We start from the raw sequence: 144,179 nt of genomic DNA on the forward strand, positions 1-144,179 counted from the left end.
ATCGTCTGTGGGAACGTCCATCGGTTAAAAATCCACGCATGCTAAGAATCAAGTCGACGCATATTCGGAAGCATTGAACTTCATTTTTCTCAGCACATCGTTGTTTTTTTTACGTCACCGCATTCTGACACGATCGGTTTTATAACTGATGGTGTGTAGGCAAGACTGATGAAAGTCAGCTTCATCGGATATCTGATGAAAAAATCCATCAGACCGTTTTCATCGGATGAACCAATCGTGTGTACAGGGCATAACAGAAACTGAATATCAGTCTGTTGTACTTTCTCATGAACTTTGGATCATGTATATTTTGGAAGAGTTTTGAAAATTAGTATTATTTAAATCAGTTAATTAAAGTATACCCAAAGCAATAACTTCTCATTTTAGATAAAGTAGGAAATAGTAGTACTCATTTTTTTTTTTAACTTGGGGGGGGGGGGGGGGGTTGTGTTATTTGTTCCATTGGAGAGATTTCTATCTTTTCCAAATGTGTAGACACAACAGGAATTAAGAGGAAACCTCCCCAAAGTGATTTCCCCTAATTTCCTGTATATTCATATTAGGGACACAGACCGCAATAGACACATGACAAAGGTTCTAACCCACCACTCTATCCAAAACGGAAAAAAAAAAATGTTGGCTTTAGATACACTTGATATTATGCACACATATGGTATGTTATTATGGGTTTGTAGTGCACCATGACCTTCCAAGATAATATATTGCATGTATTGTTTTACCAGCAACATGTCCCATGTATTGGAATCATAGGACTATTGAAAGTAGTCTAACACCTCATCAGCAGTCTGCTATAAGAAGACTGGCTAGCAAGATATTATTTTTAGTGGCTGCACAGTGATGCTCTTTGGGCCGGGCTGACCTACAGCCTTCAGCGAGTTCCTGGACATTAGCAAAGGGAGGAGCCTCAGATGTGTATTTTTATTTTGCATGGAACTGTTAGCTTATGCAGTTAAGAGAACTCGATACCTTGAGCTCAGCGTGTGTGTTTACAGCACAGAGTGAAGTGCTGCTATTGGTATGAAGGTCTGGAAAGAAGTATACAGACAGAGAGAGAGAACGAGAGAGAATGTGACATAACGTTAATCCCTAGAGCAGGGCAGCCACAATCACAAAACAGAGAGAAAAGGCTTGAGAGAGAAGGCTGGTACGTAAGCTCAGTGCCTGAAAGAAATCTCCTCTGAAACTTTATAAGAGAAGTTTGAAAAGTTGGAAAGAAACTTTTACGGCAAAGTCAATCAAACAGGATCTGTAAACCCATCCCTCCTTACTGAGGAGAAAGAACATTTTGACAGACACTGCCATCTGAAGATAGGAAAGTAAAGCATTTGAAAAAAGAGAATGTGAAAACTTTGAAACAAGAAAACTATAGAAAACCAGGACTTGGGGGACTATGGAGAAATCGTTGGGGTTGAGACTACCCTGAGGATCGTAGTTTGCTCTCAGTCATGGAGAACGGGGAGGAAGTGATTGGGGGTTCCAATCTCATGATAGTCTCCCATGAGAAGATTTATGAGATCTGTTGCCAGAAAGACTGCTGTGAGCGGGTTGTGATCAATGTCTCGGGGTTGAGGTTTGAGACCCAGATAAGGACACTAAGCCGGTTTCCCAATACCTTGTTGGGAGACCCAAGGCAAAGAATGCGTTTTTTTGATCCCTTGAGGAACGAGTACTTCTTTGATCGAAATCGCCCATGTTTTGATTCAATACTTTATTTTTACCAATCAGGAGGTCGAATACGTCGGCCTGCCAATGTACCCCTAGATGTCTTTATGGAGGAGCTGATGTTTTACCAGCTTGGAGATGATGTGATCAGTAAATTCAGGGAAGATGAAGGCTTTCCAAAAGAAGAAGAGAGACTTCTTCCGGAATGTGAGTTCATGAAGCAAGTGTGGCTCCTGTTTGAACACCCAGACAGTTCATCTGCAGCCCGAATCATTGCCATTATTTCTGTTATGGTCATCCTTATCTCCATAGTCATCTTCTGCTTAGAAACACTACCTGAATTCCGGGATGAAAGGGATCTGTCTTTACCGGTCAGTGTTTTCATTTTATTCTCTACCACTAAATTAAGTTTTATTTATAATTCATTTCTAATTCATATTTACTGTATATCATAGCTCCCACCAAAAAGTGGCAAACAGTGGAATACTAGTTGGATTAATAATACTGTACATATTAGGACAAACCTGCTCTATTAACCAGCGATTCTTAATGTGCAACTGACCTTTAGGTTATGAAACTATGATTTACATGTCTCCATTACAAATCTTTAACAGAACAAACCACCAAAAATGTTTGTAGAAAGGAAAGTGGTTATATGCAGATACATTTAGTTTTAACAAGGCAATGTTGTCTTATAACGTAACGATTTTTTGGTTACACCAATTCTGCTTTCACAGTTGACTACTGAGACATGGAAGTATGAGTTACATGTCTCCACCCACAACACCTTAACACAAATGTATGAAGGGAAAAAGGTAGGAGCTGTCATTGTAAACTTCACTTATAAAGATTTAGGCTTTGGGGCTGTCACCTGGAACAAGCATGTAACTAGTGAAGTCACTCACTAGTTGATAAAGCAAGGACAGTCTATTTAAAATCAAGTCAGGAATGGCAGCCCCTGTACTTCTATCCTTACAGGTTTCCTTTAAAGTAATAAACAACTTACTTTTAGGATATGTAGGATAATGTGATATGTACTGTATATCATATACATTCAGTATTAAGAATGCAATGTTATAATTTAAAAAAAAAAACTGTGAAAAAGAAGTCAAATTTACTCACATTACACTTAGTAGGTATTTTTTTTTTTCTCGCAATATTTTTTACTTTGTGGTATTTATTGGCAGATGGAGGGAAATATTAAATAAGTCATCCTTACATTTCCATAATAGATCCGCTTTAATTTTTATTATTTCATCTTCAAATTCTGAAGTAGCTGCCCATATGAATTTAATAAGTAGGTTCATTTTTTTACTATTTTTGGTTTCTTAACAGAAGCAGGTTATACATTCACAGGATTTATCAAGCACACTCGAATGGTAGTCTGCAAACACTGGCATTTGACTGGTGGAATTGTGAACTCTAAAATCTCTTATTGGCTGCACAGCACCAATTAGGATCATTAAATTAATTGAAAATGTATTCAACGTGATTGGTTGTTAGCCCCAAATACTACATTAAGTGGAATAGTACACAAATATTTTAGTTCCATTGTCTTGTCATAGTTTGGCCATGAGCAGAACTTTGGGCTAGCATTCTTTGATTGCTGGAGCTTAGCAACATGCTATAGGACTCCAGGTTCCTTGGTACTAACAAAATGTTGTGATACATTATCAGATACATGTTTATAATGCTGAGGCCTGGTTTATGGCAAGAGACTGCAGAGGCCTTTCTAAAGTATGCTAACAAGCCATTTTTGCAATACAGTAAAACCTTGGTCTGCGAGCATAATTTCTTCCAGAAACATGCTTATAATCCAAAGCACTTGTATATCAAAGCATTTTTTTACAGGGTATAAAAGAGAAGAGAGGCACCTCTAAGTGTAGCAATAAGTTGCTAAATGTTGTACCTTCATTAAATGTAACCATATTGCTAAACTAAAGCCTCGTACACACGACCGAGGAACTCGACGGGCGAAACACATCGTTTTCCTCGTCGAGTTCTTTGTTAGGCTGTTGAGGAACTCAGCAAGTTTCTCCATTCCCCATCGAGGAAATAGAGAAATTGCTCTCTTTTTGGCTCGTCGAGTTTCTCGACAGTTTCCTCGACGAAAATGTACACACGACCGGTTTCCTTGGCAAAAAAATATCTCCCAGCAAGTTTCTTGCTGTTTTTTTCCGAGAAACTCGGTCGTGTGTACGAGGCCTTAGAGGTTCCTCTCTTCTTTTTTATACTCAGTTGTGACATGACGCTACTCTTATATCAAGACATTGCTTGTATATCAAGTTAAAATGTATTAAAACATTTTGCTTGTCTTGCAAAACGCTCTCAAACCAAGTTACTCTCAAACCAAGGTTTTACTGTATAGAGTTGAAAACAAAATGGGTTCTAACTGGTTGTTGGGGGGCAACAGGGATTTTTATTGTTGTCACATGCTCATTCATAAGCAATTTAGTTTATAAACCATGTTCACATATAACTAGTAGCAGACTGACAGTTAGCTATATTAACTACAGTCTGTCATCAAGACACAGAAAAACCATAGCAGTGAACTTAGCAGAACTTAGCAGTGAACTTATTAGATAAAGTAACATGTTTTCCTTAAATCTGTCAGTAACTGGATACATATTACTATGTAAAAATCTATTGCTCTTCTTGGCACAACCACGTTGAACTATTATTTGCTGGATCCAGAGATCCCAACTTTATACAGCTTTTAGGCTTGGTTCACACCTCTGATGGATACGGCTCGCAGCAGGGGTCCGATGCGTCCCTGTTCTCCATTTCAGGGACGAATCAGGGCTGAATTTCTGCCTGAATTAGGCACTGAAACTGAGCCACTCCTGTGCAAGCCACTCTGCAGCCGCAATGGAGGCATGTGAGAGGCGGTCACAATCTCCTGTCATGCAAATTGGATGCAGAGGAACCCAGCCTTAGTGTTAGCCTTAGGCCCCGTACTCACGACCAAACATGTCTGCTGAAACTGGTCCGCAGACCAGTTTCAGCAGACATGTTTGGCCGTGTGTTGGCCCGAGCGGACCATTTTGGGACGGATCGGACAGGTTTCCAGCGGACAACTGTTTCCCGGACTTGTTTTAAAACAGTCCGCTGGAAACCTGTCCGCCCGGACATGTACGGTCGTCTGTACAGACCTACCGTACATGTCCTGCCGCCCGCATCCCTCGCATGCGTCGAATGACTTCGACGCATGCGTGGAAGCATATTTAAGGCGGCCCGCCCACGTCGCCGCGTCATTGTCGCGGCGACACCGCGTCATCGACGCGGCGACACCGCGGACACGCCCCGCGTAATGTTTACGCGCGGGCTTCTGTTCGATGGTGTGTATAGCCATCGAACAGAAGTCCCCGGGCAGTCCCCGGCCAGACATGTCCGATGGAAACGGTCTGCAGACCGTTTTCATCGGACATGTCCTGCCGTGAGTACAAGGCCTTAGTGTTAGAATGAATATTTAAAGTGAATTAAAAAGCAAATCTTTTTTGCTTGATCAGAATCTTATTACTATTTTACCCTTGCTGAGACAACTTACCCTCGCTATACCTTCTGGTGAAAAAAGTGATTTGAAATCCAAATTTTTACAGTTTTCACCAGAACAATTGCCTGAGAGTAGATTTCCTCCCACTTTGGGGAGATTTCCTCTCATCTTCTAATGAATCGCTTAGAAAATAAAGGAAAATCTTCACAATGGGACACATACAGATGTAACCTGACAAATGTCTAAGGGCCCATTTACAATTCTCAGTTTATGCACGTTAATCCATGTTGTGTCGCATGTTAACCTGCATTGTGTTAAGGCAGTCTATTCATATTTATGGATGGCAATGCATAGGAATATAACAAACAAAGGCATCTTTTTTTTCTGACACAGCACTCCACAATGCACAGTAGTGAATTGTTCTGTGTTGCAGTGTGGTGCAATGCATATGTGTTGAAGTTCCATTGCCTTTATGACACTGGAGTGCCATTAAAATTAATGTCATCGCAATGTGCCAACACATGCACGCTACCACAACACACCCCATTGCAAAAGCTTGTTTTGGCCCTTAAACATCCCCTACTTTATTTGAAACACAAACAAATATATAAATTTGAACATTCTTTAGGGATAACTGTACTTATGGGGCAAATTGATTCACATGGCCTTGTTACTGTAGCCTGAAGAAAAAGCAAATTTCTTGACTTTTTTTAGTTGTCCAGATTAGTGTGGTTAACAAAGCATGGTCTGCAGCCATGTGGTTTGATTTCACCCTCTCAACTGGGGATACTATTGAGAGATGGAAGATTGCATTTTGTGGTATTCAACAGTGGTGATTAAGAACACTGTGGAAGAGTTCTACTTTGGTAGATTTTGATCAAGACATATTGGAGAGATAGGTGTTCGATGCACTTTTGATTTGGTTAAATTTAAAAGTGAACATGTGAATTCTTAAATGATATCCATGGTCAAAATGTAAAATCATATATCAATTTTCACATTGTATTTCAATTTCTGGCCTACCCCTAATACTTTGAATGATATTGAAGTTTGAAAATGGTACTCTGGGTGAAGTTCCCTACACATTTACTTACTCAAATTCTGTGACATACCAGTATGTTGTATTCACTATGCCTTGTTGATAGGCACTGTTGTGTCACATATTTTACAGGCCTTGCCTTCTCATATCACATATTAATGAAAAAGGGAAATGGGGTGGACTTATTAACTATAGCAATGCCTGGAGGACAAACTGAAGGACTGGGCATGCAGATTCTGACATGTATTAGCTCAAAGCCTAAAGCCCAACTCTAATCAACATATTCCATAAGAGTAGAGTCAGGAAGGGTATAACCTGTGTGAGAATTGTTTTCACTTTCTGTCTGTTTGCCACTATTTCCCCTCACTTCTTGGTGGACACAGACATCAAAAAACCTGAAAGAGGTTATAAATTCCCCCTCAAACAAATATGATTTAATTGTTGTGTGAAGCCTGACATACAGAAATAATATGCACATCACCAGAAATACTAAATACTAGTTTGGAACCAGTCCAGAGCCTTAGCAATCAGACAGCTTCACCCCAAACTGCCAGTACATCACAAACCCTATCTTCCTACTGTATATACAAAATCGACGATAGTGGTAGGTGGGCTGAATGAAGCTGCTACCTGTTTGCTAAGACTCAGGAAGCAGCACACTGGCCAATCCTGAACTGCAATTTAAGCTCTGTAAGGTATTTGAACAACTCTCTACATCAGTCATTCTCAACCAGGGTTCTATGAAATCCTAAGATTCCTTCAGGGGTTTCTAGGAGTTTCTTGAGCGCTGCCTGAATAACCCCTTATTTGATTTGTGTCCAATGCCACCAATCTAAGAGTAATAGTCTTCTCACTGAGCACCATTGTAATGGGCATACTTCCCACTGACCCCTGATGAATTAATTTTAGAAGAGCTTGTCTGAGACCTGAAAATTGATTTTGAAATTTTCTTCAGTGTGAAAGAGTAGAGAACGGCTGCTCTACATACTTAGCATGTTAAATGGGTAAAATAAACATTGTTTTAACTTACAATTAGCTTTTAGAGCATATGTTTTTTTTTTTCAAATGTTTTTCATTTTGAATGTAGCTGTAGTCAATCATCTGGTAGATTGTTACAACTCTCAGTGATAGTAGGGGGGATTTCCAGCATATATTATGGTTCCTTCCATTTCTCTGCAGTTATAACTTAGCTCTCTTGATTTCATGCCAATTTCTGTGATTTCACCCTAACCTTAAGACTAACTCCACTTTCAGCTATGTTAACTGTGTGGAATCAAGTCCTGATACATCATTAGCTGCTGCTAACTTCCTACTTAAAGGACACCCAGCTTTGTCAAACCCCTTCCTTTTAGCCCAGGAAGTCATGGACACACCTCAGATCTTTAGAACTAGATCATCGTCATGCTGTCTGTGTTGACAGTGCACATGTAAGAGCAAGAATACTGTAACATGTACATACGAAATTGAAACCCAGCTGAAGCTGGAAACTAAGGGAGAGCGGTAGTCATGTGACTCAGATATAATCAACTGTTGTAGGTATTACAACTAAAATTATTATGCATTGAATGCAGAGATCCTCATGCTGGGCTATTGCTATGAGGACACCAGGAACAGATTGTGAGATGGAGCAAAGTTTTGATCTCCAAGGGGAACTAACCATTATCAAAAAGCAAGGGGTGAGTGTTGTGGGGTTGATTTACTAAACCCGGAGAGTGCGAAATCTGGTGCAGCTCTGCATATAAAGCAATCAGCTTCAGGTTTTATTGTCAAAGCTTAACTGAACAAGCTGACGTTAGAAACTGATTGGCTACCATGCACAGCTGCACCAGATTTTGCACTTTCCAATTTTAATAAATCAACCCCACATTTCATTCACCCAAAACTGAGAAACAAGGAATCTTGTGTGTATTTTTATATATATATATATATATATATATCTTCTATAAATTGCAATGCTGATTTATAGAAGCACATTTGCCATTGACAAGACCAATGGTGTAATTTTAACATAAAATAAAGTAAGTTTAAAATGCGCTTAACACCTTATTCATTAGCATTGGCTTACCAGAATGTGAAGGGTTTCAGATTCATGGATTATCTCTTCAACTTCAGTGTCAAAAAAAGAAATGCTTGCTAAGATAAATGTGTGACAAGTGTGGAGTAACTGGAGCTGGGACAGAGTATCTGACATAGCTTTCACCTAGCATAATAAAAAGACCACATTAAAAAAGGTGACAATTCAAGTAATAGTTCTTTTAAAAAAAGAAGTGGAATGCAGAGGTGTAGTTAAGCTGTTCTGTGCCCTGTGCAAAATAGAAGGCAGAGCCCCATACTACCTTATCAATCATATATGATATAACAAACTTGTGAGCATAAAAGTCTCCTCTAGCTATGGGTAATGCCCCATACACACGTGCAGGATTTCCGACGGGAAAAGTTCCCGTCGGAAATCCAGAGGGGAAAGCCAAGAACCTGATCGGTCAGTCTTTTCCCCTACACAAGGCCGGTTTTCCCGACAGGAAAACTGCGATGGAGCTTTGGTCTGGATTCCCAGCCGTGTGTATGCCGTAGTCTTTCCCATTGGAAAACTGCCAAATACCTCCGGGGCAAAAGTCTGCCATTTTTCCCGGCGGTAAAAAAGAGAGCTGGTTCTCTTTTTTTGTCCAGCGGTTTTTGGGCAGCTTTCCGTTTGGAAAAACTGCGCGGAGCATACACACGGCCGGGCTTACCGTCCAAAAGCTCTCCTCGTAGTTTTTCCTCCGGGAAAACCAGCCGTGTGTACGAGGCTTAAGATGTGGACAGGACATCCTGGGGCCTGTCACTGTTTTTCCCACCCTTTATTATCTGTGAGCTCATATTTCACTCTGTACAGAATAAAATTCTATCAATTCTACCTTCTCATGCCTTTTCCCTTTTATCTCTTCTGCTGGTATTCTATTAAAACAGATTCAATTAACTGTACACTCTTCCATTGCTTATTCTCACGTTCGCCTTTGCTATTCTGTTACTCTGGTCACCTGCTGGAGCAAGTGAAGCAAGTGAAGTACTCTGTTCTATCTAGTTTTAGGGGCTTTGCTCTTCCTTCTACTATACTGACTAGGAATTTACACAAGGTCCTTTTTTCTCTGGTAGGGGAACAGGGTTGTAAGGGAATAGAAGATAAGTACAGTATAAGCAATGGAGAGAGAAAGGGTCATTTACAAACAACTGAACTGCTGCTAAAAAAACAGGCAAATAGAGGGCAAAGTGCTGTAGGTGGTGCAAGGCAACATTCCTTAGAAGATGCAGCACAATGCAAACAAAGGTAGTCACCATTTTTCAGGCAACCCACAGTACAAGTTTATTTATCTATAGCAAATACAGGCCAAAAACTGTATTGCTGTCAACATGGTTTTATCAAACCTGGACAGAAACTGGTCATACAGCATGAATTTTTTTTTCATATTAAAGTTTATTAAAGGACATGGGGTAAGAGGGTACCAACAGGGTCACCCATGGCTTGAATTTTGTCTGGTACATCTGAAACTGAAAACATTCAAGCTGTAGTTGACCCTATCAGCACCCTTCTGTCCAACACCCTTCAATGGGAAAATTATCGGAGATGGGAGGAAAATTGTTGAACCACCAGTATCTGCATCCGATTAGATGCAGCCACTGTTAGTCTGACAGCCGCGGGTGCCAGTTGTCATATACAATAATTGTCACTGCAGATTCTTCCATACATGCCGTTAGCTTAGATTGGGAAATCGGTAGCTTTCTCTCATTCGGGCTTGCAGAGATGAATAAGAGGAATCTTACATTGTATGGCCATCTATAGTTGTAGCTTACCAGTAATGCCCATGGTCACCTCACAGCTCACCTTTCTTCCATTATTGACTTACCATGCCTTATTCTGCATTGTGTGTGTTTGGATATGAAGCATTAAACTGTTATGTTAAAACCCATATTCAAATGTAATCCATTGTAAAAACTGAAGGAAGAATGTATGCAACCGACAGCATTTCAGGGGCTAAACCCACACCCATTCATCGGGCTTGACATATATGAAACAATGTATGTGAATTTTATGATATTAAAAGGATAATTTAATAAAGTGGACTTTAGTCTAGTAAGTCATTCATCAGCAGCTGGTTGGAGTGGCGCTATAGGGAGGTGGTCATCTTTTTTTTTTTTCTTTTCAAATTTTTTATTGAGTATTCACACACAGAGTACAAAACAGGTATTTTCAGATTGTCATATCAAGAAGAATATCATGGTGCAGACTTAGTGAGGCAAGTAAAACCATATTAACAAGAGTGTAGTATACAAGCCATGAACAGCAAACAGTCAGAACATGGAACGTTAGATACATCGAAGCAAAATAGGTAGACCATAGGTCCAACCCCAGAAAACGTATAAAGAGAACATTGGAAAGGGTAAGAGTGTCAATCTGTTATCAATCATACATGTAGGAAGAGTACTCAGTAGTCAAACCAGGGAAAGGCCGTAAAATAAATCCAGGCACTAGTCTGTTGGTGTGCCAGAACGGATTTACTCAGGGCATTTCAGACAAAACAAAATGTAAAAAGAGAAGGGGAAAGAAGAGAGAGAAAAGAAACAGATGGGAAAAGGAGGAGAAAAGGGAGAATAAGTAAAGATAGAAAAGGATAAAGGAAAGGAGTCGGCCGGGCCGCACGGGCCCCGGAAGGATGTCGTGTAATAGGTCATGGTTCCTGGATATGTTTTAGTTTTACTGTTACAACTCCTCTCGTTTCCCGGGTGACTACGTCACCAGCAAAGCAGTGTCAAAGTCTGGAGGAAGAAAGTGTTCCACCCAGGGGGTCCAGGTTTTGTCGTGTTGGGCCATTCGATCTAAAATTGTAGCCTCTATTTTACTATGTATCATAGCTTGGGTCACCCTGTTTTTAACTTCCGCCATGTGTATATTTGGGGTCTTCCAGGCCCTGGCAATAGATTGTTTAGCAGCAGTGGTCAATTGTAATAAAAGCCTAATTTGGGCTCTGGTGTAGTCCTGTTGCACATGATTTAAGAGAGCTAGGGATGGATCAGGATGGAGTTCGTCATTTAAGAGGGTGGAGGCCATACGGAATATTAATACCCAAAACCGTTGCACTACCGGGCATGACCACCAAATATGTTCATGTGTTCCCCTCCCTCCGCATCCCCGGAAGCAAATGGGCGGGTAATTTGGCAAAAATTTAGAGATCCTTGCGGGGACCAAGTACCACCGCATGAGGACCTTGTAGTTGGCCTCAAGGGCCACAATATTCTGGGAAGAGGATTTTGTGCGGGTCCAAATTTCGGTCCAGTCCTCCCTTTCCAGTGTAATCTGAAGGTCCTTAGACCACTGTGCAGCATACAGGGGGAGATCATTCGAAGAAGTGGTAAGGTGACTGTAAATTCGAGAAATAACACCAGGGGCATGGGGGTCTGACTTACAAATATTTTCATAAAAGGACATGCTGTCCAATCTTTTTTTTTTTTAAACAAGGTTGGTCTTTATTAAGGCTTAAATGGTACAAGGCATAGTTAAAAAAAAAAAAAAAAAAAAAACAGCAGCAATAGGAACAGTCAAGAAACAGAGGAAATAATACACATAATATAACGTTAGGCAGGTCAATCACGTGTCAAAATACAGCTAGTTATAGTAAACGTGACCAGGAAGAAGGAGAATGGGTTGGAAAGGGGGGGAGGGAGGGAGGAAGGAGGGGGGGAGGGAGGTGGTCATCTTGGTCATCTTGGTAGAGTCACAGTTTTGCTTCCTCACGTGAGAGCCTCCAGCAAGGAGAACAGTGAGCAGTATAGTAGTAAAAACACTAAATCTATCTCACTCCATAGCTCCTGAGAATAGCAGTCAAAAGCAGCAGTGTCAGCAGATATACAGATACAAGGCTCACATACCAGGAAGGGAACTGGTATTTTTCAGTGGAAATTCTAGACAAAAGGTACATTTTTAGTCCGTCTGACTTTTTCCATCGGAAATTCCGATCGTGTGTACGGGGCATAAGGATAATAAATAAATAAATAAAAGCAAACCAATAATAAATTCCTCTCTTATTACAATGTGCTTACATACTTCATAGTGTGTGTGTTGCATGTTGGGCTGTCTAATAAAAAAGTCCATCGCTAAGATTTCTCTTGTCAATTGATACAATGGTAAAACAAATAAGTATTTATTTGCAACATTTAACCCCTTCACATCGACAGTGCGCATATATACGGTCCCACTGGGCTTTTTTCCGGGGGGCCGCATATATGCGTATCTGTCTTTGTGCTGGGTGCTGGGAATTCATCACACAGCGTGCTCCCAGCATAGAGACTGGGATCTCACTGGGAGCCCTGGGTCTCATCCTAACGATTGGTACCCGGTTCCGGGTCACCTGATCAATGTGATAGCCTCTGTTTGGCTATCACAGTGGTCAGTCACTGAGCTTCTGGGTCCTTTGGCTAAGATCAAGTGTAGTATCTGTTCTTATCAATGTTCTAGTGGGGGGCGCTGTTTTATCATTCTGACCCATACTGGGTTGGGTTGTAGTGGTGATTTTGCAACCCTGCTAGATTGCTGGGGGCCTGCAGGTTAGTACAGGCAGGAATTGATACCGGAACACCCAAACGTAATTGGGGGCCTGGAGTAAATTCTTCCCGGGAAAGCTGGAAGGGTCCAGTACCTCCTGGTTCGAGCAGCCTACCTTGTCTGGCCACGGGCTGGGAAGGGCTGGGAAGGCAGAGCATCTGCAATGTTTGTGCCCTCTGGGAGAGGTCACCCCAGAGGTGCCCTTAGTAACACTATGAGTGTGGGAACGCACTGTGTGAAAAGAACACATGGTCGCAATACCAAAAACTTTTTATGCACTGCACCTTCAGGGCTGGGCCTTCTCATTTAAGTCTCGGCCAGTGCACAATTTGGCACGGCCACTTTATTATTTTTATTTATTTTTCTCCTATGTTTGTCACTTTTTCACTTTTGTATGTGTTTTCTTCACTGGATGAAGGGTGTGAGTCCTCGGGCTTACATTGACGTCTAGGGGGAGGATGTGTGGCCCTCAGGTTCTTTCCTCCTCTGCCTTTGGGGGGGTCGCTCTTCGGTAGAGTGCCCCTGACCTAGTATTTGAGGATGGCTGCAGCTGTCCACGGAGAACGGGGTCTGCCAGGCCTTCTGGCATGTAAACCTATGTCTCCATCAGGAGCCTTGCGCCCCGGGAGTCAGGGTAGAAGTCCTACTTCTTCAGGGGGTGGGCTAAAGCACACCGTTAAAGCGGAGTTCTATCCAAAAATGGAACATCCAGTTATCCGGTTCCTCCCCCCTCCAGTGTCACATTTGGCACCTTTCAGGGGGTGGGGGGGAGAGCAGATACCTGTCTAATACAGGTATTTGCTCCCACTTTCATGAAAGATTGCCGCAGAATCCGCTGCAATCTAAGCCATGTCCAGCCCATCCTCCTCCCCCCGCTGTCTTTTGGGAGATGCACAGGTCCCAGAAGACAGTAGGAGCCAGTCAGAATGCGCAGGGCAACTCGCATATGCGTAGTAGGAAACTTCACTTCCTGATTCCCTTACTAAAGATGCTGGTGCCTGCACCTGAAGCTGAGGGATGGGTCGGCTTCAGGTGAGGACATTGTGGGCGCACTGGACAGGTAAGTGTCCTTATTTTAAAAGTCAGCAGCTGCAGTATTTGTAGCTGTTGAGTTTACTTTTTTCAGCGGAACTCCGCTTTAAGTTAACTTTTTTGTGTGTTCACATGCACATTTTTTGTACACTTTTTTCGTTGTAGGTTTTAGCACCACCGCTCGGCCTATAGCAGATTGACAGCCGGGAAGTGGTTCAGTTATCCTAACTGGGCATCCAGCAGGATAACATGCCAGTCTGACACACTGCATCTCTGATCGTGGTATGAAGCCTCTGATGGATCCGCTGTGACCAATCACAGCTGATCATCGCGGGAACCAGGAAGTGCCAGTAAACAGCATTTCTCAGTTCACTCTGACAGGGAGAGCCAATCGGCGTCTCTCCCTATAAGAGGGGGGGTCTGTGCTGATAATTGGCACATTGATTATCAGCACAGCCCCATCAGATGTGCCACCACAGCTGCCAAAAAGTGCCCATAAGCTGCCAAATTGCCCCCTCAGTATTGCCTGTCGGCACCCAATAAAGTGACAATCAGTGCCCATATCAGTGCCAATTAGTATCCACCACAGTGCCAGTCAGTGCCCATCACAGTCCCCAGCAATGAAACCTGTCAGTACCTCATCATCAGTGCTACCCATGCCTGCCAGTGCCCCTCACAGCCGCCAGTCAGTGCCCATCAGTGCCGCCCGTCAGTGCCCATCAGTGCCACCTATCAGTGCCCATCAGTGCCGCCTATCAGTACCCATCAGTGGTGCATATTACTGCTGCCTATTGGTGCTCATCAGTGCTGCCTATTGGTGCTCATCAGTGCTGCCTATCAGTGCCCATGAATTCTACATATGAGTGCCGCCTCATCAGTGCCCATCAGTGAAGGAGAAAACAAAATTCCCGAAACAAAGAAAAACTTTTTGTAGTTTGTTTAGCAAAAAATAAAAACCCCAGAAGTGATCAAATACCAACAAAAGAAAGCTCTATTTGTGGGAACAAAATGATAAAAATATTGTTTGCGTACAGTGTAGCATGACCGCGCAATTGTCATTCAAAGTGCAACAGCGCTGAAAGCTGAAAATGTTCCTGGGCAGGTAGGGGTGAAAGTGCCCAGTATTGAAGTGGTTATATAAAAAAGAAAAAGTGGTCAGTCACTGTGAAGTCTGCCCCTGTGTTTCTCTATCTGTGAATGGAGAGGAAAGATACATTGTATCTCCCTCTCTCCTTTCAGAGAAAAAAATAAACAGTGTGTAAAACAAAAATAATAATAATAATAACAATTATAATCATAATAAAAAATAAATATTAGCTAGGTCAAGGTTTGATCTAGGTCAGTGCCAGGGTTAGCTTTTGGGTCAAGTAAGGGTCAAAAGTCATGGTCAGTATAGTTTGGGTAGGATTTAAAAAAAAAATGTAAATTTTTGTTAGTATCAATGTCAGTTACGGCACTTTCACACAGAGTCGCGGCGAGCGTCGGCAGTAAAGCACCGTGATTTTTAGCAGCGCTTTTCGGACACTTTTAACCCCCGCTAGTGGCCAAAAAAGGGTAAAAAGCGCCCCAAAGTGCTGCTGCAGCGGGGCTTTGCGGGTGCTTTGGCTGGGCTGCCCATTGATTTCAATGGGCAGGGGCACTTCAGGAGTAGTATATAGAAGAAGAAGCTGCTTGTAGGACTTTTTTGACATCCTGCCAGTGCACTGCTCGAGTGTGAAAGCCCTCGGGCTTTCACATTGGAGTGACAGAAGAGGCGCTTTACAGGAGCTATTTTTAGCGCTATAGCACATGTAAAGCGCCTCAGTGGGAAAGGGGTCTACGTGTGAGTGTGAGTGTGTTTTTGGTAGGATTAAAAGAAAAGAAAAATGTGCACTATTGTTTCTGGGCTGTACAACAGGTATTTACAACAACTAACATACACATATGTGGTACCTCTAAAATTGTCTAGAGCAGGAGAATTTATTATGGGTTGTTCATTAGTGATAGCCCAAAACAAGGTATAATCCACCTGGATGCATAAAGTAGTTGTGATGTTATGTATGGTTTTACTAACACAAGTCAAAGTTGCAAAATTGTGCATAGGCAGCATTTATCATTTGTTTTACCCTTAGGCACGAAGGGGTTCATATATACCTGACTATATGAGGAAGAAGAAAAAAAAAATCCTGAACATAATAAAACATGTTTTTTTTTTTTTTTCCTGAGCATAGACCCTGGTTCATCAATTGACATTACCTAAAAAAAAAAAGAATAATAGTGCCTAAAGCATGCTTAAATGACATAAAACAACAATATTTAGGCCTGATTCACACCTATGCATTTTTAGTGCTTTTTGCATTGTGCAGATTTGCACTACAGTCCATTTAACATGGTTTCCTATGGAACATGTTCTGTAGAGCAAATCTGCAAAATGCAAAAAGCACTAAAAATGCATAGGTGTGAATCAGACCTTAGAGGAAATTTTATCATGTGTCACACTTAGCAGCTTTATGAATCAGGGCCAAAATGAGGGAACATTGTGGTAAAACACTATACATTCCATTGAACAATACTTGATAACAATGAGAATATTTTTCACTGAAAATAATACACTGTAAACATTCAGGACAGGCGCAAAATAAGGCTGCATTTACAGATCAAATGAATATATTTTAAAGCCCTTTCACACCTATGCATGTGCAACGATGTACAGAAAAAAAATAATAATATTATATTAATTGTAATAATAATAATGCACACATATTCTACATGACCATGTGCACTGAGCTGCAACACATACAGAAGACATAAATTAGAAACATTGTAAATTGATGGGACTTTTGCCTACAAATCTTTATCACGCATTAATTAAAACAAAGCTGAATGGGCCTTCATTATACAGGTATTAATCCTTGACTGTAATACTAATTGGAGTACGAGCCCTGTACTCTTTTCAGGCATTCCTATAGAAAGTAATCAGTGTGAAAAAATAATACAGCCATTACTCTGCTTCACATTCCTACACGTGGAAACAGTATAAGCGTAGCCACTGGGAATATAGAATATTTATTAAGAGAAGCATCCTTGTGCGCCAGAACAGAGTTTCTATTCATTTCAACTGCTAAACTATAGCAAGGACGTGGGTAAATGAGCAGTTTGTTTATTTTTATGGTAAATTCTTGGCATAATTTTGCATGGTATACTGAATTATCCATTTTATAAAATGAAGGGTTTGACCCTATAAAGGGTTTATTGGTTGAGTATTTGCTATGTCATGTTAGCAGGCTGGATTACTTATTTTAAGATGCAGTCCATCTTGTTTTGGCAGTTGCTGGTTTCCTACATATCCTGTGAACCCCAATGTTGCCACCTCTGTGCTCCCAGGTTTGTACCTTTGTCAGGAGGACCTCTTCTACATGTATAAGCATAAAGCATAAGACCAGTCCATAGTGGGCAACTACAGTGCCTGGGATTATTGCAGAAAAATCTTCCCGCTAGATTCCCTTATAGTAGGGTGACCAGACATCCCCGGTTTCCGGGGACAGTCTTCGGATTGAGGACACTGTTTCCGGACCAGGTTTGTCCCTGGTTTTATCCCCAGATTGCATTTGAACTGGGGCTGGGGCAATTTCAAAGACAGTCAGTGCAGAATGAAAAAATCTGAATTACACCCCCCCCCCCCCCCCCGCCGCTCCTACTAGATTAGGAGGGTAGAATTTTCCATTATCTGTGCCCATTTTTGATGATCATGTGCTGGTCAGAGCGGAGGGAATATTTCTTCATTTTCGGGTGCATGGCCATTCAGCTCCGCTAGCATTTTTTTCTGCTTTGGCTCAAGTCCAGGCCAGCCGCCTGCCTGGCCTTCCATGGCAGAGTGATCTTCCTCCACTCCCCACCCAGTAGTAGCCGGGGCCCGGAGAGTAACACTTGACAGGCTGTGAGGCGGGCGGAGAGTTACTGATTGCCGCCATTTCTAGTAAGAAAAAAATATGTCCCCAGATTTCATTTTAAAAATCTTACCTGTTAGACATTAAAAAAAAAACAGCTTGTAAGTCAGCCTGCCACACATTACCTATAGCTGAAATATCACATTTGGGGTAGAAAGATCTTTAAAAAATAAATAAAATTCAATTTAAAAAACATTATTTCTTTAACCCCTTCGTACCTAAGGGTAATTTTGCAACTTTGACATGTGTTAGTAAACCTGTACATATCATCACAAATATACTTACCGGTATATTTCTTGCTACTACCATAACCTACCACCAAAGAGCAACCCATAATAAATTCTCCTGCTCCTGATGATCGCAGCGATACCACATATGTGTATGTTAGTTGATGTTTGTACCCGTAGTACAGCCCAGAAACAATAGTGCCCATTTGTTTTTTGTTATCCTGCATAAAACACACTGACACTAATACTAATAAAAAAAAAATACTGAACCTGACCGTTGACCCTGACATTGACCTTGACCTTGATATTTGACACCGACCTTGACCCAAACACTAACCCTGGGGCTGACCTAGATCAAACCTTCATGTGTATTTTTTTATTTTATTTTTAAATATATTTTTTAAATTATTATTTTTTTCTATCTACTCACACTTTCTTTTCTATCTCTGCAAGGACAGAGAAAGATACAATGTATATGTCTCATCCATTCACAGAGGCAAAAACACACGGGCGAGCTTCATAGTGACTGATAACTGTGTTAGCCAATCAGAGGCTATCACAGCGATCAGGTGACCTGGAATCGAACATTCCAGGTTCCGATCAATAGAACGGGACATGGGGCTCTTGGTGAGACCCCGGTCTCTGTGTTGGGAGCACGCCGTGCAGGGCACTCCCAGCACAAAGGGAGATATGCAAATATGTGTCCCTATAGAAAAAAGCCTAGTCCAGTGGGGATGCATGGAAGGGTTAATTTACAGTACCTAATGTATCGCCAAAAATAACCCTTTACCTTTTTAGTTCTATTTCTTGATAAGGACACATGGCTCTCAGCCCCTATAATTAAATAGTTATTGGCATCCTTTTAGATGTTTGTTTACCTTGTACTTGCTCACAATTGGTTGGCAGAGAAGAGCATGGAGCACACCAATGTACAGTGGTGTTGGGCAGGGGTCAAGTCCTGGGGGGAAAAGTGTGGGAACTCCCCCCCAAGATCCACTCCCCCACCAAAAAAAATAAAAAATGATACGCTCATATGCATAATTACTAAACCGCATGTTTTTTTTTTCTTTTCGATCTACTGTACCTTAGTAATCCTTTATGTTACTGGTCGCTTTGGAAAGAAGTTCAGATCTCCGCAATGTCTCCTGGGAACAATGACAAAAGCTCCCAGGAGACATTGTGGCATTGAGGAAGTGACGGAATACCCGCACAGTACCCGATGAATCCATATACAGGAAGCAGCCAGTAACATAAAGGATTACTAAGGTTCGCCTGCCCCTGACAGTGACTCCAGCTGGGAATCGCCGCTTAGTGAAGGATTGGCTCGGGCGGCTCGGCTGCTCTCGGCTGCTCTAGTCCTGCAAAGGGAACTAAGGGCCAGATTCAGGTAGAATCGCGGCGGGGTAACGTATCGTAGATACGTTACACCGCCGCAATTTTTCATCGCAAGTGCCTGATTCACCAAGCACTTGCGTGAAAAATTACGCCGGCGGGCTCCGGCGTAAGCCCGCGTAATTTAAATGGGCGTGTGAAATTCCCGCCGTGCTTTGCGCTCAGTGACGTAATTTTTTCGAACGGCGACGCGCGTAGCGTAATTCCATATTCCCGGACGGAATTTGACGTGAATTTTTAACTTTCGACGCGGGAACGACGGCCATACTTTATACAGCAATACGTTTGCTGTGTAAAGTTAAGGCACCCAAAACGACGACTAACTTTGCGACGGGAAACTAGACTAGCGGCGAAGTAGCGAACGCGAAAAACCGTCGTGGATCGCCGTAACTCCTAATTTGCATACCCGACGCTGGTTTACGACGCGAACTCCCCCCAGCGGCAGCCGCGGTACTGCATCCTAAGATCCGACAGTGTAAAACAATTACACCGGTCGGATCTTAGGGCTATCTATGCGTAAGTCGCATAGATACTCTGAGAGATACGACGGAGTATCTGAGATACTCCGTCGTATCTCCGCTGTGAATCTGGCCCTAAGTTCCTGCTGTGAAAAAAGTGCAGGAACTCCGTTCCCACGCGTTCCCGCAGGACTTGAGCCCTGGTGTTGGGGATCTTATAAGATTTTATGCCAGGTATTTTTTTTTTGAGAATGGTATTTGTGACTATAAATTTATACATTCACCTTTTACTGTAGAATTTTTGGTGAATTCTTCAAAACGCAATTATAGATCTGCTTTAGTTAAGTCTCCATTTTTTGAAATCTATCATCATTCACCCTTTCAATTAAACTGATAGGCAAAAATCGAATTGTTAAAACAGCGGCAATGAAAGAACACCTCAAGGCATTCGATAAACTGATAATGCCATCAAGGAATCGCTGGAGCAATGCCAATGCAAGAATTCTATCATTTATCTTTGCATCCCTCTACAGACCATATTGGATCATTGGGGGTAATCCACAAAGATGCGGCGTAACATAAATTTTCCCATTTAAGTTACACTGCCTTAAAATTTCTACCTAAGTGCCCGATCCACAAAGCACTTACCTAGAAATTTTTGGCTGTGTAACTTAAATTCCGCCGGCGCAAGGCGTTCCTCTTTTCATGGGGGCGATTCCCATTTAAATTAGCCGCGCTCCCGCGCCGGCCGTACTGCGCATGCTCGTGACGTCATTTTCCTGACGTGCATAGCGCGAAATTACGTTACGCCGAGCTTTGTGGATCGCGACGGGGAAAAAAAAAGATACGGCGAAAAAAAAAAAATTCAAAACAAAAAAAAAAACGCGTCGCTGGACAGAAGGGTCTGCTTTTACATGGTGTAAACAGTTTACACTTTGTAAAAGCAGCCCTAATTTTGCGTTTGCAAACTAAAACTTACGGAGAAAAAACGAAGCTGAAAAGCTTTGTGGATCTCCGTAAGTGCTAATTTGCATACCCGAGGCGGCATTTCGACACGAAATGCCCCCAGCGGCGGATGCGGTACTGCATCCCAAGATCCGGCAGTGTAAGTCCCTTACACATGCCGGATCTTCTGCCTAACTATGGAAAACTGATTCTGTGGATCAGTTCCATAGTTAGAAACAGGGATACGACAGCGTAACAGCAGTTACGCCGGCGTATCCCTTTTGAGGATCTGGCCCATTGTTTCTGAATACAAATTCTAATGGGCAGAGTTGAGAGCCATTGACTTGTCCAGTAGCAGATGCTCTGAGAACACAAGGTTTCCTAGACCCAGAGTGTTTTACACATCTAATATTGGATTCAAAATGTGTGCATAATTCACCTAGGTTGTGGGCATAGGTACAAATTGTAAACTATCTCCAATCTTTTTATAGAAGACTACTCACTAGCGTTGTTAGCCAAGAAGGCTAAGGACATAACTGAGGTCTTTTTGGTAATCAATGAAGCCAAGGTCTTATTACTAAAATTGCCAAGAACTGTTTCCAGTGGCTATTTCTGGGCCATTGTAGTCCAAGGCAAATTACGATTCAAATAGCACCATGTGATTGGTTTATGTTGCTTGCTCACCTTTTGTGTGCGTGTATGTGATGACCTTCCATTGATCCAGCAGAACTGTGGTGGCTAGATAGGGCTACACTGGTGCAGAGTTACAAGGTTCTGTGTTTACACTTGAGGCCTAGTGCAACACAAAATCTAAATTCAGCACTGATCAAATTTCACATGGCTTTCAGGCTGGCTCTGAAGGCAAAATGAGATACCTCATAGCACACACAGGATCTGGAATAAGGCTATAGAAGAGACGAGGCTTGTTCCAGCCATAAAAAAAAGAATCCAGTAGTAATGACTTCAAAAGAACCCTGGTTGACCATAACCATTTGTAGGAAAACAGTTTCATCATTGAAAGATTTATACTGAGGTAAAGCTTGCAGCTCTTCCTCTCATGGCATTGTTTTCAGCTCCTGATTATTGGGATAGCAGCTCTTGGGATTGGATTATTAATGCAATGATATTTTGTAACATTTTATAGGATAACATGCATTTTCAGCATCATAAACCTGCATTTGACTGGGTTATTATCATGCTGATTTGGTGCTATTGCTTATACTGCAAGTGATAATTTGTTATACTTTAACCACCCTGATACTGTGCTATTGGAAAAAAAAACTAAATAACAGGCATACTAAATTTTCTGGAACACAGTCTACAAATGGTGTAGCAAAAAACATACATGGCCTGTCAGTGCACCCTTTAACCTCCCTGGCGGTATGATTCTGTCTGGAATTACGTACCAAAAGCGGTACAATTATTTTGCAAGGAAATTTGGAGTTTTATACTGTAGGCCTGTAATTTTTACAAATAACTCACTTAAATCTGACCAAGCAAGAGTCTTGTAGGCATCCCGGGTATGATTTTTTTTTTAAAACAAAATTATAAATTATAATATAATAAATAATTCTAAATAATTATAACAAATAATAATATAATTATAATAAAAATTATTCAATAATGTAATCAACTCAAAATCACTGAAATTTGCTCAGTTGCAGAATTGTCGCTGTCATTATTTATTTATTTTTATGACGAATTTCCCCACAAATCGCTATCGCACAATTCTGCAAGTGATTATAATTTATTATCGCTGTTTTCTAGCTGATCTAAAACCATTTTTGACATAAAGGGACACTTTTGGACAATCTACAGTTTTTAGGCAGAAAGAACATTTTTTATTATATAAAAGTACATGTAGGACACTGGGCAGACCACTAGGGACAAGGGGGGTGTGTATTTTTTACATACAGTACTGTAATCTATAAGATTACAGTATACTGTATGTAAAGTGTTTGTTTACTTTTTTGAATTTGGCGCCGTTCTCTGCTCCCGTGCGTCGTAACGTCGCAGGGAACGGAGATCGGCGGCACACGGGGACACTGTGAATCGAGCGAGGAGGTCCCGCTCGCTCACACAGCGCGGTGGCATCGCTGGATCCAGGGACAAGGTAAGTAACTTGCCTGTGGATCCAGCGAGAAGGTAAGCCGCGCCGCTGCATACTCTGCACGTCCACCCCGAGCGTGACTCGGGGATACCGATCTTAACATGAAAAACCAACCCCGAGTCACGCTCGGGTTTACCGCCAAGGGGGTTAACCACTTGACAACCGGGCCTATTTTGGCACTTCTCTCCTTCATGTAAAAATCACATTTTTTTGCTAGAAAATTTATCAGAACCCCCAAACATTATATATTTTTTTTAGCAGACACCCTAGGGAATAAAATGGCGGTCATTGTAACTTTTTTTCTCGCATGGTATTTGCGCAATCATTTTTCAAACACCTTTTTGGGGGAAAAAAACGGTTTCATGAATTAAAAAATAACAAAACAGTAAAGTTAGTCCAATCTTTTTATATAATGTGAAAGATGATGTTACGCCGAGTACATAGATACCTAACATGTCACGCTTTAAAATTGTGCACACGGAATGGAATGCGCCAAACTTCGGTACTTAAAAATCTCCATAGGCGACGCTTTACATTTTTTTTACAGGTTACTACTTTCGAGTTACAGAGGAGGTCTAGTGCTATAATTGTTGCACACGCTCTAACCCACACGACGATACCTTACATGTGGGGTTTGAATGCCGTTTACATATGTGGGCGGGACTTGCATGCGTGTTCGCTTCTGCTTGCCCTATATTTTTTTTTTCATATTTTTTTTTTTTACTTAATTTTTTTATTTTTACACTTTTTTTTATCACTTTTATTCCTATTACAAGGAATGTAAACATCCCTTGTAATCGGAATCACTGTGACAGGTCCTCTTTATAAATAAGACCCCACATCTCTCCTCCAGGCTTACAAGCATAAAATCGGTGAAAAAACATTCACTGATCTCACACCGACAGCTGCGATTGCGGCTTTGTTTACTTCCGGGTAGCTCCGACGGTCATAGAGATGACTGGTGACCATCTGGTCACCAGTCATCTCTTTGCTTCCCCAGCCAGTGCCGGCCGATTCGCTCTCTGGGCCCCCGATGGCACAGGAGAGCCCGGAGAAGCACCGGATGGCGGCAGGAGGGGGAGGGACATCCCCTCCCACTGCCTATAAGAACGATCAAGCAGTGGAATTGCCACTTTGATCGTTCTTATTGTGCACAGAATCGCTGGCTGAAGACGGTAAGATCTGAATGATGCCTGTAGCTGCAGGCATCATTCAGATATCACCGCACAAAGTCAAGGACGTAATTTGACGTTCAGCGGTTGTAAAGTGGTTAAATGTCTGTAAACGAGCACACATCACAGGCAAAATGCACAGAGCCAATCAAAGTGGGTCTATACCTTGTGATGAAACTCTCCCCTTTCTCCCGAAAAAAAAAGGAAAGATGATTGCAGGTAGGAAAGTATCGTAGGAGGATGCTAAAAGAGCTACTGACCACCAATGATTGAGGGTTTAACATGTCACAGACTAATAATGATTGGGGGAGGGGGAAATGTATTGTTACCTTGTTACTAATACCTTGTAGAAGGCATTTTGAGTTTTTTTTTAAAAGTGAAGTTTTGCAAACGGAAATACACCATACGCACATGTGCGGGTATACGCTGATTTAAAGAAGCATTAGCGTTTACACAAGTATAGGCAAGTACATCCATTCACTTACAGTGTCTTGAAAAAGTATTCATACCCCTTTAAATTTTTCAACCAAAAATTTTAATGTATTTTATTGGAATATTATGTGACAGACCAACACAAAATGGCACATAATAGTGAAGTAGAAGGAAAATGATAAATGGTTTTGATTTTTTTTTACAAATAAATATCTGAAAAGTGTGGCGTGCATTTGTATTCAACTCCCCTCTGATACCTCAAACTAAAATCTAGTGGAACCAATTGACTTCAGAAGTCACCTATATAGTAAATAGAGTTTGTAATTCAAAATCTGTGTCAAATTTATCCTCAGTATAAATACAGCTGTTCTGTGAAACCCTCAGAGGTTTGTTAGAGAACCTAAGTGAACAAACAGCATTATGAAGGCCAAGGAACACACCAGACAGGTCAGGGATAAAGTTGTGGAGATGTTAAAAAGCAGGGTTAGGTTACAAAAAAACATCCCAAGCTTTGAACATCTCATGGAGAACTGTTTAATCCATCATTCGAAAATGGAAAGAATATGGCACAACTGCAAACCTACCAAGACATAGCCATCCACCTAAACTGACAAGCCGGGCAAGAAGTGCACTAATGAGAGAAGCAGCCAAGAGGCCCATGTCGTGCACTACCCAAATCTGGCCTTTATGAAAGAGTGGCAAGAAAGCCATTGTTGAAAGAATTCCATAAGAAGTCCTGTTTGCAGTTTGCAAGAAGCCAAATGGAGGACACAGCAAACATGTGGAAGAAGGTACTCTGAACCGATGAGACCAAAATGGAACTTTTTAGCCTAAAAGCAAAATGCTATGTGTGGCAGAAAACTAACACTATACATCACCCTGAACACACCATCCCCACCGTGAAACACGGTGGTGGCAGCATCATGTGGTGGGGATGCTTTTCTTCAGCAGGGACAGGTAAGCTGGTCAGAGTAGATGGGAAGATGGATGGAGCCAAATACAAGGCAGTCTTAGAAGAAAACCTGTTAATGTCTGCAAAAGACTTGAGACTGGGACGGAGGTTCACCTTCCAGGAGGACAACAACCCCAAACATACAGCTAGAGCTACAATGGAATGTTTTATATCAAAGCATATTCATGTATAAGAATGGCCCAATCACTTTACCTACATTTTGTATTGAAACCCCCCCCCCCCCCTTTTTTTTTCTTTTTAGACTGTATTTTATTTATTTTCTTTGTAAAAACTTCAATAAAAAACATTGAAACACAAGAATGGCCCAATCAAAGTCCAGACCCAAATCCAATCGAGAATCTGTGGCAAGACTTGGAAATTGCTGTTCAGACACTCAATCCAATCTGACAGAGCTTGAGCTATTTTGCAAAGAAGAATGGGCAAAAACTTCACTCTCTATACTGGTAGAGACATACCCAAAAAGACTTGCAGCTGTAATTGCATTGAAAGGTGGTTCTACAAAGTATTGACTCAGGGGGGTGAATACAAATGCACACCACACTTTTCACATATTTATTTGTAAAAACATTTGAAAACCATTTATAATTTTCCTTTCCACTTCACAATTATGTGCCACTTTGTGTTGATCTATCATATAAAATCCCAATAAAATACGTTTTTGGTTGTAACATGACAAAATGTGGAAAATTTCTTGGGAATGAATACTTTTTCAAGGCACTGTACATGACCAACTGGGCCAGAAAAATGCAGTGAATTTTATGCTAGTGCATTTTTCAACATTTTACCATTTGTGTTCAGGAAACCTACCGTATTTGCCGGCGTATAAGGCCGCGTACACACGGTCGGTCCAAACCGATGAAAACGGCCTGAAGTCCAGTTTCATCGGTCCAAACCGACCGTGTGTACGGCCCATCGGTCTGTTGTCCTTCGGACAAAAATTATAGAACTTGCTTTAAAATCGAACCGATGGACGGCTGACCATCAGTCAAAACCGATGGTTAGTACACAAAAGCATCGGTTCAAAACCCGCACATGCTCAGAATCAAGTCGACGTATGCTTGGAAGCATTGAACTTCATTTTTTTCAGCACGTCGTGTGTTTTACGTCACTACATTCTGACCCGATCGGGTTTTGAACTGATGGTGTGTACGCACATCAGACCATCGGTCTGCTTCAGCGGTAAACAGATGAAAACGGTCCGTCGGACCATTCTCATCAGATGGATCGACTGGGTGTACACGGACTAAGACGACTCGACATATAAGACGACCCCCTAATAGTCTGCTGAAAACGGTGGTTTTGTGGTCTACTCACCGTATTAGACAACCCCCTTGTGCGATAGTAATGCCTTTTAAATTAAACGAAGAGACCGCCACCGCGTGCTTTGTAAGGCTGTATGTAGTCTGTATATGCGTCGCTCAGCCAATCCCGATGCACTGTGTTGATGACAGAGCATGCTAAGCCTGCTCGGATTGGCAGAGGTTATTACTCCAATCTAAGCAGGCTTAGCATGCTCTGTAATCAACAGAATGCATCGGGATTGGCTGAGCGGCGCAGAATACAGAATACATACAGCCTCACAGAGCACCCGGCAGGCTGATATCAATAGAGCAGCGGGTTCACCCGGCGTATAAGACGACCCCTGGTTTTTGGCTGTGTAATTCCGGTGTAAAAGGTTGTCTTATGTGCCGGAAAATACAGTAAATGTCTGGTACACTGCCATGATAATCCCATAGTAAAAATGTAAGAATTGAATGCATGTTTTGTGCACTTTGAAAAAAAAATTCTCCATACTACTTATGGATGCAGAGATAAATGAAAGCTTGTTTTAATGTGCTTTTACTGTTTGTTAAGAATATGTAAATAGTTTATTGTGCATAGTCTGGGCATAGATTTACTTTAACAAATCTGAACTTCTCATATTTTTATCAATTAGTGCAATCAGAAAACTAGAAATTAAACATTTAGATATGAAGGCATATGATTTTATTGGTATAGTAATAGCACTGGATGTGATGTCCATGGTGTACTTTGGGATCCTTTTACTATGTGAATTGATACATCTATACTCTACACATATTATATTTGTGTTCCCAAAACATGTTTGTGCTGACATTTACTGAATGACATGTGATAGAATGCATTACATCTCAGAAATGCTGTTCTCGTTTAACAGCATCTCATGACAACATGTAAAATCAGTGACCTCCCAAAGCTATCCGAGGAACTTTGCAACTCTGCTTAAAATAACGTTAAAGCCATTTTTTTGAATGAGATGCTTATAGCAAGACTTACATTCTCTTGTTTTTTTTTTCTCAATTTCAAACGCACTGGCCAAGTCTCACTGGAGTATCCAACTTTGTTTGTGCTCCTGTTTAGAACTACAAGTTTACTACCAGCCACTCCCAGTTTTGCACACACAGGCAGAGTGAGAGACACAAAATTGCTGACTCGGCAGTCACTGGTAATGACCGCTGTGGAGGAGACTCTCTTGCTCTGCTTGTTTCTGCGACGCAGGGAGCAGCTGCACATAAGCTTTTAGTCCTAAATGGAAACATGCATGAAGTGGAAACTCCAATTAGACTCTATAGGCTCCAGCAGGCACAGGGGGCACCCACAGACCTGGGAAACTCCAATGAGACTCTATAGGTCCCGGAAGGCACAGGGGGCACCCACATACTTGGGTATCTCCAAAAAGACTCTATTTGTCCCGGTAGGCACAGGGGGCATCCACATACCTGGGAACCTCCGATGAGACTCTTTAGGTCCCGGCAGGCACAGGGGGGCACCCACATGCTTTTGGGAAACTCCAATAAGACTCTATAAGTCCCAGGTGGGGCACAGTTGGTAGCGCAAGAACACAGATGAAAATTGAAAAAGAATAACAGGAGCATGTAAGTCCAGCTATTAACATCTCACAAAAATTGCTTTAAAGGTAATTGATGGTCAAAGTATACACTTTCATTTTATAACAACAGCATTGTAATAACAATACAAACAACAAGAAATAATTAAAATACAACGTGAAGCGAACATATAATTTTACACTTTGCCATAGAAACGATTTCATAACTCTTTAACTACATGCCGACCAGCTGCCGCAGTTCTACGGCGGCAGGTTGGCTCTCCTGCGCGAGAGCCCGTAGCTCTACGTCGCCTCGCGAAGTGGCCACTAGGGGCTCCTGACTCCCGCGCGCGTGCCCGGCGGTCGCGATCACCTCTGGGCACCCGCGATCGCTCGTTACAGAGCGAGAACCGGGAGCTGTGTGTGTAAACACAAAGCTCCTGGTCCTGTCACAGGGGAGAAATGCCTAACCGTCTGTTCATAAAATGTATGAACAGCGATCAGTCATTTCCCCTAGTGAGTCCACCCCCCCCTTCAGTTAGAACACACCCAGGGAACATACTTAACCCCTTCCCCGCCCCCTAGTGTTAACCCCTTCCCTGCCAGTGGCATTTTTATAGTAATCAATGCATTTTTATAGCACTGATCGCTATAAAAATGCCAATGGTCCCAAAAATGTGTCAAAAGTGTCCGAAGTGTCCGCCATAATGTCGCAGTACCGAAAAAAAAATGCTGATCGTCGCCATTACTAGTAAAAAAATAATATTAATAAAAATGCCATAAAACTACCCCCTATTTTGTAAACGCTATAACTTTTGCGCAAATCAATCAATAAACGCTTATTGTGATTTTTTTTTACGAAAAACATGTTGAAGATAATGTATCGGCCTAAACTGAGGAAAAACATTTTTTTTTATATATTTTTGGGGGATATTTCTTATGGTAAAAAGTAAAATATATTCATTTTTTTCTAAATTGTTGCTCTATTTTTGTTTATAGCGCAAAAACTAAAAACCGCAGAGGTGATCAAATAGCACCAAAAGAAAGCTCTATTTGTGCAAAAAAGGACGCCAAATTTGTTTGGGAGCCACGTCGTAAAACCACGCAATTGTCAGTTAAAGCGACGCAGTGCCGAATCGCAAAAAGTGCTCTGGTCTTTGACCAGCCATATGGTCTGGGGCTTAAGTGGTTAAAGCTTAAATATTGTAAAACTTTAAAATCATAAATTCAGTTCTACATTGTATTTCAATTATATCTAGCCTACTCCTATTAACCACGTAATGACCGCCCTATAGCAGATTTACTACTACAAGGTGACCATTCTGTGCAGAATCACATATATATATATATACGTGATTCTGCACTTCTGCCCAGGGGGCACGCTGCTTCTGCGGTGATTAGTCACAGCAGAAGCCAATGAGCAGGTGCCAGAAAATGGATGTCCGCTGGCACCCACTGTTCGTCTGAAAGAGAGGCTGGACGGAGCTTTGCCTATGTAAAGAATATATATATATATAATAAAATGCTGTCCTCAATTTAAAAAAAAAAATGATCCCTCTTTTTGTGTCATTAGTATAGTACCTAATGAATGTAAACTCAGCTATCAGAATCCAGCTTGCCTAACTCTCTCTCTCACTCACAGAAAGCTGATCATCTGCGAGAGAGAGCAAACTGCACATGCATGGTTAGGCAAGTCAAGGTCTTGGATGAGTGCTTGTTCCTGTGTCTGAACATATTATAAGGTCTATTACAATACATATATACATGGGGTTTGCCCTGGGACTTTAAATGAGGTGAATATGGTAGGCCAAAAAACATATCATGATAGTAAAAAAGTAAATTTATTACAGTTTGTTGCACATGTAAAACACAACAGCAATAAATACAGGCCGATCAGATATGCATACAATGTGAACATGGGTCAGTCCACATACATGGTAAACAGTATATACCAATTCCAAACATCAGAGAAATGTGCAAGCATCGGTAGTACCCGACAACGTTTCACAAGACCGCGCTCTCTCTTCAGGGGTAAATGCATTGCTATATCTGTAATACAAGTAGTAAATCAAATGAATGTATGTAGCATAAAGTAGGCAGGGAGGTGAATCATAATCGGGGTCAAACTGTAGGACCCCATACTCACCAATGGGCTGGGCCAGGTCATCAAATCGCTGATTCCAACGGCGGCAGCAGCAACAAACATCCAGCGCGGGAGGTGAGAAGGCGGAGCAAAAGGTAACCCCATCGGGGGAACAACCGGAGCACTGACATAGCATTGATAGGTGTAAGTACGAATGTCCCTAGAGGTCTCCCCTTGTCCATGATCATGAACTGCAAAAGTAGTAAAAGAGTATATATATATATATATATATATATATATATATATATATATATATATATATATATATATATATATATATATATATGTGTGTATATATATGTATATCAGAAAGACCCTGCAAATACAGGTGAGCTTACTGCAGTGTTTGATATGCATGTTGCAGAAATAGTAAAGGAGTATATATATATATATATATATATATATATATATATCAGAAGGACCCTGCAAATGGGAGTTTCCTGCAGTATTTGGTATACATATAAAATGTATGGGGACCAGCATGAAGTAAATGCTGGTATATGCTGGAGGATGGAAGGGCATCACTGTGATAGCCAATCAGAGGCTATCACAGCTATCAGTTACTGTGAAGTCCACCCCTGTGTTTCTGTCTTTCTCTATGAATTGAGAGGAGAGATACATTTTATCTCCTTGCAGAGAGAAAATAAAACAACTGTGTCTAAAAATAAAAAATAGCTAGATGAAGGTTTGATCTAGGCCAGTGCCAGGGTTAGTGTTAGACTCAAGAAATAGGTCAAAGGTCAGTATATTTTGGGCAGAATTAAAAAAAAAAATGTTTAAAAGGTAACTCTACTTTCATGGGAAAAAATTGCAAATAAAAAAAAAGATATAGCATATATACAGTATTTATTGGCGTATATAACACTCACTTTTTTTTACCCTGAAAATAGAGGGTAAACTGTGCCTGCGTGTTATACGCAGGGGGCTGTGGAAAGTTATTTTCCTGAAACTTCCCTCTTAAAGTTAGGGTGCGTGTTATACACCTGTGCGTGTTATACGCCGATAAATACGGTAATTGCGTCTCAAGTCATATTGTAATGGAATGTTATTAAAAATGTAATTTCTTTTGCAATCTGCAGGGCTGTAATTTTCTGTAAAGTGTAATGTAATATGGCTACCTGGAGATGCTGTGTACACAGAATGTGTACAGACCACCCCCCAGAATCATAATTTTTTGACACTCCATACGCCAAATTGCTTTGATATATTTTAGCATTGCTGTAAAATCACTTTCAATATTGCAGCAGCCATGTAGCACATTATGCTGATTATTATACAAACTTTTTGTAGTACAGATTTGCGAAACATTTGATTTAAGAAAAAAAAAATATATGATATATGACTAGAATTGCTAGCTTTTCAGTACTTTTTGATTCACCAACCTTGAACAATATGGTCAGGGAAGTTGAAATGCCTTATTTGCATATTTGTTTCTGGTCAGTGTCTCAGAAAATGTTAAATCCATTAGCTTAAGAAGCGAGGCAGGCCACCAGAATTTTCAGGCAGATAGGTCAGCAATACTTGTTGTTAGCAGTGTATACTCTATAGGATTCTAGCATGAAGAGCATGTTTGTACTAAGTGTTAACTGATTATTGGTGTCATAAATCGCAACCATTCATTCGTCTTCTGCTTTAATTTGTTTTCTTCATGTTGAGGGTGTGCAGTTCATGGAGCTAAATGAGAGAAACAGAGCTGAGAACTGTATCTGAAGAGTTGATTTACAACTGACATCTCTTACTACATCCTGACAGATGGAAATGTAATCCCCGTAAAATACAGTAAACCTTCCACTGCGCACAAAATAGCATTATCAATGCAAGCTACTTTTCCATTACTAATGAGTATTTATTTTTCTTATGGTAAATTTTAGCAATATGAAAAAAGTAGAGGTGTAGATTTGCAATGCAATTGTGCTTAAAGTGGATGTAAACCCTCACATATACCCAGTGAAGTGAACAACCTCATAAGATACATAGAAACAAATCCTCCTACATACGTTTTACATGCACATCTGCTGTCTTCAGCTTTATATACTGTTTAGAAAGTGCACATCCTGTTAGAATTTTCTCTTCCTGATTCACCTGTGGGTGTGGATTCTTGCCATACATTGGGAGGCTGTGCTGTATATAGACCATCTCTCTGCTAATCTATTTATAGCACCCACCCTGACACAAATTCCAGCCTGGTTTTACCACAGTTGATGGAGAACTTGTCAGAAGTTATCATGCTGATAAGAGAAGAATGGAGCAAGAGAAAGCCATGGAACTTAGGGCATTGAAGAGAGATAGGAAAACACTGCAGCTATATGTGCCAGCTCAAATTTCATGAATCTGGTTTAGATCCACTTTAAGGTGCCCTTCCTGCCATTAGGCTAGTTGGTATTTCTGTATCAGTTGCCGCCCTCTGGAGGTAACGTGTTAAAACACTTAAAGTACCTTCCCCCTGGCTACATGTTGACACTTTGAATATACTTCAGAACAGTTTGTGGAATCATTAATAAAGGGGTTATTTTTTTATTTATTTTTTAAAAACACTCAGACTAACACCTGGTGCAGAAAAAAGTGCACACACAAAAGCTGAGAACACAAAAAAGTTTACAGGGTGTACACATGGATCTCTTTTGAAGAGGAATGACCCTTACCCTGGCCCACCTAGCTGAAACAGACCAACCCCAAGTACTAGGTTGGGATCCCCGAAGGGAAACCCCATGAGAGAAGGCAAACTAAGACAGGAGGCCACCTCCACCCCCTCCCAAGACTTTCAGGGCAGGCCCATGGACCTACATCCTAATAATCGTGCAGTAGAAAGTATACCGTGCAAAAAAGTGACAAACACACATACAAAAGGGGAAAATGAAAGGGGATAAGTGTATAAGTTCTACGGTGCAATACCACGGCAGGTCTTTTGGCCAGGTATTAAAAAAATCTCTGGTCCCAGCCAAAATGCCTAGCCCTAGAGGCAGGTGCAAAAAAGTGTGACATGGTGCCAATAAACCTTGGTGCCAATAAACTCAAAGTGCCCGATCTACAGTGAGTATTATGGCACCTCTGGACTGCCACCCCAAGGGCACATACACCACAGGCTTCTGTTGGGGTAAATCCCTCACATTTTTGTAAATATTTTATGATAACTTTTCATGTGACAACACTGAAGAAATTACACTTTGCTACAATGTAAAGTAGTGAGTGTACAGGTTGAATAACAGTGAAAACTTGCTATCCCCTCAAAATAATAATAATAATAATAATAATAATAATAATAATTCAACATACTCACCCTAGGGGTTTTCAAAAAGTTTCCACACTTTTATATTTTCCTTGGAATGAGTAAGGAGGAGTAGTAATTGATCGTGTCTGTGAGTGTCATGTGACTAATCTGTCTGGCAAGCCGGTTGATCTTGCAGTTTAGTATAAAAGCTGTCATGCTGTGGTAAAGAAACTTATAAGAAAAAGTGCAGAAACTTTTTGAAGAACCCTAATATATATATATATATATATATATATATATATATATATATATATGTGTGTGTATATATACTGTATATATATGTATATATATATATATATATATATATATATATATATATATATACATATACAACCCCCAACTATGTGGCAAATTAGGTTTAATATTGATAAATGTAAAGTAATGCACTTGGGGGATAAAAACATGCATTCAGCATACATTCTAGACACAGAACAACTGAGGGAGCCAAGGGTAGAAAAGGACCTGAGTGTGTAAGCAGGTGCTTGTGGGGTGTAATTAAATGTATTTCTGCATGTGTTGTATTCATTGCATGTGTTGTTATACAGTTACAGGCTGCCCAGAATGGGGTTAACTGTGTCTAGCATCTTTCCTGGCTTTCCGAGTCCTGCCCCCTGCTGCAAGCCACACAAATACCAAGGAAGGTCTCAGAGTTCTCGCTCTTCCACATAGGATTTACATGGAATTCACATAGGAAGGTCTGCTGCATCATATGGTCCTACTGGAGCACAGGCCCCCCTCCTGTGTCACCCTTCTGGGATTCTCCTTGGACTAGGAATATACCATTACTGGACTTTTGCTAAATAGACATGGCTCCTATGCAGGGCTCAAGTCCTGCGGGAACGCGTGGGAACAGAGTTTCTGCACTTTTTTCACAGCAGGAACTCAGTTCCCTTTGCAGGACTAGAGCAGCCGAGAGCAGCCGAGCCAATTCTTCACTAAATGGCGATGCCCAGCTCAAGTCACTGACATTCCGATGAGTCAATTACTACTCATTACCCAGACGGTCTGGCTCCGCATTTACAGGGGTTAATTACTACAGCTTGACAAGTCACATTCCACATCTTAACAGTGTCATTAGCATACACAATGAACAGGTCTTAGGAGCAGACCTAATTAGCACAATGGATACAAAACAGTATTAGCATCACACAATGGAATGTCTAGGAGCAGACTCAATTAGCACCTCAAAAGCAAAAGCATTGAATGAAAACACTCTATTGACCTGTCGGAGTCAGACTTTAACAACTTGTAATATTTCAAGATATCCTGCAAAACATGAATTATCAGTAATGTACCATCGCATGTAATTTATCATTATCATTTCTCAGTCACCCTATGCCCAAAAGGGGCACAGGATGACCCTAGACTCAAGAGTCATTAGTGACGCTGGCATAGGAGTACCCCCCATCCTTCAAAAGTCTCTGGGTGTCACGGGCCATTCTGTTACACTTTCACTTTCAGTTAGGCAGGTAATATACAGTGCAAATTTATTTCCTACATCCACAGATTGCAGGAAAGAAACTTGCATGATTCCCCCATCAACACAGACAGTGGTGACAGGGGAATATCCCTCCTGCCCAGCAATTATATTCTCCTGACAAACAGTGATTATCACTAGTGGCTATACAGCAACCACTAGTGATAATCATAAGAGAATCTGCTTATTAATGGTTCAAATCTCAGCCAGTTCCTGCTGAACCAGCTGAGATTTAAACTGTCTATGGCTGGTCTTAGCTCTTAGGCAGCCCATACATTGATCACTTTTTTTCGTTCAACTATTAGGTTGAATGAAAAAAAAAAAGAAATGATCCAATTATAGGTGGATGGGGGAATCCTCCCAGTGTGGACCAGCGCTGGAATAACCAGAGTTGCTGTCCTGTCCCGGCTATTCACAGCTCTGGTCTCTGTCTCCGTGGCAGTGGTGGCAGCACATTGGAACCCAGAGCTGGTTACTTTATGGGGCTGATGTACAGGAGGGCCAGCACAATTTGTTGTTAGAGATGGGCTGGGCATGTTCAAAATTCTACATGCCAGAGCCTGCCAGGAAGCCCACACTGCACAGCGCTAAGACAGTGAGACATTTCCCGGTCCGCAGCTGCACAGATCAGGAAATGTCTCACTGCCTGTGATTAGCACTGTGGAGTGTTGGCTTCCTGGCGGGATTGGGCATGTGGGATTTCACCCGAGCCCATCTCTATTGGTTGTAGACAGTTGAGCTCCCTGCAGGTTGCTTAGCAGCAGTGGAGCCTTCTCTGACATGCTGATCCTGATGCAATCCAGGTGATGCTCCCAGTCAAATCCTAGTGTTAAATATCAGAGATTTTATTGATCAAAGCCCACACTTTACAGGCATAGAGCCCACACGGCTGCGGAACATACGTTTAATTATATATATATATATGTGGTTGTACTCTTGATGCTAATAAATACTGGCCGCGATTCAGATACATTGTAGTATCTTTGAGCGGGCGTAACGCATCTCCTATGCGCTACGCTGACGTAACATTGAGAGGAAAGTACTGTATTCAGAAAGCACTTGCTCCCAAAGTTACGTCGGCGTATCGTAAATGGGCAGGCGTAAGCCCGTGTAATTCAAAGTAGCAAGGCAGTGGGCATGTTGTACTGTAATGAAGCGTGACCCCATGTAAATGCATGTCCGATCGAACGGCGCATGCTCAGAATCACGTCGCAAATACTCCCTAAGATACGTCGGCTCAATGCTTTGTCGACGTGAACATAACCTACGCCCAGCCCCATTCACGTACGACTTACGCAAACGACGTAAAATACGACGCTGTTCCGACGTTTCCGACGTCCATACCTTAACATGACTTACCCCTTCTTTATTGAGGGGTAAACTTACGACGGACATACGCCTTACGTAAACGGCGTAGATAAATCCGAAGGGCGCAAGTACGTTTCTGAATCGGCGTATCTAGGTCATTTGTATATTCAACGCGTAAATCTACGGAGGCGCCCCTAGCGGCCAGCGTAAATATGCACCCAAGATACAACGGCGTAAGAGACTTACGTCGGTCGTATCTTGGCAAAATTCAGGCGTAACTGCCTTTATGAATCAGCGCATAGATACGACGGCGCTCATTTGGACTTACAATGGCGTATCTGGAGATACGCCATCGTAAGTCCTTTCTGAATCCGGGCCACTGTGTTTATTAGATCTGACTGGGAGCATTACCTGGATCACAACCTGATCAGCATGTCAACAGAGAAGGGTTTACAGCATTACTGCTGCTAGGTGACCAGCTGGGGGCTCAGCTCTCTATAACCAATAGTGCCAGCCTTCCCCTGCATGCACCCATAATGTCACCAGCACTATGTCCTTAAAGACTGTCGCCGTTGCCAAAGAGACAGATGTCAGACCAGCGCTGTCAATAGCAGGGACAGGACAGCTGGGGAACCTCACAGGAGCAGAACACCAGGCCCCGGTGGCAAGACAACCTTTGCAACCCTGAAAGTTCTCCCACTGCTTTGGACCCTTATATTTTCTTGGTGTGCTGGTGACATATATCTCTTGTTTTCTGACACCCTGGGGGGCCCCAGTATAGTAGGAAGGGAGCTCACTGCAGAACATGTGAAAGGGCCCGTTGTGGGATCGTAGTAAAGGGCCCCAGGAGAAATATATATATAAATATATATATAATTGCATTTTATAGTTGGCCCTCCTACTTTTGTCCCTGTCCCCCCATGTGCCCCCCCTAAATATGAAAGCTAGAGACGCCACTGACCCCGAGTTAGACTCGGGAATACCGCCAGGGGGGTTAATGACATGGTCAAGTAGAGTTTGTGCTGTTTCTTTGGAAGAAGGTCATTTTTTAAGCGGAACAAAATGATGGTATTATAACCGTTGGAAGGAGGTAGATAATGCCTCCCAAGGTTTAGTAGGAATAGGTAAAGACATCAATAAAGCCATAGAGTGGTCTTCTCTCGTGCTTAGATCTTATACAGACTTCACAGGTCGATACATATTCTTTTATGGTAGTTGTCATATTGGGCCACCAAAAATAACGTTGGATAAGGTCAGTGGTCTTTTCTATTCCAGGATGATCATAGAAGGAGGTATGTAAAGTTGTGTATGCTTGTAAAAAAATCCTTCTTCATTTTGCGTCAAACCCTGTGGAATAGTAGTGTTTTGCGTATTCAAACTTTAGGTTTAAGTAACTGTTTTAGATTAAGGTTAGCAAGCATGAACTTGCGAAGGAATGAGAGGAGATGGAGAAGAAACTTCAATATGTTCTGAAAGTCTCAAAAGAGAGTCCGCTTTGCCATTTTTTGCACCTGGCATATAAGTGATCAAAAAATCTAATCTATCAAAAAAAAAGACTCCAGCGTACTTGTCTTGAGGAGAGGGTTTTGTTAGACTTAAGATATTGCAAATTGCGAAGATCGGTATAAATCATTATAGGGTTTGTTGAACCTTCTAATAAGTGACGCCAGTTTTTTAAGGCACATTTAATCGCAAGTAATTCTTTTTCACTGATAGGGTAATTACATTCTGCTGGATTTAAGGTCTTTGAAAAAAATGCAACAGGATGAAGTGGTGAATCAGGAGCAGGACATTGAGAGAGTATCGTGCCCAAAGCAGATTGTGAGGCATCGACTTCCAATACAAAGTGATAATTGGGATTAAGAAGCTGGAGTATAGGAGCAGTGGTAAAACGATGTTTTAATTGCTCGAAAGCCATCTGGGCAGCATTTGACCACGTAAAGTTTACAGAAGAACTGGTAAGTTGGGTAAGAGGCTTCACTAGTAAAGATTTTTTTTTATAAACTTTCTGTAGAAGTTGGCAAACCCCAAGAAACTTTGTATCGCCTTTCTGCAAGTAGGTATAGGCCAATTCAAAATACAAGCTACTTTGGATTGATCCATATGTATGCCTTTTGGAGAGATAATAAAGTCAAGGAAGGAAATGATAGTTTGTTCAAAGACACATTTTTCAAGTTTGGCATAAAGGGAATGAGCTCTGAGCCTTGAAAGCACCCATCTAACATGTTTTCGATGTTGCGATAAGTCGTCTCAGTAAATAAGTATGTCGTCCAGATATACAACTACGCATATGTCCAGGAGGTCTCTAAAGATATCATTAACAAAGCTTTGAAAAGTTGCTGGAGCATTGCACAAGTCGAAAGGCATGACAGTATATTCGAAAAGTCCGTAACGTGTGAGGAAGGCAGTCTTCCATTCATCGCCAGATTTAATACGAATCAAATTGTAAGCGCCTCTGAGGTCGAGCTTAGTGAATACGATAGAAGCTTGCAATCTTTCAATCAACTCGGGAATGAGTGGAAGAGGGTACCGATTCTTCACTGTGACTTTATTCAAGGCGCGATACTCTATTATAGGTCTCAAACAAGCATCCTTGTTCCTAACAAAAAACATTCCAGCACTGGCAGGGGAAGTGGAGGGTTTAATAAAACCCTTTTTGAGGTTGTCCTGTAAGTATTTCTTTAAATGTTGGAGTTCAGGTTGGGAAAGTGAGTAGATCCTGCCCATAGGTATAGGGCTACCTGGCAATAGTTCAATGGGACAGTCATATATCCTATGAGGGGACAATGTCTCTGCATTCTTCTCACTGAATACATCAGTAAATTCCTGATCTTGAGATGGTATCTCCTGGAGAGCAAGGTGGAACAGAGGAGCAACTTGGTAACAAGTCTGTTTGCAGTAAGGAGAATGCAGAACTACAGTTCCTTGGTCCCATAGAACAGTAGGCATATGTAGCTTGAGCCATGGTAGACCCAATACAACTGGAAAAGGAGGAGATGGAACAATGTCAAAAGACAAAAATTCACTGTGGTTTTCTCCACAAGACGTCAATAGAGGTTGAGTTTGATGCAAGATAGGCCCTGATGCAGAGGTTGTTCCATCGATGAAACTCACAGTTAAAGGAGATGATTTCTTCATGTGTGGAATTTTTTCTGAGAAAACAAGGCCTGAATCAATAAAGTTACCACAAGCGCCTGTATCCAACATAGCCTTAACAGGAATCCTGACGTGGTCCCACTGTAAAACAAGAAGTAGGAAAATGTAAGGGGTGTGCTTGGAAATGAACCGTGTCAATTTACAAAGGTGAATTGGCTTACGTTCGTCCTTTTTCCTTTTCACAAAAGGACAAGAAGATACTGTATGGTATGGTGAAGAACAGTAAAGACAGAGATTCAATGAGCGTCAACGGGTCCTCTCGGATTAGGTAAGTTGAGTCGTTTTAAAAAATGTCGTTTTTCGGGTTGTAAAAAATTATCGTGTGTGGGCTAAAACAACGTTTTAAACCCGCGCATGCTCAGAAGCAAGTTATGAGATGGGAGCGCTCGTTCTGGTAAAACTACCGTTCATAATGGAGTAAGCACATTCATCACGCTGTAACAGACAGAAAAGCGCGAATCGTGTTTTACCAACAAGGAATCAGCTAAAGCAGCCCAAAGGCGAATAGAACTTCCCCTTTAGAGTGCCGCGCTTTGTTCATCATTTTTTTAAAACGATGGTGTGTGGGCAACGTCGTTTTTAATGATGAAGTTGGAAAAACATAGTTTTTTGGACATACTGAAAAACAACGTTTTCTTTCATGCCGAAAAATTATCGTGTGTACGCGGCATAAGAATTGCAGGCCTACAATATAAAACGCCAAGGGCGTAGTTCAAACATTAATTTACATGCATTAATAAATTCTATGTAGGTCTTTCGATCACCAGTTAAGGGTACAGGAGGATTGCCCCTAGGTTCAGGAGCAGCACGAAGGACATTTGGATTCTGAGCAACTAGGTCCCGCAGGGCTAGTTGCTCAAGCATTGAGAGTATGATAGAAAGGGTACTTTTGCAGAGGATGAGCCTTCTCAGCAGTAGCAGTGTATTGTTGCCAATGATGAAATTAGGTAATGGGAGTCTCCTGCAGGTGGATATGTTTGGGTGTCCCCACAGCAAATAAAGTAATGATGGTAGCATGGATCCGGGTGCAGAATAGTTAATTCTTGGAGTTACTTATCTGATGACCTGTAGAGGAAGTGTGGTGGGCTCTCATGGAGACTGATCGATCAAGCATCTTCAGTCAAGATAGCGAGATGTATGAAAGGGTGATAATGATGATCTGTGGAGTGTGATGATCTTTTTTTTGTAAATTCTTTATTTAGAAAGGAGGAACATACAGAAATACAGAGACATCTGAATCACAATACAGCAAGCGATGCATTCCTCAACTGTCAAACATGCATGAAACAACATATAGTAGGACTAAGCTAACCGAGGGAGCTCACATCGCCTTGCGAAAGAGCGGGAACCTTCTGTACTCCGCATGGCCGTTTTGCGGCCTCAGCCTTTTTTTATTAAAGAGAAAAATAGAGAAAATGAGTGCGAGTCCAGTAGCAAACCGGCTCATACCCACTAACCCAGCAGTAAGAAGAGAGTTCAGAGTGGAGAACAAAAGTTAGAAGGAGAAAAGAGGAAGAGAGAGGAAAGAGAGGGAGAGAGGGGAGGAAGAGGAAAAACTCCAGTCGCAACTACCCCACAAGGGGAGCATCTAGAATCCACCCCTTTCAGGGGGATCGGGCCCTCAACTGCCCATATTCCTCCGAGTAGATAAACTTGTGCTAATGAAACCAGGTTTGGGAGAATTTTTCATTCATGCCCTTTTCCGTGGCCACCAAATCCTCCATTGCATGAATATCTGCCACTCTTCTCAACCAATCGGCCACCGACGGAGGCCGGGTCTGTTTCCAGTTTAGGGGAATGCAGCCTTTTGCTGCTGTGAGCAGGAATGGCAGTTTGGATCCCCTGTAGGCCTTAACCGGGATCTTGTGGTGGTGCAGTAGGAAGAAACCAGGGTAAAATGGCAGCACCCGATCGGTGAACTTCTGCGTGATCCGATGGACCTCCGTCCAGAAGGGCTGGAGGAGGCGACACGATCAGAAGACGTGGAGGAGCGTACCAACCTCTTCCCCACATCTCCAACATAAGTCAGAGCTCTGGGGGAACATCTTGTGAATCTTTTCCGGCGTATAATACCAACGGGATAGGACCTTATATCCCGTCTCCTGGAGCCTTGCACAAATAGAGGTCTTATGAGTGAAAAGGATTATCCGATCAGTTTGTTTTTCCGTAAGTTGGAGGTCTAGGTCACGCTCCCACCGGGAGGTAAAAAAAGGCCAATGTTCCGAAGGCGGAGACACCAGCAGTTGGTAAGTTAGCGAGATCGAATGTCTCAGCGGGGATTGGTCCGAGCACAGAAGTTCAAAAGAGGTCAATTGTCTCCCGAAGGATCCCGGGTGGGGCAACAAACTGATATAGTGGGAAAGCTGTATCCTTTGCCAGAAAGATAGCCCCATCAGGGCCGGATCTTCCAGTATTTGCTGCCTGCTTTTCCAATGGCCGTTTGCTAGGAACTGTGTGATGATCTTAAAGTTCAGAGGGTGATTGATATATTTTTCATTTGTAAACTTTACCTTTTTATTTCCTATTCACTTACTGTATATTGTCTCTATTTTTTTAACTCAGGATCCCCTTACGCATGTCATAGAACACTCCTTCCGCAGGGGTGCATAAAGAAAGGGTGTACCATATATTGCAAATGCAAATTACCCAAGAACAAAAGTACAGCCATTACTTTTAAAAGGTTGCCACCATTAATTTCACCAACTTCAGGTGAGAGAAAGATTTTCAACATGCAGTAATGGTAACAGTAATGTGCTGACCACATGTTGAAATGTGTTGGGTGATCCCGACAAGTAAATATGATATACTTTCCTATCTATTTACTAATGCTAGCGGACTAAGGTTTAAAAATAGTCAGTGTTGATTGAGAGTGAAGTTCCACTTTACGTTGACATGGAAAAAAACGATTTACTGGCTGGATCACCAGATGAAAATAAAGGAAAGAATCCTTAAAAAGAAAAAAAATGCAGTCAGCACATCTAAGAATTGGTAAGCTGCAATATATTACATTTTTGAACTTACTACCTTTTTAAATACTGTGTCTGTAGTCAATACATTCTTTTTCTGGCTTTAGTCTATGAACACAACATTAAGGCCTCGTACACACGACCGAGGAACTCGTCGGAAAAGACACCATCGTTTTCCTCGACGAGTTCCTTGTTAGGCTTGTCGAGGAACTCGACAAGCTTGCTTTGCATACACACGTCAAGACAAAATCTCCTCGTTCTCAAACGCGGTGACGTACAACACATACAATGGTAGGGAAGTTAGATTCCACTGGCACAACCCTTGGGGCTGCTTTGCTAATCTCATTTTAACTGTGTGTTAAGTAAAAGTTGGTAAGAGACGATTTGCACTTTTTCAGACTGTTACAGAGCTGACAAATGTGCTATCTCCATTACAAACGCTACTTTTACCGAAGGTGCGCTCTCGTCTCATACTTTATTCTGAGCATGCGCGGCTTTCTTAGCATACACACGCTCGCGTTTCCCGTCCAAAACCAGCCCGACGAGAAACACGACGAGGAAATCGAGACTCCCGTAGAGGAAAAAGAGAACTTGTTCTCTTTTTTTCTCGTCGAGTTCCTCGACAGTTTCCTCCATTTAAAACGTACACACGGCGCCGTTTTCCTCAGAAAAAAAGCTCTCCCACCAAGGAGGCCGTTTTCCTCGGAAAAAAAGCTCTCCCTCCAAGTTTCTTGATGATTCTATCGAGGAAAACGGTCGTGTGTACGAGGCCTCAGAGGCTTTTTGGGTTTAAAGCCGACTGTTGTCTTTTCTGTCCAAAAATGCATTCAGTAAACGTGCTTAAATATTGTGCAACAGACTTCAATATCTTGGTTTCATTTTCTATAAAATTGGCATAAGCTAATGTTTGACTTTTGGATTAAAGTCTGACTGTTTTCTCTTCTTTTTACAAAGAGATTTTTAAATTACTGACTATGCATTCTGTACAATTTTCCTTTGTTTTTTAAATGAAACATAACATTTTTGGATTTTTCTTTGTCCCCAAAGGCTCATGATGTATGCAATTTTGCAAATGTAATCCTGGAAGAGATTGTTAAAAATTCTGTCTTTGCAGTCTGTACAATATTCCTTAATTTTCAAATAAAAATATATACACTTCATATTGTTTTAAAAAAAAAAAGTTGCTTGAAGTATGTAATTTTACATTTGCGGCCTAAAACAGACCGTTGATATTTGCCTTTGCTGTCTTTACACTATTCCTTAGTTTTTTTACAGCAAAATAATACACTTTATTGTAGTGATATGCCCTAAAAAACAGCACGCAGTATGTCGAATGTGTAAAATGCAGCCTGCTTCAACTCGCTGCATTTTAGTCTATGTAGTCTCTATATTATATATTTTTTTCTGTGAGATATAAATGTGGGGTTGTTATTAGGGGTGCACCAATACAGGTATCGATATCGTTGCCAATACTAAGAATATATATGAATAATATGCGCTAAACATTAACTTAAAGTGGAAGTAAACCCTCCTATTGTTTTCAGCCAAGGAAGCTGCCATCTTGGCTTCTGTTTAATCTGCAACTGCCATGATGCTGCACATGTGATCAGTTATGAAACCAGCCATTGGATGGTTAGACAGTTTGGTTGATAGCACAAAGCAAATGTTACATCTAGCTTTTTCGGCATGCTATGTTACTGTTTTTTTAAACTATCAAATAGATGGGTTTACTTCCGCTTTAAGTAGTGAAACCATGTACAGCAAGGAGTGTAATACTAGTCCAGATTGGACATTACACATATATGTGAAGCACAAACAAAAACAATTCAATTCAATTGTCCCAGTGAAGCACACCCTCTGTGGAGAGGAAAAAACAATTGCTGGTGAAGACTTGAGATTTCTCTGTGGAATTAACCTTCTGTGAATCTGGTAACTTTCACATGCACAGATGTCAGATTGCAAACTCACGAATCCCCAGGAAAAAGGGAGTTACCCATGACTAAGTCACGTGTCTAGTGACGTTACGCGTGGGGGGGAGAAGCTTGAATGAAGGGATTGGCGGGTCCTATGTCCGTATGAGGAGACCATCAACCTGAGCGGCTTTTAGGAGTGATATTTGGTGCCCTTTTTTTCCTGGGGATTCGTGAGTTTGCAATCGTTATCAGCTGTAGTCTGTTGTAATCCTGGTTCAGCAGCAATTGCACCATGAGTCTTTGTTTTTTCTCTCTGTCTTGTATGAGCTGTGCTGCATATGAGGATCTGACATCTGCGCATGTGAAAGTTACCAGATTCACAGAAGGTTAATTCCACAGAGAAATCTCAAATCTTCACCAGCAATTGTTTTTTTCCCTCTCCACAGAGGGTGTGCTTCACTGGGACAATTGAATTGAATTGTTTTTGTTTGTGCTTTACATATATGTGTAATGTCCAATCTGGACTAGTATTACACTCCTTGCTGTACACAGTTTCACTACTTAAGTTAATTTTTAGCGCATATTATTCATATATATTCTTCACTTTTTTAGGTTTGATTCACCTTAATTATATGCAGCAAATTATTATTTAGTTATTTTTGTGGTGTTCTATTTTTAACTATTTAGCAGCGCTTTAGTATAGTTTTTTTCCGTTGCCAATACTAAGCATTTTCACGAGTATCAGTACTCGTGCCAAATGCTCAGAATCTAGAAACCGGTTCAGGTTCAGTTATCAGGATCCTATCCACACATAGCAGTATGTGAGTGGACAGTCTTAAGTCCACTTGACAATAAGGCATTGTATATACAGCAGTATTTTGGTGATTTTTTTTTGCAGAGACTGTATATTATTTAAATTCTGTCTGTACTCTAATACAGTTATCTGTGACAGGATAGTCCTTGCTGGCTGAGAGGATTTCTCATGCAGAAATGTAATATTATATTCAGAATGTGTTTGTAAGTAAGGGAAGGTTTACTGCCTGTGAGGAAAGCTAAGCCTTATTCAGGGAGAGTGTTCCAGCCTGCAGGGACAGAACAGGGTTCCTCAGGAGTCCTGTCTATCAGTGCTGCTGCTGTGATTGTGATAGAAGCTCACTTAGGACAGTGTATTTTACTGTTAAATCATCTCTGCTGCAATCTGTGGAACCTACTTATGGACACCAGCCTATGGCAAGTAATTAAAATGTGCCTTGCATACCACTGCCCGAAGAGAGGAATTATAACTAAAGTGCCAGTTTACTGAGCTGCATTCTGTATCTTTGTGAATGGACTGTGAATCTGTGCCTTATATGCTAACAAGAGAGCTGTTTAACTCCACTTTTGTAAATATAATTTTTCTACTGCTGCTTATCCGACAATTAAAGTTACTGTACTTAATTTACGAATACCATGCAGTGTGTTTCCGTCTATAATACAGCCACGCTACCCCCCACTGCTTACATTTTGACGTAGTTGCCAGGATGTCAGAACCATCATCCACGGCAGCAGGAGTGCTAGAGGGTTAACCATGGCACCTTATGGAGCAGCTCTGGCACTGATCCCTAAATTTACTGGCACAAATATCTCCCTGTCAGACTGGATGGAGAGATTAGACAGCTCAGCACGCTTGTTCCAAATACTTGGCTATTAATGCACTATAAGGTGAAGCCCGCTAGGCCGTGATGGATCTGCCAGAGAAGGACAGAGACAGCAGAACAGCTATTGTGGTTCGTCTGGAGAGCTTGTATGGTCAGAGTCCCCCTATAGCTGAACTCTGGAGGAGATATATAACAGAAGCCGGCATGACCAAGATACTATGTCTCAATATGCTGTTGCCCTGCAGGAAATCTGGTGCCAGCTGGAGAAACAAATGGTACCCATTGGAACAGGAATATCTAACCCTGATCAACTCATTTGGGACCATTTTCTCTTCGTGTGTCCCGTCCTCCTAAGAGAGCCTTAAGGGATAGTGAGGGCTGATGACTCAGTAAAGTTTGCCGTCATCCTGCAAGAGGCCATAAAACAAGAACAGCAGGAGCTGGAACATGAACAGGCTATTGCCATGGGCTTAGGTTACCTCCACTCAAGGAGTCGGGCGTGCCATTAGAGTTCAAGGAAATTACTGCTCCATACCCCTCATCAAACCCAACAGCTGTGTTGGCCTCATTAGAAAGTATTGTTGAAGGACCTAGCTGAATCCGTGACCTCCCTCAAACAGGAAATGTCAGCTACTCGGCACGGGTGTACCCAACCTTCCAGTTCTGATCAATGAACTAAAATACAGCGGTTGGTTCACAAACATATGATAGCATTCTCTAGCGGCCTGGAAGACTATGGCTGTACTACTGCTTTGGATCATCCAATCCACACTGGTGAAGCTGCTCTAATCCATGAAAGGTATCGTAATATACCCGCTGCCCTTTGTCAGGAAGTTAAAGACCTACTACAAGGAATACTACAAATGGGGGGTGATACGAGAGAGAGTTGCAGTCCTTGGGCTGCTCCCATAGTTCTTGTGCGAAAGAAAGATGGAAATTTACGCTTCTGTGTGGATTATCACAGACTGAACTAATGTACGCATCAAGATGCTTACCCACTGCCACAGGTCGAAGAATCCCTAATGGCTTTAGGCCAGGCTCAGTATTTTCTACTCTAGACCTGGCCAGCGGATACTGGCAGGTTCCAGTAAAGGAAGACGACCATTAAAAAACAGCCTTTATTACCCCTCTGGGACTGTACGAGTTCAATCGTTTGCCTTTTGGCCTGACTAATGCCCCCAGCACTTTCCAAAGACTAATTGAACATTGCTTGGGAGACTTGAACTTTGACTCCATTCTGATTTAACTGGATGACATCATCATCTTTTCCAAAACGTTTCAGAACCATTTGAAGCATTTGGACCAAGTCCTCTCTCGGCTAGCTCAAAATGGACTTAAAGGAGTTGTAAAGGAAAAAAATGTTTTTTGCTGAAAATGACTGTTTACAGGGTATAGAGACATAATAGTTAAGTGATTCCTTTTAAAAATAATTAAAAATATATAAAAATCAATCGATATAATGTACCTACAGTTTCAGTTTTGTTTTTTGCATGCTGTTTCCTGCTTCTGTGATGTACAGAGGACTCAGAGCCAATACAGGGCAGTGATGGTTTGTAAAACAAAATTGATTGGTGTTGAGGGGTTTTAGACACACAGTAATCACACCTCCTTGATTAGTGACCACAGAGAGAAAGCTCCCATGACTTTTGTCATTAGGAAACAGACAACCAGGAAGTGTTCAGAACTGAGAAGGATTACAGCAACATCAGAGCAAAAACGAAACAATGAGGGACATGAAACCAGGACTGCAGTAGGTAAAGGGAAGATATTTAGCTAAAAAAAAACTTTCCTTTAGTGACCCCTCTAAGCTCAAACCAGAAAGACATTAGAGGCAACAAGCTGGAGTCCAAGTGGGAGCCCTGCCCTATACAGGTTGAGAAGCAACCTTTTCCGGACGGCCTGTGTATGATGTTGTTTCAGAGAAGCCAAATGGGCCCTGCAAAAGACTGCATCATAACTACTATGTGTGTTCACTGCAGATTCACTGTCGGCTGAACCTGTTTCTGATTTTCCTCCATCTGCCAGATGGGACAGCTGCCCAGAGATCCTTAATAGTGATTCAGCAAAGTGGTACCTACCCCCTCTGACACCAGTAGAGGCGTTATCTTCAGCTGAAAGAGCTACATATAATCAGGCTTCTTCCACTCCTGTTGAAGCTGAGCCTCTGGTGGATGAAGTGTCGCCTATTGGTTCTGATGCAGAGGAGGAACAGTGCCCTGTGTCCCCAGAGGGAGATAGACAGTTGTAAGTTCCGGAGCCTCGCTTACCCAGGCGCACTACCAGGGGACTGAAACCTGTCAAGTATTCTGATTATGTGACATGAATTGTTATGACTGTTTGTCTGCTTGTTATGCTATTGCTCTATTTAATTGCTTTTACCTAGGTGAATGATGAGGGCTGCATTCTTTAAGCGGGAGGAAAATGTAGGTAGCCTCCTCTCATACAGTTTACTGTGACAGGACAAGTTGTGTTTTTCCTGCTGTTTTGTGAAATCCTGTTGAGGCTGTAACGTTCTATGAACTTGACTCCAGAAGGCCATCTTAGAGAAACCTCATGTTCTGATTGGTACTAAGTTCTCTTGAGATTTTGTCCACCATTTTCTTTAGCTTCCACATATAAGGGGGCCCAGCCACCATTTTGGCAGTCATCTGTGTGGAATGAGTGAGGAAAGGTATACTGCCTGTGAGGGAAAGCTAAGAAGCCTTATTCAGGGAGAGTGATTCCAGCCTTGCAGGGACAGAACAGGGTTCCTCAGGAGTCCTGTCTAATCAGTGCTGCTGCTGTGCTTGTGATAGAAGCTCACCCAAGACAGTGTATTTTCCTGTGAAATCATTTCTGCTGCATCTCTGAACCTGCTTATGGACACCAGCCTATGGAAAGTAATCAAAAATGTGCCTTGTATACCACTGATGTGCCTTAAGAGAGGAAATTATAACTACAGTGGCCACTACTAAGCTGCATTCTGTATCTTTGGCGAATGGACTGTGACTATGTTAACAAGAAAACTGTTACTCCACTTTTTTAAATAACATTCTCTACTGCTGCTTATCCGGCAATTGAAGTTACTTCATTTACAATACCACGCAGTGTGTTTCCCTCTATAATACAGCCAAGCTAACCCCCCTGTTTACACACAGGAGCCGCCGTTGATGGCACGGAGCTCGGTAGGGAACGGTGATGTCACTGGCTGCATGCAATGTAAATATCTCCTAAACTATACACATATAGGAGATATTTTCACTACCTATAGATAAGCCATATTATAGGCTTACCTATGGGAAAATGTCTGCAGAGGAAGTTTACTTCCTCTTTAAAGACGTTGTTCTTCAGGGACTGGTTGTTTGGTATGATTTTTGCATTTATTAATCCAATAAATAACAATGAATTTATTTATACTTTTATTTTTGTTATTTTATTTAAGTATTAGCATTGTTACCACCCCTACACCCAGCCTTCCTAGGCAATCTTAGGCTGGTATCGTAATCGGTATTGGTGAGTACTCTAAAAAATTGTATCGGTACACGTAATCAGTGTTAAAAAAATTGGTATTGGTGCATCCCTGGCGCATCAAAGAACCAGGGTCTGTAAAGCACATATGGGGTTGATGCAGTTGCTATGGGTAACAATGGACTAGAACGTGAAAAGAAATTGTAAAAACATTCTATAGCAATCAATTGTGAAATGATGCGTGACTGTGTTGAGACAGTATATGGCACCAAAATGTGCCGAAATGTGCTAACAGGCAAAATCACTCATGCTGTACAAACATATCATAAGTAGATACTGTGTGATATTCGAATGAACTAAAATATAATGTGTAGTACCGAAGTGTGCCAAAATTAATTAATAATAAGCAAGATCACACATGATGTGCAAATAATCATTAAATAATAATAAATGATATTCCAATCGACTTAAATGGATAAAGTCCATAAACTTGGAGTGTCTGTGACTTCAAAACGAATTAACACCCAAGAAGAAAGTGCCAAGAGATATAGATGTAATTCCTTCACCTCTTATTGTAAATCTCCTTAACCGACTCCAATGGATCTCTTGTTAAGGAGATCACATTCGCTTGTGGCTGTTAACCCTGCCCGGGGTCTCTCAATGTCTCTCACAGGTTACTCTCATGTTCCTTCACGTGTGAGCTTCTTGCTAGATCTCCCCAATGCAGGTTACCCATGTGAAAATAAAAAGCTACAATAGTGTAGTACTTTCCAAAATTTTATGATAAAATCAAGGCATACACTCACATTTAGTAGAATAAAATATGCGTTGCTGTTGTAATAATTCTCAAGCCGGCCGGCTCTCACTATCCGCCCGTCCTTCCGGATAGTAGCGTAATCTCGTTGATGACGTCAGCATTGCCGCTCCTCCCTAAGCCGTTTCGTCAAATAGCTGACTTCTTCCAGGGGCCTAAAAAACCCAGGCTGTTCTATTATTTAATAACTTATTACATTTCCTGGCTGATAGGCATGGGAGCAGTTTGGGTAGGGTCAAAGTATGGGCCTCTTTGAAAAGTCATTGCTTGTCAACAGTGCCCTCTGGACGTTGAGGCTACCTTGACATGAGAGGGAGAACGAAAGCTAAATGCAGACAACTTGGGATTCTTGCTATTGCATCTAAGTTCCAGATAACTACAATACCTCTAGAGTAAATACAGGTCTTTCTTTAGGATAGCTTTTGGGTTTTTTAGGCTTTTAACAACAGAAGCAAAATTATTAACAATGAACTTTCACAGGTGCTTAACGCCCCCATCCTCCCATCTCCTCCCTCTCATGTCCCATGTGCTTTAAAACATTTAAAAACATACAGACATCACTAGAATAATGAACGCCATTTGTTTAAACATTAGCCAAAATTTGCCATGCAAATGAATTCATGGTCTGCTGTGAGATCTATTAGGTTGTGTGATCTATTAGGCTGTGTGATCTATTGACTATTAGGCAATAAAAAAACAATGTTATTCTGCCCAGCTCAGTAAAGTATAGTCATACAAACATGGTCATGTGTTTTTTTTTTTTGTTTTTTTTACTGGTGCTTTTTACATCCTTTCCCAGCCTACAATGCACATATATTATATCTACGTCACTCGTCTCTTGGTGACAAAAGCAAGCATCTTCCCATTAAAATGATCCCCTACTTTCTTCAAACCTCTGCTAAGGATACTCCAAAGTAAAAAAAAATGTATTACTTTCAATCCCCCCTTACTTTCCCATTACCCCAATGTACTAAAGCATAAGCATAGCTCCCAACTTTCTCTGATTTCGAAGGGCCATCCCTGATTTGGAACAAAGTCCCCCTATCCCTCGTTCCTCCTCATTTGTCCCTCATTTTGGTCTGATCTACATTGTTATATAAAAACTGTGCTTTTTATATTTTAAAAAGTGTTTCCCAGTGCTAAACCTTTCATCTATTTTTTAAATTGCTGCATTTGTAAATTTCAAAAGCCAACATAAAAGGAATAGTAGTAGTAAAAAAGCACTTGAGGGTTTACCTAATCCTTTTTTTATAATTCTCTTTAAAGAGGCGTAGCGGGGGGGTAAGTCCTATGACTCATACGTTTGCTAATAGGTGTCTCTCATTTCCATCACAAAACATTGGAGGGTATGTATAAGTAAGATTCCTTTAGTCTACACAAACATGGTAAGTCCTTGGAATAGTGGTGTACGTTTGGTAGTTTGTTTTGCCTGTGTATCCCTGAAATCCAATAATAAAAAAAAAACAGCTAAACTCTGCTGTTTTTTATTCCGAATGTTGAATCTAAGTCTTCAGCAGCAATGTAGAAAATACTGTATAAAATAAATGACTAAAATAAAAACGGAGTATGAGAGACATAAGTGCGGAAAGTGGATGGAGCGGAGACTCAACCTACCTGGCATCTACTCAAAACCAAAGTAACTGTGGGGTTGAATTACTAAAACTGAAGAGTGCAAAATCTAGTACAGCTCTACATAGAAACCAATCATCTTCCTTTTTGTCAAACTTAATTGAAAAGTTAGGAGCTGATTGGCTACCATGCAGAGCTGCACCAGATTTTGCACCCTCCAGTTTTAGTAAATCCACTATGTTTTGTGGACTGAGCACCTAAACCATAGTATTGTGAACTTGTGGGAAGGTTTCAATGATTTTCTTTAGTATGTTTATATAATGTGTCAGTCCTGTGGAACCTTTAAGTGAAATACAAGGCTTAAGGTCTGTCTGGCAGTGGGCATATGACACTGAAGTAAATGCCAGCCGGGAGTATGTGAGTTGAGCTCTAAGACAGACTATTTATATCCAGATCTCAATCAAGCTTTCATATCTTCTTCTCACTTCTGCTATGTGCATACCATGAGTGTCAGCATGACTTAACGTGACAACCACCTACATTTCGCCATCACCAGTCATGTACACATAAAAGGGGCACTTTTACAATTCATGGGCACTGAAATGCTGAAAGAACTATTGAAGACAAATATGTAAACACATCATTTAATTCCTTAAAAATATATATTTATATATATATATATACATACACAGTATCTCACAAAAGTGAGTACACCCCTCATATTTTTGTAAATATTTTATTATATCTTTTCATGTGACAACACTGAAGAAGTGACACTTTGCTACAATGTAAAGTAGTGTGTGTACAGCTTGTATAACAGTTGTAAATTTGCTGTCCCCTCAAAATAACTCAACACACAGCCATTAAAGTCTAAAAATTGAACCAAAAGTGTCAGTATTTTGTGTGACCACCATTATTTTTCAGCACTGCCTTTGGCACTTGGGCATGGAGTTCACCAGAGTTTCACAGGTTGCCACTGGAGTCATGGTGGATGTTAGAGACCTTGCGCTCCTCCACCTTCCGTTTGAGGATACCCCACAGATGCTCAATAGGGTTTAGGTCTGGAGACATGCTTGGTCAGCCAATCCCCTTTACCCTCAACTTCTTTAGCAAGGCAGGGGTCCTCTTGGAGGTGTGTTTGGGGTCGTTATCATGTTGGAATACTGTTGGAATACTGCCATGCGGCCCAGTCTCAGAAGGGAGGAATCATGCTTTGCTTCAGTATGTCACAGTACATGTTGGCATTCATGATTCCCTCAATGAACTGTAGCTCCACAGTGCCGGCAAGCACTCATGCAGCCCCAGCCTATTGCATTCCCACCACCATGCTTGACTGTAGGCAAGACACACTACCATGATTGACTGTAGGCAAGACACACTTGTCTTTGTACTCCTCCACTGGAAAAAACCTTGGGAATCAATCTCACTGAGAAGCCTTCACTGGCTGCCAGTGAAAGACAGAATCACTTTCAAAGCACTCTGTCTGACGCATAAATGTATTTTGGGAAATGCCCCCAAATATCTAAGCGAAAAACTAAAGGCTTACAACCCCAATCGCGTTCTGCGATCCTCCAACCAAAACCTACTCCAAATCCCCAAAACCAGATTACAAGTCCAAAGGAGAAAGAAGATTTGCTATCCAAGGCCCTCGACTTGGAACACTTTACCAACCTCCATTCAGTTGGAGGAGACCACTTGGCCTTTAGGAGAAAGATCAAGACCTATCTCCTTCTGAGGTCAAAGGAGAAATGGTCAAACAAGCGCCCAGAGGCAATTCAGTTTGCATGTGCAGCGCTATATAAGTTTTTCACTCACTCACTCACTCACTGGTTGCTGCCACCACACGTTGACACCATCTGAATCAAAAAAGTTTATCTTGGTCTCATCAGACAACAGGACATGGTTCCAATAATCCATGTCCCTTAGTCTGCTTGTCTTCAGAAAACTATTTGCAGGCTTTCTTGTGCATCATCTTTAGAAGAGGCAGTTTGCGGCGTATGGTCTCAACACTGACAGGCTGACTCCCCACCCCTTCAACCTCTGCAGCAATGCTGGCAGCCACTTATATGTTTATTTTTCCATAGTCAACCTCTGCATATGACGCTGAGCATGTGCACTCAACTTCCTTGGTGGACCATGGCGTGGCCTGTTCTGAGTGGAACCTGTCCTGTTATAACGTCTGTATGGTCTTGGCCACTGTGGTGCAGTTCAGTTTCAGGGTCTTGGAAATCTTCTTATAGGCTAGGCCATCTTTATGATAGAGCAACAATTCTTTTTTTCAGATGCTCAAAGAGTTCTTTGCCATGAGTTGCCTGTTGTACTTCCAGTGACCAGTATGGGAGAGTGAGAGCAAAAACACCAAATTTACCACGCCTGCTCTCCATTCACACCTAGACCTTGTAACACTAACGCGTCACATGACACCGGTGAGGGGAAAATGGCTAATTGGGCCCAATTTGGACATTTTCACTATTGTTGCCAGTGGTTTAGACATTAATGGCTGTGTGTTTAGTTATTCTAAGGGGACAAGAAATTTACACTGATATACAAGTCTACTACTTTACATTGTAGCAAAGTGTAATTTCTTTAGTGTTGTCACATGAAAAGGTATAATACAATACAAAAATGTGAGGGATGTACTCACTTTTGTGAGATTATATATATATATATATATATATATATATATATATATATATATATATATATATACACATACATTACAGTATATATTCACTTTATCAAATTTTATTTGTGCAAGTAACTTGCAGTCACAAAATGTTATAGATCATCACAAGTTGTCAGCTTGAGGTGCACTGAATTTTTTTTTTCTGCTGATACATTTTTATTGCAATACCTGAATCCTCCTACACAAGTAAAATATGCTTGCATCTGGTAAGGAGCTGAAATAATTATTAGTTTGTTCCATTACATGTCATCTAAAAATGTAAATCAAGCTTGCAGTGGATGCGCCTACTTAAGCTGATGGCTGTAAGGATGAGGTGCTTAGTAAAAGTGCAGCGAGGAGATGGGGCAATGACAGAATCCAAAGAACTACATGTCCTAAAATAGATCTTCCATATATCATTTAACAATGTACATATTTAGCGGTCTTTGTAGCTTTGTGTTCAAAGTGTAACCTTTGTTTACAGTAGTAAATGAAATACACAGTAACTTTAGATTCGTTTTTGTTATTTCAGTCCTGTTGATACTGTATGTCGTATCACATTTTCCAGTTTGGCCTTTCCTTATTAAACATGCTCATTTCAGTATATCTTCTTTTTAATCTCCAGACATTTTTCTAATACATTTTTGATTGAGATTTGTGAAACAAGTAATTTCTGGTGATCTATTAAAGTGTACAATAATATGCAGAAATCTTATGTATTTAAAGGCCCACTCCATTAAAAAAACAATACTTTCATTACAGGTGAAGCTTGGTATCTTGAGCCAATCTTGGCTTCCTATATGTTTAACATACTTCTATAGTGGGATCTATCTGTCTAAATTTACTACTTTATTCTCTCTAAGCCAAGATATCTTGGGTGTTGCCACCCACCTTGTATGTTTCTATTCCTCCAGTTGCATTCCCCATAACTAGGGATGAGCCGAACACCCCCCCGATCATTTTGCACCAGAACATGCGAACAGACAAAAAATGTGTGCGAACATGCGGATACCGTTAAAGTCCATGTGACACAAATGTGAAAAATCAAAAGTGTTCATTTTAAAGGCTTATATGCAAGTTATTGTAAAAAAAAAAAGTGTCTGGGGACCCGGGGGAACTGCCCCAGGGGACATATCAATGCAAAAAAAAAGATTTTAAAACAGCGTTTTTTCAGAAGAAGTGATTTTAATAATGTAAAAGAAAAATGGCTGCGCTGCAATGTGAAAATACAAAAACTAAAAACACAATATGTGAAAAGTTGATGGTTATACACAGAGCTTTTTTTCTCAGAAAATAGGTGCAGAACTCAACCACGACCCCGTTTAGTTTTCACAAACAGTAGAAGGGTCTTAAAGGGGCATTAAATACCAGGATTGTGTTACATACAGAGTGCAGAGTTCAGGGGGTTACACACAGAGTGCAGAGCTGTCACTTGTTTTACAAGTGATTGTGGTGAGCAGGCACCAAAGGGTCTGAGCCAAAGGTGGTGGAAACTCAGTTCCCCCAAGTTCCCCCTGAAAAAAAGAGCCCCTGGTTATACAACTAGAAGAACACCCTGTTACAGGTATAATCAGAATCACCCACTCTTCACCCTCAAATGGAGAAAAGAGATAGGTGAAATAATAGAAAAGTGATCCTGATCACAAAAGAGACAGTGCCTGTCGGTGGAGCCTATGGTTGACAATACCACTTGCAGGAAACTGTCACATCTATGTACAATCAATAACGAAATATGTGAATAAAAACAGTGTGACAAAAAATTAAATTAAAAAATAAGAAGTCAAATTTAAAGTCTAAAGGATTCCAGTGCTCATGGGTTCCTCTCCAAGTGTGAAATTGATGTAATAAACGAAACACCCAAAGGAATGTGATGATCCCCAAAGGATAAAAAAAAGGCTGCCACCCACAGAATCACTGCCGCTTACCCAGATTATATTGATCTCATAAATAGGATCAAAAATGGCTTGTACAGACAACCCAGCAACGGTCTCTGCCTTTCCCCAAACAAATTCCTCTGTTGTTCAATGCAAATGGATCCCGGTGTAAATGGAAAAACCACTCCGCCCAATCAATCAATATAAGATGGAGCAAACAGAGGAGAGGCTGGGGGGCGTGCCTGGCAAGCGATGGAGTAGGACGTGGGTAGAAGGAGCTCCTCTGGCTGAAACTCCGTATAGGATCCTGGCTGACTATTCTAGCTACCAAACTCCCTAGAAATCCGTCTGGAGGCGCAAGGGGGATAAGTGGAAGACATGTCCCCACCGAAGAAAACAAATGCTGCGGCAGATAAACTGGCTAAATACCGCCACGATGGGGAGAGGAGCAGGCCAAAGATGGCGCCGGCGAGGCCTCGGGAGAAAATCGCCATGCGGCAGAGACAGCTAAGTGCTGGAGGCAATAGCGGTGCTGCAGGGAACGCTGAAGACTAAGATCGACGAAGTGAAAATTGATATTTCACTTATGAGGCAAGATCTGTCTGCGGTCCGCGAGCGGGTGAAGAGACGGAGGAACGCATTGGGGCTGCAGAAGATGTGCTGTATCCCATGCAACGGGCGGCGGAGGGGCTGCAGCGCCAATTACAACAATATACACGCGCACCAAGACGAAATGGAGAACAGACTCCGCCGCTGTAATCTGCGCTTTATAGGATACCAGAGAGAACAGAGGGCAGAGACCGGCGGAATACCTGGAACAGCTACTGATAAGAGTGTATGGCAGAGAGGCGTTTTCCGCCATGTTTGCGGTGGAGAGAGCGCACAGGATTCCAGCAAGCCCCCTCCTGAAGGGGCACCTCCTCGCACTTTTATCGCTAAGTTCCTGAACTTTCGTGACAGGGATAAAATTATGCGATTGTCCCGAGAGAAGGGGAACATGCGGTGTGAGAATGTACAGGTAGCAGTGTTCCCGGATTTCTCTGCAGAAGTACAGAAAAAGAGATCTCACTTTCAAGATGTGAAACGCCGCCTACGTGTGCTGCACTTAAAGTATGCCATGTTATTTCCCGCCAGACTGCGAGTGGAAGAAGATGGTCGTGTACTGTTTTTCGACACCCCCGGCAGCAGCAGCTGAATGCTGGATCGGAAAGGGAGACAGGAGTGAGGCTCGTATTGGCAACTTGTTGAGTAACGCACGGGGGGTTGGGGACAGGCTGCACGAGGAGAGGAGAGATGGTGGACTCCCCCCCCCCCCCTTATCCTGTATGAAACTGTGCAGAAGGGACATGCTGCTGGGAATTAAGTGACCCATATAGACAGTGACTTTGTTATCTGCTGGTCCCTCATCTCCCATGGGGAAGGGGGGGAGTTAATTTTGTTTGTGGGACATGGACATGAGCCCCAGGGAAGAGTGGGAGATGATATCGGTTGTTGGCATATGAACCTGCGATGCCTCCCCTCCGGGCTCCGGGGGGGGGGGGTTTAAATCCCCTTTTTTTCTTTTTCTTTTTCGGGGGGGGGGATGGATGGCCCCTCTCAGACATGCTGGTTTGCCCACAGTGGAAAAGAGTAAGATCCTGCAACGGTTTTCATAAAGCGGTGGGGAAGGCAAGAGCGCTGGATTTGATGAGCCAGAGGAGCAAAAGGAACTGGAAACAATTGGGGATATGTTGAGTTTTCCCCGTATCGATTCCACGCATTGCTCAGTGAACAATCGTCCCGTTAGACGAGTGTATAATGGTCTAGCCATGATACACACAGGACCTAAGAACCGTGCCTCCAGTCAGATTTATCTGCTGGAGAAAGTATTCTTTTTCTTATTCATATGGGTTCTGTTGGTTGGGGATGTATGCTCACACCATGTTGGGGGAGGTGCTGGGCTGGGTGGGGGGGGTGGGGAGTTGAGAAATATCAGGGCCCTGTTGGGACCCTGAACGGTTGTTGTATTGGAGTATGTGGTTTATAGTTGGATATGGCAAAGTAAATATGTTTAAAACAGGAAAATGGGATGTCCAAAGATTAATGAAAGATACACAGGTGAATGGATTGTTGTGCTGCAGATCCGACCCCGTAAGCTAATTTCATGGCACCATGACCCTCTATTAAATTTCTAACGTGGAATGTGAGGGGGGTGAGAAACAAAATTAAGCGTACGGCGGCCCTAGCATATCTTAAAGCGCAAAAAGCGAACATTATTGCCTTAACAGAAACGCACGTTACCGGTCATTTACAGTCTGCACTGAAGCGCCCGTGGATTGGATGGGCATATCATAGTACCCCTTTTCAGTTTCTCCAGGGGAGTCTCATTGCTAGTGTCAAAGGCCACCCCCTTTTGAATTACTTACACTGGAGTCGGATCAGCAGGGGAAGTATTTATTCTTATATGTACGTATAGGGGGAATGCATATGTTGCTGATAGCATGTTATATCCCTCCTCCATACAGCTCGGAAGTTGTCACGCAGGGGTTGGCATTTATGGCTAAGCACCCGATGGTGCCGGCTGTGTGGATGGGGGATTTCAATATGGTCATGGACCCTAGCCTGGATAGACCAGAAATGCCGGGAGGACATGTGGGGCCCCCCGGTCTGACCAGATTGGGACGTCTGATGAAAGAATTTGCGGTTGTGGATGTGTGGAGACAAAGGAACCCCAAGAGTAGGGCCTATACATGCCATTCAACCAGCCATGCTACTATGTCTCGCATTGATTACGTGTTGGTTTCGGCAACCCTGATGCCGAGGGTGGGGGGGGCCGGGTTTGCTCCTAGGGCTCTGTCCGACCACTCGCCATGTTGGGTACAGGTATCACTGCCAGACAGGGCCCCTGTGAGGGGGTGGAGGCTCAACCCCTTTTGGTTGACAGCCCAGACTGACCATGAGAGCATAGAGAGGGAACTACAGTTCATACTTCCGGAGAGCCAGGGTTACACAGATATTAATTCCCGATGGGATACGTTCAAGACTCAGGCGAGTAAAGTACTAGACATTAGGATACGCAGGCTTAAACAGACCTCCAAAGTGGTTATAAATAGTGCGGAAGGCGCGCTGCAGGATCTTGAGACTGTTTTTAATAATCAGCCCACTATAGAGAATTTGACCAAGGTAAGAATGCAGACCAGGATGGTAACGCAGCTACATATGGAGAAGGCCAAACAGCGTATATTTTTCAGTAAGGCAAGAATTTATGAGCATGGGGAGAAAGCAGGGAAGATGTTGGCGTATTTGGCGCACCTAGAGGATAGGCCGCCAGTGGTGGTCTCACTGAAAGAGCCGGATGGCTCGATTGTTGCGGACCCCCAGTAGTGGCTGATAGGTTCAGACATTTTATGAGGAACTATACAGATCCCAATGTACACACACGCCACAGGAAATACAAGCCTATTTGCACACACTGCAATTTTCAAAGCTGAGCCGGGTACAAGTGCAGATGCTGGAAGCCCCAATTACCACCCAGGATATAGCCACGGCGTTATCGCAATTGGCCAAGTCCAAAGCTCCTGGTCTAGACGGCCTCCCGCTAGAGTTTTATACTACGTACTCAGAAACACTAATCCCCAGATTGAGGGCATTATACCTTTCTATATTTGAATTGGGAACCCTCCCCTCCTCTATGCAGGAAGCACAGATAATTGTTCTTCCTAAACCGGGCAAGGATCATCACTACCCAGAATCTTATAGGCCAATATCTTTACTTCCGTGTGGACATTAAAATCTTAGCTAAGATACTGGCATCTAGATTGAATTCGGTGATACTATCACTGATTCATGGGGACCAAACGGGGTTTATGCCAGGGAAGAACACAGCAATGAACATCAGGAGGCTATTTATGAACATTCAAGCGCAGCATGACAATGTAGGAAACCCGGGTGGTAGTTGCTTTGGATACAGCCAAAGCATTCGATTCAGTCGAGTGGCAGTACCTGTGGGAATGTCTGAAGTGCTATGGTTTTGGTCCGCGATTCATTAAATGGGTGCAGTTACTCTACCAGACCCCCAAGGCAAGGGTGTTCGTGAATGGGTGGCTATCAGAACAGATTTCCCTGGAGAGAGGTACGAGACAGGGATGCCCCCTGTCTCCGCTGTTATACGCGCTGGCAGCGGAGCCATTGGCGATTGCCATCAGACATAGCTCGGAGGTAGTGGGACTCAGGAAGGGAGACAACTGGGAAAAGATCGGCCTGTATGCGGATGACACAATTCTATATCTGGAGGACCAGGGCCCCTCATTAAGAGCAGCACTGAATATTATAGAAGAGGTAGGGAGATTCTCAGGCTTACGGATCAATTGGGATAAATCCAAAATTCTCCCTCTGGATCAGTCCCCCCCCCCCCGCAGTGTCCCATGACTTACCACTACAGAGAGTAGCTGAAGTGAAATACCTAGGGGTAATGGTCACAAGGAATCTTAGAGATTATGTCCCTCTGAATGTGGAACCGCTATTTGCGGTGGTTAAAGCAAGAACACAGGCATGGGCGAAACTACCACTAGGGGTGATGGGACGAATAAACTTGATCAAGATGATCCTACTGCCCAAAATCCTATACATGGTATGGCATGCTCCCCTGTATATACCCCTTAAGACTTTTTAAACAACTGGAAGCTATCTTAAATTCTTTTGTGTGGGGAGCAGGCAGGCATAAGCTGGCATGGAGTATACTACAAAATCCGAACACAGAAGGGGGTGTTCACTCCCTGACTTGCAGGATTATTACATAGCGTCGCAATTGTCGCATTTCTACTATTTTAACACGTCAGAGTCGCAGAGGTATAGGTCCCTAGTATGTAATAAGCCGGATAGCCCCTTACACACTCCTATACAGGCAATCTTTAGAAGAGGTCATGGAGGATGCAGGACCACCAGATTTGAGGCGGAAAATGCTAGCGCACCATCAAAAGGTATGGGATGTCGGCCTTAAAAAACAAGGAGAGAGTCACATACATACACATACCCCGCTGTGGAAAAATAGTTCCCTGCCAGAGTTAGACACGGTCCCAGATTCGGGGGTATGGGCTGCGTATGGGATACTGTATCTCTCCCAGGTCATGTTGGACACGGGCCCAAAGCCATACAATAGACTTAGGGAGGAATTTTCCCTTCCGCCGCAACTCCACTTTAGATACTTGCAACTCAGGCACGCACTTAGAGCCCAGCTGGGCCCAACCGGTATAGATGTGAGTGCCCCACAGGTGTTGGATGTGATTTTTGGGAGGGAATCCACTGGGCTCACCTCCAACTGTTACTATGTCATTAGGAGACGTAGGACTAGCAAGATAGCGCAGACAGCCAAATTAAAGTGGGAGAGAGACGTAGGCCCCATAGAGGACACGGAATGGGAAGAAGTGCTGGAGGGGGTTAAAGCTGCGTCCCCTAAGCTGTCAGACAGGTTAACTCAACTGTATATACTACACCAGGCATACATCACACCACAGAGAGTGGCGAAGTTTCGGACCAATAGGAGCCCTAGGTGTCCCCATGTGCGCGGTTGAGGAGGGGTCTTTCTACCATATGATATGGCACTGTTCGGATGTACAAGCATACTGGCTGCAGGTGACTCAATTTCTACATGATAACATGGGATCCCCGGTGGGAATGGACCCAAAGTTGTGTTTGTTGGGACTGTTGCCGATGTGGATATAGAAAAGTACCAAAGCAATCTTTATGAATGAAACCTTATTCCTGGCTAGGAAAGCAGTGGCCAAGGTATGGATGCAAACGGAGGCGCCGACGCTGAGGATTGGAAAAAAGGATGTAAATGCTATTCTCCCTTACAGGAAAATGATTTATACACATAGAGGGAGACCGCAAAAAATTTTCTCAAGTATGGGACAGGTGGCTGGAAGATGGTGAAACATGCACAGTTTGAGTACAGAGGCGTCAAAGCATGGGGTGTGAATGAGAGGGGATGGATGGGGGGGAAGCCATTTGGGACCTAGCAGATGTACGATCCATACAGAAGGTCCTTTTGTTTTTTTTTTGTTTTTTTTTATGTACAGGGGCGGAATGTATATTTCTGTATGCTCATGCCGGGGGATACACCTGTTGAAGGGAATGGAGTAGATTTGGATAACCATAATTGTTTTTGCCAAAGAATGTATGGGGAATGTTGACCCATTGTTACAAATACTTGTGTACCTGTTTATACATCAATAAACTTGGATTTTTTGGAAAAAAAAAAAAAACAGAGGAGAGGCTCACATAGCGTGATACAGCTTAAAAGCACTTTATTAAATTCTAAAAACAAAAGATCCACTCACATTTTGTAGATGAATAAATAGTGTGTCATTAAGTAGAAAAAAGCTGTCCGGCTTCCACAGCCCGTACATTCCGGGACTCTACGTGGTATAGTATGCAATATTGTCAGCACGCCGCTTCTCCCTACGTCGTTTCGTCATAAAAGACGTCGTCCAGGGGCACTCCAGGGGCATAATTAATTATAAGCTTTACTGAACGGGACACCTTGGCTGCATATGCTGATCACTGCCTCTGCAAAGGCCATGTACTTGGCTGCCATGCTGATCATCTTATCTGAGTTTTGTGTCTGTAATCTGGAACAACTTTGCTAGCCAGTACTATATCAATATCTGACTTGTATCTCATTCATTGGCTGTTGCCTCTTCCTGGTCAGTAAGTCCGAAAATTCTAAGTCAATCTGGTAAAAACAAGACAGCCAGGCAACTAGCATGTTCATAAGGACATCTAAAAAGGAAATTACTTATTAATCTCAACATAGATTTCCTATAATAATGGGCATTTGATTTTAGTAAGTTATTTAAATTATACTGTAGGTGCCTGTAAACAGACTACATTATAAGTAAAAATAAATGTAGGACTTCAAAATCTTTATATAATTCTGACCAAAATAGCTAGGTACAGGCTTTATTTTTTTATATTTTGAACTTGCTTTCGGGTTGAAGGAAACCGAGCTTTCCATTTCATGGCGTGTTTGGTTTCTTATGACGGCTCATCCTAGTTACATGTCTATTCTTGACAGGATTAGCAGCATTCTGAGGTGTATGGACATCTTGGTGTCACTTAATCCAGAACATGATGGCACAGTGTGTTGTTGGCATGTACTCAGAATTGGAGGGAAATGGAATCTGTGAAACCTTAGATTATCCTGTAAAAAAGTAATAAAATAGATATTTATGTTGTATGGCCAAGGTTCTTTTACTGTTTGATGATCCACATGTAAATAATGACTTAAAATGCACCTTTGCTTAACCACTTGCTTACTGGGCACATACACCCCCTTCCTGCCCAGGTGAAATTTCAGCTTTCGGCACTGCGTCGCTTTAACTGACGATTGCGCGGTCGTGCGACGTGGCTCCCAAACAAAATTGACGTCCTTTTTTTCCCACAAATAGAGCTTTCTTTTGGTGGTATTTGATCACCTCTGCGGTTTTTATTTTTTGCGCTATAAACAAAAAAGAGTGACAATTTTGAAAACAAATTTAACATTTTTTACTTGTTGCTATAATAAATAGCCCAATTTAAAAGAAAAAAAAATCGCAATAAGCTACTAGTTTGCGCAAAGGTTATAGCACCTACAAAATAGGGGACAGAATTATTATTTTTTATTATTTTTTTTTTACTAGTAATGGCGGCGATCTGCAATTTTTATTGGAACTGCGACATTATGGCGGACACATCGGACACTTTTGTACTGCGATCAGTGCTATAAATATGCACTAATTACTGTATAAATCTGACTGGCATTGAAGGGGTTAACACTAGGGGGTGAGGGAGGGGTTAAATGTGTACCCTGCATAGTGTTTCTAACTGTGGGGGAAGGGAACTGACTGGGGGAGGTGACCGATCTGTGTCCCTATGTACAAGGGACACAGATCGGTCTCCTCTCTCCCTGACAGGACGTGGATCTGTGTGACGTGGACGTGGATCATCGCGGCCGCCAGGCACGCGCATCGGCATCTCAGTGATGCGGCGGGCGTGCCAGTGGCCCGGAGGAGCGGAGGCCGTATAAAGACGGCCTCCCGGAAATTTAGAACCACACTGCGGCCGTATATAGTCGTACTGCCGTCAGCATGTGGTTAAAGCGTTAGTAAAGGATTTTTTTGTTGTTGTTTAAAATAACAACATGTTATACTTACCTCCGCTGTGCAGTTCGTTTTGCACAGAGTGGCCCCGATCCACGTCTTCTAGGGTCCCTCGGCGGCTGTCTCTGGTCCTCCCAGCAATTACTGACCACAGTCATGCGAGAGCTCGCATGGTGGTGAGTATTTGCGGGCGCGCTCCTGTGATACAGCGAGCGGCCATAGCCGCTCACTGTATCACTCGGCCCCGCCCCTCGGCGCACCGCATCACTGGATGTGATTGACAGCAGCGCCAGCCAATGGCTGCACTGCTCTCAATCCATCCGCTCTAGCCAATCAGCGGCCAGGCTAAGCGGCGAAGAGGATCTCGGGACCGTGCAGGACTTTCGAGGGGTCAGGTAAGTATAACAGGGGCTCAGGGGGGGGGGGCGGCATTATGAGATGTTTTTTCACCATAATGCATAGATTGCATTAAGGTGAACATTTTTTTTACTTTACAACTCCTTTAACCAGTTCCCGACCCCCGCATGTACATATACGTCCACAATATGGCACGTACAGGCACATGGGCGTACTTGTACGTCCTTGCCTATTAGCGGGTGGGGGGTCCGATCGGGACCCCCCCCCGCTACATGCGGAGGTCGGGTCCGCTCGGGGAGCGATCCGGGACCACGGCGCGGCTATTTGTTTATAGCCGCTCCGTCGCGATCGCTCCCCGGAGCTGAAGAACGGGGAGAGCCGTATGTAAACACGGCTTCCCCGTGCTTCACTATGGCGGCGCATCGATCGTGTCATCCCCTTTATAGGGAGACACAATCGATGACGTCATTCCTACAGCCACACCCCCCTACAGTTGTAAACACACACTAGGTGCACCCTAACTCCTACAGCGCCACCTGTGGTTAACTCCCAAACTGCAACTGTCATTTTCACAATAAAGAATGCAATTTAAATGCATTTTTTGCTGTGAAAATGACAATGGTCCCAAAAATGTGTCAAAATTGTCCGAAGTGTCCGCCATAATGTCGCAGTCACGAAAAAAATTGCTGATCGCCGCCATTAGTAGTAAAAAAAAAAAAAATTAATAAAAATGCAATAAAACTATCCCCTATTTTGTAAACGCTATAAATTTTGCGCAAACCAATCGATAAACGGTTATTGCGATTTTTTTTTACTAAAAATAGGTAGAAGAATACGTATCGGCCTAAACTGAGGAAAAAAAATGTTTTTATATATGTTTTTGGGGGATATTTATTACAGCAAAAAGTAAAAAATATTGCATTTTTTTCAAAATTGTCGCTCTATTTTTGTTTATAGCGCAAAAACTAAAAACCGCCTAGGTGATCAAATACCACCAAAAGAAAGCTCTATTTGTGGGGGAAAAAGGACGCCAATTTTGTTTGGGAGCCACGTCGCACGACCGCGCAATTGTCTGTTAAAGCGACGCAGTCCCGAACTGTAAAAACACCTTGGGTCTTTAGGCTGCATATTGGTCCGGGGCTTAACTGGTTAACTACTGGACCTCTGAAAGGTTTTACCCCCTTCATGACCAAGTCATTTTTAGCTGTTCAGCACTGCGCAACATCAACTGGCAATTGTGCGGTCATGCAAGGCTGTCCGCAAATGAAATTTATATAATTTTTTAAAACAAATAGAATATTTATTTTAGTGGTATTTGCTATATACTGTAAATGAAACAAAAAATACCTAAAATAATGAACAAATATGATTTTTTCTACTTTCTGTTATAAAGCATATCCAATAAAATCAATTCTACATCCTGCTACACATCTTTGGTTTAAAAAAAAAAAAGTATATATTAATTGGTTTGTGTAGAAGTTATAGCATCTACAAACTATGGTATATATACAGTATTTGAACATGGATCAATCCTGATGTACTGATGGCCTATCCAAATTCTTGAGGCTCTTAAAATGCCAGGACTGTACAAATACCCCCAAAATTAAAAAATAAATAAAGTTCTTTTTTTTCACAATTAGTTATTTTCCATACTGTCACCAGGGCAGGAAAACGTCATCACATGACTGGGGTGGCAATGATCAGGGATACTGACTGACAGTATGCTAAAATAATAATAATAATAATTTGTTCATTCCATTTTTTAACATTGTTTTAAACATTTTGTTCTTTTTTTTATTTTTTTGTTTTTACATACTTTCATCAGAGTTGTTCAGTGTCACTATAGTGACTATCACATGGTACAGATTTCTGTGATTGGCCCCGGTACCATGTGATGGCAGTGGGCTAATCACAGCATCACTATAGGAATCACAGCTGTTATGAATGAAATTCATTCATAACAGTTTTGTTGACATTGTGATCATGTGATCCCCAGGCTGGGTATAGGAACTGCAATCCGCTGTGTCCGACCCCTCAGCTGGATGACGTACATGTATGTGAACCAGCTTGCCCGTGCCACCCTGCCGCAGTAAATGTACTGTGGTTGGGGGACAATCAGTTAAAGCGTATGTCAAGGCAAAGCAAAAGCAAGGACGAATGCTGTACATCTCTGCTAAAGATGCGTGGCAGCCTAGTTTTTATCCCTTGAAAACCTTGCAAATAAAAATACCTGTTTATTTGCCAGCGATAAACTTGCCATTTAATTTCCTGTTGTGGACTGACAACACACATCATTTTTGTGGACTGAGTGGTTATGTCAGCCCTGCCCATTATCTGTTGCTTATTTACTTACCCAAGTGTCCTTATATTCACAGTTTAGGTACAAAAAGACTTGTAATCCAAGATAACAGAACAGTGAGAACTACCGTATTTATCGGTGTATAACACACACAGGCGTATAACACGCACAGGCGTATAACACGCACCCTAAGGCCTCTTTCACACGGAGCGGACCGTTTTTGTGTCCGCTCTGTGTGTGTCCGGCGGCTCAGCGGGGATCATCCGTAATCCCCGCTGAGCTGTCGGCGGATAGGACGGTCCCCGCACACTGTGCAGAGACCGCCCTGTCTCTTCTACGCTCTCCCCTATGGGGAATCGGATGAAGACGGACCGTCTGTCCGTCTTCATCCGATCCGTTCCGCCGGACGGAAGAAAAATAGGGTTTTCTTCCGTCCAAAAAACTGGTTGCGGACGTTAGCGGATGCTCCATCCGCTAACGGACGCAATCCCATAGGGATGCATTACAAGTCCGTAAATGGACTTGTAATAAACGGACGAACGGTCCGTACTTCTGAAAGGGGCCTAACTTTAAGAGGGAAGTTTCAGGAAAAAAACGTTCCACAGCCCCCTGCGTATAACACGCAGGCACAGTTTACCCTCTATTTTCAGGGTAAAAAAGTGAGTGTTATATGCCAATAAATACAGTAAATATTTTTTTTGAGATAGCTAAGGACAGCTTTGAATTTCTGACAAGATCAACAGGTTTTTCAAAAGGAAGGATTTGGGACTTTAAATAAGGTGCATGTGTGGTGCACCTCCATCTCTGATTCTGAAGCTAAAGGAGTATTGATGGGACTTTAATTAAGGCATGGGAACAGCAACTTATAAAATATAAACATATTTTTTGTCATAAAATATGACAAGACATAGTAATTAATGCATACAGTAGCTCAAAATATAAATGTATATATAGGACACAGAAAACAGTGGCATAAAACAGTTTATATATATATATATATATATATATATATATATATATATATATATATATATATATATATATATATATATATATATATATATATACACATGGGTCACATTTTGGCACAAATCAAGTTCCTACATAATCATATAAAAACATAGATCACATGGTAACATGTTGCAATAACAGGCAATGTATACCAATATTACTGATTATCATAAGATCAGTTAAAAAGGGCAAAATGGTTGTACTAGAGTAAAGGTAAACTAGATGTAAGGACATAGCTGCATCCATATAGCTCAATGTGTTTTGTGGATCTGCTCCACTACTTCAGGAGCAAACACATGAACATGTTCTACAAAAAAACAAAAGATTGCCAATAAGGTCCAATACATAGACCCATTAGATAAAATGGAACATGGGGTGGAAAATAAATGTTCACCCATGAGGCCTAGGACCGTTTCCGCGGATAAATCCTCTCGAGGATTTCCGCGGATTTGGATCCGATGGAGTGTACTCACCATAGGATCGAAATCCGCGCCGAAATCCCATCGCGATGACGTGTCGCGCCTTCGCCGCGATGATGACGCGGCGACGTGCGCGACGCTGTCATATAAGGAATTCCACACATGCGTTGAATCATTACGACGCATGTGGGGGATCCATTCGGACGGATTGATCCGGTGAGTCTGTACAGACCAGCGGATCAATCCGTTGGGATGGATTCAAGCGGATAGATTTTAAAGCATGTCTTCAAATTTTTATCCGCTTGAAATCCATCCCAGGGGATAAAAATCCGCAGAAACAGATCCGCTGGATTGTACACACCAGGGGATCTATCCGCTGGAGCCGGTCCACGGATCAATTCCAGCGGATGGATCCTCTCGTGTGTACGGGGCCTGATACTTACTGTAACGACACCCCGGGTATGAGAGGATTTAAAGCCGTTTAGGACATTCCATTCCCGAACACAAGGCAGCTACCAGACACTCCAATCAGCCAAACAAGAAACCCAAACGAATGATTCTCCCCCAAATACGAGACGAAGCTCCTTGTTGAAGGTCAAACAGGAATATATCTTTATTGAAAAATACATGTCTTAAATACAGTAAAAAGAGGAGGTTCCTCTAGCAATACACAGAAACATAAAATTAACATGAGCTCATTAACTAATCCCTTACAGCATAGGTGACTCAAAGGCATGACCTTTCAGGTCCTAGTCTTGCTGTCTCCTAACTCCCTAACTACAATATACATTATCATAAATACACCTTCCACAATTGCAGGGTCAATTAGCACAAGCAACAATGAGATGCAGAGCAGTCACACTAGACTCCTTTACATTAAAAAAAGAAAACAGACAGACGGGTGGCTGGAGGAGATAACATTAGCATCTCCTTGCAGTATATGTTTCAACAGTATGAATAAGTCACTCTTTCTAATATGGCATATATCCTGGGAGATATTGTGGATAAATATTACTGTCCCATTTTAAGTAATCCAAGATATTCTCAATGGCCATTATTTTCTTGCTCACCCTGTGCATGGGGAGCTAAAGCAAGGGTATCCCATACTTTCTAGGGGATTCCGGGTTCCACGGGCCCTCCCGCTACACTTACATATCAGTAAAATGAACACCATGCGATACTGCAAACACATGGCTGATGAGGATGTCTATGCCGAGAACTGAGGGGGCCACAGGGAAAATGGGGAGCAAAAACGCACACCCATGGGGAAGAGCGTCTCCATGATTTTGCAGTGGTGGTGCAGGAGAGTGGTCCAACTAAATATGTGACATAAAATGTGTGATGTAAATGTCATATAGCATATGGGGATCTGGTGGGCAGTCCCGTTGAGCATTGGCGTCACATCTCACACCGTTCGCATGACATCATCAACGTCATGGCTGCTGACTCGCGTTCCATCGCAGCTGACACACGAGGGTGGCAGATGCCATTAGCGGACCTCTTTACAACTCTGGTTTGGACTGGGGAGGGGGGCCACACGCCATTTTTTTCATCTACATTGCTGGGAGCCGGAAATACAATAAAGCCACAAGCAAGTTTAAATTAAATTTTTTCCTGTAGAAATTTCCTTTCGAAATTTCCCTGTGCATAGAGTGCAGTTGACAGAATTATGTAAAATACATCCCAGCGTATTGAGTACAGTGATCATTGATCAAGATTATGTAATGTGCAGCACAGCATACTAATTGAAGGGTTTAGGAATATGTAACATACAACCCATTAACCTCCCTGGCGGTATGATTCTTTCAGAAAAAAGGTGCCGAAAGCGGTACCATTATTTGCAAGGAAATTTGGCGTTTTATATTGTAGGCCTGTAATTTTTAGAAATAACTAATTTAAATCTGACCAAACAAGATTCTAATAGGCATCCCGGGTATGACATTTTTTTTAAAAACAAAATTATAAATTATAATATAATAAATAATTATAAATAATTATAACAAATAATAATATAATTATAATAAAAATTATTCAATAATGTAATCAAATCAAAATCACTGAAATTTGCTCAGTTGCAGAATTGTCGCTGTCATTATTTTTTTTTTTATGACGAATTTCCCCACAAATCGCTATCGCACAATTCTGCAAGTGATTATAATTTATTATCACTATTTTCTAGCTGCTCTAAAACTATTTTTGACATAAAGGGACACTTTTGGTTGCTATGGACAATCTACAGTTTGCAGGGAGAAAGAAAGTTTTTTATTATATAAAAGTACATGTAGGGCACTGGGCAGACCACTAGGGACAAGGGGGGGGGGGTGTATTTTTTACATACAGTACTGTAATCTATAAGATTACAGTATACTGTATGTAAGGTGTTTGTTTACGTTTTTGAATTTGGCGCCGTTCTCCGCCCCGTGCGTTGTAACGTCGCAGGGAACGGAGATCGGCGGCACAGGAGGACGCTGTGTGAATCGAGCGGGGTCCCGCTCGCTCACACAGCGCGGTGGCATCGCTGGATCCAGGGACTAGGTAAGTAAACAGTGCCTGTGGATCTAGCGAGGCGAGCCCGAGTCTGACTCGGGGTTACCGCTCGCAGCATGAAAATCTAACCCCGAGTCAGACTCGGGAATACCGCCAGGCAGGTTAAATAGTGTAGCATTCAGTCCAGTAGCCATTAATATGTAATAAATGACAGTAAGAGGTATGTAGTATATGTACAGGTACATTACAAAATCCTGACCACTGCACTGTGGCATCCTTGTCATACATTACATTCTGTTGACCACTGAACTCTGTATGCTTTGCTGTGCTCCAGTAAATCTTCCTCCTTCTCCACAAGCAAAAAACCCCCCAAATTTAAGCAACATGCCCAAAAGTAATAATTCATGGCTCACCTCTGCACCCGTCTTCCACTGCTTACCTATTTGCCCCCCACAGCTCACCTCTGCACCACCCCCCACCCCTCAACAGCGTATTTCTGCCCCCCCTCTTTCCACATCGCACTTCTGCACTCACTGGTCCACATCTTATCCTTATCTATAGATTTCACTTCTGCATCCCTCCATTCAGTCTCTGTTCTCACCTCTGGAAGATGCTTATTCAGCTCGATCCCCAACCACAGCAGCCGAGGCGTTACAGTTTTGAACATGGAAGGTGACCTAATACAGGTTCCTTGTTCATTTACTGAGGGGAAAGATCAGGGAATGGATGTTCACTAATTTCCCTCAACTCTACCTGGCGACACCTGCCATGCTCATCCTTAGCCCGCAGGTAGAACAGTGGAGCCCAAGATACATGGTGGGGGATTGGGGGTCAAGCAGAGGAGTGGTACTTTTGGGATTGTGTGAAAGTCGGCTCAACAATTGTTAAAACAGTAGCAGCCAGGAGTGTGTGTAAAAGTCTGCACGGCTGCCAATGTAAGTCTTATGTTGGCAGCAGCGAAATACCTTAATTAAAACATGTATCTATTTTCTTAGGAATGGAGAAACAGCTGAAGGGGAAATGACCTTTTACTTACACTGAAGTGCAGCCATTTTTAGATAAACAAGACAAGATAAAAATAAGGCATACATAAAATACACATAATAGAATCAGTAATTGAGAACAAACATCAAACCACAAACATTATGGGATAGATTTATTAAAGGCAAATAGGTTTTTCACTTTTCAAGAAAATGTTCACTTCTTTACCCTGAAAGAGGTGTTTACTCACATACTGGTTTTCACTTAGTGTGCATGCAGGTGCTAACAATGCTCATGCATAGAACAGAGAATAAAACTTTAGCCAAATATATTACTAAGAAACAAGTAGCTATAGGTGGTATCCAAGCAGGGGAGGACTGACAACTCATGGGGCCCCCGGGCAGTAGAAGATTATGGGGCCCCTGGGCTTACAGATGGCCACCACGCTAGGAGGCAGTGCAGAGGCGGGGCAGCTAAAATCTCAGGATTTTCATATCAAAAGCATGTCGGTTTCAGACATATCAGGGACAGATGTAAAAAAAACACAGATTTTTACATACTGTCCCTGGTTCTACTGAGCCTGGCAACCCTGATGGGGCCTCCTAGTGGCATGGGGCCCTCGGGCAGTGCTCGAGTGCCTCAATGGTCAGTCCGCCCCTGTATCCAAGCTAAGAGTAAATGTGGATTAGGCATATGTGTGTGCAGGCTATTGCATTAGGGTGTGCACCCCAAAGCTCAAAACACACACTACCGATCACTTACCATGTTCATTCAGAAAGGGAAGGGGCTGATAAATACATATTTACGAGCCCCTTCCCTCACTCATCCTAAAACATCTCTGCAGCAACAGCCAGCAGGAGAGGAGGGAAGCCGGAGGGGCTGCAGAGGAAAGGAGTGGGGAGCCAGGGCAGTAGGGGGAAATCTGTGCTGCACAGAATGATTAGGGTGTGCCTGGGCACACCCGGCACACCCTGTGCGCACGCCTATGGGATTAGGGCAGCCTTTATTAACCTGGGTGCTGCCTGAGGTCATTAGGGGTGCCGCAACATCCTGGTAGAAAAAAGCATTCAGATGAAACCAAGTTCCTCCCTGTTTGCCGAACAGTAGGAGCTCGGTCAGAACAGGGACAAGCAGTCAGCAATGTGAAAGCTTTGGAAGGGGAAGGCGGCTTCCTGAGTTCTGAGCTCTCTGCCTCCCCCAACAGTACAGTACTCGGCAGTGTGAGCTCAGGTACAGTACATAAAAAGGTTATCTGTATGTGTATTTATATATGTATGTGTGTGATATATATACAGTATATTGTTTGTAATCTTTGCAAATTTATTAAAAAATAAAAAACAAAATAATGATATGTACGTGAGTACTTACAGCCTTTGCCATGACACTCAAAATTGAGCTCAGGTGCATCCTGTTCCCACTGATCACCCCTAAGATGTTTCTACAACTCGATTGGAGTTCACCTGTGGTAAATTCAGTTGACTGGACATGATTTGGAAAGGCACACACTTGTCTATATAAGGTCCCACAGTTAACAGTGCATGTCAGAGCACAAACCAAGCCATGAAGTCCAAGGAATTTTGGCCCAAATACTACTGTACGATCAGAACTCTTTGTTTAGTGCTCGGTCATAATAGCAGCAAGGACTGCATTTGACAGGCAATAAAGAGGTAATATGTCACCACAAGTCCTGTTTTAACACCTTAAATGCAGCATTAACGTGCTGCAGTGCAGCTCCATTCGCCTAGGGGTACATTCGGAGCCAGGTGTAGCCAACTTTCTCCACTGCAGGTAGCACTTTTCCACAGTGGCACTGCAGTTGGAGAAGAAGTCAAGAGGAACATTGTCCCTCTATGGTTTCCTGGGTCACTGGGGATGCTGCTGCCCCATGTGACTCTACCAGCCATCTTGGGTCAGGCAGAGCCTTTTTAAGGCCCTGACTCCCATGTTTGACACACATTTTGCAATTGGATAGAGTAGGGCCAAGTCCCCCGCCTGGTAGGGACCAACTTCTTTGAACATCTTCCTGCTTGGACACAAGAAGGCCAGACCGCATTCTGCCCCTCTCAACAGGTGCTTTTAGTCCTTTCAGTTTGGCTTTCTACATGCTGTCAGGCGAGTGTTCCAGTTGGGTTGCCTTCCCACTGGTTATTTGTGAACTATCTGTGCATGATTTTAATACAAGTTCCTCGCACTTGGACTGTGTGACTGTGTGTGTTATTGCCGCCACACCACGCTGCACCCCACCTACACGTGGCCACAAAATGTGTACGACCCTGGCTGTTGTCTCTGCAACTAAAGGGGGAATAGTTGGGGGTGGTAAAAATGGGACAACCACATGGTTTTACAACCCCCCCCAACCTCATGTGTGAACAAGCCCTTGGTTCATGTCTGTGCGGCTGCGTGTTGCATCTAGGGCAGCCCATTGATTTCAATGGGCTTTCCTACTCGCAGAAATGCAAGGAAACATGCAGAAATTGCACAGAACTGAAAATGCACCTTGTTTGCCAATGCATGTTAAAGGGGTTGTAAAGGTTCCTATTTTTATTTTCTAAATAGGTTCCTTTAAGCGAGTGCATTGTTGGTTTACCAACCTTTTCCTTCTATTTTCCTACTAAATGTATTTTTTTCTTTGTCTGAATTTCTCACCTCCTGTTTCTCCTCAGTAAGCTTGCCCCCGTCATCCATGTGGGTTAGTCAGCCAGAACAGCTTACTGAGGAGGAACAGGAAGTGAGAAATTCAGACAAAGAAAACAAAGAAAAAAATTGAACCAACAATGCACTAGCTTAAAAGAACCTTTTTAGAAAATAAAAAAACAACCTTTACAACCCCTTTAAGGGCAGCCCTGCAGGTTCTGCTAAAGAGCGGCATGTTCATCTGCATGTCAGGAACGCAGTAATGTAAACCAAGCCTGAAGCCTCGTACACACGACCGAGGAACTCAACGGGCGAAAAACACATCGTTTTCCTCGTCGATTTCCTGGTTAGGCTGTCGAGGATCTCGACAAGGCAAGTTTCTCCATTCCCGTCGAGGAAATAGAGAACTTGCTCTCTTTTTGGCTCGACGAGTTTCTTGACAGTTTCCTCGACGGAAATTTACACACGACCAGTTTCCTCGGCAAAAAAATATCTCCCAGAAAGTTTCTTGTCATGTGCAACAGCTGGATATTGTGTTAGCCTGGGTAAAGTAGTACCAGGCTAAGTCTTAAAGGAAATTTATAGTCATCACAGTACACACTTTCATTTTTTAACAGCAGCACTGCAATAACAATAGAAACAATAGGTAATTTTGGCAATCCAAAACATACTTGCTTGAAAAATCGAATTTCAAGTTGTAAATACTGCCTGTCAGATGTTCATCTCTTTCCACAACTTCCTAGATTCTTTGCATGCTTTGCAGCTTCTCTTCTGTTAATTTTTTTGGTTTATGTTTGACTTCTAAGGACTACTTATCCCATGGTACCTTGCTGCCTGCAAGCTATGATTCCTGTACTGACTCTGCCTCTTGAAACTCCTCCTCTCAGCACCTCTTTAGTTTAGAAGGCAGGCTCTGTGAATCCTGAGATACAGCAGTGCCTACTTATACAGCATAGTGAATATACCAAAGGCGGCCCATCCATGCAGGGCGCAGGCGCGCCACCCCACCCCCTAATCCATGCGCCCGGCCCCTAATCTCCATACAGAGATGCATAGATTTCAATTGGGTTTTTTTGTTTTGTTTTTTGGAAGCGTATGATTAGAGCCTGAGGCTCTAATGGGCTTAAAAAAAGGGTGGACCCGGTTGTGTGACAATAACAAATTAATATTTGTTATTGTCGCCCTGATTCTACTCCCAGGCAATTAGGAAGCGGGTCCTGAGACCCAATGCTTGTGAGGGGGGGAGGTTTGTTTGCCGCCTCCCCCAAATATTGAGCACCAGCCACCCCTGGAATATACAGTATGTCACAGAATGTAAAGAAGTAAATGTGTGGGAATCTTTAAAAGTACTTTTTCAAACTTCAGGATCATTTAGATTATTGGAGTAGGCTGGAAATAATTAAAATAGAAAGTGAATATGAACGTATAATTTCATGACCATTAATACACTTTACCTATTGCTGGATTTACTGGTTTTGGCCCATTATACAGGTGCATCTAAAAAAAAATTGAATATCATCAAGAATTTAAATTTTTTCAATAATTAAATTCAAAAAGTGAAACTCATCTATTATATTACACACAGAGTAATATATTTCAGGCATTTCTTTCTTTTAATGTTGATGACTATGGCTTACAGCTAGTGTAAACTCAAAATTCTGTATCTCAGAAAATTTGAATATTGTGAAAATGTTCAATATTGTAGACTCATTGGGGCTGATTTACTATGAACACTGCGCTGCCCCGGTTCATGCCTTAATTGGTGCGCCGGATAAATCATTATTGAGCATGTGAACTGGCGCAGCAGACTGGCGCAATGCAATAATAAATATGTAAACGGTAGAAGCCGCGGAACACCCTTTAAAAGTTTTAAAAACAGCCATTTTTTGGGAGCAGTGGTTTTAATGATACTTAAAGTGAAACAATAAAAGTGAAATATTCCATTAAATTTCGTACCTGGTGGGTGTCTATAGTATGCCTGTAAAGTGGCGCATTTACATAACACATAAACATAAACAACATGAATCATAGCCAAGCCACTTGAATGATACAGAGTATATAGTGTAATACTGCTATTTATTGTTTAAAAATATTTAAAATCATTACACTTACATCAATGAGATAAAAAAACTTGCAGAGATTGCCACCTTGGCATACAGCCTTCACAGATTTCTTAACGCGTTTCGCCCCTCCCACTGGGCGTCATCAGAAGCTTCATACTCTTTCCTCAGTTTTTGATGAAATCATACCGTTATGGATTGTTGTTGATCGAGTGAGCCTGGAGGATTTGGATCACCGGGAGGAGGCCAGCTAACATCCATACTCAAAGGGGGACATGTATCAATGCAAAAAAAGTTTTAAAAACTGCTGTTTTTTCGGGAGCAGTACATTTAATAATGCTTAAAGTGAAACAATAAAAGTTTAATATTCCTTGAAATTTTGTACCTAGGGGGTGTGTAAAGTATTCCTGTAAATTAGCGCTTGTTTCCCGTGCTTGGAACTGTCCCTGCACAAAATGACATTTCTGAAGAAAAAAAAAGTAATTTAAAACAACTCGCGGCTATAATGAATTGTCGGCTCCCGGTAATACAGAGAAAAGTCATAGTTAAAAAAAAAATGTGTGGAGGTCCCCCCAAATTCAATTACCAGGCCCTTCAGGTCTGGTATGGATATTAAGGGGAACCCTGTGTCAAATAAAAAGAAAATGGCGTGGGGTTCCCCCCAAATATCCATAGCAGGCCCTTCAGGTTTGGTATGGATTTTAAGGGGAACTCCACCCCAAATTAAAAAAAATGGCGTGGAGTTCCCCCAAAAAATCCATACCAGACCCTTTATCCGAGCACGCAACCTGGCAGGCTGCAGGAAAAGAGGGGGATGAGAGAGCGCCTCCCCTCCTGAACCGTACCAGGCCACATGCCCTCAACATGGGGAGGATGCTTTGGGGGTCTGTGACCCCTCAAAGCACCATGTCCCCATGTTGATGGGGACAAGGGCCTCATCCCCGCAACCCTTTCCCGGTGGTTGTGGGGCTCTGCGGGCGGGGGGCTTATCGGAATCTGGAAGTCCCCTTTAAAAAAGGGGACCCCCAGATCCCGCCCCCCCTGTGTGAAAAGGTTATGGGGTACAAATGTACCCCTATCATTTCCCCCAAAAAAGTGTCAAAAATGTTAAAAAAGACAATAGTCAGTTTTTGACAATTCCTTTATTAATGTCTTCTCCTTTCCCCGCATCTTCTTCCATCTCCTTCTTTTCTCCATTCGGGTTTTTTCCTCCATCTTGTTATTCCTCTGCTTCTTCCTTCTGTGTTCTCGTCCGCATCTTGCTCCGGCTTCTTCTTCCCCGCTTCAGTCTCTGATCGATCCACTTCCATGGAAGGTTCCCGCTGTGTGACGCTTCTGTTCTTCTGACAGTTTTTCTCTAACAGAGGACGGAGCCACCCGGTGACCCCGCACCCCTCTGATGCACATAGACTTCACGGGGACTTCCCTATGGCTTTGCCCGTGGTGTCAGAGGGGGGCAGGGTCACCGGGTGGCTCCGTCCTCAGTTGGAGAAGAACTGTCAGAAGAACAGAAGCGTCACACAGCGGGAACCTCCCATGGTAGTGGATCATCCGGAGAACGAATTGTTTTTTTTAATTACCACTTTTCTCCCTGTTGAACAGCTATCTTGGGCACGTTCAGCGGAATTTCATACAATCAGTGTGTGAGAGGAAAAAAAATATCTGCAGGAAATCCATTCATGCAAAAGGAGAACATGCAACCTCCTTGGGTCCCAGTGCTGGAAGGCAGAAATTATAATTACCAAGCCACCTTTCTGCCATATTTTCATATCATATATCATATCACATATCTGTCAAACCATTTCTTTTAGTACACTAATTGCTTGGCATAAAAAGTCTGTCACACACTCAGCCTACCTGATCCTGTTGGCACCCTTAACACTGGGAATGAAGTGTGAAGTACCTTCCCTAGGAGACTTCCACTGTTTGTAAAAAATCCAGAAGACAACTATGAGTCCCAAGAAAACAACACAAAAGATACACATACAACGTTATAAGATACACCAAAACACATACCAACCAAACATCACATCAGACATACCAAAGTTCATACCAATTAAACATATCACTAACTAAAGTTCTTTGGAAGGGGCATGATGTGCCAAGTCAGTAAGCCTTCATTCACATGAGTGTACTTAAGCGTACACACTTGTGAGAACCATGTTTGTCCACACAAGATGTACAGGCGTTCCATGCATCTGCGTGTAAGCAGTCCTATTCATTTCCACAAAATGTCTGTGCAGCTGCTGCTCCTAATTTAAGACCGATGCAGGTTTGGGTACGTACAGATGTGTGTCTTCAAAAGCAGACAGTGTAAGTTCGGGGTCATGCAACCACACAAACACAGATGTCCAACTGGGAGAAATGGCTGTATCTGTGCAGCCACAGTGTCCCAAGTGACACGAATAGTACTGCCTACACGCAGTTGCACAGAACACATGCTCTCCAAGTACGTAAATGTGACCGAGGCCTATGAGGAAATGTATTCTAAGAACAAGTTGTTGCTTTTTAACTGGTGAATAAAACACACTATAGTATCTCTTTGGTTTATGGTGGTGATACCAATTGAAGAGCGCGAGGGAGATGAGGAAAACGTATCTGACCGAAGTAGATAAAAGTAGATAACTCCTCAGCAGTAACTCATCATGCACTGTTCTGTTCAAAGTGTCAATCAGACAAGGCAAGCCACTAGGCAGGCAGTCACTGTTGTGCACTCTCCTTAAATAACTTATAGTGCACTTGGAATATTTTGTCAATTATAAATTCTTATATGTAAAACAGAAATTGTACATATGAAAGTGTATAAACTTGTAAAACAATAATTATATATATATGTATATATACCGTATTTGCTGGTGTATAAGGCGTATGGGACGGCCCCTTAGTTTTACGATTTGGGATTTTTTTGCCTGTGCTCACGGTGTGGGACGACCCCCCTTCCGAGGCTTCCGACGCTTCATGTTTCTTCCTTCTGGAGCCATGTTCTTCTTCATTCTGGAGTTGGAGCCGATCGCGGCGAGCAATGTGTTCTATTGATGGGTGCAGGGCCTGCGTGGATTGGCGGGGGCTGTGACGGCATCGGCCCACGCCTCTCTGACTCTCTGACTGTATGTAGCCTGCTCGCAGAGGTTGTTACTCCAATCCAGGCTGGCTCTGTGTTCAGTTGAGTGCGTCGCTCGCCGCGATTGGCTGGGGGGTGTATGCTGTGTGTGGCCGAGGCTGCGTGCAGTGTTGCCGCACATCCAGCAGGGGTCCGGGCTGCTGACCCGGCGTATAGGACGACCCCTGCTTTTTGGCCAGTTTTTTTGGGTGTAAAAGGTGGTCTTATAGGCCAGCAAATACACTATACAGATATATGCAATATATAGTATATGTGTATAAAACATAAAAGTAAATATACAGTACATGTATGTAAAAACAGACATAATACAACCATTTAAACCTGTATAAAATGTTAATGAAACAGCTAAAATGAAAAAAAAAAAAAAGAACAAGGACAAAATCCAGTAAGCAAAATCAGCTTACCTACCAGAAGAGGATTTTTCTATTGACCCAAATTGTTCTTCTTGCTTCTTGGAATGCCTTCAACAGTTGTTGCTCCTCTTGGGTTTTGGCACCAGTAGTGTGGGGTTTCTTCAAGATACAGTGAAACCTTGGTTTACGAGTAATGTGGTTTACGAGCATTTTGAAAGACGAGCAACTTTAAAAAAAAAATCCCTTCATATACGAGCGCTGTCTTGATATACGAGCATTTTTTATTTAATGTAAAAAAAAAAAGAATTACACTCACAATGTGAATGAGTCTCCTGCTCATCCATGTAAAGCCGCTGTCTACATGTACATTGAAGCAGCTGGTGTACAGTATACAGTACAGCTTTGTATGTGGCCAGAGATTTGCGGACAATGGTGGCTCCCAGCGCTTCCTGGAGACACTCGGAGACACTCGGAGACACTCATAGACACTCCCAACAGGGGCAGACCTGTGACCACATACAGCATTGTACTGTGCACCAGAAGTTTTATTGAACATACAGTATGTAGCGCCCCCTTGCTTTCAGCATGGGCACTACGCCTAAATTTAGTGGGAAGGGAGAGTTACTTTGCTCCCTTCCAGTGTTTGTTTAAATTTGGGACCTCTGTCATTCTGGAAATGTCCACTAGGTCAGTCTGCGGTCAGGGGGTGCTGGGGGAGGGTATATCCGGGACAGAGGTCATGTGGTTTGTCTCCTTTTTCCGCGGGGTCCCCGTTCCAGGGACCTCAGCATTCCACTGGGTTATGACTTTTAATAAATGTTTGCCATACACACTGTAATCACAGCAGTGATATTCCAGAGATACTGTACAGTATAGTAGCACTCTTCAAAGAGACAGGGGTTTCCTTAAGGCCCTGTTCACACCTTAGAGTATTAATATCAGTGGCAGAATTGGGCGATTTGCAGCATAACGCACAATGTGCTTGCGGAGCCATTATTTCTTAATGGCAGTCAAAATATGGTGCCTTTTTGTCACAATTGGCACAGACCAGAAGTGTGAAAATTGCTGCAAAATGCAAATTGTCAAATGTGCCTCTCTCTATGGTAACATTTGGTGCAAACTCACATTCAAATGAATTGACTGCCTTATGAGTGACACCTGGAAACAGGTGTAAGCCCTGGTTCACTTTGGTACGATTTGACATGTTAAATCACAATAGCCGGTAATGTCACTATCCTAATCGGTGCGATGCCGCATCTGCGGCGCTGCACTGATTTCAAAAAGTAGTTTATGTACTACTTTTTGCGATTTTGGGCTGCAATTTACATTGATTTCTCTGAAATCGCGGCCGGAACTGACAAGCGGGAGTGAAATTGTGCGAGTTTATCTGAACAGCTAAATTGTGCAAACAAATTGGAGTAGGAATGTGCATTTCCGCTACCTGAAGTGTGAACGGTGCCTAAATTCTAGTTTAGTGCATTAGAGAGAGTGTTAACAATTTTCTAAAAAAAAAATTATAATATAAACGGTAATACAGTACAAACAACATATTTACAGAAAAAGGGTGTTACAAAGGAAAAACAACCATAATGCAACGGAAAAATAAATAGGGGTTTAAGAGTGAAGATACTTAAGCAAAGAGTGTCGAGCATAAGATGAATCAATGTGGCTCTCGGAAAATAAATCTTGCTGATGTTCTTTGATGGTAAAGGAGAGCTCAAAACTGCCGATACAATCTGTCTTTTCTAGTCCCTGAGGAGGGTGGATAGAAATGATCTTACCAATCAAGAGGTCTAAGGAGTGGCTGATGGGATGTCACAGTCTTTATGCTCATGCTGATACCACTTGCTCAGGGAACAGTTTTCTACATGTATTAATATGTTGTAATATCTACAGGTTACATTTTGGTATTTTGTATATTACTGTATTGTACATCTTGGGATTACCTTTTGAATGGATACAAAAGATGATATCAAATATCTATTTCACTCAGGGGTTTTAACAGGGCTTTTTTTCTCAGAGAACAGGTGCAGGAACTTTCTACTTCCGAGTCACCTGTTGTGTCCACCCACTACCCACCTCCTAGCACCATTCCTTGGTTCCACCCCCTACCTACCTCCGAGAACCATGCCTTGGTTCCACTCCATACCCACCTCCTAGCATCATTCCTTGGTTCCACCCCCGACCTACCTCCAAGCACCAATCTTTGGTTCCACTCCCTACCCACCTCCGAGCACCATTCTTTGGTTCCACCCACTACCCACCTTTCAGTAATGGATACAGAACTAAGTATCAATTTGTGGTGCTAAGTAATTTGTATATGAAAGGAAGTAAAATAGATCCCATGTAGCCAGCAACAATGGAGCTCCCCCAGCAACAATAGACCCCTCCATCAACAGTTGATGTCTCCCAGCAACGATTGTCTCCCAGTAGCATAAGAGCCTCCCCCAGCAAAAATGGATCCCCTACCAGTGATAACTGACCTCCACAGCAACAATAGACCCTCTCCCTGTAAAAATAGATCCCCTCCATCAACAATAGACCCTCCAGTACACCCCAGCACCCCTTGCCATTACATACATTCAGAACTGGAGGTGCTGGAACTGCGTTCCCCCGCGTTCCTGCTAAAAAAAAAGCCCTGGGTTTTAATGTGCCTAACCCACTTCAGGTACCTTCTAATATAGTGGTGACTGGGTTTAAAATGCTGCGAATTAATTGATACAGGTAAATATGTGATTTATCTCAGAGTGATGAAACACACATAAGTTGTCACTCTGTGGGTGATACTAGCCAGCCAGGAATGTATATTCGGCTAATATATCAGCTGAACTATTTATGACAGGCAATAAGTCTGATACTAATAGCTATGGCAAAGATCTGCTTAAGGCTCTAATTACTTATGATGGCTAATAACAGCAAACTGGGATGTATATTGTTAAGTTTCTGTTAATTAGTTTTTTCATGTATAACTCAAAGGGTGATCTGTTTGCCATGCTTTGTTTTGATGTTAGTTAATATGGTTATTAAGATTTGTTGTGTTCTATGATCGTACTGATAAGGATGTTTTAGAACACAAAACAGGAGGTTACTGCTGCTATGTGTCTCCTATTCTAAAAAAAATATTAATTGCTGACTTATGAATTTTTAACAACATGGCTACTGTGTGTCTTTTCTCGCACAGTTTTTGGGGTGCCCAGTTCACATTATCATCACAATGCTAGTATTTCATCTTTCGGCTCCATGCAAACTGAAGCTGATAAAAGCTATAAAAAAACGCCAGTAGCTTTGCAGGGAGCCTTTCAACCTTTTTTAGCGTTTTTTTTCAATGGATTAAAAAAAAAAAAAAAAAACGCTGGCACCGGTGTTTTTGAGCGTTTTTAAGCGTTTTCAGCGTTTTTCAGCGTTTTGCGTTTTTGAGAGTTTTTTCCCACCAAAAACGACACTTTGAACACAAATTTCGGGCATTCAGAAAAAAGCCAATAAACTCCAAAGCTCATTAACACTAAAAAACGCCCAGCTGTGCATGGGCACATAGGCTAACATAGAGTTCAGTTTATGGGCTTTAAAAAAAAATGCCAAAACGCCAATAAACTGCAGTTCATCAGCTTCAGTGTGCATGGAGCCTTTAAATACAATGGTTGTATATGTTATATCATGAAAATATTATTACTACAGCCTCACATTTAAATTAGGTAAAATTATTAAACACAGTCTTGTGATGTTATGTCAACATATCGGATAAAAATGTGGTGCAGCCTATAAATTTGTGGGCAATTGTTCAAAAAATACAAAACTGACTATAGCAACTCTGCTATCACTAAATTGTGGCAATTCTTCTAGATCCTTTGGACATCTTACCAATTTGCTTTCTTTATGTCCTCTTCCCCATGTTCCCTTCTGGGCCACCTACATGGCAGGACTGTCTTAATGCAGGAGCACCCCTAGGCACCGCCCAGGTGCATGGGGATCTCATGATATTCTTGCATTACATACAGTGGCTTCTCATCCATGGGTGCAATGTGTGAGGTGCACATGGGCCCATGAGGGGAATAGGGGTCCACTTTGCTCTGAGCCACACTGCACCCATGGTGGAGAAAAGTCTGAGGTGCTTCAGCCAGCCTGTTACTGCCTGCTGTGTGGCTCTGGCTCCTAGCTGTCACTGCCCGCTGTGGGGTTCTGCCCCCTGCCACTGCCCATTGTGGGACTCTCTTTAAATGAGCTTTGGGCAGCTGTCGGAAGGTTTACTCAGCATCTCTGGAGGGGGTTGGAGCACTTATGTTATCCACCAAAGTCTGGAAGAGAGGAAATCTCCCATGCCAGTCTGTCTGACTTGAGGTGAATTTGGCAAGGACGGGGTATTGTACCGACATGACTGTGACAGATTGAGACTGTCCTCAGTACAGTTCTTTCCCCCTTCTTGATGTCAGTTTATCCCCAGTACAATCCTGGGGGCAGACTGATCTCAAGAAGGGGAAGAGGGTAATTGTACAAGGGATGTGCACAAACTGACCTGGGGGGGGGGGGGGGTGTACTGGTCACAGACTGACCTGAGGGGGGTATTTTGTAGGCAATGGGCACAGACTGAATGAGAAAGGGGGGTATTGTATTGGGCACATACTGACCTGCTGGGTATTGTACTGGGCACAGACTGACCTGGGGGTATTGTACTGGGCACAGACAGACCCGGAGGCATTGTGCTGGGTACAGACTCTCATAAGGTGGGGGTAATGTACTAAGGATTGGCATAGACTGATCTGGGGGGTGGGAACTGTACTGGGGATGGGCACAGACTGACCTTGTGATACTGTACAGGGGGACAGGTAATGTCCGGCAGGAGGTATTCCTCCATCCACCTAATTTGTGTAGATGAAAGAAATCAGACCTCTGGCTGAACAAGAAAAACCGAATGACTATGGCTAGCATAACAGACTTCTGCACTATATACACTATTTTGTACATTACATACTCCTGCACTATATACATTATATTGTACATTACATACTCCTGCACTATATACACTATATTGTACATTACATACTCCCGCACTACATACAGTACACTATATTGTACATTACAAATGTCTGGCCAAAGTATTCATTGGCTCAACAGTTGCTAGTAATTAAGCGGACCATAACTATTTTAATGAAGTTCTATAAGGTCGCCTCAGACAAAGTGTTAGCTCTCTATCTGTTTTCAGTGTACACAAAATCATATGTAATATAAATGGCAGTGCTTCATTTTTAAAAGAATGATTGTACTGAGGTTTATACTGTACATGTCTGTGAAACCCCTACTTGTGGCACACCAATCTAAGCATATTTAGTGGGTACAAGAAGGCTTTTGTTTTATTTACCACACCCTGTTAAGCCCCTCCCTCTGTTAACACTATTTGGTCACATTCACCGTTTGCCATGGTGCATGTAGCCTACGACATTACCAATCTATATGAGGTGCCCAACGGTGTCCCAAGTCTTTTATAATTCTAGAAATAACCCTAACACAATGAAAACCAAGCCCTTTCTTTGCTATAGCACACTAAGCACATTTTATCTAGTAATGGGGCACAACTTATTTATTATTATTATTCTTCTTATTATTATTATTATTATTATTTTTATTTATTTACCAACTTTCTTATTGTTTAAAATCAATTTTATTGAATATACTAATAAATATATGTTTAATCCTTTCAACTAGTTTACTTTAATTCTTTAAAGTAGGTGCATAAATTGGGGCAGGCTGGAAGGACACTTTGGACACTTTTGACACATTTTTGGGACCATTGGCATTTTTATAGCGATCAGTGCTATAAAAATGCATTGATTACTATAAAAATGCCACTGGCAGGGAAGGGGTTAACACTAGGGGGCGAGGAAGGGGTTAAGTATGTTCCCTGGGTGTGTTCTAACTGAAGGGGGGGTGGACTGACTTGGGGAAATGACTGATCGCTGTTCATACATTGTATGAACAGACAATCAGGCATTCAGGCATTTCTCCCCCTGACAGGACCGGGAGCTGTGTGTTTACACACACAGCTCCCGGTTCTCGCTCTGTAACGAGCGATCGCGGGTGCCCGGCGGTGATCGCTCCCACCGGGCACGAGCGTCCACGTCAGGGGCGAGCGTGTCCGCCCCTATTGGCTGCTCGCCCAGCAGAGCTGACCTGCCGCTGTAAAACTGCGGCGACTGGTCGGCAAGCACTTAAACAAATGTGCATAACACACACATTCCTCTAACCCTCAACTTTTATTGCAGTTTTGTGTTCATTTTAGGGCCACAAAAGAAGTCAAGGATGAAAGTATTTCCTTTGCCAGGTGCTTTGATTGTATGTCTGATAGGGAAGCAGATAGCTATACAATGCCGAACAGCTATCATTTACTGGAAGGTCCAGTAAAAGTTGACATTTTACATTTTGGAAACTATTTATGAGAATTAATAGTGTTCTACATTTCTCTTTAAATGGGAACTGATTGGTATTAAATAATACATTTTACATTGCATAGATTTAACAATGCACCAATGCAATGTGCATTGGCTTAGGGACTCAATCATTTGGAAGAGAACATCCCCTGTGTAAAGTTTGAAAGGTTATGTCCTCACATGAACCCATGTTATATAGAGGCAGCGGTCAGAGTCAGTGGTACCAAAGAATCACAAGTTTGCTGATTTATCTGTTGAGAATTATGCATCAGCCATTTATAAAGTACATTGTTTTCAGCGAGGTTAGACAATTCATAGATTTGTAGTTTAAGAAAAGTTAAAACACAACCATTGGGGTGAATTTACTAAAGACAATAGACTGCGCAGTTGCAATCATTTTCACCATGGCTTAGTAAAGGTGTTAAAGCTTCTCAAAGTGATGGAAATCTGCAGTGTTTTACCACATTAAATGGGTTCTGGGGAAAACTAGTGCAACTGCACTTGGAAGGTGCACGGCCCATTTGCCTTTAGTAAATCTACCATATTGTGTATCACTGCAAATCCAGATGCATAACATGCACATATAATGAGCAAATATGGTCGCCCTTTTTTTTTTACATTAAAAGTTATACATAGAAAAAACGTATTTAAAACTCAAACACATATTAACAAGATTATTTGCATTAAGATGATCTTTTTACATGTACAGTGTCTTGCAAAAGTATTCGGCCCCCTTGAACTTTGCGACCTTTTGCCACATTTCAGGCTTCAAACATAAAGATATAAAACTGTAATTTCTTTTTATGAATCAACAACAAGTGGGACACAATCATGAAGTGGAACAAAATGTATTGAATATTTCAAACTTTTTTAACAAATAAAAAGCTGAAAAATTGGGCGTGCAAAATTATTCAGCCCCCTTAAGTTAATACTTAGCAGCACCACCTTTTGCTGCGATTACAGCTGTAAGTCGCTTGGGGGTATGTCTCTATCAGTTTTGCACATCGAGAGACTGAAATTTGTGCCCATTCCTCCTTGCAAAACAGCTCGAGCTCAGTGAGGTTGGATGGAGAGCATTTGTGAACAGCAGTTTTCAGTTCTTTCCACAGATTCTCGATTGGATTCGGGTCTGGACTTTGACTTAGCCATTCAAACACCTGGATATGTTTATTTGTGAACCATTCCATTGTAGATTTTGCTTTATTTTTTGGATCATTGTCTTGTTGGAAGACAAATCTCTGTCCCAGTCTCAGGTCTTTTGCAGACTCCATCAGGTTTTCTTCCAGAATGGTCCTGTATTTGGCTCCATCCATCTTCCCATCAATTTTAACCATCTTCCCTGTCCCTGCTGAAGAAAAGCAGGCCCAAACCATGATGCTGCCACCACCATGTTTGACAGTGGGGATGGTATGTTCAGGGTGATGAGCTGTGTTGCTTTTACGCCAAACATAAGGTTTTGCATTGTTGCCAAAAAGTTTGATTTTGGTTTCATCTGACCAGAGCACCTTCTTCCACATGTTTGGTGTGTCTCCCAGGTGGCTTGTGGCAAACTTTAAACTACACTTTTTATGGATATCTTTAAGAAATGGCTTTCTTCTTGCCACTCTTTCATAAAGGCCAGATTTGTGCAGTATACGACTGATTGTTGTCCTATGGACAGAGTCTCCCACCTCAGCTGTAGATCTCTGCAGTTCATCCAGAGTGATCATGGGTCTCTTGGCTGCATCTCTGATCAGTCTTCTACTTGTATGAGCTGAAAGTTTAGAGGGACAGCCAAGTCTTCGTAGATTTGCAGTGGTCTGATACTCCTATTTCAATATTATCGCTTGCACAGTGCTCCTTGGGATGTTTAAAGCTTGGGAAATCTTTTTGTATCCAAATCCGACTTTAAACTTCTCCACAACAGTATCTAAGATCTGCCTGGTGTGTTCCTTGTTCTTCATGATGCCATCTGCGCTTTAAACGGACCTCTGAGACTATCACAGTGAAGGTGCATTTATACGGAGACTTGATTACACACAGGTGGATTCTATTTATCATCATTAGTCATTTAGGTCAACATTGGATCATTCAGAGATCCTCACTGAACTTCTGGAGAGAGTTTGCTGCACTGAAAGTAAAGGGGCTGAATAATTTTGCACACCCAATTTTTCAGTTTTTTATTTGTTAAAAAAGTTTGAAATATCCAATAAATTTTGTTCCACTTCATGATCGTGTCCCACTTGTTGTTGATTCTTCCAAAAAAATGACAGTTTTATATCTTTATGTTTGAAGCCTGAAATGTGGCAAAAGGTCGCAAAGTCCAAGGGGGCCGAATACTTTCGCAAGGCACTGTATATCTCAAAAAACGGAAGATCATTGATGTCAAACAATCAGCTTACCTGTGTCCAGCATGCAGCTCACAATGCTCCAGAACTTTAATCCAGTCTGGAGCACAGCGCCCTGCAGACTAAGGCCTCGTACACACGACCGAGAAACTCATCGTAAAAGAAACATTGTTTTTCTCAGCGAGTTCCTTGTCAGGCTTGTCGAGAATCTTGTCAAGCTTTCTTTGCATACACACTGTCAAGACAAAATCTCGTCATGCTCAAACGTGGTGACGTACGACGGCACTATAAAGGGGAAGTTTGATTCCACTGGCACAACCCTTGGGGCTGTTTTTGCTAATCTCATGTTACTGCGTGTTAAATAAAAGTTTGGTAAGAGACGATTCGTGCTTTTCAGTCTGTTACAGAGTGACGAATGTGCTATCTCCATTACGAACGCTACTTTTACCGAAGGTGCGCTCCCGTCTCATACTTTATTCTGAGCATGCGTGGGTTTCTCGTTGTAAACCAGCCCGACGAGAAACACGATGAGGAAATTGAGACTCCCGAAGAGAAAAAAGAGAACTTGTTCTCTTTTTTTCTCGTCGAGAACCACAACAGTTTTCTCAACAAAAAACATACACACGACCGTTTTCCTCAGCAAAAAAAGCTCTACCACCAAGTTTCTTGATGGATTTTGTCGAGGAAAAAGGTCGTGTGTACGAGGCCTAATGGCCCGAACACACGGTCTGAAAATCGAAAAATACAGATTTCTGATGCGATCGTACTATAATCGGATCATCAGTATAGAGCTTTCGAGAGCCAATCACGACAGTTCATCCGATATTATCTGATGGGACAAGCACAACATTTTTTCTCATATGATATCAGATGTACAATTTTACTTTAATCAGTACAGCTGTCGTCCAAAAATACAATGCAAATACACTAGAACATATGACATAATTTACGATTTTTTATTCTGTCATAAGCCAATTTTCGTAACTTTAGTAAGCTCTCCATTTTTGATATGCGACTAGCATGCAAAAAAGGCGGGCGATCTGTTGTCCGATTTTCAGATCATGTGTACGGGCCATAACTGACCGCAGCTTCATTGAGCTTTAGTGCTGGCATAGTGTCAGTCAATTCAGAACTAAGTCTAGAAGCAGTTCTTGGGCTTACACTTGTAGCAGGAACTGAAAACACTATTCAGAACATTGCTCCTGCATTGTGTTTATAATAGAAGTGACATAACGGCACTCCATCTACGACCCCTATCACACTGAGGCAGCTTTCAGGCATTTAAGCGCTAGAAATTGCGTCTGTAAAACTGCCTCCCATTCACTACAATGGGTGCTTTCACACCCAGTCCTGAAAGCAGCATCTTTGGGGCGGTTAGGGAGAGCTCACAAAACACCCTTGCACCGCAACACAGGAGTTTTTGACCCCTTCTTTGGGGTTAAAAGCTAAAGAGCAGCGCTTTAGCACTAACACGGCAGCGGCACAAGTGTGAAAGGGGTCTAAGGCTCAGGCAAAGCTGAAGCATCTTTGTCTAGCCTCTCTCTGCAGCAATATATCAATGCTATACTGTAGTGATATATTGCTGGCTGATTGCAACCAATTTATGAAAATTAAGCATGTGCGGCCTTCTGGACTTGTTATGGGATACATTTAAGGTACCCTTTATTTACTAAGTTGACCACCACTGCTATAGAGCATTGACCTTAAAAAATAGCCTTATTTACAAAGACATTGCAAAGCGCAATTATAATTTTGAAGAGTAAAAGAGCACCTAAAAGAAAGTCATTCTAAGCAATGAATTAAACTGAAAAATGTATGTAACTGCTAATGCTTTCCAACAATCACTACAACTGTGCTAAAGCCATTAAGTTCACTCACTTTACTATAAACTTCATTCCAAAACCCTTACTATGTCGATTCTCCAACTGACAGTCAAAGGAGATTGTCTTTTATCATTATAACCATCTAAATAGACTTAGCATTTTATTTAAAGGAGCAGCTCTAATATTCCTGTGTTTTTTAGACTCTTTGAAAGTATTTAATCAAATATAAGGCTTGTGTTCCAGGGGATACCTACAAATTTATCTCACACTATATCCAGAATTCTGGGATAAGGAGTCGGCTGATCTCTGAAATGTAAATGTAGTTTTCTGGGCGCATTCAGGAATCTATTGTTGCTCAAAAAATGTGGTTGGCGGCAGAATGGAAAGGTTGTTTAAATACCAATAAATTACTAAATGACTTGCATGGCAATCATATTTATCTCTTTTTAGTAAAAATGTGGGAAAAGGGAATACAGGTTTCTAGGCTCCCCCTTTTCCTTATGGGATAGCTGCAGCAGGGAAGTTTAAAGATCCCCTTGCATGGTAGGGGGGCTCGTGTTGGGGTGAGCCTTGTAACTGCCTGCGTGGGGGAGCCTGAAAACTAGGAAAGAAGAAGTTTCCAGAACCCTCAGGAACCTCTTTATATAGGGGGTCCTGACTAGATTTGTGGCCAGTCGCCGTGGAAGCTTTTAGCTGTAGGAGCTCAGGTATTTTTGTGAGCCCTCAGTTCCTTAACCTTGGACGGCATGGAGACTTTGCTGAGGCAGCTGATAGAGCGGGCTGAGGCAGAGGGCGGTGAAGGCAGGATCCGGAGATGTCTATCGTTACCTCCGGCAGCTGAGTTTGTGGAAGGCCGCACCGTAAACCCCCTCATAGAAGAACCGACGGCTGAAGAGGGTGAGGTGCTCATAGCTGACTTCACAGAAGTTTCGGGAGGAAGAGAAGACTCGCGTGAGTTCACGGTTCCAGGTCAGCAAAGCGGAGCTAACGGAGGTGAAATCATTGGGGCGATCCACGAGAAAGAAGGGACAGAAGAGATCTTACAGCCCAGCAGCTCCCTCTGGCAGTAAGCGGGGGAATGGAGGGAAGACATCATCAGCCAGAAAGATGAAGGAAGTCGTCATCAGCCCTTCAAGCATTTTCTATTTATGCGAGCGTCACATATGAAAGATTTCCGGAGCGGAGTCCAGGACTTTTTGTGGATGTAATACTAGAGGCGTACAGAAATTTTGGAGGTCTGTCATGGTACTTTTACGACAAATCTTTCAGACAGAAAAAAACGGTACACCCCTCGTTTCAGTGGGGCCAAAAAGACAGGCTTTGGTTGAATTTGTTTATACCACAAAGACCAATGGCGCCCCGTTTTAAAAAACCTGCTATAACTCTGCAGCAGCCAGGCAAGGATTCCTTTCTTAAAAGCTATCACCACAGTGAAATTGCAAAAGATGGAACCGTGGCTACGGTTGTATCCCAACCAGGAGACAGCTCAAATGCTCATTGAAGGTTTTAAGGTCAGTTTTAAATTGCCTACTTATCCTGGTTTTGGGTGTACTTTTACAAAAAATCGAAAATCAGTTGATGAATTAGCTCCAATAGTGAAGGTTAAACTCAATAAAGAGCTTCAAGAAGGTAGGATATCTGGTCCCTTTAATTCCCTGCCTTTTGAGAATTTCCGTTTGTCTCCTTTAGGTATTGTACCAAAAAAAGATGTAGGAAGTTATAGGTTGATTCATCACTTATCGTACCCTCAGGATCATTCTCTCAATGATCAGATTGGGGATGAATTGTGCTCAGTCTCTTAGGCCTCGTACACACGACCGATGAACTCGTCATAAATGAAACATCGTTTTCCTCGTCGAGTTCCTTGTTAGGCTTTTCGAGAATCTTGACAAGCCTTCTTTGCGTACACACTGTCAAGACAAATTCTCGTTGTTCTCAAACGCGGTGACGTACAACACGTACAACGGCACTATAAAGGGGAAGTTTGATTCCACTGGCGCCACCCTTCTGAGCATGTGCAGGGTTTCTAAGCATACACACGAATGTGTTTCTCGTCGAAAACCTGCCTGACGAGGAACACGACGAGGAAATTGAGACTCCCGACGAGGAAAAAGAGAACTTGTTCTGTTTATTTCTCATCGAGTTCCACAAAAGTTTTCTCGATGAAAAACATACACACGACCATTTTCCTTACACGTCTTTTGAGGAAGCCATTAGCATGTTGCAGAAAGTAGGTCATTCTGCATTCATAGCTAAAGCTGACATAAAATCAGCCTTTAGGCTTCTTCCAATCCACCCAGATAGCTTTAGTTCACTAGGTTTTCAATTTGAAGGCCAATATTTTTTTGATAGGTGTCTCCTGATGGGATGCTCTCTTTCTTGTTACTACTTTGAGAGTTTTTCATCTTTCATTGAATGGGTAGTGGTCAATTCAGCGCGCAATAAGCATGTTTTACATTACCTTGACGATTTCCTTTTCTTGGGTCCAGCTGGATTGGATCAGTGTTCATCGTTACTAAATTCTTTTTTTTAAATATGTAAAAATTTTGGAGTCCCCTTAGCTCATGACAAAACGGTTTTCCCTACCACATGCCTTGAATTTTTAGGTATCACTATTGATACAGAGACGATGGAATTTAGGCTACCCCAAGAAAGAATCAAAAAGATCTGTAGTTTAATTTCTAGTATTCTACGGACAAAAAAGATTATTTAAAAAACATTCAGTCTTTATTGGGCTTACTTGCCTTTGCTAGTCGTGTATTTCCTATGGGTCGTATTTTTTCAAGGAGACTTTATGGCCTGGATTTACAAAGCAACTTACGCCGACGTATCTCTAGATACGCCGACGTAAGTATAAATGTGCGCGTCGTATCTATGCGCTGATCCAGAAACCAAGATATGCCTAAAAATAGGCTTCATCCGACCGACGTAACTTGCCTACGCCGGCATATCGTGGGCGCATATTTACGCTGGACGCATGTGGCGCTCCCATTGATTTTCGATTCAAATATGCAAATGAGGGAAATACGGCGATTCACGAACGTACTTGCGCCCGGCGCATAATATACGCGGTTTGCGTAAGTCGTACGTCCGGCGTAAAGTTATTCCCCATATATGAGGCGCAACCCATACAAAGGTATGGACCAGGGAACACAAGCCGTCGTATTTTACGTAGTTTACGTTGTACGTGAATATGGCTGGGCGTAGGTTACGTTCATGCTGTAGGCAGTGATTCGACGTACCTTAGGCAGTTGTTTTTCCGACGTGATTCTGAGCATGCGCACTGGGATGTGTCCACGGCGTGGCTCATGCGCCGTTCATTATTCGTATCTGTCTGGCACTCGGCCCATCATTTGCATGGGGTCACGCCTCATTAGCATGGCTCACGCCCATTTCCACCTACGATGGCTTACGCCGAGGAAACCCAGCGCAGTTTGGGAGGCAAGTGCTTTGTGAATTCTGTGCTTGCCTCTCTGCGCTGTGTCGGCGTAGCGTATATTAGATACGCTACGGCAGAATAAATATGCGCCGATGTATGTGAATCCGGGCCTATATGTCTATTTCCGGTTTTAAAAACCTGTACTCCCATGTTAGGGTGTCCAGCGAAATTAAAGAAGACCTGTTAGTCTGGCAAAAATTTTTAGTCGATTTCAATGGCCGATCGGTATGGCAAGATAAATTTATTTTGGATCAGGAATTTCAGTTATTCACTGATTCTGCTGGGTCTCTAGGTTTCACTGCCATATGGCAGAACCATTGGTATGCGGAGCCATGGGCGTTAGATTGGAAGCTGAAGGGTTTGTTGAAAAACAGCGTTTTATTAGAACTGTTTCCAATTATTGTGGCTATAGAGATTTGGCTTCTGTGTAGTACAGACAATAAAGGTGTTTTATATGCAATTACCTGCCTCTCATCGAAGTCCAAGCCAGTAATATTTTTTTTGCGTTATTTATCTTTAAATTTATGGGTGAAAGCTAAATATGTTCCAGGAAAAGAAAATGTGATAGCTGATGCTCTTTCTAGATTTCAATTTGATAGTTTTTTACAGCTTTTTCCGGAAGCAGACGGGATTTGAACTGCATGCCCTCAGCAGCTTTGGAACATTCTTTAGTTTCGGACAACATAATTAAATCTTTGGCTCTCTCAACTTGGTGCGGGTACAAAACTGCATGGTGGCACTGGCAGTCTTTCCTTACTTCAGTGCACCACAATATGTGGGATTTTTATGAACAACTGGTACTAGGGTTTTTGAATGGTTTGATGGCCAAGAACTACTCTTGGTCCAACATAAGCAAAACATTATCGGGTGTATCCTTTTTTCTAAAAATGAATTTGTTGCCATCCTGTTCGTCAAGCACTGAAGGGTTACAGAAAAGCTACGTATTCAGTAGACAAGAGAAGACCAGAACGCCAGAAATGTTGTTAAATCTCTGTAAGGTTTCTGATCTGGTTTGTTTTTCCCCTTATGAGGCCAACCTTTTCAAAACCGCATTTTCGGTTTGTTTTTCACGGCCCTTAGGGTATCGGAATTAGTCCCTAGAAACTCCTATAGTAGAACAGGTCTTAGGAGGAAGGATATCATTCTCAACTCAGATAGTATGCAGTTATTTGTTAACCAATCTAAAACTGATCAGTTAGGTAGGGGCTCTTGGATCACGCTGGCAGCGTGCTCCAATAAGCTCATCTGTCCAGTTTTGTTGATGGAATCCTATCTACATAATAGGCCTGAAGAAGGTGAATTTTTATTTTTGCATCAAAACAGTTCTCCGTTGCCAATTTTATAATTTCTAAACTAAAATGGTTGAGATCTGCAGTTTTTCGCCCGTTTGAAAAAATAAGAAAGCGTATAAATAGGGTGGTCGAGAAGTTTATGTCCCTGGGTTACGGGGGCTCCTGTCGTCATTGGGAGTTGGAAGGAGGTTTTCCAGGCCTTTATCAGGATGATGGTATTCATTTATCCGATATCGGTCTTGATATATTGAACAATGACCTCCAGACATGTATTGAGCAGGCCGTGGTTTGGGTGTAGCCAGAGGGGCTTTTAGCCCGGTCTGGCTATGTGGGGACAGTTTAATAAATCCTGTTGTGGTTTTGTAATACAGCTCGAGCTGTAATAGCTGAGCTAAATAAATGGTTGTTATATATATTTAAGTCGGTTTAAAGAAAATTCCTATGGTGAATTTTAAGTTAATTGTTTATAAGTTATTAATAAAATAAAAGCAATAATAAAGGCCGCGGCCATATATTCATTCCACATAGTCTTGAGTGATGAGTTTTATTTAAGTAATGTCTGGTGGTCATTTAAAATTGCTGCCTTGTTATCCCATGTGGGAAAAGGGAATAAGGGTTTCTAGGCCCCCCCCTTTTCCTCATGGGATAACTGCAGCAGGGAAGTTTCAAGATCCCCTTGCATGGTAGGGGGGCTCGTGTTGGGGTGAGCCTTGTAACTGCCTGCGTGGGGGAGCCTGGAAACTAGGAAAGGAGAAGTTTCCAGAACCCTCAGGAACCTCTATATATAGGGGGTCCTGACTGGATTTGTGGCCAGTGGAAGCTTTCAGCTGTAGGAGCTTCCCAACCCTCCCTTCCCCTTTTTTCCTGTCGTGGCCTTTGTAATGTGGTGGGTCACCTTTCAAAAAAAAAAAAAAAATTATTAATAATTGTTGAAAGGGGGACAGTTTAATAAATCCTGTTGTGGTTTTGTAATACAGCTCGAGCTGTAATAGCTGAGCTAAATAAATGGTTGTTATATATATTTAAGTCGGTTTAAAGAAAATTCCTATGGTGAATCTTAAGTGAATTGTTTATAAGTTATTAATAAAATAAAACCAATAATAAAGGCCGCGGCCATATATTTATTCCACATAATCTTGAGTGATGAGTTTTATTTAAGTAATGTCTGGTGGTCATTTAAAATTGCTGCCTTGTTATCCCATATATTTTTTTTTTTGCTGATCTAATTGCATGAAACTGAAATATGATCGGACACTGTAGGTGACTGCATTTTGTACATTACCAATGCACTATTCACTGTTGTTGAAACTATCTTTAGCAGTAATATTTATTCTGGACAGCAAACCAGCTTTAAATGATATATATATTTTTTTTTTAAATAACAAACATGTTATACTTACCTGCACTGTGCAGCTTGTTTTGCACAGAGTGGCCCGAATCTGGTCTTCTGAGGTCCCTCGGCGGCTGTCTCGGCTCCCCCCGCAAGGACTCAACACCTTCATGCGAGCGTGCTTGCATGGTGTTGAGTTCTTGCGGGCGCGCTCCCGGGATACAGCCGGCGGTCATAGCCGCTCACTGTATCACTTGGCCCCCGTCCCTGGCATGCCGCGTCATTGGATGTGATTGACAGCAGCGCGAGCCAATGGCTGCGTTGCTTTCAATCCATCCACTGTAACCAATCAACGGCCAGGCTGAGCGGTGAAGACAATGTCGGGGGGCGATCGTGAGACTTTCGAGGGGTCAGGTAAGTATTATGGGGGGGCTGGGGGGGGGGCCAGTATTGTCAGATGTTTTTTCACCTTAATGCATAGAATGCATTAAGATGAAAAAACATTTACCTTTACAACCCCTTTAAGCCCAGGTTCACACTGGACTGCGGGAATGAAGCCGTGCTTCAGCTGAACTCGCACAATTTCACTCCCGCTTGTCAGTCCCGATTTTGGCCGCGAGTCAGAGACATCTGTGAAGGTTTCTGCACAGATGTCAATGTAAATCGTGGCCCGAAATTGCAAAAAGTACTACAGAAACTACTTTTTGAAATTGGTGCAGTGCCGGCAATTAGGACAGTGCCATTGCCGGCAAATGCCGCCGATTTGACATGCAATTTGACATGTGTGAACCCGGGCTAAATAAAAATGTGTTCTTTCAGTGGAAATGCCAAAACTACATCTGTTCCTGCATAGTAAACTACCCCTCTCTGTATAGGCCCAGAGCAGAAAGAAAAAACAAATTAGAGGGAGGTCCTACATTACTGGCTGGAAGGGGGAACAGTTTAAAAAGAGGATTGAATGTGTAAGTAAAAAAGTGCTTACTTAAGTGGGAGGTTGTAGATTGCAGGGAGGGGCCCCATTGGTGGTCTGCAGGTCAGGGTGTAGCAATTTTCTGTTGGTGAGTTTCAGGCATCCTGAGAACTTCACTGCCACCCGTCTTGAATCGGATGACTTTGGATTGCTGGTCCGAAGTCATGCTAGTTAGTTGGCCGGTTGGGGTCCTTGAAGGTGGCTATTTTCATGTAATAAGACATTGTCAGGGACCCATCCTGGATATGGTATCCTCACATCTGCCTGATTAGCATGCAGTGGCCCATTACTTCATGGATCAGGAGGTGTCTATGGACAATTTGTAAATTCTTTCCTGAGATGATGTCATTCAGCTGGGGGCCAAATATATGTAATTGGTGCCAGAAATATATTGATCTGGTTATGTCTAATACTTGCTACCTTAAAAAATCTTGAGCCCAATACTACTTTACTGTTTACTTGTTTTCTGTTATTTGACTGTAATTTAAAAGACACGTTCTGTAGTGCCCATTTATCTCCATTCCATAGTCTGTCTTATGTGGGGTTTAAGGATATGGTTAGGGTTTAGGTTGCCAAAGCAGTGGGTAAGTAAAAACTGATCCAGTCTGTGACCAGCAATTTGTTTCAGATTTCATATGCAATTCCACCTGCTGGTAAAATTAACTATTACTGCACAGTCTGTTCATACATTTCACTGCAATTTACTGGTCTGGAATCATTCCGAAGTGCATAATAAACAACTGCATGGCAAGGGTCCCTCTGCAAGTAGAGTTCTGTAGAATGGATCTGAAATAGATGCGTCATTATTATCCTGCATATATATCCTACGTTAAATCTGCCTTAATGTCCTACTGAATGCATACAGCTTGGGCTACTTTTTGGAGCTGCTTGGTAAATGACGATTTGCTGGATGTTACCATTTCATTTTGAGCTGATTAGGTTGTGTCTTGCTAGTTTGTTTACATGTTTATTTTTGTTGCAGGTACAGCCCCTTCACAGAAGCAACACTACTCACATCTTTAAAGAAAAGAGTCCGTTTGAAGACCCATTTTTCATTGTGGAGACTATTTGCATCTGCTGGTTCTTTTTTGAACTCTCTGTGCGCTTTATTGCCTGTCCCAGCAAACCAGCCTTCTTCAAAGATATCATGAACATGATTGATTTCGTAGCAATCATACCATATTTTGTTGCTCTGGGCACAGAACTTGCTCGTCACAGAGGGGTGGGCCAGCCAGCCATGTCACTGGCTATCCTTAGGGTTATCCGTTTGGTTAGAGTATTCCGTATCTTCAAGCTGTCACGCCACTCCAAGGGATTACAGATCTTGGGGCAAACACTTAAAGCAAGTATGAGAGAATTGGGGTTGCTCATATTCTTCCTCTTTATTGGAGTCATTCTCTTCTCCAGTTCTGTATACTTTGCAGAAGCTGATCATGAAGGTACAAAATTTACAAGCATCCCCGAAGCCTTCTGGTGGGCAGTGGTCACCATGACAACAGTAGGTTATGGAGACATGTCTCCTGAGACAGTAGGTGGAAAATTGGTTGGTTCTCTTTGTGCTATTGCAGGTGTGCTAACCATCTCTCTTCCTGTACCAGTCATTGTATCCAACTTTAGCTACTTTTACCATCGTGAAACCGAATGTTCAGATATTGGCCATTACAACCATATTGGCTCATGTCCAAATGGTCCTCCACATACTCCAAAGCCTAAAGTGAAGGATAAGAGCCCAAAACTGGATAAATTAAACTTCTACAGTAATTCAAAGGCAGAATTCCTTGATGGACTTGGACCTGTGGATGATAAAAATATGATTGTGGGACAGTCACATGTAATAACCCAAGTGTGACTTTTGTTATTATGGTTTACTCGCGCCTAACTTTATTTCATCAGCCTTCATTCAGGAGTCTTAAATTAAATGTTTTACAGAAATACAAAGACATCCTAAAATAAGAAACTGCATGGTACCAAACTGATTTTTTAAGTCCTTGGTTTCTTTATTTTATGCAACCAGTGGAAACTGCTTTATAGTGTGTTTGTTTTTTCAACAATCTGACATACAATGATAGGAAGCATCATTATGGATTGATGCCAAGCTGGAGATAAAACAAAATGACACCTCAACAGGTGACATAGTATTTTTATTAAAGACTTTTGGACTTGGAGACGAACTCATTGTTGGCCGGTGAAAGGCTTTGAAAAATGCATTGCACTTGTAGTAGCAAGGATTTCCCACCAACATCCCCAGGGAAGCAGTTGGCCATTACCCAACTATGAAATAATAGATCAGACCTACTAAATTACAAGTGCTGTAGAGCCCTGAGAAACAGATAGTGGAGGGCAAGATCAAATAACAGCAACTGACTAAATACATATATATGACTGTAAAGGTAACCAAGGGAATGAATGCTGAATAAGCCTTACCACCAAAGATGGCACTACAGAAAAAAATGTATTTAAGTTGAATGTCAAGATTCCATTGCTCCAATATTTGTTGCAGTATATTTATTGTTGGAATGTGATCCTTACAGACTGGAAAACTCGATTTTTGCTTTGGAGGGAACCAGAAAACCTCAGCTTGTGAAAAATGCTTGTTAAATGAATTTGAATAGTCTTGAGGTTTACAAAATAACATTGTCTGTAGTTTTTTTATGATTAAGTTCAAGCCCCAATGATAAATGGGTGATGCAGAGATGTTGATGTTAAATCGCAATATCTAGATAATGGACTGTTTTCCCCAAGTCTATAATTATGCAGGAAAGTGTTTATTAATATGCTCAGCAAGTAAATATTATTCAGAGTGTTTGAGGTTGTTTCCTGTTTATTTTGCTCAAACTGAATATAAATTTCAGTCAGGTTGGTCTTAATTTTTATAAAGTATATTTTGTAACAAAATAATGCATTCAAGGTCTTTAAGTTGAAAATCTTCGCACAGTGTCTAGTCTTTCTGGTAGTGCAACTTTTGATCTAAGTCAGAAGTACTTAGTTCTTTTATACTGGGCCTACATTATCCATGTAGCCTTTTTCAGGTGTGTCAATTCCCCATTTTCACAGTCAGAAAACTAGCACTCCAGGAGTTATGCATCCACTATTTAATCTTTACTAAGTCTTCAAATCAGGATACAACATAGCTTCTTGCTTGCACATTTCAGCCACACCTAGCCCTTGTCATCAGCACTGGCTAAGGCCAGGAGCAGCAAAAAACATGTAGGCAAGAAACTAGATTGTACCCTCCTTTGAAGATTTAAACATGTTTACAGTGGATGCCTGGCTCATTAACTGCTGACTTTCTGATTGGTTCTGTTCACACCGTGAGAGTAGTGCAGCCATGCACTTGTCATATCGATATTTCTTATATAGCTAGCAAAGGTTAACTGATTACGTTCTAAACGCCTCTTTCCTTTTTTTTCTGCATAAAAATGTATGCCACCCTTGTTTGTCACTAATGTGAGTTTCCCAGATCTTTTCACAGCCTCTCAAGTGAATATCTACTGTTGCCTTTTTTTTTCCCCCCAATAATAATTTTATTGATCAAATAAAGTTAGTACATACATAACTCACAGTCTTCCATGAGAGGAAGGATGCAGATAAAGACAACATAACAAGAAATCAAGGAGGCACAGTAATATTAAAACAGAGTGCTCGATACCTTTGGTTTCTATAGTCCACAGTAGTAGCGTGCGTATTGTTTAAAAATAGTGCCAATGTGGTGGGATGCAAACTTGCCCCTGTCTATAAGGACTGCCTGTGTGTTGTAGCTAGAGTGATCAAGAAGTACTGCTGCCTTTTTAAAGTGTTACTTGGTGAAAAAAAAACATATCTAAACAACTATCTGTAGTCTGGATGTAGACATTTTATAATGGGTCCCACTATTATAGATCCTTTGCAATGTATATTTTAGTGTTAGTGGTCTATAATAGAGGCGTCCTTTATAAAATGTCCACCTCCAGAGTGTATACCTCTTACCCATTGCTGCTGTAAAAAGTAACTGGAGAATGGAAAAGATTAAAATGATCATGGGTTTAAGGAGAACAGGAATTGATAAGTGATTTATTTTTGTCTCTCAGAATAATGGCACTAATTTTATTTATCAGCATTTATTCGAAAATCCTGATGTGTAGAATATTCACAATGTATATTCTACACCAAGGTGTTTATGACTGTATACTAATGTTGCCTCTATATATTGTTATGGTTTACAATCATCATCAAAAGACACTGAAATTTTTTCAAACTGGTAAAAGCAATTATAAAGTTGATCACTTTACGAACACAACAACATTGAACTTGGTAATTTTTTAGCTGAGCAAACAAATGGCAATCACCCCAACCTATAACTAGCCTTTGCAGCAAGGAGCACATGGAAGGGCCATGGACATCAAAAACAAACAAACAAACAAACAAAAGTTTCCAGCTCACTTACCAGCTAGCCTGCAACAAAACCAAAATTGTCCCTGTCTAACAGTTCACGTTAAAAACGAGGGGTTTAGTTCCACACATTTACAAACATATGTGTAAGCTGCAGTGGCCACATCAAGGCACCCCAATTTACTGCTGTCCTAACAAATTTTGAGATTCTCCCAAATTGGAGCACATATATAGCTATTGGATAGTTTAACCTCCCTGGCGGTATGATTATTTACGATTTTAGGTGCTGAAAGCTGTACCATTATTTTGCATGGAAATTTGGCGTTTTACATTGTAGGCCTGTAATTCTTAGGAATAACTCACTTAAATCTGTCCAAACAAGAGTCTAGTAGACATCTCGGGAATGATTAAGTTTGAAGAACAAAATCATAAATTATAATATAATAAATAACTATAAATAATTATAACAAATAATAATGTAATTATAATACATAATACAAATTATTCATGTAATCAAATCAAAAACACTGAATATTTGCTCAGTTGCAGAATTGTCGCTGTCATTACTTTTATTGTTTGATGACGAATTTCCCCACAAATCGCTATTGCTCAATTCTGCAAGTGATTGTAATTTATTATCGCTGTTTTCTAGCTGATCTAAAACCACTTTTGATGTAAAGATACACTTTTTGGTTGCTATGGACAATCTCCAGTTTCCAGGCAGAAAGAACAGTTTTTATTATATAAAAGTGCATGTAGGACACTGGGCAGACCACTAGGGACAAAGGGGTGTGTATTTATTTCATACAGTACTGTAATATATAAGATTACAGTATACTGTATGTATTGTGTGTATTTACTTTTTTGAATTTGGCGCCGATCTCCGCCCCCGTGCATCGTAACGTCGCAGGGAACGGAACTCGGCGGGACACGGGCACTGTGTGAATCGAGCGAGGACACAGCTCGATCACACAGCGGGAAGGCATTGCAGGATCCAGGGACAAGGTAAGTAATTCCCTGCCTGTGGACACTGCAAAGCGATCCCGAGTCTGGCTCGGGGTTACCGCTTTTGGTTCTGAAATTCCACCCCGAGCCAGACTCGGGAATACCGCTGAGGGGGTTAAGGGCAGGTCTGCCTGGAGGGAGCCCACCTCTCCTTAAAAGTATAGGGATGTAAGGGACACTCAGCAATGGCACAATGGAAGCTGAAGAAATCCCATGCTTGCATCACACCTCTAGAGTTGTAAGTCTCTTGAGTCAGCAGGACTGAAATAGTTATGGTCAATGTAGATGCCTATTTTTTAGACCATGGAAATAAGCTATAATAAGCTGACCTCACAATAGCAACATCAGATTTGTTGACTCTGGAAATTAGAATAAAACTAAAAATATAAAAACATGATCCAATAATTTATAAATTCATGTATAAAAATATGGTCAGTGGGTCATCATACAGGTACAAAAAATAAGAAATCCACCATATTCTTTTGATCCACTGAACAAGATTAAATGTATTCCCTCTTTTTTCTGCTTTTGGTACATTGTAAAATATGACATTTCTAGACTCTTAAACTTTTTCTGAAATACAGCATTCCCTGCTCACATTTTTAATCAAGCACTTTTATTCTAGCGATATATGGTTCTGGAACTTAAAGTGGTTCTAAAGGCTGAAGGTTTTTTACCTTCATGCATTCTATGCATGAAGGAAAAAAATCTTCTGTGTGCAGTAGTCCCCCCCCCCAGCCCCCCTTATACTTACCTGAGCTCCCTCTCGATCCAGTGATATGCATGAGAGTATCAGCTCTCTGTGGACTCTCCCTCCTCATTGGTGGAGACAGCAGCGGGAGCAAATCACAGCCAGATAGCCAATGAGGAGAGAGAGGGGGCAGGGGCAAATCATGGCCCTGTGTCTTAATGTACACACAGAGCAGCAGCTTGGGAACGTGCCTGTTTGGGTGCCCCCATCGTAAGCTGCTTGCATGTTTGTTTTTATTGTTTAATTTATTATTATTATTTGTCTTTGATATCACTTTAACTCCTTTATACAGTAAGAATAATTGTATTATTCATTGCAACTGCAGTCATTGACTATCAATTTCACAACCCCAACATCTCAAATTCCATCAGAATTTGTCCTGTGGTATTCATAACAAGGATACAGAAACAATAAAGAGCAGAACAAGGGTGCACAGATCTAAAAAAGATACATTTAATAATGTTAAAAACTATTTATCAACTCACAAACATTAGGAAGGAGCAGTGCATCCCGGCTGGTGGAGTAAAGTCAGCTATAGCCCACACGGTAGCCAGTGGCAAGGTTGTAACACAGTCCTTCTGCCTGTCAGAACCCCTCCTTCAGGGGCGGACTGACCATTCGGGCACTCGGGCACTGCCCGAGGGCCCCATGCCACTAGGGGGCCCCATCAGGATTGCCAGCCTCAGTAAAACCAGGGACAGTATGTAAAAATCTGTGTTTTTTTAAAATCCCAAGATTATAGCTGCCCCGCCTCGCCAGTACGTCTTCAGTGTGTGTATGTGTATTCTGTGTATATGTATACTGTGTGTGTATATTGTGTGTCTGTGTTTTTATACTGTGTATGTATACTGTATGTGTGTGTGTGTATACTGTGTGGCCCCATAATCTATTGCCTGGGGGGCCCATAATCTCCTATTGCCCCGGGGCCCCCATAATCTCCTATTGCCTGGGGGCCCCATAATCTCCTATTGCCGGGAGCCCCATGAGTTGTCAGTCCACCCCTGCCCTCCTTAGATGGAACCTGCCCCAGAAAACTCCAGTGAACTGCAATCATGGCCAGTTGAGGGAACCTCTAGAATGCTTTCAGAATATTGCCAAGGATTAGGTTATGTGTTTTGAGGTATTTCCTTTTTCTGAATTGTGTTTGAGCATTTCAAGCCTTAATTGAGCCTCATGGTTCTATCCTACTAAACCAGGGGTCAAACTGAAGACAGTCACATAGTCTTTGGCTGTAGAATACAGGAGAAGGAAGTACCGTAATTGTTATTTTACCAATGATGATATAAAGACCTGGACACAGAAAGGTTCCTCTTTCAGTTATTTTATTGAGTCATACTATACCTGCACAAAGATGAATAGGATTGTTTTCAAAGTTGTGCTTTAAAGAGGAGTATAATCTTACAGATGGCCAGCTTTAAATTTGAGTGAGCTCAAATCTAAAGAATTATTGAAATGAATTATTGCTCTGGCTCTGACATACTTCAGATGTGTGGTGCGATCAATGTATGCGTGTGAAAGTAACGTATGCATTCGCATTTGCATGTAAGCACAGGGGCTCTTTAAAAAAAATATATTATTATGATTTATTTTATTCAAAACTTTTGGTAAAAACTTTATTGATATCACAATGGATGAACCACAACCCTTGTGGCAGCATGGGCTATGACAGGTCCTCTTTATGGAGAGATCTGGGGTCTATTAGACCCCAAATCTCTCCTCTGGTCTCCAATACAGCTGATCAACACATATTGGTCTCATCTGTTGTTTCCCTGGCCGATAACGGCCAGGTAAACAGGAAGGCAGAATCGTAAGTGATGACATACTCGTCGCTTCCCGGTGTCACAGAGAGGGAGGAAAAAAGTGGGTTCCTCTCTCTCTATGCTGTTCAGCCACTCTAATCACTTCTGCAGTACAGGGAATCGCTAGCTAAAAAAATTCATACCGGGTGATGCCTGCAGGTGCAGGCATCATCCCAGTATGACTACTGCAATCCCAGCATGTCCTACAGTCAGCAAGTGGTTAAAGTATAACTAAAACTTTTTTTTTTAGTTTTGGAGAGGGATTAGAACACTCATGTTTTTTAATTGCTGTCATTGTCTCAATTGGGAAGATTTACCCTCTCTGGAGAAAGGAAAAAATACCACTAGGGGCTTTGAATTGCAGAAATAAGCAGAAATTAATTAAATGTCAATTGTAAAAAAGTATAAAGTTTATTAGATGTAAAAACATATAAAGTGGAAAAAAACATCTGATAGGAATCAGGACATGAGCTCCAAAAACATTGATAAAAGCTTATACATATATGAATACTGCCAATATGAATTCATACGACATTGTGATGATTAATTTATGCACAAAATCCTGACGCGTTTCGACCTGTAGCAATGGCGGTCTTCTTTAGGGGAGAAAAGATTTTCAAGCATAGATTCTTGATTAAATATATATACATAAATGAAACTTGTTAAAGAAAAAAACAAACAACAAAAAGACATATATGTATGATTTTCATGTATATACATTCATTGTTAGTGACAGTAGTAAAATACAATGATTTGTCTGTCATATTTACCATTATCACTGAAAGTCAAAGTAAAAGAAAATTACAAATGTTGTGTTCTCCCCAGAAAATGAATAGAGGGGAAATCTTCCAATGAGGACAATAGTTCTGAAGACCCTGGTGAAAACCAGGAATTCCCTTACTTTGGAGGGCTTTCCTCTCACTTCCTGTTTTGGCTGTGGGGCAGGAAGTTAAGGGGAATCTCCTGAATGAGACACAGAAGGCAAAAAAAAAAAACCCTTGACCCTTAATCTTCCCTTATTCTATCCAAAATGCCAAAAAAAGTTTTGCTTTTAATTCCACTTTAATTCCTACACATGCACATTTCAATAACTGATTGGATGTTGTTTATGGACATGTCTATACACTGTCCTTTGACAGTAAGTTAACAAAAACATTTTCGTTCAATTGTCTGCCCTTATCTAATCATTGTACAGATACACATAGATAGATAACTGCTAAAAACGGTAGAAATTATTCATACTGAATGACTTTAATGCCTATGGATCACTTAAAGCAGCCGAAGCTGAAACGATTGTTATGAAAAATATATTGCCTCAGCACACACACATACAGGTTGTAAGTTGCACTTTTGTCTGCATCCAATGGTGTATGAAAGTTTTGTAACAACCAAACATATTTCCAGTTGGCAAAGCAAAAATGGCCACAGAAGTGCCACATTTCTAATTTTCTTTATACACCTTCACAAATCTGCAATCTGCAATTGTATCAAAACATAATTGGTATCAGCATTACTGTGAATTTTGATGATTCCCTCCAGGAAAATCCTAGAAACTAGGGGTACAATCCACACTTGTATTTACAATGCCATTGGAAGCTGGGGTTGCATAGACTATCAGGAACATTACAGACCAGAAAAATAATACTGCTGTAGAATCCCTCCCACCACTTGGACTTTTCCAAATATTGAAGGGGCTGCAAGAGGTCATGGGAGGAATATGTACATTTGTAACATGTACTAAGAAACTGTTTTTAAATGAGACATAATGCTCTATCAGGATTGTATTTTTAGAGAGAGTCCAGAGTTCCATTTGAGGTATTTGGAGAACGGGGCCCATACATGTGCATCTGACTGTCTTTAAAGTCATTAGAAAGTTAAAGAGTTGGTTTTCATGTCTACCTCTTCAACTGCTTCACGAGTCAGTAAGGTCATAGTCATTGCAGACTCAACATAGAGCTGTAATTGGCTCAATCAACCAGCTTGCCAAGAGGCTTGACAAAATAAACTGCATAGTTGTCCTGTTTTAATGAGCCTTCCAAGCCAACAAGATGACAAGTAAATAATTGGGAGAAGAGGGAGGCGGTTTGAGTTATCCCAGGAGTTGATAACATGTAGAAAATATGACATCCAGGCATTTATACACAAGGAGAGCAATGGTATCTCCCAACCACCAAGGAACTACAATAAAAGGCATGCTAGAACCTGTAGTTCATTGACTGCTTAAGAGCTGCAGGTTCTCATTTCCAATTCAACAAAATACGACAAAGACTTTTCTGCATAGTTAAATCCAACATTGCTTTCAAATTTACTGTTTGGTAAACAGAATAAGCCTGTTTTTTTTTTTTTTTTTTATAGAACCACAATGTTTTGTTCTTCTTTGAGTGCTTTTATGCATCAATAATTTGTATTAACTTATTGGTCAACAATGAAAAAAAAATGTTTACACAGGACTACTGCTGTTAAATCATGAAAAATGTGCCACATGCACAACGGCCTGTGACATAGGCTACTTCTTAATCCATGTAAGCACAATGGCATCTTGGAGTAATGTATATTTATCTAATAATAAATCATTATTTATTGCAGAGATTGTGTTTGTTTTTTATGGTATGAGTAAGTGGAGGCATGTAGGTGTGGGCTGTGGATTGACTTTTCAGTAAACCTGTTCTGAGAGAATATGGAGGCTGCCTTTGCTTAGCACTCCTTCTGAAAATCTTACTGACCTGGAACAAATATACTGTATATATCAGACTTCACTTTAAAGCTGGCCAATTTTGTTAAATTTTTCAACTGTAGTGTAGTGAAGGGCCTGCATACAAATTGAAAGTGTTTAGGTCTGACCTCATATTATATGGTTTTGGTAAATCTAAAGGAAAGTTGTACAAGAAAATTGTATAATGTATGACCAGCCATACACTTATCTGCACACTTTTTGGGGGGGTTATTAACCTTGGAAGTACATAAAGTGTAAATTCCAAAACATGCTTGTTTTCTTTATTCAATATCACTATGCCAAGGTAATTTAGAATAGAGTTCTGTACCACTAAAACGGCATGAATTAGTGAATTAGCAAAGTCAGCAACAAACAGTGCATATAAGCATTACCAGAATATGAATTAGAATACTATAACTAGTCTAGAGTGCACTCTATGAGAATGGCTTGGATATGGTGCAATATCCCCTCAGAGGTACCGCTTAACATAACCAATAGGTTAAGGTCTCTATGTAGCAGCTGTAAAAGGAGCAGTTTTTAGTTCTAACTCTTCAGCAGGCTAGAATTGGGGCCCAGTTGTACCATTGATGCACGTGAGAGAAATCCCAGTCAAGCCTGCAGGCTGCCATAAGGCTCTTAGATGGCTGTATGGTCATTTCCTAAAGGGCTCAGTCTCTCTAGCAGCAGATAGTAAATCCCCACAGCAGCTCACCAGTCCCAGTGATATTGCAGCTCACTATCTGATCATGCACAGCGATTAATCCACTCTCTGCCCTGCACCCAGATGACTCTGGCTGTCGGAACTCCCAAACTCAATACTTTGGATCCAGATCAGGCTGCCGATATGCAGTAGTGATGGTGCCCACTGGACAGTGATGTGCGCTCTCTGATCTCCCTCACGGGAAGAGGAAGCTGTGTCCTGTACAGCATGAGAAAATGCAGCTATTTCCATCCTCTTGGCAATATTTTTGTGAGAAATGCAGTTCAAAAGCTTTTGATTACAGTAGAGTCTCTATCTTCTGGACCACAGTTCCCACAGTGCAACGCTGCCTGACTCTGTCTATTAAATTCTTCCTGCTCAGCTCCTTCCTCTTGCTGATATAGCTGTCAACCAGTTCAGCACCGCAGGGCAGCATCTACAGAAAGCAGCAGCATCATTGTTGGTCCTGGGAGTTTCTGTTCTGGCCTGGAGCTGGTGCACTGTGTTGTGCCAATCCTATTACTCATTATCTCACTCACAGATAATGTCTGCCCCCATAATGTATAAGCGGAAGCCAAATTGGACTGCATAGGCAGTACAAGAAGTAGCTGTACATGCTGGATGTCTGAGTCTTCGGGGGTAATTGGTGAGTGCAGGCATACTAAACCCCTCTCTCCCCCCCTGATAGTTGTCCAATACAATCCACGCATAGATTACTTTTCAGATGCATTTGACAGCTGGTGAGGAGGCAATATGTTGTCTACTTACCGCCTGTTTTAACCCCCTAAATGCTGCACCACAAACATGTGCATTGCATGCATTTGAGGTTACAGCATGGACCTTTACAATTGAATAGGTCACATTTTGGTGGGTGGTAGTGCCCGCTCCAATGCAGCAGGGGGTTTAATTCTTGCAGCAGCTGCAAAGAAAAGCATCACAACTGCAAAATGTGTACATCCCCCTGGCCACTGACTTGTCAGCTTAGGGTCCATTCACAGACACCAGCCGCTTTGTTACAATGCAGCAGCTGGTGTACTGTGCGGTATCAGTACAGTGTAGATGCGCTGACTGTGGCGGGTTGTAACGTTACTTTTTTTTTGATGAAACATTTCATAAAGTTCAATTGGCTGCAGTGGTACAAGGCAGTGGACTGCACTGTACTGTGCTGGAAAAAAAGTACTGCATGCAGTACTTTTTTTTCAGCACATACCATTGAACCGGACATACCAAAGACATGGCCTTTTGCCTTGTCATTGTAGTGGGACTGGGCTGGAACAGCCAGCCAACACAGTCCTGCCACATCAGTAGTGAATATACTTGAAAGGGGAGCAGTAAAACAATGGTTTAACCAAATAACCACAATGTCCCCAACATGTGAAAGAGTCCTGAATGAGAAAGAAAAAGCAAACTGCAGAGTCCTATGTAAAGAGTAACCAGTGCATACAGTGATTTGAAAAAGTATTCACACCCCTTGAAATGTTCCACAATTTGTCATGTTACAACTAAAAACGTAAATATATTTTATGTGATAGACCAACACAAAGCAGCACATAATTGTAAAGTGGAAGGACAATGATAAATGGTTTCAATCATTTTTTACAAATAAATATCTGAAAAGTGTGCCATGCATTTGTATTCAAACCCCCCCCCCCCCCGAGTCAATGTTTTGTAGAACCACCTTTCGCTGCAAATACAGACAAATACAGACAGCTTCAAGTCTTTTTAGATATGTCTCTACCAGCTTTGCACATCTAGAGATTACAATTTTTGCCCATTCTTCTTTGCAAAATAGCCTAAGCGTCTGTGTACAGCAGTTTTCGAGTCTTGCCACAGATTCTCAATTGGATTTAGGTCTGGACTTTGACTGGGCCATTCTAACACGTGAATATGCTTAGATTTAAACCATTCCATTGTAGTTTAGGGTCGTTGTCTTGCTAGAAGGTGAACCTCCACCCCAGATTGCCCTGTATTTTGCTCCATCCATCTTCCCATCAACTTTGACCTGCTTCCCTGTTCCTGCTGAAGGAAAGCATCGCCACAACATGATACTGCCACCACCATGTTTCACGGTGGGGATTGTGTGTTCAGGGTGATGTGCAGTGTTAGTTTTCTGCCACACATAGCGTTTTGCTTTTAGGCCAAAAAGTTCAATTTTGGTCTCATCTGACCAGAGCACCTTCTTTCACATGTTTGCTGTGTCCCCCCACATGGTTTCTCACAAACTGCAAACGGGACTTCTTATGGCTTTCTTTCAACAATGGCTTTTTTCTTGCTACTCTTCCATTAAGGGCAGACTTGTGGAGTGCAAAACTAATAGTTGTGGACAGATTCTCCCACCTGAGCCCAGTCTGTCAGTATAGGTGGAGAGCCATGTCGTAGGTTTGCAGTTGTGCCATACTCTTCCCATTTTCAGATGATGAAAATGTTAAAAGCTTGGGATATTTTTTGGAACCTAACCCTGCTTTAAACTTCTCCACAACGTTATCCCTGACCTGTCTGGTGTGTTCCTTGGCCTTCATGATGCTTTGTGTTCACTACGGTTCTCTAACAAACCTCTGAGGGCTTCACAGAACAGCTGTATTTAAACTGGGATTACATTACACACAGGTGGACTCTATTTACTAATTAGGTGACTTCTGAAGGCAATTGGTTCCACTTGATTTTAGTTAGGGGTATCAGAGTAAAGGGGGCTGAATACAAATGCACACCACATTTTTCACATATTTATTTGTAAAAAATGAATTTATTTTATTTACGTTTTTGGTTGTAACATGACAAATGTGGACAGTTTCAAAGGGTATGAATACTATTACAAGGCACTGTAGATACCACTGGATATAGATTACATTCTCTGGGTCGGAGGTGACGGAAAATCAGCTTGATGCATTTGGTTGTCTGTGTGCAATGTTGTCAAAAGCAGGCTCCGGCCCAGAGAGTGGAACACATGCCAGGTAACCCGGAAGCAAACAACACTCTCATGCTCACAGAGGCCGTTTTTTTATTGTGACGCCTAGCCCTTTTTTATCTCTATTTTTATTCTTTATTTTTTTATGCAACCATTCCTAAGAGCTTTTTAACCATGTAAAATGCCTTATATTGAATAAAATCACCCAAGGATTTTACACTATGAGGAGTTTTTCCCTACATTCATTGCAAACCTGCACAACTTGAATTTGGAACTCTGGAGCCATCACTGGAGGTCATCTCTACTAGTGAGAGTTAGCAGAAGATATTGGAGTGGGATAGGTCCCCCAATAAGACCTACAAGCTCAGCAGGCTCTCCTTGCTATATGGCAAGGGAGTCCATCATATCTGGTGAGTGTGGAGTGTTTACAGTCTCTCACAAGGTGGATGCACAGATATGAATTCGAAAAAAGAGCACTACAGCATTTTATTGTACAGAAAAATACTTTGTTTGGTGCAGTTATCACTTTATGTATTATATTTGTCACTTTTTATCCTCAATTAATTATAAGCACAATTTTTCAGCACAAAATATTTTATCAGTTTATGATTTTGTTATTAAGGAACAATATTAATTGGTAGAGTTATAGACTCACAGGGCCAGATTCTCAAAGAGATACGACAGTGTATCTCCTGATACACCGTCGTATCTCTGAGTTAGGCCGGTCGTATCTATGCGACTGGTTCATATAGGTAGATTCAGGTAGAGTTAGGCCGACTTATCAGTAGATAAGTCGACCTTACTCAGAATCTACGCCGACCTATGTTTAAGCGTATGCTCAAACAGAGATACGCTTAAACTATCTTAGATTGCAATTTTTCGGATGGCCGCTAGGTGGCGCTTCCATTGCGGCCGGCGTAGAATATGTAAATGAGTTCCTACGTCGATTCACAAACGTACGCCCGGCCGCCGCAGTCGATTTACGCCGTTTCCGTAAGGCCTTAGGTGGCCTAAAGTTATTCCACCTATGAGGTGGAATAACAATGTTAAAGTATGGCCGCCGTTCCCGCCGCGAGGTTCGAATTTTTTAGGTCGTTTGCGTAAGTCGTCCGCGAATCGGGAGTTACACCGTCGGATCTTAACTGCAATTTAAAAATGGCCGCTGGGGGTGTTCTCGCTGATTTACGGCGAGGATATGTAAATCAGCGAGATACACCAATTCACGAACGTACGTGGGCCCGATACAGTCACTTTACGTCGTTTACGTAAGCGTTTTCCCGGCGTATACTTACCCCTGCTTCTATGAGGCGCAGCCAATGTTAAGTATGGCTGTCGTTCCCGCGTCAATTTTTTTTTTTTTAACGTCGTTTGCGTACGTCGATTCACAAAAGCGCTGGACGCTAGTTCTGCTCACGCCGAAACCAATGACGTCCTAGCGACATCATTGGGAGCAATGCACACCGGGAAAATTTGCGGACAGCCATGCGCATTTAAATCGGCGCAGGGACGCGCCTGATTTAAATACTACACTCCCCCTAGCCGCGGAATTTGAATTCCGCCAGGGGATTTACGATCCGTCGCCGCAAGTTTGGAGGTAAGTGTTTTGTGAATTACCCACTTGCCTCTAAAACTTGCAGCGGCGGATCTTAAATCAGATAGATTACGCGGATCTAAAGATCCGCTGATCTATCTGAATCTGGCCCACAATATACGCTATCACAGTAGTGATTTAATAGTTTAAGGTGGAGCAATCGCTGTCTATATTTCATTCAATATAATGGAGGGACTGTAGTGTAAAGGGGACTGACTCTGAAGTGGTGGATGGAATTTGATGTGAAGGTGAACTCCTTCCAGTAGCACCCAGGAGTTTGTGGCATCATCATCCAATACAGATGTCAGTGTCCGTCCTTCAGTCCAATATATACAGATCAGAACTGGGGGTCTCAGGATTTGAAAGGGTGCCATTAATAATAATAAAAAAAAAATGGTTGAGATATACTTGCCTAATACATGTGCTTTCAGTTGCAGTCACATGAAGATGTAAGGAACTAATTAAGGAGAGGATAAAATGACAGTTTATTGACATGATGCCCCTCCTGACATTTTTACTGTACCCCCAGACAGGCTAGATCTGGTCTTGGTGTAGGGTATCTATAATTGTGCTTCCAGTAGCAGTGCATCTATTTGCTTAACCTGGTGTATCAGTGGGGCTCAGGTTCTTCTCAGAGTTGAGGCAGAAGAACAGAGAACCCAGTCTACCATGTGACTTCTTCAGGGGTAGCGCTACAAAGAAAATATATACAAAACCACTATACATTCCCTTTGAATCAAGAGGTTTTATAATTTCGGAATGCCCCATGCAGATGAAATACAATGATATTTAATCCCCCAACCAAAGCTCCATGACAGTGCATATTGCTTGGGTGAATGCCCTTTTTTGCATCGGCATTAAAACACTGCAACACATCTAGCAAATATTCAGGGCAGCTTGGACCTTATACCAATGATTTGAACTTCTTTTTCATCTTGCCTAATGCATGTCGTGTGTTATATAATACCAGCATATAGAAATGCAAAGCAGCTCAAGAGATAAACATCTGAGGTATGACACTTAGCTTGGCGTGTATGTGTGTGTGTGTGTGTGTGTGTGTGTGTGTGTCTGGCATTCTTCATGAGGACATTTCTTTTTCTGGAAATGTACTATCCCCATGGGATGCAGACATATAATCTTGACAAATTGCCTTCTCGTGTTTTTCCCAAGAATAATAATGTTGATATCATTTTGAGCCTTGCAGTTAGGAGTCCAGTTCATTAGCTGACTTTCTATGACTTGATTCTTTTGTAGCCAATAGCAACTAAAGATTTACTTCATCCAAATCTTATGCGTCTTGGGTATATACCAGCAGCAAAAGTCACCTGTTTAACATACATGTAGCAATGTAAGTTTTTTTCTGAAAGGGGGGGAAAAGGGATTTTTAAGCACCCAAATATAATCCAAATATTATATAAAAAGATTACAAAACTTTTATTGACATTATGGGGTTGATTTAATAAAGGCAAATAGACTGTGCGCTTTGCAAAGTGCAGTTGCTCTAGAGCAGTGGTTCTCAACCTTGCTAGTGCCGTGACCCCTTGATAAAATTTCCCAAGTTGTGGGGACACCTAATAACAAAATTATTTAAAAATTCAAGTAATTTGCTCCCCTAACCCACAGGCATTTAGGGCCAGATCCACGTACAGCGGGCGCAACTTAAATATTCGGATTTAAGTTACATTGCCGCAAAATTTCTACCTAAGTGCCCGATCCACAAAGCACTTACCTAGAAATTTGCAGCTGTGTAACTTAAATCTGTCCGGCGCAAGGCGTGCCCAATCTAATGGGGCGAGTCCCATTTAAATTGGGCGCCCTCCCGCGCCGGACATACTGCGCATGCTCCCGACGCGATTTTCCCAACGTGCTTTGCGTTACGTTACGTTGCGCCGAGTTTTGTGAATCGCGACAGGCAAAAAAGAGATGCGGCGTGAAAAATAAAATTAAAAAAAAAAAATTGACAGCGACGCAGGAAAGAAGGGTATACTTTTACATGGTGTACTAAGTTTACACTTTGTAAAAGCAGCCCTAATTTTGCGACGGCAAACTAACACTTACGGAAAAAAATTGAAGGGAAAAACCTTTGTGGATCTCCGTAAGTGCTAATTTGCATACCCGACGCGGAATTTCGACGAGAAATGCCCCCAGCGGCGGCCGAGGTACTGCATCCTAAGATCCGACAGTGTAAAACAATTACACCTGCCGGATCTTAGGAATATCTATGCGTAACTGATTCTATGAATCAGCCGCATAGATAGAAACAGGTATACGACGGCGTATCAGCAGATACGCCTGCGTATCCCTTTTGTGGATCTGGCCCTTAGCACTCCTTGAGTCCCTTCCACTCGTAAACCCATTATGGTACATTTTAGGATGTACCACTCTTTCTCTTTGTTCTACTTTTTTTTCCCTTTTATCTCTCTCTATCCTAATTTCTTGTTTTTTTCCCAGCATTACTCTTTTTATTCGTCTCTTGTTCTTTCTTTTATTCTTTCTCTCCCTTTTTCTTTGTTTCTCCCCCTCTTTTCCTCTCCCTTCCATTTATTCTCTACTTTTATTCCTTCTCTTACTCCTTGGTGGGGTGATGGGATGAGTGGCAGTGCTGGTGGGGGGGAATGGGATGAGTAGCAGTGCTGGTGGGGGGGAATGGGATGAGTGTCAGTGTTAGCGGGGAGTTGGGTTGAGTGGCATGTGGCAATGCTGGGGGAAGTTCTGATCAGCACTTGATCAAGGTCATCTGCTGATCTGAGAACTGTAGTGGGGATTTTTAATGGCAACTATAATCACAGGTAGTGTTACTCACTGTGTCTCCGACTTTGTGGTGTCTCATAGCAGTGACACCTATGCTGAAATCAAGAGATAGGATAGGGTGTCCTCCAGCCCCTCCCACTTCACATTCCTCACCAGTCAGCTGACCAAGCCGTCAGTCTGCCGGTTCAGTTGGGGCCCTGATGGTGGCACACAATGTAAGATACTGTTCGTTGAAGGTGTGGATTGAACAGGATAGTTCCCTTTAAAAGAAAAGTTGTTGGCACAGGTCACTTTAAAAGGTAAGCTTGTTGGCATAGTTCTCTTTAAGACATAGAATTGTTGGGAAGAATACTTTAAGAGGGTGAATCTGTAGGCGAGGCACTTTAAGTTGGTAAGTTTGGGCTTAAACAGCAAAATCGCCTTCTTTAAATGACCTGGGCCAAAGTGGATGCAGCCACATAGAAATGATTCTACCAAGCAGGAAGCAAGGGGTTAACTCAGTTCAACAACTTGCGGGCAGTGATCATGATGGCAGCTAACAGATAGCAGCTTGCACTAATTAAATGTGTATTTTTCTCTGATAAAGGCTAATGCCGCGTACACACGATCGTTTTTCGGCATGAAAAAAAACAACGTTTTTAAAAACGTCATTTAAAATGATCGTGTGTGGGCTTCACATCGTTTTTCGGCTTCTGAAAAACAAAAAAAATAAAATTCGAACATGCTCCATTTTTTTACGTCGTTTTTTAAAATGTCGTTTTTCGTGTTGTTAAAAATGGTTGTGTGTGGGAAAAAACAACGTTTTAAACCCGCGCATGCCGTGTCCGTGACAGAGTGTTCATATAAATCTTGAGAAAACATCTATAATTATAAATATTTTTAATCAAGACAAATGTCAAGAAATATCAAAAAATATATATATTGAAAACATAAATCAAGTTACAAGGACATAGTTATGAGTTGTTACATATATATAACAGAATACAAAATGCAAGGGAGTAAAATCTAAAAAAACGTGATTGGAATCTTACCCAATAGTAGTAAGTAGAGAAACTGAATTACTTAAAATACATATGGGGGAGATGTATATGGAGATGCACCACAGAAAAATTCCCCAAAACAACTGGAAAAAGAGAGGTGTCTCACAGGACCCTGCAGATGAGAACAAAGAAAAAAGGGGGGTAATATTGCCAAATATGTTTGAACTATTGGAAAATATATTTAAATAGAAAACATGGTAAACAAAAATTACCTTGAGAACATATATATAAAAGAATCAATAATAAAATATTGAACAATCCAAATCCTGAAACTTGTCCATAGAGCATAAGCTCCAAACAGCTGTTTTATAACTGCAGTAATTTTATCCTCAAACAGGAAATGGTGAATAAATCCTATAATAGGAAAATATAGTAATGATGGTCAAAAAATGAAAGAGAAAAGTCTATGCAGCACATAAACTGCAATTCGATTTGAAAGTAGAAACAGCATACCTGTAAAGGCAAATCCAAGATTAATTCCAAAGGGGGCGCATAAACCGAACTCAAAAACGACGTGTTCTCCGACCAAACTACATAGAAACGACAGACAATGGCGGCTGCAAAAGCCGTCTTTATCTTAACCCAGACCTAGCAACGTCCGACGTCATCGCTGCGTGGCAGACGCTTTCAGAAAAGGGAGGCGTAACATACGACAAATCTGACCTAGTGGGAAGGGCAAAAAATTCTATTGCAAGCCCGGGAAAGGCTGCATTAGCTGTATTAAAGAACCTGAATGTCAGCGCTGGGCCAAAAAAGCATGCACGCACATTCAGGAACCAAAGGTAAAATGAGTCGGAAATGCGAACGCAATGAAGTAGCTTAAGCACTTACGATCTCAGAAGACTAAAAAGAGAAGGAAAAGCTCTTTAAGACCTTGAGATCGTAAGTGCTTACACTACTTCATTGCATTCGCATTTCCGACTCATTTAACCTTTGGTCCCTGAATGCGCGCATGCTCCCTCGCATAGTGTGGAGTCCTTGCTGGCACGCTCCCGTGATACAGCGAGCGGCCATAGCGGCTCACTGTATCACTCGGCCCCGCCCCTTGGTGCACCGTGTCATTGGATGTGATTGCCAGCAGAGCCAGCCAATGGATGCGCTGCTTTCAATCCATCCGTTCCAGCCAATCAACAGCCCGGCTGAGCGGAGAAGAGGATGTCGGGGCCGAGCGCGGGACTTTCAAATGGACAGGTAAGTATAACGGGGGGGCGGGGGGCTGGTATACTCAGAAGTTTTTCACCTTAATGTATAGAATGCATTAAGGTGAAAAAACGTTTTCCTTTACAACCCCTTTAAATATATCCAAAGTAAGGTAAATTCCCTCGTATACAATTGTCACCACCAGGACAAATGATCCAATTGAAAGATTTCTCCTCTGTTCCTGTTGTGGTGCAATTTTTTTGAATTTGACCTCGATTTTAAGTAATGACTTGAACAAGTGTATTTCCTTAGCAGGGATACAGACAGCAATAAAACCCTGACAATAGTTTTAACCTTTCTGTACTCTATCTAAAACTAGAAGAGAAAATTTGGGCTTTAGATACAATTTCAAATGTGTGTATAGCGGAAAAAAAAAAAATCATTTTGGATAGTGTAGGGAAGGGATAAAACCCCTGTCAGTTAATTTACTTTATTCTTTCCTTAATAACTGTGACTCCTTTGTGTGTCGTGCATTTCGTAGCTTCTTGCATTTTTTTTTTACTATATGTAGTATATTATGTATGTTTCACCTATAATATAATGACTTCCACATGTGCATATTATAGGGGTGAAGCTTCTATGCACAGATGACCAAACCACTATCTCAAACATTAGCAAGCTTAATAGTCAAGGTGGTTATTTGTATCCTGCCATTTCACCAAAACTTTCGACTTGTTCGAATTCTAACATGACTTCACCTCCATTGTGAAGAAAATGACTTGGGGCACACAAAGGATATAATGGGTACTATAATTTAAATTGTACATAATGTCTTCATTCATTGTCCATCAGGGCAGCAAAGTGGACTGAAATGTTTAGACCTGTTAATTTTAAAACTATTTGTTTTTTTCTTCAAAAGTAACATCAGATTTCAGAAAACACCCAGGAGAGCACCAAGAAATCACACATTGATTCCGGAGCACCAACTGTGCCCAACTAGAACTTCTCACTAGGAGAGAAAAACCGCATGTCTATAGGAGACTGTAGGAGATGGGCCTTGCCACAAGAAAATATGTAAGTTCTCATTAGAACCTATATAATGTCACTCACTTTGTAAGCCATTCGCTTTATCTTCTTTTACTGTTCCTGCAAACTCCTGATTCTGTTCCTTTAAAGCATTTTATACAGCACAATGCTTGTGCTGTATAATTTTGACTTCTGTAATACCAAAAAACCTGGCTGATCCTGCCAGATCTCCCCTCCCCTATGCAAACAGACCACGATAATCATGGCTGCTGAACCCCTGACATTGTGGTCTATTTGCGTGCCTCCATTAGCTACAGCCCTGCTATCCTGTGTTTGTATAAAAAAAAAAAATCCCGGACACTCCCATTCCCTTCAGGCTGGCACCTTTTGCAGGCATAGCTATGTAAAACATTACAAATAAGTGCCTGTACTGTTTAAAATCCAGCAATTCACTGTCTCACTCTGCTCTGCACATGCTCAGTTGCTCTCTATTTTTAGGCACTATGCTGAATTTTTAGAGGCTGATTTCCAAAGAGCCTAAATATAGTACTTAAAGTGGAACTTTAGTCAGAAAATTAAGTCCTGCTAGGATATTTCAGACTGGACCCTTTTGCAGATATAGCTATGTAAAACATTAAAAATAGGGGCCTATACTGTTTAAAACCCAGAAATACACTCTCACTCTGTTCTGCACATGCTCAGTTGCTCTCCATTTTTAGTTACTATGCCAGATTTGTAGAGGCCGATCTGCTGACAGCTTAAAGACTGCTGTTCAGGGGCTCTGGGCTTCAGCAAAATGTCAGCCCCCAGCAAGATGTTACATTTTTTTTTTTTTATCAGAAAAAGGGCAAGGACTCATTCACGCAGCACTTACAGTGATGAAAATAAGTATTTGAACACCCTGCTATTTTGCAAGTTCTCCCACTTGGAAAACATGGAGGGGTCTGAAATTGTTATCCACTGTGAAATTATGCATGTCCACTGTGAGAGACATAATAAAAAAAAAAAAATCCAGAAATCACAATGTATGATTTTTTTTAACTATTTATTTGTTTGATACAGCTGCAAATAAGTATTTGAACACCTGAGAAAATCAATGTTAATATTTGGTACAGTAGCCTTTGTTTGCAATTACAGAGGTCAAACGTTTCTTGTAGTTTTTCACCAGGTTTGCACACACTGGAGGAGGGATTTTGGCCGACTCCTCCACACAGATCTTCTCTAGATCAGTCAGGTTTCTGGGCTGTCGCTGAGAAACACGGAGTTTGAGCTCCCTCCAAAGATTCTCTATTGGGTTTAGGTCTGGAGACTGGCTAGGCCACGCCAGAACCGTGATATGCTTCTTACAGAGCCACTCCTTGGTTATCCTGGCTGTGTGCTTCGGGTCATTGTCATGTTGGAAGACCCAGCCTCGACCCATCTTCAAAGCTCTAACTGAGGGAAGGTGGTTGTTGCCCAAAATCTCGCAATACATGGCCCCGGTCATCCTCTCCTTAATACAGCGCAGTCGCCCTGTCCCATGTGCAGAAAAACACCCCCAAAGCATGATGCTACCACCCCTATGCTTCACAGTAGGGATGGTGTTCTTGGGATGGTACTCATCATTCTTCTTCCTCCAAACACGGTTAGTGGAATTATGACCAAAAAGTTCTATTTTGGTCTCATCTGACCACATGACTTTCTCCCATGACTCCTCTGGATCATCTAAATGGTCATTGGCAAACTTAAGACGGGCCTTGACATGTGCTGGTTTAAGCAGGGGAACCTTCCGTGCCATGCATGATTTCAAACTATGACGTCTTAGTGTATTACCAACAGTAACCTTGGAAACGGTGGTCCCAGCTCTTTTCAGGTCATTGACCAGCTCCTCTCGTGTAGTCCTGGGCTGATTTCTCACCTTTCTTAGGATCATTGAGACCCCACGAGGTGAGATTTTGCATGGAGACCCAGTCCGAGGGAGATTGACAGTCATGTTTAGCTTCTTCCATTTTCTAATGATTTCTCCAACAGTGGACCTTTTTTCACCAAGCTGCTTGGCAATTTCCCCGTAGCCCTTTCCAGCCTTGTGGAGGTGTACAATTTTGTCTCTAGTGTCTTTGGACAGCTCTTTGGTCTTGGCCATGTTAGAAGTTGGATTCTTACTGATTGTATGGGGTGGACAGGTGTCTTTATGCAGCTAATGACCTCAAACAGGTGCATCTAATTTAGGATAATAAATGGAGTTGAGGTGGACATTTTAAAGGCAGACTAACAGGTCTTTGAGGGTCAGAATTCTAGCTGATAGACAGGTGTTCAAATACTTATTTGCAGCTGTATCATACAAATAAATAGTTAAAAAATCATAAATTGTGATTTCTGGAATTTTTTTTTTTGATTATGTCTCTCACAGTGGACATGCACCTACGATGACAATTTCAGACCCCTCCATGATTTCCAAGTGGGAGAACTTGCAAAATAGCAGGGTGTTCAAATACTTATTTTCCTCACTGTATGTGCCAACTGCAGAAAGAATCCAGTGTATTCATAAATCTGTGTGTATCCAGAGTGTTGGATGTGCCAATACATGCAAATATTGGTGTACAGCTGCCGCTTTGGTCAGCCTGTCATTGCTTTGTACGGGCCGCATTAACCTATCAGCTCAGTTTCAGCAATACGCTGTCTAATGCTGCTATTCATCCATTTGAAGACAAATCCTTTGCCATTCCATCCAAAAATGAAAAAAAAGAATGTTGGCCGGAATTAGGCTTTAACAAATTAAGATATATACAGTAGTACAATATGACAGCACTGGTGCTTTTGTTTGGTTGGTAACAACATTGCAGAAGCACGCAATTCCTACTAAAGACATGACAGAGGTCCCCGTGGTAAAGGTACTGTCTGTACCACTTCTGTCATGTTGTTTGCATGAGATGCCTCTTCTGCCTGCTGAGACAGCTGCGTTAAAATTAGGCTGTCAGGATAGTCAAGATTCCTGTTCTGAAGTTGTAACTGGACCATGTGGGATGAATGTAATGTGACAGCAGCTTCTGTACTTCATGCTATTGGAGTCAATGGCTACCTCTGCATTTGTTTCTATGGTTAGTTTCAATGAATTTCATATCAGTTATCATAGTTTTTGCTGGGTCTCCTCCTATTCAGAAAATAATTCTCAAAGATAAATGTATATAAAAGAAACAGTTTTAAGACCCCGTTCTCACTGACATCGCAGGGGCGTCCGTGCGAAAGCACTTTGCGGTGCTTTACCGTAGTTTTAGAGGGGCTTTTTGGCCGCTAGCGAGTCGCTTTAACCCCCACTAGCAGCCGAATAAAGGGTTAAAAGGGCCCACAAAGCACCGCCGCCAAGGCGCATTGGCGACGCTGCCTCAAAGAAGCTGCTTGCAGGACATTTTTTGGACGTCCTGCCAGCTCAGTGCCCCAGTGTGAGAGTGCTTTACAGGCCCTATTTTAAGCACCTGAAAAATGCTTTCAGTGTAAAGGCGTCTAAAGGAAACCTGTCTCGCCAGAAAAATATTATTGGAAATACATTTGCTGGGGTGCGCTGTCACATACTGGATTTCAGCATCAAAAATTCCTAGAAAGATAGAACAAAGTGCTATATGTCCCTTATACCCAAAGGAGGGGTTGGTATATTAAAAAAAACATATGGAGTGATAATTCTTCTTTACAGCCAGAGTATCAGCGTGATAGCTAGGGACCAATCATTTTAGAAAGACATCAACAATGAGGCTATGTATTTATATCATCAAATTATCATTCAATTAAATTATCATCACTTATTAAAGCATCTATTTTGATTAAATTAAACTTTCTGTTTAATACTCATTTTCCCTGCTGTTTATGCTACTGATTTATACAGTAGTGAAGCTGTGTTTCCTACCGCTAGACCAGGGGTAGGCAACCTCGGCCCTCCAGCTGTGATAAAACTACATGTCCCATGAGACATTGCAAGAACATGACAATCACAGGCATGATTCCTAGAGGCAGAGGCATGATGGGATTTGTAGTTTCACCAAAGCTGGAGTGCCGAGGTTGCCTACCCTTGCGCTAGACCCACATCACTGCTGAACACAGTAGTGAAATTGGAGCCAGCAGATCAAACCACTGAAGTTTATCTTGAGTTGACTGGAGTATACATTCACACAACATTCACAAACTGAGAAATGCATTTAGTGGCATCATGGGCCCTTTCCTAATCCTAATTAAATTTTAATGGGATACCATGGTGGAGAGGAGATTATATACATAAAGCTTTCCTGATACATCTCCATTGACATCCAAGCAAGTCCAAACACCCACAAACCAAGCTTGTCTGACCTTCTTTTTAAAGGAATTGTAAAGGTAAATGTTGCATTAAGGTGAAAAAACATCCGACAGCAACGCTCCCGCCCCCCCAAGCCCCCGTTTTACTTACCTCACCCCTCGAAAGTCCCGCGCGCGTCCCCGCCATCCTGTTCTGTTCCCAGCCTGGCTGTTGATTGGCTAGGTTGGACGGATTGATAGCAGCCCAGCCATTGGCTGGCGCTGCTGTCAATCACATCCAATGACGCGGCGCGCCGGGGGACTGGGCCGAGTGATACAGTTGACGGCTGTATCATGGGAGCGCGCTCGCAAGAGCTTTCCACAAAGCAAGGGAGCTCGCATGAAGGTAGAAAGATCTTGCGAGGAGGAGCCGAGACAGCCGCAGAGGGACCCCAGAAGACCGGGTTCGGGGACACTCTGTTCAAAACGAGCTGCACAGTGGAGGTAAGTATAAAAAAAAAAAATGTTACCCCAAAAAAAATTGACTTTAGTGTTCCTTTATATAAAGAGGTCATATTGTTCTGGTGATGGTGTTATGATTTGTCAATTTATCACTGAAGAATTAACAGACTTTTGAAAGACTGTACTTAAAGTGGAGTTCCACCCAAAAGTGGAACTTCCGCTTTAAGCACTGCTCGCCCCCTTACATGCCACATTTGGCATGTCATTTTTTTTGAAAGGGACAGGTACCTTTTTTTTTATAGCGCCACAGAGAGGAGGGAGAGTGGAGCAAGGCTTCGGGCGGCCGCATCACAGGGCCATGGGACAGGTGAGTGTCTGTTTATTAAAAGTCAGAAGCTACACTTTTTGTAACTGCTGACTTTTAATAAACTAAAAAACAGGTGGAACTCTGCTTTAATATTCTACTGTATTTACAATATACTGAGCACGTTGCACTTTGAAAATGTGTATTAAGTTGAACATTTATTCTTCTCACGCATGTTAAGGGTTGTTTACCCATTTTCGAAAAAATAACATTCGGCCGTGAACACAAACGATAGTGCCATAATGTAATGACCGATAAATCGTTCATAAATGAATGCATTTTTTATTTTTATTTTTTTACATATACCTAGTGCAGACAGTTCGGCCAGGAAACACATTAACCTTTCAATTTATCAATTGTTCGGCAGAAAATTTCCAAACTTGTCCTTTGTTTTTTCAGCTCAAAAACATCCCAACGATTATAGATTTTGTGCCCATTAACTGCCCAAAAAATGAATGAACTGTCTAAATGACCAAATTTCGACCGATTATAGTGTATGGCCAGCATTAGCAGACTGAATTCTGATTTGTAAGATTGAGGTAACTGAAAAAAAACACAGCAGGTGTACATAGGTAGACATCATGCAAGTTTTCTGTTGATTTTTGTTCAAGTGAAGTTCTTCTTTAACCACTTGCTGTCTGGGGCAATTTTTTAATTTTCCACACACTTGTTAAAATCAAAACTTTTTTGACTTGAAAATTACTCATACAATTATCCCCAAACATATTTATTTTTTTAAATCAGAGGACCTGAAGAATAAAATGGTGACTGTTGCAATTTTTCATGCCGCACAATATTTGCATAACCATTAGACATGTGCATTCGTTTTCATCCAAATGCATTTTCGTCCGAATTTTAACAAACGAAAACGAACGTGCAGAATCCGAAATCCGAAAGATCCGACCTAAAAAATTGCTTTATTTTTGTTGCTACAACAGTTCGATATGGATAGAAGATTCGACATGATGCTGACAATAGCAATCTGTGTCTATCGAACCTGTGGTCGAATGTGTCTATCGAACCTGTGGTCGAATGTGTCTAACCTTAACTCTATTAGTCCAAGATTAGGCTCCATGCACACTGAAGCTGATAAACTGTAGTTTATTGGCGTTTTGGCTTTTTTTTTTTAAAGCCCATAAACTGAACTCTATGTTAGCCTATGTGCCCATGCACACCTGGGCGTTTTTTAGTGTTAATGAGCTTTGGAGTTTACAGTATTGGCTTTTTTTCTGAACGCCTGAAATTTGCGTTCAAAGTGCTGTTTTTCGGTGGGGAAAAACGCTAAAAAAACGCAAAACGCAGAAAAACACTCAAAAACACTGGCAACAGCGTTTTTTTACTTTTTTTATCCATTGAAAAAAAAAAAAGGAAAAAAAGGGAAAAGCTACACTGAAAAACGCTGATTAAAGCTATTGCAAAAACACTAAAAAACGTTGAAAGGCTCCCTGCAAAGCTACTGGCATTTTTTTTTTTTTATAGCTTTTTTTAGCTTCAGTGTGCATGGAGCCTTATTCTACATAGAGAGGAAAGATTCAACATAGAGAGAAAATATTTGACATTATAGAGACAGTGTTGCGGTAGACCATTCGACATAAACGCCGAAGATTAGACGAAGCAGAGAAAAACATACAAACGTCGAATCTGTCATTGAAGGCTTATGGTGTCTGTCGAAAGTTCTAAGAGGATTCGACAAGCAGCTAAACTGTACGATGCGGCAATCGTACAATTCCGGTTAAAATGCTCGGCCCATAGGCTATAGAAGAATTTGAACGTTGGTTGACCAGTAATAATAATTTATAAATATAATTATTACTAGTGTCATACAACATTAGAATTCTTCTATAGCTTTTAGGCGGAACATTCGACCGGAAATGTACGATTGCGGCGTCGTATAGTTTAGTTGCTCCGTCGAATCTTCTTAGAACATTCGACAGACACCATAAGCCTTCAATGACGCCTCCCTGCCCCAAAGCACCCACCGCCCCATGTTGAGGGCATGCAGCGTGGTATGGTTCAGGAGGGGGGCGCTCACTTGTCCCCACCCCCTTTCCTAAACGGCCGGGCAGCATGCTCAGATAAGGGTCTGGTATGGATTCTGGGGGGACCCCCACACCGTTTTTCCGGTGTAGGGGGTTCCCCTTGAAATCCATACCAGACCCAAGGGCCTGGTATGCTCTTGGAGGGGGAACCCATGTCGTTTTTTTATTTAAAATTTGGCGTTGAGTTCCCCCTCAAGATTCATACCAAACACAGTGCCTGGTATTGGCCGGGATCCAAGTCGGATCCCCGTTCATTAAAGTCGGACATGTCTCTGACTTGAAGTCGCAGGGCAAAGTCGGATCTAAAGTAGTATGACTGTAGTGTCGTACTAGTGTGAACTCGGCCTTAGACAGCGCGGCATTTTTTCTTTATGATGTTTGTTAATATTGGTGTGTACAATATTTTGAGTGCAGCTGTCATTCGCATTGTCTAATCACAATATTGCTCAGTGTGTAAATCCTTGATTATTGAATTTTATATCACCTAGCACAGAATTATCTTTTAAACATCTAAATATGTAGCTATTTTACATGTTAAAGGATTTATATTTTTCTCCTTTTTTTTTGTGATTTACACAACACATACCAGTCTGGCAGGGAAGAAACCTATATATTATATCATATTTTCTTTGTTAAGAGATCTGGAAATGTTATTAGGACTTGTTCCCTGGTTCACAAAACAAAAAATAAACATGCTGGACGCCAGAGGGGACATATCAGGGCAATCATTTCACATGGAGGTTTCCTCACACTATGCAAGTTTTAAGTGGGTCTCCATTAATAAATAGATTCAATTAAAAGTGTCGGTGCTATAAAGTTTCCTCTACCTCATGAAGATATCTGAGGGAGCAGTTCCGCTCTGGTAATAGTTCTGCCCTGTTAAGAAATGTATCTTCCCTCTCTCTTATTAATTTGTTATTAAAGCAGAATTGGATGATAGCGGTGAAGGACACCTCATGACATTGGAAGGAAAGTAAAAGGATTTTTAAGTGAATAACTTTTTCACTTTGTTGTGTCGTAAATAAAACCTAGTGACAACTCAGTGCTGGACTGAAGCTGCCAAGATCATGTATGCTTCGGTCAGCCCAGTGCAAAAATTGCCTGGTCATTCCTCATCCACCATACAGCACACACCTGACACCCTCAGACTTTGACCTGTGATAAACATACATGGAACAAAACTGCCCAGACTGGAGAAAAGTAGACACCTCTACAACACTTGGTCAGGAGGACCTTTGCGGATTTCTTCCAAATTGATTTCCAAGCCTGGGTTACATGATGCCACAAATGTATCAACTATAAGGTTTCAGGCTGATTTGGTGATGAGGACACTCAAAGCAAAATGGGGTATGCTGATTGTGTCGCTTTTTCCTATTTTTAAAGGTCAGTCTGACAAAACAAATTTTTTATATTTGGTAGATAAAGTAAAAGCAAACAACCTGACAGTTTCTTACATCTTTTGGGAATGGGATTGCAGAGCCCCTTTTTTAAATAAATCTCCTGAAATAAAAAGTGTAAATGAAATGAAACAACAAACACAAACATAGGTTGGCCTCAGCTTTGCACCACTGTTGTGTGGAGTGGTGCAAGTCTGAGGCCAACTTATATATGTTATCCACATAGACTGAATATGGGTTGCACAGCAATTTTTCTAAATATACTACATACTACTGGATGGTGATATTTTTCAATTATGAATACAAGCACTACAAGCATTAGCACTTCATAACAAACACAAATATGTTCAGAAAATATTAGGCCGTGGCCCTTTATCAGAGCCGGTTCACACTGGGGCGGCACGACTTCAGGGTTGACTTGGTAAGGCGCCCTGAAGACGACTTCAGAGGCGACTTGCAAAATGACTTCTGTATTGAAGTCAATGCAAGTCGCCCCGAGTCGCCCCCGAAGTCGTACAAGAACCTTTTTCTAAGTCGGAGCAACTTGCGTCGCTCCTATTAGAACGGTTCTATTGAATACAATGGGACGCGACTTATCAGGCGGCTGAGTCGCCTGACGAGTCGCCCCAGTGTGAACCGGCTCTCAATGTTAAAAGCTCATAAATATATATTTTTTATTAAACTTCCTTAAATAACATTAAACAACCCAATAATATTTGAAACAAATAGAAAACACCAAAGCTCAGTCACCAAGACTTGAGCTGAACGTAACAGTCCATTAAAGTCCTGAATCAATAGTGGGAAGAAAAAAAACAACACAGGATAGCTGCAACTAAGGGCAGGGCAGGTGGAACAGCTAGTCTTGATTGAAGTTCTAACTGCTAAAAAAAATCACCTCAGGAGACATATATTATATAGGTAGGTAAAAAGTCCCAATTGGTTCCTGTTTTCCCTCCAAAACTTCCTAACCAATCCCAGCTCAATGTGCAATAAGCTGATTTGCTTAGAGACAGCTGTTAGCCGAGAGTCTGCCAGGATACAGAAAAGGAGAACCTGAAATAGATAAAAAGAAGAGCCAAAAACTGCCCAGTAACAGCTCAACAAGCTTTACTTAAATCTAACAAGGGTGCCAGAGCTCGGAATCCCATGGAGCCACCTAATTTAATTATATTTGTGGCCCTGACATTTTGTTGGTAAGTTTTCTGCACATGTGTTTCTAGGTCTGCATACCTTCTTTGTCTATTATGAGTTGCTCTCATTCTTCTTGTTTAATATTTATTTATTTCATGTACTTATATAGCAGTGTAAATTTACGCTTCTCCACGGTAGAAAAAAGAATAGAGGCCTCTATAAGTAAGCCCTAGTGGGCGCGGTGAAATGCATTAGGGGGCGTGGTCAGTGGAGCAGTGCTGGTTGAGGCCATCATTTTCACCTAACATGGATCGGGTTGGTTGAGTGGTGTCTTATACCTTTCTTACTGACATTTCGCATGTGTGAAACCGGATGCCAGCAGGGAGAACTACACCATATTATACTCCTGCTTGGAGTTTTAAGGCCTAAAATTATTTTTAAAACATGTTAAAATGTTAAAAAATGGCTTTGAGACTCCAGTGGTTAAAATACCTGTCTTCCAATCACTAACACTGCGCCCTCTCTCCTACCGGGCACAGCGTGGAAGATTTAGTTTGCCTCACTTGCCAGCTGCCCGTAGCCAATAAGGGTAAGCGGGGAATGCACAACGGGTGGGGGTCGGGGGGGGGCATTACACACTGCCCGGGAGGGGGATGGTGGGAAGACGGTGGGGGTGGGATGCCTTTCTCCAATTTAAATAGGATGGTGGGCAACTTTCAGAATCTGGCAACAGAGACTCTTGCTTGATTACACAGTAATGCCTGTTGAAAGGATTTTTTAGGTTCACTTGGGTAAAATAACAGTTATATATTGCACCTCCAGAAGCGTTTAACTTTTTGGAAAGTCCACCAAATGGGGAAAGCTGTACCCTCCTGTCGGCATCCTCTGAAACAATGTGGTGAGGCCCGCTGGGACACAGTAGGCCATCTGTTTTATAACCATATACTATCTCAACATAATTTTATAGTTGGCCTCTATTATATATAAGTATTAATATATGTACTGGAAATACACTGTGCTAACTTTTACCAGTCATCTAGCTCTAGTAACACTCCCATTCCTCCATAAGTCTACTTTTTTTTTTTAAAGGTAACTTTATTGAGTACAGAATTAAAGTTACAACAGGGAGAGCAGACCTCGCTCATAATAAACAACATTCATTGTCAGCAAGTACAGTATCTCACAAAAGTGAGTACACCCCTCACATTTTTGTAAATATTTACTATATCTTTTTATGTGGCAACACTGAAGAAATGACACGTTGGCGTTGCTACAATGTAGAGTAGTGAGTGTACAGCTTGCATAACAGTATAAGTTTGCTGTCCCCTCAAAATAATTCAACACACAGCTCATTAAAGTGGTTATAAACCCTTTACAACCACTTTAAACTACAGGGAAGCCTATAATTAGGCTTCCCTGTAGCTGCACTGGATATCTTCTAAACCTGCACAGTTTAGGAGATATCCCTGTATTTGCATGTGCCGACATCATGCGGCACATGCACACTTAAGCCAACTGAAGCAATGGCACGTACGTGCCATTGCTTCAGTTGTACTGTGCCGTTCCACGGGGTGCCGTTCCATAAGAGTGACGTCATCGCAGCTCCGCACAATCACAGCTCCGGAGCCGTGATACCCAGAAGTAACCTCCGGGATAGATGTCGCTGGCAGGAGGGGGAGATGAGTATGGCTGCGGGGGCTTTGTTCTCGGGTAAGTAATTCATAATGAGAGCTAGTATGCTATTCATACTAGCTCATTATGCCTTTATCTTGCAGGGTGTTTTTTTTTCCAGGAGGGTTTACAACCACTTTAATGTCTAAACCGCTGGCAACAAAAGTGAGTACACCCCTATGTGGAAAGTAGTGAGTGTACAACTTGTATAACAGTGTAAATTTGCTGTCCTCTCAAAATAACACAGCGATTATTGTATAAACTGCTGGCAACAAAAGTAAGCACACCCCGAAAATGTCCAAATTGGGCCCAAAGTGTCAATAGTTTGGGTGGCCACCATTATTTTCCAGCACTGACTTAACCCTCTTGGGCATGGAGTTCACTAGAGCTTCACAGGTGCCACTGGAGTCCTCTTCCACTCATCCATGATGACATCACGGAGCTGTTGGATGTAAGAGACCTTGCGTTCCTCCACCTTCCGTTTGAGGATATGATGACCACAGATGCTTAATAGGGTTTAAGTCTGGAGACATGCTTGGCTAGTCCATCACCTTTACCCTCAGCTTCTTTAGCAAGGCAGTAATCATCTTGGAAGTATGTTTGTGGTCATTATCATGTTGGAATACTGCCCTGTGGCCCCGTCTCTAAAGGGAAGAGATCATGCTCTGCTTCAGTATGTCACAGTACATGTTGAAGTGTAGCTCCCCAGTGCCAGCAGCGCTCATGCAGCCCCAGACCATGTCACTCCCACCACCATCCTTGACTGTAGGCAAGACACACTTGTCTTTGCAAAAATGTGAGGGGTGTACTCACTTTTGTGAGATGTTGTATAAAGGATACAAGTATAGTATACTGAACACAACACATGCAATATCTCAAAAAGCTAATTGAAAGTTACCAAACAGTAGAAGAGAGAATAATGAGCAAAAAAGACCCATATCATATGTCTTGGCCCATATGCCTAGTCCAGAGTAACTGGTGAAATAGTACATTCAGAAAACACCCATGGGTCCCAAATATTGTGAAATCTATTAGGAAAACCCCTGGCCTCATATGATAATTTGTATAGTGGAATGGCCTTATTAATTAAAGTAAGCCAGGATGCCACAGTAATGGGAGTTGATGAATTACAGTGAATAGCCATAGATATTTTGGCATAGTACAGATCCAAACACAAAAAAGCCTGGTAAAGTTAGGGAGAGAATCGTCATCTATATACCCAAATAGAGATTGTTGAGGATTACATATATTGGGCCAGATTCTCGTACATCTGCGGCGGCGCAACATAACCCGTTTACGTTACACAGCCGCAAGTTTTCAGTGTAAGTGCCTGATCCACAAAGCTCTTACCTGTAAACTTGCGGCGGTGTATCGTAAACACATCCGGCGCAAGCCCGCCCAATTCAAATGGGGCGTGTATTTAAATTAGGCGCGCTCCCGCGCCGGACGTACTGCGTATGCTCAGTTTAGAAATTCCCGCCGTGCTTTGCGCGATGTGACGTCATTTTTTAGAACGGCGACGTGCGTAGCGTCCATTCGTATTCCTGGACGTCTTACGCCAAAACAAAAAAAAATTGAAATTTGACCCGGGAACGACGGCCATACTTTAACATGGCTCGACTAAAGTTAAGCCATGTTTAAGCAGGTGTAACTTTGCGACGGGAAAAAATTACTAGCGACAACGTAACGAACGCGAAAACCTTTGTGGATCGCCGTAAATCCTCATTTGCATACCCGACGCTGGAATACGACGCAAAATCCCCCCAGCGGCGGCCGAAGTATTGTATCCTAAGATCCGACGGTGTAAGTCAATTACACCTGTCGGATCTTAGGGCTATCTATGCGGAAATGATTCTATGAATCAGCCGCATAGATAGGACAAGAGATACGACGGTGTATCAGGAGATACGCCGTCGTATCTATTCTGTGAATCTGGCCCATTATGTAGTTACATAACTGAACTAATAAAAGCAGTAACTGTGAACCATAGGGCTTTAATGGGCAGGCAGTCCCAGACCAGCTGGTAGAATGTACCATCCGCTAAGGAGCATTTAGAACAAACAGTGGACAGCTTACCTAAACGAAAAGGGAGACAAGGGGTGTTATATGATCTATAAAGAAATTTAGTCTGAATAACCTTATCCCTAGAGGAAATAACTGTGGGTACCTCTAAGGGAACAACTTCCTGCCAAGCCTCCTCTGTGAGTTCTGGAATGTACCAACACCAGTAAGATTCAATGAGATAGAGTCTATGCGTTTTACCATGAAGCAGGGAGGAGTAATACGTTAAGATAAGTTTAGAATGAAAATAATTACATAACATGTTTTCCAAAGCAGAAGGCTGTAGATATATGTTGGTTAACCCAAATGATAATGCTGTAGTATAACGCAATTATAAATAGCGATAATAAGCTGTAGAGGGTAGATTATGAGCCGGCTGAAATTCCAAAATTGAGCAGAAAACCCTCAATAGAGAATTAGTCAAAGATACATTTTACCCCATGTCTAGACCAAAAGCCCCATCAGTTCAATGGAAAGATTCACATAGATGTTGGTTATGCGATAATGGGCTGTTTAGGGGAATACAAGGTAGTCAAGTCAGGGGCAAGCAATTTAGAAAGTAAAAAAAATCACAATATCATGGATAAGGTGCCAGAGCTTGCCCGACCCATAGTGTATTGGTGATGAAGTACATTTTGAAGAAATTTGTATAAAGTGAGACTAGCCACTTCCAAAACTGAGACAGTATTATTACCCTTAGGAAAAAAGCCACCAGTGGTCAGTGGGCAATTGAGAAACTATATAATAGGTTTGGAGGTTGGGAACAGCCAGACGCCCTATAAAACTGGCAACTGCAGCATATCTTTCACTATTGGAGCAGCTTTACCTCCCCAGATAAATCTCTCCATATAGGACAACTTAGTAGGTAAAGAGTTAAGAATCTTGTAGCTTGTCAAAATCCCTGCATAGATGTTCAATAGGTGTCTAGGTGGTCAAATATGAATTACATTTTAAAGAGGATAAAAAGTGAACTCAGTGTAGCCAAAAGTTCCATATGTGGTAATTGGTACTTTTTCTGCAGGGACTGTTTTGATAAGATACCCTTCCTGTCACATTGATCTGCAATTTGCAGTAAGCCCTTGTTGGTCCACCAATTGAAGTTTTGAGTAGTGGGACCTGGGGTGAAAGAGAGCATTATGAAATAATAGGCTAGAGGACTGTCTGTGGATCTAAATTTATAGGTTACTGACAATCTGTCCCATAGGTTTAGTGAAAAAAGTTAAGTGTGGGCAGAAAATGGGTCTGTCTTAGCCAAAAGCCCCATCATATGGAGAGCATTATTCAGAGAAGCAGCCAAGAGACCTATGGTAACTCTGGAGGAGCTGCAGGGATCCACAGCTCAGTCGTGCACTCCACAAATCTGGCCTCTTTGGAAGAGTGCAAGAAGAAAGCCATTGTTGAAAGCCATAAGAAGTCCCATTTGCAGGTTGTGAAAAACCATGTAGGGGACACGGCAAACAAGTGGAAGTAGGTGTTCTGGTCAGATGAGACCAAAATTGAACTTTTTGGCCTAAAAGCAAAACACTAGGTGTGTCAGAAAACAAACACTGCACACCACCCAATTCTTTTCTTCAGCAGGGACAGGGAAGTTGGTCAGAGTTGATGGGAAGATGGTTGAAGCCAAATTACAGGGCAATCTTAGGAGAAAACCTGTTAGAGTCTGCAAAAGACTTGAGATTCCAAGGTTCTGGGGCTAAGGTTCACCTTCCAGCAGGACAACCCTCTACATACAGCCAGAGCTACAATGCAATGATTTAGATCAAAGCATATTCATGTATTAGAATGGCCCAATCAAAGTCCAGACCTAAATCCAATTGAGAATCTGTGGCAAAACTTGAAAATTGCTGTTCACAGACGCTCCCCATCCAATCTGTCAGAGTTTGAGCTATTTTGCAAAGAGGAATGGGCAACAATGTCACTATCTAGATGTGTAAAGCTGACAGAGACATCCCCAAAAAGAAATGCAGCTGTAATTGCAGTGAAAGGTGGTTCTACAAAGTATTGACTCGGAGGGGTTGAGTACAAATGCCATGCCACACTTTTCACATATTTATTTGTAAAAAAAAATTAATACCAATTATCATTTTCCTACCACTTCACAATTATGTTCCAGTTTGTGTTGGTGTATCACATAAAATCCAAATAAAATACATTTATGTTTTTGGTTGTAACATAACAAAATGTGGAAACTTTCAAGGGGTATAAATACTTTTTCAAGGCACTGTACTAATCTTTAAATATATAATGAAATATTCCCTGAAACGCAGAGACCAATGGTCTTGAGCCATGGGCAGTATTGAAGAGAATAAATGATCAGACATATTAAACACATTTCCCAGAGTCTCAATATCAACCTCTCAGAGAAAAACTCAGTTATTTATTTCCATAGGACATATAGCACTCCCTATTCTATTTTTAGAGCAGGCTGTAGGAATAGTCCTAATTGTACTAGACATGGAAAGGCCCGGGGAGATTTCCTTCATTTTATTTGGAGATGTCCTAAATTGTTAAATTATTGGAAAGATGTTGAACATATTAATGTTATTTTTAAAACAAATGTTGCATGTAATCCATATATTTGTACTTTGAGGCATTTAGAGGTTCTGGAAAGTCAATCTGGGATTGAGGTTTAGTAGAACGTTGTTTCTTGTTAGAAAATTGATTGCACAAAAATGGATTTTGACTAAATCACAGACAGTGGAGAAATGGAAATAAGAAGTCAATTTAAATTTAAAATTCAAAATTAGTTGCCTTTTCAGCACAGGGAAGTTCTAAACAAATTTCAAAAGTTTATTTGGGTGAAATATAAAAATGTAGCCATACCTGAAATTCTTCTATAAAGGTTGACTCATGTTCCCTCCTTAAGCCACTCACCTGCTGTCTACAGACAACAGCTGTATGTAGTTTTAGTCAAAAATATACAATGTAGATAGGGCAAAAATAGATTTAAAATGTAATTAAAACTGGGAAACTTACCAAAATTTAAATAACATTGACCCAAAAGCCTTAGTGTGGACTTCTGAATACGTTTGTATTACAAAGGCATTTTGTATGACAGCAGGGATGGTGAGACTCTATGACTGGAGGGCAGGGTCACATACTATAGAGACTCAAAGAGTTTCCAACAAATTCAAGCCAGTGGGTGATTTTGTCTAAGAAACAACCATTAACTTTAAAATAACAAATATTTGTGTGGACCCTACAAACCATCTTTTTCTCAGTGTTGTATTTACATTTTGTATTAAACTCTGTGCCAAGTTAATTAATGCCAGATTAAACACATAATATTACATTAGCAGTTTATTTATCAGATGTCAATCACAGTTGACATAAACCTGGGAAATACTTATTTCTGATGAGATGTATAATATGTTATGATATATTATTAATTCTGGGAAAATCTACAAAATCTTTCAGTTAGCTGTGAGCCAAGTGTTCTATTCTCTACATCTAGGAGCCTGCCAAACACTTGGTGCCACCCACGCTCCCTCATCCCATTTTGGATTCATATTAGGAGCCATGTGATACCATCTGCTCCTGATTTAGAAGTGTTTTTCACAGGGGACGCTAGACGGATTTATTTAATTTGCCTTGGTGGCAAGAAAGGTCTAAAGGAAATAACTTCCATTTAAATGGACATTTTAAATGTGCATCGTATCAGAGAAATGATATATAACTATTTCTGGAGGTGTCCATAATATAATTGAAAATCTTCCCATTCATCTACTTATTACATTAAAAGATTAATATTAAAAAAGTATGCCTTATGGATAACACCAAAATGTAGTAAAACTATAACTGTGCAAAGTATCAAAAAAAGTGCAAAAGATAACCTTATAATAGGTAAATAACAATAGTGAAGATAAGTAGATGATATTATACTAATATGCAAATCATGTATCGCTTTCAATAACTAATATACCATATAGATAACAAAATAAAGTGACAATAGTGCAATAAAGTGCTAGTAATTTGACATGGTGTCAAACGATAATAATTAATAAGTAGTGAAGATAAGTAGATGATATTATACTAATATGCAAATCATGTATCGATTTCAATAACTAATATACCATATAGATAACAAAATAAAGTGACAATAGTGCAATAAAGTGCTAGTAATTTGACATGGTGTCAAACGATAATAATTAATACAATATAAACTTGTATAATAAAGTACTCCTGTGCATGTGTGTGATCTCCAGTATGTATATCACATCAAACGGTGCCATAAGAGTTTAAAAAGTCCATCAATCAATTATATGCTTAATACGGTAATCCAAAACATGGTGGTATGTTCACACCCTGGTGCTCCCCCCTAGGTATTAAACGCTCACCTCAGAGCGTGTGACCTCACAATCAAGCTTAGTCAAAACACACCTGTGAACCACCTCTGGGCTCTGCAGCAGTAGTGGGCTTCACAGTAAAGTCAGTAAAGTAATTTCCATGTATATGTGGTATAATGAAAAAGGCTGGATAGTGTGATTTACAGCGCCCAGAGGGGATTTAGTTTGCATGTGTTGCGCTATATACGTTTTTCACTCACTCACACTCACTCATATAGCTTTAACAAAAACTTTTAATTAAACAGGAAAGCCCCCATCCGGGGTACTCACATAGATCAGGTGTGTCAGTGCACCACTCTACAGTGGGTGGAAATAGCGAGATCGTATTGGGATGGTATGTAGTCTCCTGCTCAGCAGACCAGCTGCCTTCGGTACCGTCCTGTCCCCTCCCCAACACGTGTTGATATAGGGATGCGTGTGGTGTATCTTCCTCAGGGGGACATTAAAAGATTATGAGCTTCAGGACTAAATGGCAGGGTATTATGGTTTTGGATTGTTTGTAGGAGTCTGCCAGGGCCAACATGATGAACAATGGCATAAAGCACCAATTATTTTATTTGTTTTTAACCTGATTTACTGGCTCAAGCCACTTGTGTAGAAACCCTGCAAGAATAGGCATAACACACTTTGATGAGTCCCAAAACTTTATGCAGCTGAGCTATCCATTTCTGTCTAAACTTTTGCATGGAGTACTTTTTCATTGTAGTTTTGCTTATAAAGTGGACAGCATTGAGAAAATTAATGAATGAATGAATGAATGAATGAATGAATGAAAACTTATATAGCGCAACACATGCGAACTTAATCGCCTCTGGGCGCTTGTTGTTCCTGTCTCCTTTGGTATCAAAAGAGATGAGTCTTGATCTTTCTCCTGAACGTCAAGTGGTTCTCCTCCAACCGAATGCTGGTTGGTAAAGCGTTCCATAGTCTAGGCCCTTGGACCGCGAATCTCCTTTCTCCTTTGGACTTGTAGTTGGCTTTCGGTATCTGGAGGAGATTTTGATTGGTGGATCGCAGAACGCGATTGGGATTATGAGCTTTTATTTTTTCGCATAGATAATGGGGAGCATTCCCATAGATACATCTATGCGTTAGACAGAGTGCTTTAAAAGTGATTCTGTCTTTTACTGGTAACCAGTGAAGGGTTCTCAGTGAAGGTGAGATTGATTCCCAAGGTTTTTTCCCAGTCACAAGTCTAGCGGCCGTATTTTGAACGACTTGTAGACGAGCGATTTGGTACTTGGGGAGTCCGAGGTAAAGGGCATTTGCATAGTCCAATCTTGAGTTTACAATAGCTCCCACCACGACCGCTATGTCTTCCTTGGGAATAAAAGGAGTAAGTCTTCGTAGTAGGCGCAGCAGATGGTGAGATCCGCTGACTACTGACCCTATTTGTGCATCCATTGTCATGTAGGAGTCAAAGATGACCCCAAGACTTTTGACTTTGGCGCTAGGGGTGATGATTTTGCCCAGAATGGGCGGGGGGGTCCAAGTTGTTGCAGGTTGATTCATACGTTTGGCGTGAAACAGGAGAAGTTCTGTTTTCGCTCCGTTCAGTTTAAGATAACTCTTTGTCATCCAGTCCTCTATCAAAGAGAGGCATGTCTCTAGATTGAGGTGGTGATCCTTTTTATTGCAAATGCGGAAATATAGTTGCGTGTCGTCTGCATATGAGTGGTAGAGCAGTTTTTGACTGCTAATTATCTCAAAAAGAGGGCGAAGATAGATGTTGAATAACACCGGCGACAGAGGCGATCCTTGAGGGACTCTGCACGATAATGTGCGTTTCTCAGAAGTGAAAGGTCCTAACTTCACTATTTGCGATCGGTTTTCCAAAAAAGAGGAGAACCAAGATAAATCGCCTTCTGCGACTCTGGCTACTTCAGATAGCCGAGTCAATAAAAGCTTGTGGTCTACTGTGTCAAAGGCAGCGCTTAGGTCCAACAGAACCAGAAGACAAGATTCTCCTTCATCTGCGGCCTCGAGAGCATCGTCATATATTTTGAGCAATGCGGTTTCTGTCCCGTGTCCAGGCCGGAATCCCGATTGAAATGGATCAAGTAGGTTGTGGGTATCTAGATGCTGTTGCAGCTGTTGTACCACTACTTTTTCCATTACCTTTGAGAGTACATTTAGGCCTGTTATTGGACGACGGTGGAGTGGGTCCTTGGGGTCCAGGTTGGGTTTCTTCAAGATGGGTCGAATTATACCCTCCTTCAACTGGGAGGGCACTATGCCTTCCCTGAAGGATTGGTTGATAAGCTGCGTGATAGGAGGTGCCAGGATGTCGGCGCATTCCTTCAGCAGTTTAGTGGGGATGATATCATTCGGCGCGGTGCTGTTACGCAGAGTACCGATGATATTTTTTGTGGCATGGATAGAGATAGGTTCCAGCGTGAACTTACCTGGTTGTGGTGAATTACTGCAGGTATTGTGTAAATCATTGCAGGGAGGGTTGAGGGGGGAATTATTTTGCTGAATGCTTTGTCGGATTCCCTCGATTTTATTAATGAAGTAATCCGACAATTCACTGCAAAATTCTTGCGAGTCCGAATTGGGGGCTTCAAGACATCCTGGATTCATGGTCTGAGTGACCAACTTGAAGAGTTCGCGTGGGCGATTAAGGGCGCTGTTGATAGCCTTGGAAAAATAATTTTTCTTGGCTTTGAAAATTTCTTTGTGGTATTTTCTTGTTGTTGCTTTGTAGATGGTGAGGTTCTCATCTGAAGAGCTTCTTTTCCAGGCGGCTTCCGCCCTTCTGCGCTCTTGCTTCAGTAATGCCAGTTGGTTGTTGAACCAGCTGGAGTTATTTTTCCGGATGCAGGTTTTACGTTTCGACGCTATTAAGTCGGCTGACTGTAATAGGGCTGTGTTTATGGAATCCAGTGTTTCTTCAGCCGTTTGATGCGGCTGAATTGTATTTATTTTTTTCCTTAACGTGGCTTTGAAGAGTTCCGAGTGGAGCTTCTTCTGACATCTAGTCCAGTGTGTTATCACTGGATTTGATGTTTTAGTTAAGGGTGGGAAATCGGAAATAATGAATTTAATTGCATGGTGATCTGTCCATGGCAATGGTTCATTTTCCAAGATTTTTATTTCCAGATCTTGTCTGAAAATAAGATCGAGTGTGTGACCTGAAACATGTGTGAGCCCACATACTAGTTGTTGTAGCCCTAATCCTTCGAGGTGATCAATGCAGGCGTCGGCAACGGGGTCTTGCGGGGAGTTGGCCCAGAGATTGAAGTCCCCGAGCAGCAAAAGGTGTTTGCTGTTAAGGGTATAGGTGGAGATAAAGTCCGTCCATGATGGGAGAAACTGCGATTTTGGGCCAGGTGGCCTATAGCAGAGTAGAATCCGGACGGTCTCCTGGGAGTTTGTTTGTAGTTGCAGGGTAAGGGTTTCCATGAATGGAAGAGGGTTTTGAAGGACAGGTTTAGTGATTGCAAGATGAGTCTTATGGATCACCGCCAGTCCTCCTCCTCTTTGCCCTATTCTGTTTTCAGTTATGATACGATAGTTTTCTGGCACCAGTTCTCCTAGAATGGTGTTGCAGTCGGTTGTGAGCCAGCTCTCTGTAATAAAGAGGCAGTCTAAATCGTATTGTAGAATGAAATCATGGATTTCCAGTCAGTGTTTTACTGCCGATCTTGTGTTGATCAAAGCACATGATATATGCTTAGGCTGGGGTAAACGGCTGAGATTTTTGATAGTCGATCGTCGATCGATTCTCAAAAGTCGCTCAGTTCTTAGGGCTTTTTTAGTACCGCTCCAAGCCCTACGAACACCTGTGATACGCTCTCGCCCTGATGCACTGACATGTGCAGGCTCTGCACTGATCCGTGAAGAGAAAGGATGATCCTGGATTGCTGCACTCTCATAGGCAAATTTTATTGAAAAAATGGCAAAGGATAAAATCCAAAAAACTACAAAGTATTCAAAAAATCATGCAAAACAACAGTCAATGATAAGAAGAGGACATACGGGGACAAATGGCTAACGCGTTTCACATCTTGAATAGATGCATGATTTTTTGGATATTTTGTAGTTTTTGGGATTTTATCCTTTGCCATTTTTTCAATAAAATTTTCCTATCAGAGTGCGGCAGTCCAGGATCATCCTTTCTCTTCAAAGTAGACAGCATGCTACCAATAATGCATTATGATTTAAATCCTAGGTAAATCATATGGCATTGTTACATACAGTTGATACTACAGTGACACCAAACTCATTTTTTTACATAACTTTTTTTAAAAATATAAATTAAATGGCAGCTTGTTTTTTTTTTAAGTCTCTGGCGTTTTTTGTTTTTTTTCCAGGCTTATTTATTATCCTGTGCGCTCCCCTGATCCTCTGTTGATGCACCACCTTAACACTACTAGCGTAGAGCGAGCAGTGCCCATGATTTCTTGTCACATGCTCTTTGCATGCTACAATTTTCAAACAGCAGAATGCTTCTGCAGGTAGATGTGTTGTCCATCTCGGGGGGGGCAGGATAGGGTGGCATGAAGAACAAATTTAGTCACCCTAGAACAGGATGTCTGAGAAAAATAAATTACATTTGTGAGATGAAATAGAAGAGAGGTAAAGGATACATTCTACTTATATTTAAATATTTTCATTGCTTGTCGGACATGTGATTTTAACCCATCTCCCTGTTTTTGTGGCTATAATATCCTCCACTCTTCTGAGGGACTTTCAACAGTATTTTGGAGGCTTTTTTGGGGGATTTTTTTCCTGTTCAGCCTAAAGGGCTAAGGTCTAAGCTTTGTGCAGGCTACCCAAGTTTTTCAGCATCAAACTTGTCCAACCATGTTTTTATGGATAGTCATGCTGGAGCAAAAAAAAGGCCTTTTTCAAACTGTTGCCACGTGGTTGGAATAGCACAATTGCCTAAAATGCCTTTGAATGCTTTGAAATAACCCTTTACTTGAAACTTCTGAATTCAGTATTTTGGAGAGGTATCCACAAACCATAGGCCATATAGAAAATATATGATGGTCAGGTGTTTACAGACATTTACCAATATAGTGTACAGGTAAAGTACTCTCTACATACTTAATACTAGGATAAAATGTGTAAAGGAAGAATCAAAGTTGGTTTTGTTACAACAACCAAAAAATGTTACCTGAATTCCACATTGTCCTGAATTCGCTCCATTTCTTGTTCCTAAGAGATGATAAACTGACAGTAGTAAAAATAGATGGTACTCCATTAACTGTATAGTTATCAGATGTAGGTCACCGAGAGAATTCTAGTCTTCACAAGCATGTACTCCCAATTTCCCCTGTATCCAAAATCCTTCTAAGTACATTAAAGGTATTCTGGGAGATATAGTCCCAGTGTCTGATAATATGCTTTCCATCTGCTTACATCTCCTGGCGGTCTAGCTGAAGGAGCTGGTTCAAGGAAACACAAATGCCAGATTTATTGATCTTCCTACTTTATATAACCGCTTTGTAAAGAGTTGGATTGTGAATGAGTGTGTGTGTGTGTATGTGTGGGTGTGAAAAGGTTTCTTTTACACATGCCTGGTGCTTTCTTTTAAAGGCCAACTACATTAAAGCTAATGTTCCATTTTCATTATAACATTAGCTGTGTGAGATGATGGGTACTCTCTTATAATGAGATTTTACTTCTATCACTTTGTGCCTCTGCCCCTCCAACAAGCCTCTTACAAAGGAGCTAAACTGACCATGCATGTAACTGTTTTTTCATTTTACTTTAGACCCCCCTATGTAGTTGACTGATTAAATACAGATTAAATGGATTAATTAGGTGGAAATTTGCATTACATTGTTGGTTAATTAGGTTGCATAAACATTGTGTAATCAGAGTTAAATGTCTTATGTTCATCTTTTCCCTCTTGCTGTTGGATTCTTCATTTATTTTACCCCATGGAGCTTTCACTCTCTCATGGCTTTGGGAAGGCTGTTGCTAGTGGTGTATTTTGGTATTGTGCTGTCCTAGGCAAGACTAAAATCAGATGCCCCATCTAAATTTTTCCCCCCTCAGCCACGGTATACCGTTCTTGTCTCAGGGTCAAATGGGGAATCTACGGCCATTCACAGTGAACACCTGCAGTTTCCTTATTAGGTCCTGAGACATGATTCGTCCAAGTGCCATGTATAGAATTACTGCCCATGATCTGACGTTCGCGGTGATACCTCTCATGTGTGGGACAGTCGATGTTTGCGTGCATACGGAACTGACACGTGCGAGTACGGGAGGACAGAGGCACTTTATTTTTATTTTTTATTATTAGTAATTTATTTTTACACTGTTTCTTTAATTTATTTTATCACTTTTATTGCTGTCACAAGGAATGTAAACATCTTTGTCACAGCAATAGATATGTGACAGGTACTCTTTATGGAGAGATATGGGGTCTATAAGACCCCAGATCCCTCCTCTGCACTTAAAACCCCAAGATTGGTGTTTTTAATAGCTTTATAAATTGAACCACTTAAGCCCCAGACCATTTTCCTGGTCAATGACCAGGTCACTTTTTGTGATTGGGCACTGCGTCGCTTTAACTGACAATTGCGCGGTCGTGCAACGTGGTTTACAAACAAAGTTGACGTCCTTTTTTTTCCCCACAAATAGAGCTTTCTTTTGGTTGTATTTGATCACCTCTGTGGTTATTATTAAAAAATAGAGCAACAATTTTAAAAAAAATGCTATATTTTTTTACTTGTTGCTATAA

At 41.7% G+C, this 144,179-nt stretch overlaps 1 protein-coding gene and 1 pseudogene across 1 annotated transcript; both read left to right on the plus strand.

Moving 5' to 3' along the window:
- Positions 1–928: 928 nt before the first annotated feature.
- On the plus strand, positions 929–102,009 carry KCNA7 (potassium voltage-gated channel subfamily A member 7). Its single transcript, XM_040325731.1, has 2 exons — positions 929–2,054; positions 98,960–102,009. Exons 1-2 carry the CDS (start codon positions 1,467–1,469, stop codon positions 99,824–99,826), a joined length of 1,455 nt encoding a protein of 484 aa, XP_040181665.1. The 5' UTR covers positions 929–1,466; the 3' UTR covers positions 99,827–102,009.
- LOC120916617 lies at positions 12,643–12,770 on the plus strand (annotated as a pseudogene).
- Positions 102,010–144,179: the final 42,170 nt, after the last annotated feature.

This window comes from Rana temporaria, chromosome 10, assembly GCF_905171775.1.
Source record: "Rana temporaria chromosome 10, aRanTem1.1, whole genome shotgun sequence".
Classification (NCBI taxonomy): domain Eukaryota; kingdom Metazoa; phylum Chordata; class Amphibia; order Anura; family Ranidae; genus Rana; species Rana temporaria.

Bases quoted from the DNA above. Each gene is read 5' to 3' on its own strand.
- KCNA7 (XM_040325731.1), top strand. From the start codon at position 1,467: ATGGAGAACGGGGAGGAAGTGATTGGGGGTTCCAATCTCATGATAGTC. The intron at 2,055-98,959 runs GTCAGTGTTTTC...TTTTTGTTGCAG, and splicing joins AAAGGGATCTGTCTTTACCG to GTACAGCCCCTTCACAGAAG.